Source organism: Mustela nigripes, chromosome 16 (genome assembly GCF_022355385.1).
Source record: "Mustela nigripes isolate SB6536 chromosome 16, MUSNIG.SB6536, whole genome shotgun sequence".
NCBI classification, from domain to species: domain Eukaryota; kingdom Metazoa; phylum Chordata; class Mammalia; order Carnivora; family Mustelidae; genus Mustela; species Mustela nigripes.
In genome coordinates, this window is record NC_081572.1 from 47,323,982 (window position 1) to 47,465,809 (window position 141,828).

The 141,828-nt window shown below is 52.1% G+C and overlaps 2 protein-coding genes and 1 long non-coding RNA gene across 4 annotated transcripts in view; 2 read left to right on the forward strand and 1 right to left on the reverse strand.

Moving 5' to 3' along the window:
- The window catches only part of LOC132003279 (uncharacterized), a 3,583-nt gene extending 71 nt beyond the window's left edge, over positions 1–3,512 (forward strand). Inside the window, exons 1-2 of the long non-coding RNA XR_009400163.1 lie at positions 1–3,394; positions 3,482–3,512. The exon at positions 1–3,394 is cut by the window's left edge and continues 71 nt beyond it. This is a non-coding gene — a long non-coding RNA (uncharacterized LOC132003279). The remainder of the gene's footprint in view (positions 3,395–3,481) is intronic.
- A 5,690-nt stretch (positions 3,513–9,202) lies between these two features.
- B9D1 (B9 domain containing 1) lies at positions 9,203–21,850 on the forward strand. Its single transcript, XM_059378786.1, has 7 exons — positions 9,203–9,377; positions 10,966–11,034; positions 12,889–13,000; positions 16,588–16,684; positions 17,388–17,450; positions 21,137–21,204; positions 21,534–21,850. Exons 1-7 carry the CDS (start codon positions 9,315–9,317, stop codon positions 21,674–21,676), a joined length of 615 nt encoding a protein of 204 aa, XP_059234769.1. The 5' UTR covers positions 9,203–9,314; the 3' UTR covers positions 21,677–21,850.
- Positions 21,851–26,323: 4,473 nt separating this feature from the next.
- EPN2 (epsin 2) lies at positions 26,324–108,838 on the reverse strand. Of its 2 annotated transcripts, XM_059380489.1 has the most exons (10): positions 108,733–108,838; positions 72,085–72,849; positions 70,127–70,297; positions 50,911–51,023; positions 48,879–48,971; positions 47,664–47,838; positions 33,760–33,933; positions 33,078–33,164; positions 30,839–31,054; positions 26,324–29,155 (listed from the first exon to the last, which is right to left on the reverse strand). In XM_059380489.1, exons 2-10 carry the CDS (start codon positions 72,677–72,679, stop codon positions 28,857–28,859), a joined length of 1,923 nt encoding a protein of 640 aa, XP_059236472.1. In that variant the 5' UTR covers positions 72,680–72,849; positions 108,733–108,838; the 3' UTR covers positions 26,324–28,856. The 2 variants fall into 2 exon arrangements, with proteins under 2 accessions (XP_059236472.1, XP_059236473.1); XM_059380490.1 differs by lacking the exon at positions 70,127–70,297.
- Between the last annotated feature and the right edge of the window lie 32,990 nt (positions 108,839–141,828).

The following is a 141,828-nucleotide window of genomic DNA, read 5'->3' on the forward strand; positions in this document are numbered from 1 at the left end:
GCCAAGATGGCCACTGGCACCGCGACCGCATGGTCCAGTGTCTCATAGCCGGCATGAGGGCAGCCTCTAATAAGGCCGTTAATTACGACAAGATTAGGGATATTGTCCAGGCCCCTACGACAACCCCACCAGGTTTCTTAACCAGTTGACCTAACTTTTAACCCAGTACACTCGCTTGGACCCTGCCTCTCCTGCGGGGGCCACGGTACTGGCTACTCATTTTATCTCTCAATCGGCACCGGATATACAGAGAAAGTTAAAGAAGGCTGAGGAGGACCCTCAGACCCCCATTTCTGACTTGGTGAAAATGGCATTTAAGGTCTTTAATTCCCGTGAGGAGGCGGCTGAGCTTAAACGACAAGCCAGACTCCAGCAAAAGGTTCAGTTGCAGACCCAAGCCTTGGTAGCAGCCCTGCGGCCGGCCAGCTCTGGGAGCCAGCAGAGAGGGGAAACCAATCGCACCCCGTCGGGGGGCCTGTTTCAAATGCAGGGCCGAGGGACATTGGGCTCGTGAGTGCCCCAATCCAAAGCCGCCAACTCGGCCTTGCCCTCAATGCCATTTGATGGGCCACTGGAAATCCGACTGCCCTAACCTCGGGGTATCTTCGACGCCTCAACGTGGGGGACCCCCCGAGATAGTAAGTCTGGCCTTTCAACTGCTTGGATTGGAGGACGACTGACGAAGCCCAGACTCAGCCACCCCTCTCACCCAGGCCGAGCCCAGGGTTATGCTCCAGGTAGCGGGTAAGTCCATCTCTTTTTTGCTGGACACGGGGGCTACCTACTCTGTTCTGCCTTCCTACTCGGGACTTACTCGAACCTCACCAATTACTGTTATGGGGATCGATGGGACCTCCTCCAATCCTAGGGTGACCCTTCCCCTTACCTGTAGCCTGGATGGGTTTCCCTTCCCCCACTCGTTCCTATGATTCCTTCCTGCCTGGTCCCTCTACTGGGTAGGGACATTCTCCAGAAACTAAGGGCAACTATCTGCCTCTCCCCTTCCTCCCCTCTATCCACCTCAACCCGTCTCATCCTACACCTCTCCACTCCCTCGACCCCCACTCCAGATGACCTACCTACTGTAGACCCTCAGGTGTGGGACACCTCAGAACCCATCATTGCTTCCCACCTTACCCCGGTTCAAGTACAGCTTAAGGATAACTCTAAGTTTCCCTCAAGCTCAGTTCCCTATTTCCTTAGCCCACCTCCAGGGCCTGAAACTATCATAGAACGGCTTTAACGTCAGGGACTCCTGATCCCCATCATTTCCCCCTGTAACACCCCATCCTCCCAGTACGCAAGCCCTCAGGGGCTTATCGACTGGTACAAGACCTTAGGCTTATCAACGAGGTCGTGGTCCCCCTCCACCCAGTCGTTCCTAACCCTACTGTCTCGCGTTCCCCCAAACACCTCTCACTTTACTGTACTGGAGCTCAAGGACGCTTTTTTCACCGTCCCCTTGCACCCTGATTCCTATTTTCTTTTTGCCTTCACCTGGGAGGATCCTGACACGCATGCTTCGGGACAATTAACTTGGACTGTTCTACCCCAGGGGTTCAGGGACAGCCCTCACATTGTCGGCCAGGCCTACAGACTTAACAGCAGTGCGTCCTTAAGGCCAGGACTCTCCTACAGATGTGGATGACCTCCTCCTCTGCAGCCCCTCCCTCTCGGTCTCCCAAGACGACACCTCCACCCTACTTAACTTTCTGGGGGCCAAGGGATATCAAGTACCCCCCTCTAAGGCCCTCAACATGACCTTAGGGCAGCCCATCACGGTCTACTCTTCTGCTGACTCACAGTCCTTAGCCACCGATCCCTGGCCCATCTGACTCCTCGTCTCCAGCTATTCCATCTGCTATTCCTAGAGAACCCGCATCTCTCTCTCTCTACCTCTCCCCGCTTAAACCCTGCAACTTTACTGCCTACACCCTTGCCAGATAAGGGGTGGATCTACATCCAGGACAGGATTGCCCTGCCAGGCAATCTGGTGCACACCTTGATTACTGACATCCACCAATCCCTCCATAGTGGCCCATAGGCTCTCCACTAATTTCTTCAGCCATTGTTCTATCATCCTTCCTTATCTAAGGTAATCGAAGTTGTCCACAGGGCTTGCAAAACCTGTTCTGCCGTGAATTCACAAGGAGGAATCTGCAGACCAGGGCCTAACCAACAGCTCCGAGGTCATCAGCCGGGGGAAGACTGACACCTGGACTTCACTCCCATGCCTTGCCATAAAATTCATTCACAGGCTGGATCGAAGCATACCTCATCGCCCAGGAAACAGCAGACGTAGTGGCTACAATACTCATCGAGCGCATCATCCCGAGGTTCGGATTGCCCCAGACCCTCCAGTCGGACAACGGACCTGCCTTCATCTCCAGTGTAACCCAACAGGTAGCTGAGAGCCTCAACATAACCTGGAAACTTCACATCCCATACCACCCACAGTCATTGGTAAGGTAGAAAAGGCCAATGGGCTGCTCAAAGCCCAACTCACCAAACCTACTCTAGAAACCCGTCTTTCCTGGCCTACACTTCTGCCTATGGCTCTCACCAGACTCCTGGCTACGCCCCGCGGGTCTTCAGGCTTAAGCCCATTTGAATTACTATACGTCCGGCCCTTTCTTAGAAATCACAGCCCTCCAGCCATTTCCCCACCTCTTTTATCCTATCTACCTTACCTCACTCCTTGTCGTAGGGATACCCCACCCTATTGACTGGCCACTCCCCAACTTCAGGGCCACAAATAATACGGTCCATATGGGCCCCATCGGGGGAAACATACCTATTATTAATGTGTCCTCCCTTACCACCGCAGCTGCCATATCACTAACTCCTCCCTCCTGTACTGTACTCCCTCGGGAATATTTCTCTTGTGCCCTCAGGGAATCTATCGCTGCCTGACCACTAATGACTCCCTGGGCTGTATATTCATTCTACTATCTCCTACCACCATCTACTCTGAATCCCAGCTGCTGTCCATCCTATTTCCCCAACACCATGGAGGAAGGGCTGCCCACCTCCCATTCATAACAGGGGCAGGAATAGCCACAGGGGTGGCAACTGGAACAGCGGGGATAGGAACCTCCATAGACTTTTTCTTACAAACTCTCCCAAGCCCTGAATGATGACACGGAACGGGTTGCTGACTCCCTCACAGCCCTACAGACGCAAGTCACCAGCCTGGCAGCCTTAGCTCTACAGAACCGACGGGCCTTAGACCTTCTGACCACCGAAAAAGGGGGGACCTGCCTATTATTAAATGAAGAATGTTGTTACTTTGTTAACCAATCATATAGTTACCTCCAGGATCAAAGAACTCAGGGATCGGATCCAAGCACAGTGGCGAGACACATCCTCCTGGGGCCTGGACCCCTACAACTGGGTAACCTGGCAGCTCCCTCTGGCGGGACCTGTAAGCATAATCCTCCTCCTAATCTCAGTTGCTCCCTGTCTTTTCCGGTACTTGCAGGGTCGCCTACAAGAACTTGCCTGAGTATCTGTCAATCAACTCCTCCTCCAGCCCTACTCTCGCCTGCCCACTTCCGACTACCCCTACGACGACGCCCCCTGTCAGCAGGAAGTAGCCAGAACCGAGTCAACGCCCCTGACACCATTATATTAAGCAAAAGGTCGGAATGTTGGGCTGGCAGGAAGGGGGCTACCAAAGATGGCGAAAGTTCCCGCCACAAGACCTGAGCTCGGACAGGAGAACAAAGGCCCAAGCAGGAATCTGAGACCCCCGCCCCGGGCTCCTGTGGACCAATGGGATCCCGATGAGCAGGCGGGATATCCAAATAAGGGAAACTTCCAAAAGACCCCTGAGCTTCCTCCGAGACCCCTTAAAAGCCCCCTCCTCCCTGCCTTGGGTGCGACTTCCGCCACTCTGCTTTCCAGAGTGGCGGAACCTCGCCCGAGGGTGCCCACCTCCTCCCGGCGCAACTTTCCTGGCTCCCCTTCTCCTGAGCCCTGAAACTTCGCCGGAGAGCGTTTTTAATAAATCTTGCCTTGCACCCACTCTGCCTGGTGTTGTGTTTATCTCACCAGAAAAAACTTTACAATGCTGAATTTTACCTTAAAAATGGTTACTTTAGGGGAAACTGGGTGTCACAGTCGGTTAAGCGTCCGACTCTTGATTTGGGCTCAGGTTGTGATCTCAGGGTCGTGGCATCGAGCCCTGTGTTGGGCTCCGGGCTCAGCACAGAGTCTGCTTATTTCTCTCCCTCTGCTCCCCGCCTCCGGCATTGTGCGTGTGTGAGCACACACGCTCTTTCTCTCCAACACATAAATCTTCAAAATAATGGTTGCTTTCATGTTTGTGAATTCCACCTCAATGAAATATAAATGCATACAATTTGCAAGAAGGCAGTGTGCGTGCAGGGGTGCAGTACTGTAAAGCTGGGGGGCAGGGAATGGTGGGGCAGCCGCAGGAGGGACAGAGGGTGAGGGGGGCCTGCCGGGCCACAAAGGACCTAACTTTGCATCTCTGGGTCCAGCCCCTCCGCAGAACAACTGAGAGCTTGAGCCAGGAAGAGGGACCTATAAGGGCTAGGAGAAGAAGGATATAGGGACTTGGAGTGGCCCAGACCATGGTTTGAATCCAACTCAGCCTCCAGTACACTAATCTGGCCGAGCCATTCACTTCTCTGAACCTCAGGCACCCTGTCATTAATGGGGGGAGGGGGGCGTGGGGAGCACGGAGCACGTGGAGTTGCTGTGAGAAAGCCTCAATGCGGGCGCCCCAGAGCTCCGTGAGATGTCGGGAGAGGGAGGGTGGGAGTCTCCTTGCTGCTGTGGATTGTGGCAGCTGCCCTCTCTGTCCCCTGAGATGGGAGGCAAGCCCGGGAAGGAGCCCCTGGCCCAAGTCACGGGGATGGGCCTGGGTCTGTAAGCCGGACACCGGCCACCCCCTCCAACCCCCGGCATCCAGGCCTCTTCCCCAGGCACCGTCCCCTTTGCCCACTGACGTGAGCCTTGTGTGGGTGGTGGGGAGGGGACACCAGAGAGGTGAAATGTCCTGGGGTGACGGAGGAAGCCAGACCCCATTGGGATGGATGAGACGCAGGGCCGGCTCTGTAAATGTTGGTGGTGCTCGTGCTGCTGCTCTCTGGGGAGGGGCTGCGGGAAAGGGGCTGGGACAGGGGGCGGGGCCACCCATCCCTTGAGGGCTGAGAGTCCACATTCTCTAAAAACTGTTAACCCAGGCTTGCGTTCCAGTAACAGGAACTTGGGTGCGGGACAGAGATAGTGACAGGTGGGGGCGGGCGGCCCCTAGTTTGCAGGGAGGAGTTCCACGTGGATGGGGCTCCATCTCTGAGGGTGGGACCAGGTGGACAGGGTGGGCTACCTAAATGAGACCCAGCTGCCTCAGTCATGAGTGAGCTCCCTGTCTCGAGAGAAAATCAAGCAGAGCTGGATACCCTGCCTGCTGCTGCCCCTCAGAACAATTTGTTACTTAAACTGTAACCCCTGGAGGATTTTACTAGTTGCCAAGCACATTTAGATATGGCCTTAAGAAACACTGATACTGACAACGGGTCTTAGGGGAGAAGGACGATGTACGACCGTGAAGCTGGGCAGCTGGGGATGCCCGGCTCGCTCAGGGCGGAACGCCGCCCCTTCACCGAAGCCGGGCAGCCGGGAACGCCTGGCCCGCCCAGGGCAGAACGCCGCCTGCTTCAGGGAAGCCGAGCACCCGGGAACGCCCGGTCAGCTCAGGGTGGAATGAAAACCGCCTGCTTCCCTTTTTCGTGATCGCTCCTTTCTCTTCCCAGAAGCCCTCGTTGTTCGTTAGAGGAGTCCTGTGAATGTGCTTGGTTAACTATAAACCGTACCCTCCTCCTTGCTGGTCTGCAAGACGTGACTAACGTGTGACCTTCATCAATCCTTCTGTTGGCTATTGTTTTCTATCTAATAAAAGTGAGACTGTGGAGTTGCTTGTGGCAGCAGTCCTTTTCGACTGTTGTCCCCGGCTCCCAGTCTTTTGCAGCTGACTTGTTTGTGCCCAATTCTTCTCTCGTCGCCGTCGCCAACTGGAAGCGGCACCTGCCTACAACCAGCTTCTAGGGAGGAGGGTGAGGAAATCGTCCCAGGAGGAAGATGGTGAGAGGTTGGGGAGAGGAGTTCAGAGAAGACTTCACAGAGATGGGCTTTGAAGGTTGAATAGGAGTTCTCTGGATGGGCAGGAAAGAGATGATGTGCTGGATAGAAGGAAGAGCATGAGTATTCCAAGAAGTGCTTTTAATAACAAGAAGAGTTCAAATACATCGAGCTTCGGTCTGCTCTAAGTATCTGACCTACATTATCACATCTAATCCTGACCACGACCTCCCTGAGTGTAACCAGGAAACAGGCTCTGAGAGGTTGAGTAGCTTTCTCCAAGTGACACAGGATCACACTGCAGGCAGTCTGACTTACAGCTGGAGAGGTGAGAGGTAGGAGGGGGGCTGCAGAGCTTAGCAGGGGTCTGGATGGAAAGGTGGGGGGCCAGATAAGAAAGAGGAAGGCTACACGTCCCAGGTCCAGGGCCTCATGCGAGAGTATGTCCCGTGTGGAGGAGCTGCTCATGTCCTCGGGAGGGTGTGAGGGCTCTGGCTCTGGCTCTGGCGGCCTGGCTCTGGTGGCCTGGCACTGGCCCTGCGGCCAAGGCCACCATCACTGTGCAGCCTGTCCCTCTGGCCACCCGGCCTCACCCCTTCCTCCTGTGGCAGCTCTGCAGGGGCCCAAGGATTTGAAGCTAATTTCTGCAGGATGGGAGTGGAGACCTGGGACAGTTGAAGGCAGCAGGGGGGCGCCGGACTGGGGTGAGGCAGGCAGTCAGGGAAGAGCTTGGGGCACCTGCGGAAGCAGTAATCCCAACAGTCCCCGAGCCCCAGGAACAGCTGAGGCAGGGGGGAGGGGGAGCACGGACACCCAACTAGGTCCGAGTCAGCCTCCAGCCCCCGTGGCAGGCACTGGGCACCTTCCTGGTCCCCTCCCCAGGGACCTGGGAGGACTGTGAGAACGCAGGAGATGATGGAGCCCTAGTTGAGGCAGGGGGGAGTGGGGAGTGTCCGGGAGGATGTTCAGGGAAGGGCAGGAAATGGGCAAATCTGAATGTCAGTCCTGGCTGAGGGTCTGCCCCCCATAACCCCCCACCACCCCCCACCCCACCCTCCCAGAGCAGATCCCTGCTGCACAGCGTCCACCCTGACTTCCAGACCTGTAGGTGCCTGCCTGAGGGTTCCCAGGGCACCAAGCCCCCTGCCACCCTCTTCCCCAAACTGGTGATAAGGGTTCCAGCTGGGCCCTGAGCAAACCTCGAGTTGCCCCTTCCCCTGCAGTCCTTCCTAAGCTTACCAGACCTGGGAGAGCTAGGCCTGGCCATCCTCCCACCCAATCCTGGGCCTCCCATTCCATATACTTGGTTAGTGGGCTGGGCGGGGTGCAGAGGGAGAGACAGAAGGAGAAGCAGGCTCCCCACTGAGCAGGGAGCCTGATGTAGGGCTCTATCCCAGGACCCCAGGATCATGACCTGGGCCGAAGGCAGATGCTCAACGACTGAGCCACCCAGGTGCCCCTGACACAGCTGGCTTATAAACTACTGGAAGCCCTGGTTATTTGATAATCACAAGCATTTTGTTGACAACCGACTTTTGTATGATACTGAACCTCAAAAGCCACAAGGAGGAAAGAGTGGTAGAATCCGTGGGAGAGAGTATTTGAACTGGAAAGAAGGTATGAGGGGTGGGGTAAGGGATATGACCAAGTCCCTGGAAAGGCAAACTCCCACCCCAGCTCTGAGCTCCAAGTGTGGTCGCATTGGGGCCTGCACCCATCTGCACTCCACAACCTCAGCATCTCCCGTCACACGTGTGAACCCTGGCTGCCCACAGCTTCCTCCCCCAATCCGTTATCTCTGCTCACCTTTTCGGAGTGGTTGGTCAGTCTGGGCTGACTTTGACTCCTCCTTCCCTCTCCTGCACAGGTGTCTGAAGGGAGCCCGCTGGCCTGCTTCCAAGTTAGCAACTGGCTGCTGCAGGGACATCATGACCTGGGGTCCCTGCTGGGGGCCTGGGCTCCTGGAAATCTATACACCTGTGCCTCCCTTCATTTCCTGGATCAGAGCTAAGGTCTCTAATGCCATTTTTGGACACCATGGCCAAGAACAGGCCCAGGACCAGACAGAGGAGGCATTGAGGCTCTTTAGTCTGTGAAGTCTTGGCAGTGAACATTGATTCAGCTACTTCCCTGCTGCTGTGACTGTAGCCCAGCCACCTCCCCTCTGTGATTCTCCTTCATTCATTCATCTAACACCGTTAGCAGGGCTTCCGATGTGCCCCGAAACCAGAACACAAGATCAGCGTGGCCCCTGGGCTCCTGGAACAGGCAGGCTGTCTAGGAGAGGGGAGCCAAGCACTAGCTCGAGTCATATAAACCATGGTGAGTGCTAAGAGGGACAGAATCCAGGTGTTAACAGAAGCTATGACCTACTCGGGGCAGCCAGGGAGTAACTGTCATGTGAACATTAACTTGGCAGAGCAGTGGACTCAGGCTCACTCTTCTTCCCACGGCTGGATGGCTGGGATGCCAGGTGCTAAGCCCTCCGTGGGCCTCAGTTTCCCCCCTTCACATGCAGGAGCCGTGGCTTGGACTAAAGGTTTTTTTGAGGTCCCTCTCAAGTTTGTTTAATAAATTTTTGGGGGGCAGGGGTTCTCAAAAGCCCCAGGGGAGCATCCCTCTGACCTGCGCAAGCAGCTGCTGGGCCCCAGCTGAGGACTCTCCAGAACCCGGGCGGCCCCGCCCCTCGCGGGCCTCCCGCGTTACCTCCGACTCGCGGAGGTGGCTTTGCACCTGCGCCCCGCAGTCTTGCCCTACTCAATCCTCCTGGTAGCACCACAGCGCCATCTCGTGGCGGAAGGCATCTGTATCACTTGGTATCCGACCGGCCTGAGTCAGGGAGCGCCTCTGCGCTTAGGGGCTGGCGGGGCCGAAGCCGAGTGGACACACACTCCCTGGAGGTGTAGCCTGATCCCGCAGCGCGGCTAGGTTCCACGCAATAGGCCCACGCTCCGACGCGGGTCTCGTGGACTGCCCCAGCTTCCCCGGAGAGGGGTGGGGCTGCGGAGCCCCGCCCTCCGAGGGCCCAGCCCCACCCGCCGCCGCTGGCTGCGCCTGCGCACTACGGCATGCACGCTTGCTTTAGCGAAGGTCCCATCCCAAGAAACGTGTCCCACGCGCCACGCCGTCGGTTTCCAGGGCAACCCGGAGCCTCTCCGCAACCCTGCGCGTAACCTTGGTCCTTTCCTGGAGCCCCTAGCCTGGCCATGACGGCGGCGGGTCCCAGCGTCTTCCTACTCATGGTCAACGGGCAAGTGGAGAGCGCCCAGGTGAGCGGCCGTGGACCTCGTCCGCCTTACCCCACTCTCCCCGGAGGCCCATCCCGCGACCTCCAGGGCTGCCGCGTGGCCCCGGAGAGGTGCGTTGTTCCTCCCGAGCCTCTGTCTCCCACGGTTAGGCGGGCGAGGGGAACCAGCGTTTGACAGGCTTTCCTGCGAAAACTCAGCCCCGATGTGCGCGGGTGGAAGCCGATCTCGAGAGGTTGAGCTCGTGCCGAGGACACGCTCGGCCAAGCCTTTGAGACCCCGTTCGGATCATGTCCAGCTTGTGGAGTCCCGGGCAGGAACCTAACGCGGGTGTAAGGCGGGAAGCCGATACTCGATCGGGACGCTGGGCCTCGGTCCTCTAGTGCTCTGCACTCTGAACTCTCAGATCCTTGAATTTGGGTCAGAACGGAGGTAATCTGGTGAATCTGATCCCACGATGGTGGTGGGGGAAAGATCCTGGGAGAGTCTGGTCAGTTTGACAGAAGGGGACGCTACTACAGTTTGTAAGAACCATTGGTCCTAGATAGTTAGAGATAGATAGGTATGTTCACCATGAATTCGCCCTGTTTGCAGCACTGCTCATTCGGTCCTCGAAACAATCCTGTGAAGTGGATATTACTAGCATCCCCATTTTACAGATGGGAACACTTGCCCAAATGGAGCGGCAAAGCTGGGATTTAAACCCAGATCTGCCTGCCGCCAAAACTTTGATGTATTACCCTTCCAGACTGTTGGAAGATGGTGTTTATTGTATTATTGTGAGGATTAGGTGAACTGGTTTGGGTAAAGTTCTGGGTCTCTCATGCCTCCCTGTTTCTTCGGGCTCATGTCCCCGTGCTCCCACCCTGTCCACCTGCCCCTTGGCCTAGTGTCCACGACTACCTTCCCCTCGTCTCTTCTGTCCCATGAGGGGCCTTTGGCTGGGCTGGATCACGTCTGTGCACTGTCAGCACCCATGCCCGCCTTCTGGGGCCTCCCATTCAGTTCTGGTCCCTCCCTCTCTCCAGGCCTTGAGCTCCAGGTCCCTGTAGGCTTCGTGTCCCAATAGCATCCTTTCACTTTGGCACCATTCCCTCAGACCTCCTCTGGGCCCACCCTTGTGCCAGGCACTGGGGACACAAAAATGTCATCACACTTGTTCCCTGTTCACAGTCAAATGGGGTTGACAGAAATAAACAAACCATTAGAGCTTTGATAGAGGGGAGGACCAGGGGCTGACAAAGCCAGGACAGGGGTCAGGGGGCAGGGGGGTGCTTAAAACAACCTGGAGGTTAGGACAGGCTCCCTGGAAGGTAAGTTTTGAAGGATGAACCGGAGTTTGCCAGATGGAGTAATGGGAAGGGCATGCCAGACAGAAGCCAGAACTCAGGCAAAGGCTCAATGGCAGTAGCAGCCTGGGACTGCACCTTGGACTCCCACATCTCGGGCCCCAGTCCCTATGCTGCACCCCGTGTCCTCAGCCCTGGCTGTTTCTTAGACCCACTCCAGGTGCCTGGTGCTCAGAATTCCTATTGGCTGCCTTTACGTAGTCAACACGTTGGCCTCACCACGGGTCTCCGTAATCTCAAGCTGTGTGTGCTTCTTCCTGCAGTTTCCAGAGTACGATGATCTCTACTGCAAGTACTGCTTTGTGTATGGCCAGGACTGGGCCCCCACGGCGGTAAGCTGGGCCCTCGGGCGTCCCTTAGGAACAGGCTCCATGACCAATGGGGTTTCTGAAGGTGTCCACTTTTCCCCTTTCAGTCCCAGTTCAGAACCCATGCAGAGGTAGACACTGAGCTCAGGGAGGTTCCAAGCGTGACTTTGTTCCTGGTAAAGCTGGAGTGGGGAATGCAGCCATCAGCGGGCTCCCAGATCAGAGCTGCACTCTAGCTCACGTGCCCCGTCCCGGAAGCTTGCACATGGCCGTGAAGAGGAACATGTGGGCCGTAGAGCCTCCGGCCCTCTTCTAGCCCACGGGGAGGACTCTGGGGAGTCCGAAGGCAGAACAGAAGCTCTCCTTGCAAGACTGGGCTCAGAGTAATCTGTCTCCCCCAGACAGCTAGATGAGAGTCCCAGTCTTCGTGGAGCGCACATCCTTGTGCAGTGAGACAGACAATACGTACCAGTGTTCTAGTATGTTCTAGTAAAAAGTGCCAAAGAGAAAGTAGAGTTGGGAAGGGAGGTATGGAGGATAGAGAGAAACCAGAATCTAGGTGAGGGGGGCTGGGGAGGGCCTCCCTGAGAAGGTAACTTCGGGCCAAGACCTGAATGGAGTGAGGGAAGGAGCCATGTGCAGGTCTGTGTTAAGAGCTCTGCAGGCAGAAGGAGCAGAGGTGCACAGGCCCTGAGGCGGGATTGTGCCTGGCGCTTGAGGAACAGGAAGGAGGCAGGTGTGGCCAGCAAGGAGCATGAGCAGGGAGGAGTGTGGCAGGAGCTGAAGCGGGGGTGGGGGGGTCAGGCCGTGGAGGACACGGTCAGTCAGAGTAAGGACCACAGCTTCATGCAGGGTTACATGGGACCCACTCAGAGAGTCTGGAACAGAGAACATGACCTGCCTAGTGTTCTAGTGTTTTCCATAGCTCCTTCTGGCTTCTGTGTCCAGAGTAGACGGGGAGCAAGGGCCAGAGAGGGAGACCCTGGACAGTTCCCAGAAACAGAGGAGCAAAGACAGCACGTAGATGAGGCGCAGCACTGAGGGTGCGGCAGGTGCTCGAATTTCCAATATATTGTGAAGGTGGAGGCAACAGGGTTTCCTCTCGGGCAGATGTGGGGCATGGGAGAAAGGAGTTAAGAATAACATGAAGCTTCTGAGCCCGGGCACTTGGGAGCAGAGCCGCCTTTCAGTGAGAAGACTGGGTAGCCAGATCTGGGAGAACTTTCCAGAGCTCTGTCCAGCATGTGTGGTGGTTGAGGTTCCCAGTAGACATCCAGCCAGGGTGCAGGGTTGGCAGTGGAGGTGGGGTGCTCTGGAGGTCAGAGGTGAGGACCGGCTGCGGGTTTGGGAGAAATGTCCGCACATACAGCAACCCTGGGGTCCCTGGAGCTCCCCACCAAAAGCTCTTCGGTAGCATGGGCACCTGTGCTCAGATGGAAGTGGGTTCTCGAGAGGGAAGCGAGAAGGAATGGGGGCCGGAGAGTGTGCACAGCTCATTCCAGGAGTTGTGCTTGGCAGGGGAGCTACAAATGGGTTGGTGGGTGGAGGAAGACATAGGGCCAGCCTCATTTCCTGATAGAGAAGCTCGCACACACACGTGCACCAACATACGTGACCGTGACAGAAGAGGGACATGACCTGTGACCGCTTGCTCTTGTGAGGGGGCGAGAACCCAGGCCCGGGCTGGCTCTTCACGAAGCCAGATCCGACGAAGCGAAACCCGGAGAGGCTCAGGAGCTGCCCCAGCGCCCTGGAGTTCTGGTCATGGGAAGTTAGCGTATTGGCAGAAGGTAGTGAGGAAAACTGCCCACCTAGGTCGGGGGAGCGGTGTGGCAGCCGGAGCACGGGCAGCAGCTGTCGCCGTCCCTGTTCCCACAGGGTCTGGAGGAGGGCATCTCACAGATCACGTCCAAGAGCCAGGATGTGCGGCGAGCGCTGGTGTGGAACTTCCCAATTGACGTCACCTTCAAGAGCACGAACCCCTACGGCTGTGAGTCTGCAGGGGCCTTGCAGGGACACCTGGGTGGGGGCCGGGGGGAGGTGCCCCCATGGCCATCCGCTCCCAGCTCCTCTCTGCTCGTCCCCTGGGCCCTTGCGACAGCCCCATCCTCTGCTCTCTTGCCACCTGGCCGATTCCCTCCACCTCCCCCACCACCCCTAACCCGGTTCGTGGACAGGCGACAGAGCTGACCTTTAGGAAGCTCAGAGAGTATCAGTGTGGCCCCAGCCTGTGGCTATTGTGGCCCAGGTGGACTCGGCCTATGTGGTGGACAGATCACTCTGTTTCTTTTCTCACGTTAGGAAACCGAGGCCCAAAAGTAATTTCATTTGCCTTTGGCTTTATATCTAGCAGCTGAGCATGGATTGGATTTCAGGCCCATCTGATTCCACAGTCTGAGCCTCTCTGCTGCATGTGGCTTGGGGTCTAGGCTTGCGGGGTTTCCGAAGCAGGGGCTGCCTGGCAGTCCTCCTTGTCATTATCCACGAGTAAGAATGCTTCCATAGGCTTCCTGGGACAGGGCACTGGATAGTGGGCCATCTCCTGCTGCTGAGGAAGGCTCGCAGAGGCAAATACAGTAGTAAAAAGCAAAAACAAAACACAACTATTCCAAGGTTTCAGAGAGCTAGCAAAGTATTAGAGATTTACCAGGCCACGATCCTGGAGAATATAGAAATCTAGAGACGTGATCCCACTCACATCGCCCCGAGAGTATTTACTGATTCCCCCAGAGGTGACTTAGAGGCTGATGGAGGCTTTTGACAGCTGCTCTGGGCTCAGGGTGCAAAAACCAGGAAAATCCCTGCAACTTGGACAGAGACCTCAGAGCGCTTGGTGGAGCCTGGGAGCTGCGACCCAGCTCCGGATCGTTCCTGACCTTGAACATGGTTACAGAAACTCTCAAATAAAATATTCATAAGCCTAATCTAGCAGGATGTAAAAGGGATAACATATGAACAAGTATGGTTTATTCCAGAAATATAAAGCTTATATAATATCCGAAATCAACCAGCGTGATTCACTGCTTTAAAAAGAAAGAAAGTCACGATCATCCCTATAAATGTAGAAACGATGATAAAATTCAGCATCCATTCATGATAAACTTTGACAAACTAGGAATAGAAGAAAGCTTGCCTTTTTTTTTTTTTTTTTTTTTTAAAGTCATGGAGCCCATTGTGGGGTCTGAACTTATGACCTGAGCTGAGATCAAGAGTTGGACCCCCATGGGTGCCTGGGTGGCTCAGTCAGTTAAGCGTCTGCCTTTAGCTCACGTCGTGATCCCCGGGGAACTGGGATCAAGTCTAGCATCAGGCTCCCTTCTCAGTGGGGAGTCTGGTTCTCCCACTACCGCCCCCGCCCTACTCATGATCTCTTTCTCTCCATAAAATAAATAAAATCTTTAAAAAAAAGTTGTGGGGCACCTGGGTGGCTCAATGGGTTAAAGCCTCTGCCTTCGGCTCAGGTCATGATCTTAGGGTCCTGGAATCGAGCCCCGCATCGGGCTCTCTGCTCAGCGGGGAGCCTGCTTCCCCCCTCTCTCTGCCTGCCTCTGTGTCTACTTCTGATCTCTGTCTGTCAAATAAATAAATAAAATCTTAAAAAAAAAAAAAGTTGGATCCCCAACCAACTGAGCCACCAGGGGCTCCTGGAAGGAAACTTTCTTAATTTGATAAAGGCTATCTACAAAAAACTTAGAGCAAACATTAGCTTTTCTAAGTGAAATGGTGAACAATTTCCTTGTTGCTAACAAACAAAGGCATAAGAATTAGAAAGAATAAAACTGTCATTTTTTACAGGTGACATTATGCGTGTAGAATTTGCAAAATAACCCACAGATAAGTTACTAAAATAATAAATTGGCGTGAATGCTGGATAGGAGATACACAGACAAAAACCAGTGGCTTTTTGTATGAAAATAAATAGACTATCTTCTTTTGTGCACACATGTGATTCAAAAATGATATATCAAAAAGAAATTCTTTACTATAATATCATAATATAACAGCTGCAAAGACAGGCCACGGAATTCACACACATACACACTGCACATCAATGAGGAAAAGACTGGTAGAAATAGGGCAAGAGGGCGAGCAGTCCCTTCACGGAGGAGGGCATGCGAGTTACTGAGAAACAGAGCAAGGGCTTTACTTCAGTGAGAAAGATTGCAGTGAAGGTGAAGGCAAGCTGTGGTGAGCTGCCACCCGTGCCCACGCCCGAATAACTCCAATCAGGGAAACTGAGGACCCCCGCTTTGTAAGGACATGGTGTGAAGGGAACTCCAAGGCCTGGCGGGTGTGAGGGTGCCTGGGACGTGTGCTCAGCAGAACCATGTGCATGCAGGGGGCAAGGGCTTGAACAAGAGCTCAGCCTCACCACCTGGGGGCTCCCCAAGGAGAAACTGCCCACATGCCCATCAACACCGGAGCAAACCCTGTTCTCCTGGTCTGTCCAGAGCCAGAATGTTCTCTAGCATTGAGAACGAGTGACATCCCCTACATGACACAGTCTTAACAATCTCACAGACACGACGTTGAATTAAAGAAGCTGGGTACCAATACAGAGATTCTACAATTCCATTTGTATAAGGTTTTATTTATTCATTTAAATGGGTAAAACCAGGGCACTGGGGTGGCTCCGTCGGTTAAGTGTCTGACTCTTGGTTTTGGCTCAGCTTGGAGTCTGCTTGGGATTCTCTTCCTCTGCCCCTCCCCATGCTCGCTCACTCGCTCGCTCTCTTGCTCTCAAAATTAAAACCCTTAAAAAAGTGGGTAAAATCGAAACCATGTTGGGATGCCTTCTTTGGCAGGAAAGGCTTACAAGGAGTACTTTCTTCAAGTCAGAATAGGGGCTCCCTCTGGGGGAGGGGGAGTGATGGGAAGGGCCCCGAACCCGTGTCTTAGGCTCACCAAGCACCTAACGCAGGGCACAGACGTGGCCTAGAGATGAGGGACCTGAGAGGCTGGGAGGTGAGTTGTCCGATGGCCTGAGGCTCGTCCTACAGGCCGCAGGTGCCTGGCAGCCCGGTTTCCTGGGCCTCCCTGCCTCACTCCAGGCAGCGACTTCTCCCCTGCCTTCAGAGGATGAATAGACTGACCCTGGAGAAAGGACCCAGTGTACCTCCATGTTTACAGGGAACTGGTGGGATCAGCGATCATTTAAAGGAAAATGGTGAGGAAGGTCTTTCTTTCCCTCTGACCTCCCCTGCGGCACCCCAAAGCCAGGCCCTGTGGACTGCGAACCTTGGAAGCCCACACTTGAATCTGACCGCCTGTATCAGAAAGGAGGCTCCCAAGAAGCGGCCCCTTTGCTCACTTCCTGGCTGGGTCCCTGTGCCTTGAGCAGAGGAGAAGAGTGCCTTCGGGGGTCCTACCTGTATTGTCAAGGCACAGGATCTGCAAGGCATCTGGTCCTCACCAAGGACCTCGCCCACTTGCGCTCTCCACCGCTGTCCCCGCCTGCCTCCCCAGATTCTGGGTCAGCACAAGCCCTTAGTGGAGAAGGGGGAGGGGTCCGGTGTCCACTCCTGTTCTCTGCCCTACACCTTCCACCTGCTGACCCCTTGTCTTGTTCTTCCCAAGGGCCGCAGATTGTGCTCAGTGTATACGGACCAGACGTGTTTGGGAACGATGTGGTTCGAGGCTACGGGGCAGTGCACGTGCCTTTCTCACCTGGCAGGTGGGTTCTGGCTCTGACTGGGTCCCTGGGCCACAGTCCGTCCCTTGCTGGGCCATGCTGGTTTAGGACCAGGGCACCCCCAGCAGGGCTTTTCCTGGGACAGACTTTGCTGTGAGGCTGGAAGTGTGCTGGCATCCCCTGGGGCCTGGGCAGCGGGAGCTGTCGGAGAAGTAGAGACACAGAGAGATGCAGTGACAGCTCTAGACGGGGTTCTGGGATGTAGATGATGGGAGTTTGCCTAGAGTAGAACGGCCAAATGTTCTGAGTATTGTTGCTGAGACAGAAGGCGCAGGATGTGGGGGGAGGCATGTGGAGAGGAGGTGGGGCTGGGGTAGTGAGGGCCAGGACCCCAGGCTTGGTGGGCAGGACTAGGGCAGGGGGCTGCAGCCGGGGGAAGGTGCAGGGAATCGAGGAGGGCTTCCTGGAGGAAGGGCTTCCAAACCGGGCCTTGGAGATGTGGGGGACAGGGCCCCAGGAGTGATGGCTCTACCCCAGCATCATCCCGAGCCTTGACAAGATGCCAGGCTCAAGGGGACCCTGGGCCGTTTCCGGCACCTTGCTCGCAGTGAGCACAGCGGGGGCGGGTAGGGCTTGGCTCGGACTTGGTGCTGCCTGATGGACCGCTCCTGCTCACCAGACGCTCGGGAAGTCCCACCACTTTTCTGTTACTCAGCACATCTGTCCATGAAAACATCTGTTTCAGGCACAAAAGGACCATCCCCATGTTTGTCCCCGAATCCACGTCTAAACTGCAGAAGTTTACGAGGTGAGTTTCGAAATCCTCCTGCTGGCGCCTGCTTCTGACCTAGGGAGTCAGAGTGGAGGGCGGGAGGGGTGTCCCTGTCCTCCCTCACTTGCACTGGGTAACCTTGTCGGGTCTCCCATCTGCTCCATCTTTGGGGCCCAGGGAAGCAGGGGCTGTGGGCTCCGGTCAGCCGCTGGTCCAGCCGCATGAGGCTGGGCACCTTTATACTCTGTGCCCCATTACTGGTCTTAGTGCCAGGGCAGAGCAAAAGCTCTCGACAGATGGGGAGATGCTCACGATGTAATAGGATATTAAAATATGAAAAAGGACACAGGAGGATACAGTGGTGGGGGGGCCTCCTGGAGGAGGTAACATCCAAACAGAAAGTAGAGTGGAGGTAAGGGCCAGTGTGGCTGATCTGGGGAAGGAACATTCCAGGCGTAGGAAATGGTGCAAAGTCCATGGGCTTAGTGTGCTCGGAGCAGCATGGATGTGGTGTCACTAGTGGGTGGTGAGCAAGGGGAGTGTGGGGGAGACACCAGGGAGGCAGGGAGCCTCTTGGCCCTTACCACATCCACATCTAGGCTTAGAGGGCAGGCCAACTGCCTCGAGGTTGGCGACTGAGACTCTTGTCCGCTCAGCTTGGCTGCGAGCCCCACACTGCTCCCCACCAGGTCAGCCAGGAGCCCTCTGTTCACAGCCAGGATGGGGGTGGGGAGGGAAGGAAGGCTACCCGGGTGCCCAGGTGCAGCTGACGAGCGGACCCCCCGCAGGCCTGGGTGGTTTCAGGGTGAGCCTTGGCCAGAGTCCCACAGGGCAGGACAGTTTTGGGCCTCACAGAGGAGGCGTCACTGAGTTCTGAGGCCTGGAGGGGAGAATGTGGGTGCCTGCCCCCCCCGAAGGCCCTTGGGAAGCCCCCATGATGGGAAGGTGCCCTGGGCCATTGTAAGCTAGACGGGATGACACCCACCTGCGGAACTGTCAGGAAAATAGGGGCCAGGTCCATTAGTGGGGACAGGAAGGTTAAGGGCTTTGAGCCCACGCTGCTGTCCTGGCCGCGGCATCCGTGCTGCTCGGCACCTCACAGCTCCAAGGGAACCTTGGGTCTCAGGGCTACATCCCTCTGAGGAAAGGGTCTCCGTGCAGGACAAGTTTCTGGGTGTTTCTGCCAGTGCCAGAGGCTAGCAGCTGGGGGCAGTGGGCAGCCTCCCCTGGGAAAGGCGTGTGTTTGCAGTCCAGACAGTGGGGGATGATCTGATGACCGAAAGTGGTTTGGTCAAAATCTTCCCAGAGCCTGTCCATAGAGGCCAGCCTTTGCTCAGCCCCCCTGCCTGCCCTCCTCCCCTCAGCCCTGTATTAGTTCCCGGGGCTGGTGTAACCAGTGACCACAAACTCAATGGCTTCAGAAACTTAATTGTCTCACAGTCCAAAACCAGTATCAGTGGGATGAGATCAAGGCGCCCGCAGGGCCGCGCTCCTCCTGCCACCTCTGCACCCCCCGCCAGGCTCTTGGGGAGCCTCTGCTCCTGGCCAGCTTCTGCTGGCTGCGGCCTGCCTGGGCTTGGGGCCCATCGCTCCAGTCTCTGCCTCTGTGGTCACGTGTGCAACCTCACGTGTCACCCCCTCCCCTGTGTGTGTCCCCTCTCCCTCCCCCTCTTAGGACACTTAGGGGGCATTTAGGATGAACCCAGATAACCCAGGACAACGCCCCCATGTTTAAGATCTTTATTTTAATCAGATGTGCAAAAATCCTTTTCCCAAATAAGGTCACGTTGGTAAGTTCCAGGGACAAGGACTGCTAGGGCCGTTATCCAGCCCATGACAACGCCCCCCACCCAGCCTTCACAGAGCGACAAAAATGGTTTTCCATTTTCCACGCTGCTTTAGAAACACATCAAGCACATCTCTGCGTTTAGGATCAGCTTTAGCGAGGGTGCTGGGAGACCCCGCGTTCTCCTGTCCTGCTGACCTCCAGCCCTACCCCCTGCCCGCATGTCCTCCAGTCCACCGGGTCCTTCCTGGCCTCAGCTCTTTCCTGGACACTCTCCTCCACCCTGAACAGCCTGTCCTTGTAGACCTCAGGACAGAGCGGTGGCTGCTTCCCCTGCCTGTAAGGTGGAGAGCCCCCCTCCTCCGATGGAGAAACTGAGGCACACAGACACAGTGGCCTGCCATCCAGCCCTGGCTAGAACCCTAGATTCCCAGTTCCCCTCCCATCCCCCTCCCGAGGCTCGGAGCCAATGAGCCCCCTTACTGGCTGTCCACACGGCCTACAGACAGCAGGGGGCAGTCACTGCTTTGTCCAGGATCAGCCAGACTGGAGCCCCACCCCCCAGGCAGCACCCAGGGGACACCGGTGCCCTCGATGGAGGCTGCACCCCAGGGGCCAGGGGGCTGGTCCAGGCCCGGTGGCCTGAGCCAAGAGGAGACTCCAGCGAGCAGCTGGAGGGGCTGCTGGTGGGGGAGGGTGCTGGGCAGCCATGGGGAGGGTGGGGGTGCTGGGGCAGAGCACAGGCCTCCTGGCCCTCCCAGGTCAGCCACTTTAGCCGGAAGGCCGGGCGGAGCCTGCTCTGAGAATGTGGGAAGCTCAACAGACAGACCGAGGGGCCTCCTTCCTGGTGGGGCCTCCACTACCCCCAGCTGCATCACTGGCCCCCCCCCCCCCGCCCCCCTCCCCAGGACCCCCAGAGCACAGGCTGGAGGTGCTCCTGGATCGGTGACACCCCCGCCTGCCTGGCCCACCCCGCGGGGAATGTGCACCCGGATTGTTTCGGGCTCCTGTGGGTTTGGCAGAGGCGTGGCCTCTGGTCTGGAAGGAGCTGTGACAGGCTGTGGGGCCTGGAGTGGCAGGCCCGGGGACAGCAGCCCAGAGCATCCAGCCCGCACCTCTCTGCCTGTGGCCTCGGGCATGTGCCCATCCTGCTCTCAGCCTCTGGAAGATGGGGGTGTTTGCAGTTCCAGGCTCCTGGGAGGGATGGGTGGACAGCTAGCATGTCGGGGCCCCCGGAGGGCCGCACCCCTGCACCTGTGACTGGGGTGAGAGGATCGAGTTGGGCACCACGGAGCGAGCCCATCCTTGGGGCACCTGAACCTCAGAGCAAGAGCCATGAATAAGAGGATGACTGTCCCCCCTACCCCAGCAGTTGCCAGAGTGCCTTCTCCTCTAGCTCTGGGAGTTCATTCCGTACCGCCGGGAGGAAGCCAAGCTCAGGCTCAGAGATGGGAAGGGACTTGTCCTGGATCCCACATTATTAAAAAAGAAAGTGGAGAGCCCAGATCCGGCCCCTCTGTCCACCACTCCAGGATGGGGCCTGTCTTCCCCCCGGGAGGATGGGGGGGTCACACTGCCCGTCCCCAGCTGCTGTCCCCTTTCTGGGATTTCCACCTGGGTTCCCACTGTGCCCCCAGCCCCACATCTCCCTCAAAGCCACAGGGGATCGTGATGGGAAAGCTTGGTGTGCAGCCAAGGAGGGGTGGGGCACAGAGCACCTCAGGCCTGGGGGGCAGCCTGCTGAGCCTCGTGGATGCTACCTGCGGCACCCAGCCTCACCTTTCCCCAGCAGAGGGCGGGGGTGTGGAAAGATTCTGCGAAGGGCCGGGCCCTGGGGCAGGGGTTGGAGGGCTGCTGGTTTCTGAAGCCCATGTCTCCGGTCTGAGGGATAGCCAGGCCGAGGACCTGCTCACCCCGTGTCCTCCTGTCCACCCAGCTGGTTCATGGGACGCCGGCCCGAGTACACAGACCCCAAGGTGGTGGCCCAGGGTGAAGGCCGAGAAGGTAAAGCTTGATCCCCTCAACCCCGCCCCCTCCCCACAGGCAAGCTGGAGCCCGGGAGGGACTGGGTGGACCCCTAGGAAACAGGGTGGGAGCCGGGGACCTGCACCTGCCATGCACAAGATGGACTGTGGGAGCAGCCCAGGCCTCTCCTCCGAGCACTGCTCCCACCTGGGCCTGGCTGGAATGTAGAGGGTCTGCCAGGTTTGTCGGTTCCTGGTGCAGCCCCCAGACCTCCCTGTGGGGGCATGGTCCATTCCCATTTTACAGGAGAGACTGCTGGGGCTGAGATACCCCAGAACAGACTGGCTGACACCACCTTCTCTCCTCAGTGACCCGCGTGCGCTCACAGGGCTTTGTCACTCTCCTCTTCAACGTGGTAACCAAGGACATGAGGAAGCTGGGCTACGACACTGGGCCTCCTGACACACAGGGCACCTCGGGGCCCAGCCCGCCCCAGGGCATCCCCCGGTGAAGGCCCGCACTGGGCCACGGCCACAGCCACTGAATTTGGCCATGCCGCCGCCAGAGAACACAGGGCTGTCCTTTTGGAGAGCTGGCCAGGGATCCAGCTGCTTGATGTGCAGCCTCGGAGGGGCTAGGAGGGTGGGGTCAGATTTTTATATAATAAAGCATCACTTTCCCCAGAGCCCAGGCCCGGAGCTGCCTCCTCTCCCTCCCTTCAGCCCTGCTCCCCACTCCTTGGGAGCAGGTCACTGGGGCCGGCCTGCCTGCCCCTCTGAGCTGGACCAGGACCTGTCCCCCACCCCATACTGCTTAGGGCAGAGAAGCTGCCCGGAGAGGCACACGAGACAGCCACCTGGGTTGTGAGCTCTGGTTCAGCCCTGCTTGGGGCTGTGCGACCCTCCCCACACGCCTCCCTAACACAGGAGGGAGATGACAAGGTTTCGGAGCTCAGGAGCACCTGGCCCTTGTGCGAGGAGAAGAGAATCAGATCGGTGGAAGCCGCAGGGAGAGGCCCCCTGTAGCCCAGACGCCAGGGCTGAAATCCTCCCAGAAGCCGGAAGCTGCTGGAATCCCAGCTCTCTGGGCTCACAGAAGGAGAGGAGAGTGGGCCCCTGCACCCAGCATCCAGCGCTCAGCACACAGGTAGTGGAGCCATCCACACACAGGTCCCCGCGGCACTGCTGTGGCAGTCACCCTCCCAGCCTGTCCCCACTCTCCCCCCGGGCACGGGGCCTGCAGCCCCCTGATCTGCTCTCCACCTGCATCCTTTTTAAAAAAAGATTTTGTTTTTTTCAAGTAATATCTATCCCCAGCGTGGGGCTGTTCGATTCAATGGGAGCCACGAAGCCCCCGCCGCCCAGCCTCAAGACCACCAGCCTTGCCACCACCCCCCCATTGCCCTGGCCATCCGTGGACCCTGCCCTGCGACAGCACTGTGCCCACCCTGCCCCGCCCCTCCTCTCACTTAGCTCTCTGGACACCGAAAGTCTGTGCGGCCCAGCCGGTCCCTCCCAGCCAGCTCCCTGTGTGCTCTGCGACTCGTGCAACATTCCTGATTCTGATCCTCTTCTCTGAATGGAAAGTTCCCTCCACCTAGGTCCTGTGCTGAAGCCCACACTGGCCCTCACGGCCCTCTTCTGCTGCCCCAGCCCGTGGACCCTGGGGCTGGAGGGATTTGCGTCTGGCAAATCCACTGGCATCTCCACCTCCCCGTCCCAGCTCCCCAGACGCCCAGGGCCGGTGACCAACTACCAAAGCCCACTGAAGACCTTACCGCCTTCCCCTGGGGTTTCTACTCCGGCCATTGAGGATACCACCACCGTCCACACCTCTTCCTCGCCTCCTCCCCTGCGATGACCTTGGCCTTGCCCCTCAGCAACCACCCATCCCACCACCTATTTCTTGTTACCAGTGACGGCACTGCCTCCAAGATAACCCCAACCATCTGCGTCCCCTCCTGGTGGTTCTTCTCCCGTGGTCCTCGTACCAACAGTCCTTCATGGCCTCAGGGCCCTGCAAGACCCCCAAAACCTGTCCCCACTTTGGGCTGCCCATCAGCCCCTCCCTCCCTTTCCTCCTGTCCCAATTTATAATTCACAGGGGTCATTACAGGTACTGCCATCTTGCACTGCTGTGCCCCTGTCCCTGTTTACTCACCCAACAGGCCTGTGACAGTGATCAGTTGGCCGGGGCACATAGTGGCCATCCCAGGACTGCCTTGCTCAGTCCACAGCCAGGGCTCCCTCACAGCAGCAGGCAGACCCATCTCTCCTCCTCCAGCTCTCCTCACCTTTCGGAGAAAGGGCCTCACCTTGTGTTTCTTTGCATCTCCAGTAGTGCTCACCCTCGGCTGAATGGCTCATGAGGAAATGGAAATGACCTAAGAGGGTTGCCTGGCTGGCTCAACTGGTGGAGCATGCAAGTCTTGATCTTGGGGTTGTGAGTTCGAGCCCCATGCTGGGGATAGAGATTACTTGAAAAAAATAAAATCTTTTAAAAAAGTCCAGGAGCTTCCTCTGTTCCACCACCATGTCCGGCCCCCCAGAGACGCTATGGTCCCACCTGAGGTCCCAGGAGACCCCATGCCTTCAAGTTGCTCCCACTCCTCCCCCCACCGTCCATCAAGGGCTTCCCACCTGGCAGGATCATGCAGTTGGCCTCCACCAAACCTGGGCCCCCTCCTCTCTCCCCTGCAACTCTGAAAGGCTGAGCCCCCCCGCCCCCTGCCCCCCATCCTTGCCCATGCCGTGCCCATCGGCCAGCTCCCGCTGCTGTCCAGAAACCTCTGTCCCGTCAGGCCCAGCCTGCCAGCACCTCTGATGGAGTGGTCCCACCCCCTTCTCCTTCTGTGCCATCGTGCAGTCTGCCACCTTCCCACACTTGTGTTCTCATCCCTCCTTCCCTCCAGCCTGGTTTTAGTGCATTTCCATAGAATCACAGACAGCAGTACGTTGGAGCATGCGTGCCCGTGACTGGAGCTCTGTATTTGTTTGTGGGCGTCATTTGTGTCTCTTGCAGGACCACGAATGTGGACTGAAACGCACAGATCTCAAGTGTACTACACACTGAGTTTCAGACAATGTGTGCCCAATGCCCAGTCAGGGTCTAGAAGGCTACCGCCTTTGCAGGAAGCCACCTCACGCCAAGGCAGGAGGACAGAAACTTGGAAGGCTGCGGGCACTCTGCATGGGGAGCAGGGTGGAGACCTGGGACAATCCACATGAAGAACAGTCAAGGTGGGCGGCCCCAAGTTCACCCCCCACCGTCCATTCTGTCCCCTCATGCTCATAAGACTCCATTCCCCTTGTATCCAGGTGGGTCTCTGGGAGTAGCTCTGGCCAAAGAAAGGTGGGTTGAAAGGCTGTCCAGCACTGAGAGGTCTGACACAAAGCTCCCCAGGTCGATGGTTCCATCCTTCCCCACGGGACCCTTGAGAGCACATCTTGAAGACGGAACAGGGCAGGAACAGCCAGGAATGTCTCCACTGGGCAGTTTAGAAACTACTTTTACTGCGTTCTGCCACAGAGAGTTCGGGGGTGGTTTCCGCAGAGTGTTCCAGTCTGATACGGAAATTGGAATCAGGAGTGGGTTTCTGCCATCACCCAATCCCAAACCGAGTGAATGTGGTATTGGCTTAGCAGCTGAGCGACAGGCAGGCAGAGCACAGAGAAAAGGCTGGATGGCAGGAAAGCTCCATTTATGCGAGCACAAAACTAGGTAAGACTTGTGCCAACAACGTGGGAGTTAGGTTCTGTGCCTGGTGGGCCAACTCCAGGGGCAGGCACAGGTGGGTGATATGATGCATGGGGCGGGTTGGCCGCTGCGGGCTGCATCTGGAAAGCCAGCATGGGAAGGCAGTGAGCTCAGGCAAGAAAAGGCCCGTTTCCAAGGCCAAATGACAGAAATAGAGAATCCAAAATTTTGGGAGCCTCGAAAGGTTGAGAAAGGAGACTACTGGGTCCAGAAGGCAAATGGGAAGAGATGAGAAGGAAAAATGCTTCAAGCACTCAAGTTCTAGTAAAAACTTCTCATGAGGCCAAGCAACTCAGCCACCTGGTTAAGCATCAGATCTCAGGAGTTAAGCTCGCTCCTACCATTATCCCAACGGCCCCAATAGGAGCGACCAGGGAGCTGAAAAAAACATGGGGCAAGGCAGCGAGGAAGAATTTTATGTGTGTGCCTGTTATCTACTGCTGTGTAACATCTATCCACAAACACTGTCGCCTAAGACCACCACGTGTGACCTCCTGTGATTCTCTAAGTGACCCTAGAATGCTTCCCTTGGGGGAAAGGATATGCTTCACCTGTAGGGGAATGAAATCAGTATTTGGTGACCAGAAGGACAGCTGTGGCAGAGACCAGCCGTATGTGACCCTAACCCACTTCCCGGCCCCTGGGGCACCAAGGAGGCCTGCGTTTCCCCCAAACCCTGCTCCCGGTTGCCGCCCCCGGAGCCGGTGCTGGTGAGGGAGGCGGTCAAAGCCCCTGCCCGCCCTGGCCCCCTACGAGACCTCACACACTTCTCACTGCTCACTCATTCCCTGCCCACAGAAACAGAGCCAACCTACACGGTAACAGACTCTGTGAGCGCAGACCGCCATGGCTAAGCCACTGACAGGGCAATGTAGCCTAGGGCACCATGACATACAGGCCCCCCTCTCCTGTCCGGGGAGTGGCTGGCCCCACTGCTCCCAACTTGGGCAAACCCTCCCCAGGCCTATTGAGTTCTGCTCCCTGAGTGGTCACAGGCGGCCAGGGCAGCCCCAGAGGCCAGAGCTGGGGGTTCCTCTCAAGCGGAAAGCCGCAAGGCCGCCCCAGGCCTCCTTCCCCACTCTATGCTGGCCTCTGCCGTACATCCTCCTGCTGTCCAAACACCTCTTCCATCCCTGCCTGGAAAGGAAGGAGTTTTTGTCCTTCCACTGCGGTGCCACCTCTGATCACAGGATCCCAAGTCCACGGGTGGGGAGGTGCACCTACCCACCCACCAAGGCCCGTGCCTTGCCGACCACCTGTCGTGGTGCCCCGAGGGCTGCCTCCCAGCCAGCCTCCTCCCCTGTCCACAGAGGCTCAAACAGGCACGAGGATCGGCTCCTGCCCACCCGTCTCCGGTGGGAGACAGAGACGCGGGCGAGGAAGGACACAACCAGAAACCGCATCATGATACAAATGATAAATTATATTTGTACAGTAAATAAGTATCAATAGTCAACACACGTTCAAAACCAGCCACCGGCCCCTGGGACTGAGAAAACGGCTGGGCGGTGCCCCCTACCCCGGTGCCCATCAGGAGGGAGCATGACGGCACGTGTGTCACACGTGTGGCAGCAGCCGGCAGCTTCATGATCAGTGCAGCAGGCAACAAGGGACAAGGTGCCTGGGACAGGCCTGTGCCCGGGTGTGAGGGGGTGGGGAGAGGGGGCGCAGTGGGTCTTGTGGGGCCTCGGCGGCCCAGTGGCTAGAATGCTGGGGCCTCGAAGTCAAGTCAGGAAGGGCTCTTGACTGTTTACAAAAAGAATCACCGACGCAGTAGTCAGGTCTGGGCTACTGGCCTGTGAAGGGGTCCGGGCTCGCACCATGTGAGTGAAAGCACCTCCCGGGGGGGGGGAGCCACCTGCTGGGCCCCACCCTGTCCCCATGCTCCCCCAGGTCGGAGGAGGCCAGGGCGGGCTCCAGCCCGCGGTCCAGCCCCAGCTGTCCGGCTCTGGTGGAGGCATGGCCGGTCAGGAGCTCTGGGGGTGGCTCCTCCGGCTGGGGGACAGCCTTGGGGAGCGGCATGGGTGAGCTTTTAAAATGAGGAAACAGGAGAGGCCAGAAAAGGCTGTTTGGGACTCCGCCTGCTCATCTCCAGGCCTGTGCCCTGCTCAGGGTCTGACCTCCTCCCAGAACAGGCCACAGGAAGCGGAGGAACACCGGGGGGTCAGCTGCCTTGGAGTTGGGGTGAAGTCCACAGTGGAAAGCAAGACTGCAGCGCCCACAGGCAAGGTGACCTGACCGGAGGCAGGTTGGCTGTGTGTGTGGCGGGGGCGGGGGGAGGGGGGCTTCCTTCCCTGGGGAGAAGCACGTCTTTTCTGCTCTTTCATGAATTCATACTTTTCTTCTAGTGGCGGGTGGGGCGAGGAAAGGAGGGAGTTGGAAAAGGGAGGTAATATTAGTGCATGTTGGTTAAAAATCCATGTGAGAATGACTTTTTTTTTTCTTCCTCTCCGAAGTAAGAGATGATGAGAATTTTAAGTCTGCAGTGTGTGTCTGGAGTTAGCAGGAGGCTGGCCCCAGGGAGCCGTGGGCACTGAAGACGCCCGCAGTCTCCACGCCATCCCCATCCTTACCCTGAGTGCGGATTAAGACAGAGAGGATCACAGACACACAAGGTTCAAGATGCCTCTTCCGTTTCCAATTTGCACCGGAAACGGAAGTCCTTGTTGATCCGTGCATGCCTTCAGTTATAAAAGGGAATTAGCAGATAAAAACTGGTGAGTCACATCCATCCATCAGATTTTTTTCCCTTTAACTTGATGTTGGTGTACCAGTAAGAAAAACAGCCTCTCTCAGGATCCAGCCCAGAAGGCTGTGGTTCAATCTGTTGGGTAAGTCACCAAAAAAGGGAGTAAAAGAAAGGAAAAGGCAACTGGAGGCTGGGTTTTTGTTGTTGTTGCTGTTGTAGATTTTTTTTTTTAAATAAACATCATCTTTTCTGTGTAATCAAATTCCCGTATTTTTCCCTATAAAGAATTTGCTTTAGTTTTTTTTTTCCCCCCATAAGGCATTTTTTTTGCTTCCTATTTAAATTTTCTTAGAGTTAAAACCATAAATAAGAGGGTTTAAACCATTCACATGACACGTGCCAGTATCTTAATTCAGCCAGACCTGGTAAATTCTATCAAAACTAGACAGTTAAATAAGAACCACGTTATAAAAATATTAGCCAAAAAAAGACTATTAGGTAATTCTGCAAACTCAAATATGAAACTGTACTAAACAAATTATGTGCAAACGTATACAAGCATAGAGCCATGTGGCAGGGGTTATGCTCAGATTAGTTTAAAGCTCGCTCTAGTGGATTTAATTTAAGAGTTGTTCCGCGGTGGTAGGGTTTGCTTTGAACTCACACACGAGTCAAAGAAAAATAAAATATGCACAACCACTTCCCCAGAAGGTCAGCATCTCACGGAGCCGTGCTTCATTCCATCCACACCTGGGACCGCCTCGGGTGTTGCTAGGGCTGGAGGGGGTGGGTCACAAGGACACAGCGGTGGCGTTCCTAGGCCTAGGCCAGGCAGCGTCCCAGAGGCCCTCAGGCTGAGGCTCAGGGTGAGGTCAATGCTGACAGCTCCCGCCCCCTCGTCCTGGGCCCCAGAGAGCTAGCCGGTCTCCAGGACCAGGACCTCGGCGTTCGGGAGGAAGTGGGGATGCCACTGGGTTGGGCCCCTCCCGCGGGCAGTGGGCTGGGGACAGGCGGGTGGGCAGCCTCAGAAGGCGCGGAGACCCACATCTGACGTCTAGCAGGCCTGCCGCTGCTTGACGGGTCAGGGCTGTGCAGACAACCCTTCTATCAGAAAGCCAGAACTGGAAAGCCCTAACACCCACACCCCCAATCTTGGACACCATTCCACAATCGAGAGTCCCTGCTCGGCGTCCTCAGGCACGGAGGCTCTGGGCATGCGCTCTGTGGTGGGGCCCCAGCCCTGGCACTAGAGAAGGAAAGGGTTGGTTGTGCCGGTGGCCTGAGCTGCAGAGGGGGGAAGGCCCACGCTCCCCACCATGTTCATCGCAGTGGGGCCAAGTGGCGTCAGGGAGGACCCTCCAGCCCCCAGAGCCGGGTGTGGGGCCGTGGAGGTCATGGAGGCCACAGCCATGGGCTCCACACCTGGGCTAGGCCCAAAGGACGTGCTGGTCCCCAGGACAGGGCTCCCCCGCAGCTGGTTCAGCGTCAGCGGCTGCGGCTGGTTCACCTGGAAGGGGTTGACAGGGGCCGAAGCGGTGGCTGCACCTGGGAAAGAGGTGGGGCAGTGGCTTGCGTCAGAACAGACCCACCCCCAAGTACAAGGGCGGGAGACGGGTGTGACCAGTAGAACGTGTGCACCTCTAGGGGACGGGGTGCTTCGTAGTGCCTGCTGCTCTGCAGAGCCCCGGTCTCCAGCCAACGCAGGGCACACGTGCCCCCTGCCTGCATCTCCAGCGTCTGGTCAAAGAGACCAAGGCTGTTCGAAGCCGAGTGGCTCATCCGGAGTCACCAAGCCTGACTGAGGCAGTGCCAGGAGCGTGCCTACTCAGAGCTGGCCCCCCATGTCTCCCTCAGCAACAAACAGCTGGCCCCACTCCCCTAATTTGTCTGTCAAGCTCTGTGACACCAGGTGTCCGGGAAAGAGGGGCACCGTCGGGGAGCGGGGATCCTCAGCATGCGGCCAGAGAGTGCCAGCCTCCACCCTGGACCATGGGACCTGAGGGCTGGCAAGACTAAGGCTCTGAGAAGCCCTGCAGTCAAGAAGTGGAGGCAGCTCTGTCTTAACCAGCGTTTCCAGAAAGTACCACACATCGTTAAGGCTTTCTCCCCTGGCTTTTAGCAAAAACATCTTTGGTGCTCTGCCAAAGCCCCCGAGCGCCACCAGCATGGAGCCTCCAAGCAGCCCAGCCCTTGAGCACACAGGCTGCCCGCCGAGGAGCACCCCCAGCCTCCCCGAGGAGATGCTGCCCGCTCTCCAGCCCACCGTCGGGGGAGGCAGGCTCTGCTGAGGGCACAGCTGGCGTTCCTGCACCAGCACCACTCCTAATGCTGCAGAGCAGCCCCGCCAGAGCTGAGCCAACCCAGAGGTGCCGGGAGCCCCCCGTAGCGGGATGGCGGGACCCCAGGCAGGCAAGCTAGCCTGGCTGGGACATGGGGTTCAGATCCGGCTCCACCCAGGGAGTGAGGGGCAACCATGTCCTCGCCCCGCTCAGGACCACGGGGACTGGCTACAGTCCCCACCCTCAGCACTTCTAAAACCCGGGGTCCATCTCTGCAGGGTCCTCCGAGGGGCCGCAGATTCCGCGGTCTGAGGGAGGCTCTCAGACTGAACGCCTTGAATGAGACACACTGGGGAGCCCATGGCCTCAGGGACCCCGGACTCTAAAGCCAAGGCAGGAGGGCTTGTCTTGCAGTCCACAGAGCCTTTGAGGGGGAGAACAGGCATTTAGACGGAGCCTAACGGCAGGGAGGCTAGATACAGAGGTGGGAGGGCAGGGCTCCCAGCCCCAGAAAGAAAGAATCTGGCACCTCAAATGGCTAAAGAAGGGTCTGTGGGCCCCTTGCAAAGGGCCCCCCGAAAGGGGAATGTTGGGCAGCAAACCCCAGCTCTTCCTCTCCCCGCCGCTGCCCTTCTGCAGCTGACCAAGTGGTGCTTGCTGGAGGGTCTCCCTGGCCAAGGGCACGAAGTCTGGGGCAGCTTCTGCTCAGTGGTCTCCACAGTGAGGTGGGGCTGTTTCCCACCCATCCCCGCAACCACACGTCAGCTTTCAAGCCCCGACCCCCAGGCCCTGGAGAGGTCCAGGAATTCCGGGCATGCTTCCTGGGTAAGGCAGGAAGATTCTCGGAGGAGAGGTGAGAAGTGGAGGAGAGGTCAAGGCCGGAGGCTAGCCCCAAACCCATAGTCAGGAAGGGCAGACAAGCAGAGGGAGCCCCAGGAAGCAAGCATACCTGGTGCCAGGAAAGGGTTGAGAGACTGGGCTGGCGGGGCTGGCCTGGTCACCAGCGAGTCCAGGTTGACTAGGGCTGCATTGGGGCCCAGGAAGGACTCGGGTGTTTTCCGAGCGCTGCTGGGCTTGCTCGAGGTGGAGGTCAGGGGCTGGCACTCGAAGGGGTCTGGGCTTGTAGTTCCGTTGTTCTGGGACGGAGGCAAGGCCACAGCCTCAGCTACAAGACAAGAACACACAAGGGCATGGTGAGGACAGAGGGCATGGCCCCGAGACCCGCATGCAACACTGCTAACCCCAGCAGCGTCCTGTGCAAAGACACACACATTCTGGGGGACCAGTGTCGCCACACAGAAGACGGGGATGTCCACGGCAGTGTTGTTTCCAACAGACCTGGCCGGGGACAGTCAGCCACAGGGTAGTGTACAGAACCCTTGTTTGTGGGGGCACCTGGGTGGCTCAGTGGGTTAGGCTGCTGCCTTCAGCTCGGGTCATGATGTCAGGGTCCTGGGATCAAGCCCCGCATTGGGCTCTCTGCTCAGCAGGGAGCCTGCTTCCTCCTCTCTCTCTGCCTGCCTCTCTGCCTGCTTGTGATCTCTCTCTGTCAAATAAATAAATAAAATCTTAAAAAAAAAAAAAAAAAAAAAAAAAAAGAACCCTTGTTCGTGTACGCAAACCCAGAGCGCAGGGACAGGAGGCCTAGTGACGGGGAAAGAGGGCCGGATCACGTCACGGGAAGAGCAGCAGTTGGCAAAAGTGCGTACGGCCCGGTCCTCTAGAAATATCGGGATGGTATTTAGGGCTGCGGGCCAGGCGCACACAGAAGACGTATGTCGTGTGTTTTCACTATCAATTTTCTACAATGATCATGAATTTCTTGAGAGAGAAGAAAAGCAAAGACCGTGTCAGCAGAGCTCAGAAAAAGCATTGGAAGGCAACACAGCGGCGAGGGGAGGGAGGTTTACAGAGGAGTTCTGTTTTCTTCCATACACTTTTCCAAATTTTCTACAGTGGAAACAGTTCCAGAATTGGGGGTGAGTGTTCGCAAGTGCACAGAAGGACTGTGCACATTATAGGGCCACACTGCCTTCTCGTTGCAGCGCACCTGGGTCGTCAAGGACCACGAGGCTGCACTCCGGCCTGCAGAAGAGATGCATGGAATTTTGGGCGTTTTTTGGTTTGTTTTTTAAATATTTTACTCATTTATTTGACAGACACAGATCACAAAGAGGCAGAGAGGCAGGCAGAGAGAGAGAGGGGAAAGCAGCCTCCCCGTCAAGCAGAGAGCCTGATGCAGGACTCGATCCCAGGACCCGGAGATCATGACCTGAGCTGAAGGTAGAGGCTTAACCCACTGAGCCACCCAGGCGCTCCAGAATTTTGTTTAATGCAGCAAAAGAAAGACCCCAAGAAGCAGCACATTCTAAGTTGCCTCTGGACCCCTGAGCTGAGAGGGGGCCAAGCAGCGGTCAGGGGTCAGGCTGCACGGACCTCAGATGGGAGGCCAGCTGGGCCTATGGCTGCCTCTGGGGGAAGCAGTCCAGGGGAGGTGAGAGGGAGGTGAGGGGGTGGAGGGGTAGATGGAGATCATGGCGGGGGCACAAGGAGAAGCGGAGAAGCTGCTCCATGTGGCTGGGAGAGGTGGCCTGGAGGTGGACAGAGGCAGCCTGGCTCTGTCCCTGGCCTCCTCCCCCAGTCTGGACTCTCTGTCCCCCACCCTGATACCCTGCAGCCCAGAGGCACTGGGCTGGGGCTCTGACAGGGACTGGGTGGAAGCCACAACCTGGGATGATCAAGTAGGGGCAGAGATACCCTGTCCGGGCCCAGAGCAGGTGCTGTATGGAAAAGGGGCACCATGTCGAGAGGGAAGTTGGGAAGACTAAGGCATATGGAGGCAGCAGTTGAGATGGGGCGGTGGGGGCCCAGGCTGGGCTGGAGAGGCGGCGGTGGGTGGGGCACCTGTGCAGGCAACCTGGAGGGGCCCAGGGGTGGGGCCGAGACCCAGAGGTGAATGAGACCAGAAGCATAGGCCCAACACCAGGAGAGAGTGAAAAAAAATTCTCAACTGCATGCCTCTTCACTGCTGATGTGTGAATTCCTGCAACCAGCCACTCACAGCTCCCAAGATCAAGACACAAAAAAAATGCGCAAAATTGAGAGGTTCTGAAAGCTGATTATTTCTGCCCTAACTGGACTGGTCAAATGCACAGAACGTTATAGAAACAACCACCACCTTCACATACCTGTTTTTTTTGAAGTCCGGAGGTTGTCAAATTCAGAAAAGTCATCTTTAATGGTACCATTCAGATTACTGAAGAGATCAAAGGCCCCTGGGGGAACACAAGAGGCTGGTGACTGCGGGTGTAGTTCCCCATGATTCTGCTTCCCCGTCTACAACCTAGGGCTGCTGGCGGCAGGTGGGGGAGGGATCGCTAACCCTGCTCCTGGGGGAGAACTGAGAGCCAGAGGGCAGCTCGGGGTCACCAGCTGGTTTGGGCAGGGGTTGAGCCAAGGATCCTGGCCTCCCACAACCCGGCGTGGGGGCGTCTGCCTGCCACTGCTCCCACCAGCCCCACCCCAAACTGAAGGAGGGGCTCATGCGGGGGAAGAGACTTCTGAGCCAGGTTTGGTGACGTGGATGGCTCCCGTAGGAAGCTACTGGAAGGAGTGCCTAGAATGCAGCCTGCCCAGGTGCCCTAGAGAAGTCCCTCTGGATGGCGGCTCAGGTGCCCCGAGGGCCTGTGGGCTCACTCTTCGCAGTGGGCTTATGGCACTTGTGGTGTTTGGCGGGGAGGCTGGGGACAAAAACCGCAGAGACAAAGATAGCAAGAGCAGGCCACCATAGGTCCCATGCCGAGGAGCCAGGACAGGGGACAGCAGTGTGTCCAAAGGGGCTCTCAGAGCCCGTGCAGAGCGAGGTCTCACCAGAGGAAGAGATGGGTTTAGTGGCCGAGGCTGCAGCCCAGGCGTCTGCTGTCTTCCCGGCCCTGGGGGCAGGCTGCTGCGGGGCCGCCCAGGGGTCTGAGCCCTTTGGGCCGGAGTGTGTGCTGGCACCAGTGGGCACACCCCACGGGTCAACAGAGGCAGCTGGCTTGGCACCTGTGGAAGGTAGAGTAGGCTCAGCTGCGTCCTCAGAAAGTTTTGGGCAGCCGGGGTGAGAAAGGAAAGGATACTGGGCCACGTGAGCTACATCCGGGTCTGCACCATGTCAGGACAGGCAGCTACCCTAACTAAGGCTGCTGCCCCAGGCATGCGAAGCTGGACTGAGCCGAAGGCCGGGACTGACAGCCATGGGGGCTTCCACCCTGGGGGTGGGGTATGCTGGGCCCAGACTATTGGGAAGGTACCAGACGGCACACAGCTGAGAAATTTCCCAAGTGGCTGCCACACGTGGTCTCGCACAGAGCTCCAAGCCACGTTCAAACCCGCCTCCCCAGAGTCCGCCAGCCTCCTCCTCCACAGAGCGAGCCCTGCCCGGGCATCCGCCGCTGCAGCCGTGGGCGCCGGATGCGCCCAGTACCCCCCTGCTTTGAGTGGTTTCTGCTTTTGATAGAGGGCAAATAAAACAGATGAGGACGGTGTGAGGAACAGTAAACAAACGCCTACATGCATAGCCAGTGTTTTCAGCCAGTGAGTGACCAACCAGTTTATGGGGTCATGACTGGCCTTTTTTTAAGAGAGTATAACAGGGACACGTGAGCACACCTAACGGGCGGTGTCCATCCAGCTGTGCGTACCTTTCATCTGTCACATGTAGATGCAGGCCTTACTCAGGCTAAGTGCATACGCGCCCCAGGCATGCCTCGCCTTTCTTTGAGGAAAGTCACAGCCAGTGTTTAAAGGTCACCACCACCTCTCAAGGAGCAGAAGGGCCTCCCCGCTTCATGACACCTGTCAGCCCAATCTTTCCTTTGTGTTAGCCCCCGCCTTAATCTTTCCTCTGGTTCTACCCTGCAGAGGCACCTTGAGACACTACTGATCAGCTGTGCCACTTTTTTCACTTTACACAAATGGAAACACTGCACACATTCTGTGTGACCGGCTTTGCTCACAACGCACTTGATATGGGAGATTTCAGCTGTGTTGACATGCAGCTGAAACCTGTTCCCTTTTCCTGCTCTAGAACCTTCCAGTCTAGCAGGGGTCGGGCGGGGAGGAACCACAGCTGGTCAGTCTGCTGAAGGTACTGGCTTGGTTTTGCTTTGGTGGTGCTGTTCTTTCTTCTCCTGTCCTGTGCACTCGTACCAGTGAGGCTCCGTCCCCTCTGCGCGGTCGTGCCTTACGTTGTGTGCACACAAGTCCTGGCACTCCAGCGACTGGCCCCTAACCTCAGTAAAGCTTCCTGCTCACTTTCTGACACGTTACAATCTGGCGGGCGTGCAAGGTCACCAGGCTGTTTTGTTTTGCATTTCATTGTTCCTTAATGAGACCATGCCTCTTGTCATTTTTGTTTGTGGGTCTTCCGTGATTCGCACCTATCCCAATCTTTCTCTGCCTTCCTTTGGGTGTTTATCTTTCTCTTCTTGATTTGAGAGTTCTCATCAATAGGTGAGAATAGGGTTTTACTTGGGTTACAAAAGCAAGGAAACTACCTCCCAATTTGTGGCTTTTCTTTTCTCTCCTTAAAGTAGATTTTGGGGGCACCTGGGTGGCTTAGTTGGTTAAGCGGCTGCCTCCGGCTCAGGTCCTGATCCCAGGGTCCTGGGATCGAGACCCACGTTGGTCTCCAGTCCCACAATGGGCTCCTTGCTCGGCAGGAAGTCTGCTTCCCCCTCTGCCCCTTCCTCTGCTTGAGCTCTCCCTCCTGCTCTCTCTCTCGGACGAATGGATAAATAAAATCTTTTAAAAATTTTTAAGGGGAGCCTGGGTGGCTCAGTGGGTTAAGCCTCTGCCTTCGGCTCAGGTCATGATCCCAGGGGCCTGGGATCGAGTCCCGCATTGGGCTCTCTGCTCAGCAGGGAGCCTGCTTCTCCTCATCTCTCTCTATGTCTGTTTCTCTGCCTATTTGTGATCTCTCTCTCTGTCAAATAAATAAATAAAATCTTTAAAAAAAAATTTTTTTTAAATTTTTTTAAATTAAAGTAGCTTTTGATGAGCAGACATCTGAAATTGAGCGGGGTGCAACCTATCAGTATTTTCCTTTGTAATTTGTGCTTTTCCTGACCTTTAGGAAAGGTTTCCCTACACCTCAACCATCTTCCTCTATAGCAACATCAAAAAGATCTACAGTTTGCCTTGCACATTCATGCGTTTGCCCCATTAGCAACTGATTTTTGCATATGGCACAAAATACAGATTTGATCTCATGCTTTCCTACCCTGAGTCGTCCTACCACTCTTTTCCCACTGACCTGCACACACTGCCGCCTCCACAAGTCCTGGCTTCACAGATTCATTCCTGGGCTCTCCCTTCGGATCCACTGACCCCTCTGTTTTCACCCCTGTGCTTTCTGGATTATCCTCATGGATATTCTTATCATAATAAAAACGGCTATCTGGTACCTGATACCTCGATCTTGTTCCTCGGGCATACATGGCTATTTCCAGCCCTCTGCTCTTCCATAATCATTTTAAAATCACGTCAAGTTAAAAAAAAATGAAAAAGAAAATAAGGAAAGAAAACCTTGGGGTTGGGGGCAGGAACCTGGGTGGCTCAGCTGGTTAAGCACCTGCCTTCCACTCAGGTCATGATCCCAGGGTCCTGGGATCGAGCCCCACGTTGGGCTCCCTGGTGAGCATAGAGCCTGCTTCTCTTTCTCCTTCTGCCTGCTGCTGCTCTTTCTGTCAAATAAATTAATTAAACTTAAAAATTTTTTAAATTAAAAAACCAAAAACCTTGCTGGTATTTTGGTTAGAATTGCACTGAATCTCAGATCAGTTTGAAGTAAGTTCTTGTCACTCTAACAGCAAGTCTTCCGAAAAAACCAAAGTCACAGGACATCTCTCCTTTCACTTAAGTCCTTCTTTAAATGAATGATTTGAAGTGAAAGATGTCAGTGAAAATCTTATTTTAATCTTTTATTTCTATAAAGGATTCATTTGTATAACTTCTGTAATGCCTATTTCTAAGGACTTAAGTATACACACACACACACACACACACACACTTAAGATTTTATCTCAGAGAGCAAGCAGAAAAGAAGGGGGAGCAGCAGAAGGAGAAGCAGGCTCCCAGCTGATCAGGAAGCCTGATGCAGTGTTTGATCTCAGGAGCCTGGGATCATGACCTGAGCCAAAGGCATCCCAGGACTGGTATATTTTTAAATTTTCATTTTTATTCGTTTATTGTATACAGAAAAAATTTAACTTTATACACTGATTCTTGCAGCCTGCAATCTTACTAAACGCTCACCTAATAATTAAAATTAATGCAAATCATTTATTCTAAGGATTCTTATACCTCTTGATTCTAACAGAGTTATGCGAGTTTTTGGATAGCCTATGTACATGATGATATCACTGGCAAATGATGATGGTCTAATTTTCCCCAGTCCTTATACTTTTTCTTTTCTTTCCCTGCTTCACTGTGCTGGCTGGGGCCACCAGTCCCAACGTAAAGTATGAGTGTGCAAAATCAGTGTCTCTGTTTCAAACACTCTTCAGGATCCATTTTCAACCATTTAAATTAAACAGTTGCATTTACCACTTGTAGGCTTTCTTCCTTCTGGAAGCCCTTTATCAGGTCATGGAAAATCCTCATCACTCCAAGTTTGCTAGGACTTTTGCCATGAACGGCTGATGAATTCTGCCAACTGGTTTCTGGCCCTATTAAGATGACAGCACAATTTTTCTCTTTTGGTCTGTGAAGTATACGTCTTCTAAGGACCTGTTCCTTGTGAACAAAGCTTCTCATCATGTACTGTATCATCTGTATATTTTTCAGTTTGGATTTGCAATTGTCTTTGCTTTTTGCGTCTGTACTCATGGCTAGGGGTGGCCTGGCAGGTCTGTTCTCACATGGTATGTCCTGTCTGGTTTTGGTGGTAAGGTGATGCTCATCTCATAAAACCAGGAGGGACACTCCTCACTTTCCTACCCTCTGAAGGAGTCTGTATAAAGGTGGAATTGTTTCTTGAATGTGTTAGAATTTGCCAGGTAAAGCCCTCTGGGTGGATTGCTGGGTGGGGAGGATTTTTGAGCCCTGACTCAATGCCTTTAATGATTATAGCAGGATCCCTACCTTGGGATTTTTTATTGTTCTTTGGCCAGCTCTGCTAAGTTTTCCTTCTAAATTTATCCTCTTTAAGTTTTCGGGTTTTGTAAGAACAGAGTTGATCAAACAGCCTCTCACTCCACGGGAATTCTTGGCAGTTATGTTCCCGTGGTTCACTCCTCATAGTGTCTGTGCTTTTCCTCTTACTATTTTAAGAAGGCTCCACACCCAGTGTGGGGCTTTAACTCAAATCCAGAGATCAAGATTTGAACTGAGATCAAGAGTCAGACCCTTAACCAACTGAGCCACCCAGGCGCCCCCTCTTTATATTTTTTTAATTGATCTTGCCAGTGAATTTGTCTGTCTTATTACACTTTCAAATTACCAACATCTGTCTTTGTGGATATGATCGTGTGTCTGTTCTAATGCATGGATTTCTGTTCCTATCCGTGTTTTATTTCTTCCACTTTATTTGGGTGGCAGGCATTTTAGAATGCTACAAATGTAAACGCCGAAAAGCTGTCACTTCCCCTCACACTGTCATTTCAGGCGCCCCACGAATTCTGAAATAAGTGTATTTACCTTAATATTTTTGGTTCTCAACATATTTGGTTTGCATTATCATTTCTTCTTTGAGTCAAGATTTCAGGAGTGTTTTTCAAGTGTCAAGTGTATGGAGTTTTTCTAGTTTTCTTTTTGTTGTCGAGGGTATTACGCTCAGAAAATGTGCTCTGGGTGCTCCCAATTTCCAGAAATGGTTTGAGGCTCCTAGCCTTTACGCCCAGCATACGATCAAGTTTTTGCCAGTATTCGAAACGTGTGTGCTCCCCTCACTGGAAACAAATCCATGACCTCATGAACCATGCTGCCCAAATTGCTACATTCTCACTACTTGTGGTGAAATACTATGAGATATACATATCGGTCTGCACACCCCCACTCCTGGCACAGAATTCCCCAAAACCCTGTCATTTCTTAAGCGACCAGGCACTACAAGCATCTCTTGCTTACTGAGGTGACCCTGTGTGGGTTCCTGGCCACCTCCTGGCTGAAGCCAGGATAACCAGAACCCCCAAGACTCAATAAGGAGCTGGGAACATTTCTGTTACCTGGAAATGTCGCGTTTCACCTTCCTTCTTAGGGAACACCTTCATCGAATATACAATTCTGGAGGGTCACGGTTGTTTTGTTGGTGTTTCAAGATTTAAAATGTATTTTACCGGGCGCCTGGGTGGCTCAGTGGGTTGAGCCGCTGCCTTCGGCTCAGGTCATGATCTCAGGGTCGTGGGATCGAGTCCCGCATCAGGCTCCCTGCTGAGCAGAGAGCCTGCTTCCTCCTCTCTCTCTCTGCCTGCCTCTCTGCCTACTTGTGATCTATGTCAAATAAATGAATAAAATTTTTAAAATAAAATAAAATAAAATGCATTTTACCATCATTCTTGAAAGAAAGAGGATTTTACTAGGAAGGGAATCCAAGGCCACGGTTTTTCTTCCAGTCCCCTGAAGATCTCAACCCATGGGCTTCAGGGGCTTGCCGCCCCTTTTCCATGGACCGTCCACCCCCTGTGGGTTTAGCATGTGGGGACTTCTTTTATTATATCCTGCTTACAAATCACTAGGCTTCCTGGATCTGAGCAGTAGCGCCTTGCTGCAAACCTAAAAACCCTCAATCACTCTTTTTTCAAACCTCAACTCTTCTGGAACTCCAAAGAGAATGTGTGTTAGATGTCCTCATTCTGCCTCTGCTTCCCCAGCCACGCTGACCTCCCAACCGCTCCCCAGATGCACCAAAGGGCACGTCCACTGCCTGTGGCCTCTAGGCCTCTAGGTCCGATCTTTCTCCCTCTTCTTGCCTTCACTAACTCCTGGAATCATTCAGCCTTCTTTCAGAGCACTCGTGTGCCTCACAGTCTCCCTGGGCTGTGACCCCCTCCTCGGGGCACAGGTGGGCCCCTCCCCTGCAGGTGGGAGGGTAGCACCAGAGACAATGTGGCTGAGCTCCGAGGCTCAGAGAGGGCAGGTAGGAAGGGCAGTGACTGCCAGTCTCATAGAAGACCAGGGATGCTCCCCACGCCTGCGGGAGGACCCATAGCCCAGAGCCCCATTCCTGGGCATGCCCCTCTTAGCACCCCTAGCAGCCGTGTAAGGGGATGGACATGTGGGGAGGACGGTCCTTGAGTTTCAGAAATGTGAAGCCTCTGCTAGGCGTTCTGCTGTGCTGGCTTTCTCTTCTGGCCCCTGAGATGCTGAGTGCCTTTAGAGTGGGCCTGTCCAGCCTGTATCAGCTGCCACCTTGACTTCTGGCTGACAGCAAGTGGGAGAGGTACAGGGAAGGGGAGGACAGGCTGCCTTTGCTACTTCCCAGACTTGTCACTGCAACCGCAGTAACGCTGGGAGCTGGACACGGGCCAAGGCAGATTCTGACTTGCAATGTTCATTCCCACCATCCCTGGGACACGTAAGCCTGTCAACTCCTGTGAGGACTAGGGGCTGCTGCTGCCTCAAACCCAAAACGCTCTGGAGGCCTCCAGAAATAGCTGCCTCCCTCAAGAAGCTGCTGTGACCTTTCCCTCCTGGTTTTCTCAGAACCACACACAGAGCCACAGTGACAGCAACTGCTCTCCCCAGGCCCACCTCTGCTGGGCATGACACAGGGCCTAGCAGGACACTGGTCCCAGCTGGAATCACACTGTGGGGCAGGCTGTTGCTCTGTCCCCACATGGTGCCTCACAGAGCCTGGGCTCTGCAGATCAACTAGAGCAAAAAACATAGTAGAAACTATGTCCAGGAGAGAGCAGGAGTGGGAGGAGATGGGCTGTGTGCTCAGAGCTGTCTGGGATGCAGTGCAGAAGCCCTGGGATTAGGTCCACAGAAAGACCTGGGCCAGGCTGCTTCGAGCTTCCTGTGAGAGCGGGGCTGTTAACACAGCTTCTGCAGCCTCCCCTTGCTCACCAGCAACCGCGACAACTGAACGCACTTGTGTCAGGAGACGCCGGCTACCCATTCCACAACCTCCTCCCCCGCCAGCTCACCTGCACCGGAAGGACACGGCTCGGAGTCTCACAGGCATTCCTGTGCAGCCCTGACCACCAGGCACTGTGGGAGAGCGACTGTCCTTCCCTCCTCGCCCTCGTCAGGGGACTCCCGGGTCACTTTCCAGCACCGTTCCCCATTTCTCCTGAAAGACACCCTGATTTTCCTTGGGAGAATTACCCCCTCGCTTACTCCCAAGTCCCAGTCCGAGTGGAAATGACCTTGCTCTGGCAAAAAGGGAGGGTTTCCACCAGCTAACGTCATCCTGCCAAGTCTGCCGCTCCCAACGCCCCACTCCCAAACCCTGGATGGTGGAGGGGCTACTGAGAAATCCTCCCCATCCCTGGACTGTGGGCTGGGAACACGAGGGAGCCCCAAGGCAGCAGGACCTGGAGCTTCTGAGGCCAGAGGGGAGAGGTCCCGGGCCCAGCAGGTAGGGTCCTGGTGATGATCTCTGAGCCAGTACATTAAGTTCTCCGTCTCTCCTGAAGCTGTCTGCAGGGCAGTTTCCTAAATGGACTGCCTCCCCAAACCATTGCGGATGTGGAGGGATTGGGCGCACGCATGCGTGTGTGTGTGTGTGTGTGTGTGTGTGTGTGTGTGTGTGTTTGTGAGAAGGCACGATCGCCACCCTACAGCCTCCACACGACCTCAGGCCACAGCCACCCAGCAGCCCTGAGCCCCTCATATGGCCCGCACCCCCTGCTCTTGCTCGTGTGGGACTCTGTCTCCCCAGCCAGGGAGTAGTTCACAGAATTGGGCCGGGTCTGCTTGGCCCACTCAGCTCCCGCTCCCTGGGCTCAGAACAGGGCCTCCCACACCCAAGACTCTCAGCCGCTAAGCGGGGGCTGAAGGGAAGCCCTGAAGGGTCGGGGGAACCAGAGAACCCCGGGGCTGGAGGGACTTTGCACTTCTTATGCTCAAACCGCCTCCAGCAAGGCGTCCTTGAACACTGGAGTTCAGTGATCGCGTCTTCTGGACGATTCCAGGTAACTGCCTGCATCAGGCGTGAGACACACCCACAGGCGGGAGCCGTCTGGCCTCTGATGGTGCATAGAGCACTCCCACACCTTGGACTGGACAGCGCGTCCCTCACCAGGCCGTTCAGAGGCCCCGGAGAAGCAGTTTTGAGCTGTGGTCATCCTCAGGAACCTCTGCAGGGATGTCAGGACAACACACCGTCTCCTCCCTTCATACACACATACTCTGGCAGGGCCTGGGCGTCTGGAGTCTTAGAAGCTCCCCAGGTGACTAGAATGGCAGCCGGGGCAAGGGAGAGCCGCTGAGTTTCTGCACACTCAGGTGCCGGGCCAAGGCTTCTTGGAAGTGGGGGCCACCATCAGAGGGCCAGCTGGACACAGAGGCCAGCGGGGCCCAGCCCTGCCCCCCACCAGATGGGAGGTCCTCGGAGTCACCCTGCTCTACCTGAGCAACAGCTGGCCAGCATTCCCCAGGCCCAGGCTCAGGTCCAGCCTCTGTGAGAGACACAAGAATGTATCCACTGCAGTCAGCACAGGGGGTCCCAGGGGCCAGTGACTGCAGGACAGGTGAGGCAGTCCTGTAGACCAGGGGACCGTGTCTTCCCGAGCACGACGCCTAAAGCACATGTTCAACAGCACACAGGAATTTACCAAGGTAACAAGTAAGCACCCAGGGCTCACAGGAACCCAGGCAGCCCAGGCCCTCGGCTGCTACTCTCCTGGCCTCCGCACGCAGGCCATGCCATGTGCAAGGGCAGCTCTGGCCTGTATCCAGACCCTCTCTCAGACAACAGGGCTCCAAACACGCTAGCTATTCCCCAAGCTCACAAACACAGATGAGTAAGTGCCGAACCGAAGTCCTGCCATCTTTCTGGAAGTGTTCTACCCACCCAAACGCTGCGACCTGCGAGGCCGCCGATGCTGTGTGTACCTTCACGCCTCCTCCCAAAGCCGGCACTGCGCTGAGCTGGGCACTGCCACCTGGCGGCCGGGGCCGTCCCCAGAGATGGTGGCTTGCAGACAAGGCTACTACCCAGAGCCCCCTACTGCTGCGCAATGCCACCCAAACATTGTTCGGGAGCCTTACGGTGACTTCCCACAGGCCCTGCTTCCCTGTGAGAACTTGCTCAAACAACAAAACCCACAGTGCGGCCGAGAGCTGTGAATCCTGCAAAGGCCCAGAAAGCAGCCCCAGCCCGCCGGCGCTGCCACGCTCAGGGAGCTCTGGACACGGAAGGAAAGATGCCCTTGGTTCAAACCCTGGCCAGTCATCCAGATGGCCCTGGATAAGCAGCGCTGGCTTGAGGAGCTTTGGCAGGCTTCCACGGGTGGTGGCAGGGACCTACGTGCGTTCGGACCACCATGCTGTCTGCTCCACGGCAGCCACAAGTCATGGGAGACCACAACGTGGCACCTCGCTCCCCTCAAACCTGGGGGAGACAGGGAACGTGGGCTACGTGGGCTCTCCCATGGGGGCTGACTGCCCAGCTAAGCAGGACTGTGGGAAAGCAGGCGGCAGCGGGGGCTGACACAGCAGGCCCCCAGTGAACGCCTGCTGACAGTGAGGCCGCGGGACCCGGGCCCCCGTCTTTCTCCTCCATGAATGGACAGTAGCTTTGCTGCAAGGCTCTTCTGTGCTCTGTCCTTCACGTCCTTGAAAGGGCCCGGGCCACGCCACACACCCAATAAATAAATGCTTGTTGAAAGCATGAGTGAATGAGAGCAAAGGAGGATGGAACCCAGGGCAGAGAGATCAAGCAGCTTCCGGCCTCGTCCTCTGTGGGCCCATTCATAGTGAGCACGTGTCCCGGGGCCCCTCACCCGCCGGCCCAGCTCCTCCGAAGTCTCACATATGAATATTCATGTGCACAGGGGGGCCATCACATGGTGGGGTCACAGAACTGAGGGGTGGGGGTCACCAAGAAACCAGCAACACCACCTGCTGCCCCAGGGCGGAAGCCGGCCTCTGTCCCGGCCTGGGGAGCGAGCGGGCCCGTGGCGGCCAAGGCCTTCTGAATCACCAGGCTTCGGACCCCTGTCTCCCCAGGTGGCTGCTTATGCATCTGGAGCAGAGGAAGCGCCCAGCCGACCCGGTGGGCGCCAACCTCCTCCTCTCAGTCCTTAGCACTTCCTCCCAAGGCCTGGTTGACAGAGCAGCTCCCAGTGCCACTTGGAAAGAACTGGAAACGGCAGGGCTGGCTACAAAGAGCGGCTTTCCAAACAGTGTTCCTTTCATCCAGAGGGCACAACTATCAGGGCTCGGGCGGAGACTCTCGATCTTTCCAATTTATGAATGTGTTTCCGGGCAATGGGGTGGCCCAGGAAACACACCCAAGCAGGTTTCACTAGCGACTTGTCGGTACGTCTGACAGCATGTCTTGCTGTGAAGGATGGAGGAGAAGGCGCGGTTCCCACCCTCCCACAGAGCTGAGAAAGCAGAGTGCAGGAACGCCGCCATCTCTGGGGACAGCCCTGAGCTGCTGCAGTGTCCCAGCCCAGCACTGTCCCACTGGAGCCTCTAACACTCATCACACAGTGCAAACAGAAATACTCCTACCTACTTGTAAAACTGTAGATACAGTATGACCTGAACTACGTACAAGCAAGGGCCCAGAAAATACAGGAAGCAAAAAAGCTTATGTGTCAGCACTGGTTCCCTCTCAATCCTAGAATCGGAAGTGACTTTTCCAGGACCTGCTTGGCCACAAAAGGTTTCTGCTGTGGTCCAAGAAGGCATGATAAGCACCGAACCTGCCCCTGACTTGCCCTGTGGCCACAGAGGAATGAATGGCCTCTCTGGGCTTTGGCGTCCCGTTTCCTCCCCAGGTCCTTGGTTAAAATGCAAAGTGTGTCAGAACCAAGGAGAGGGCTCTGGGCTGGGCAGGAGACAACAGATGCCAAACTAGCTGTGTCTAAACCATGCTGACCCCCACCCCATGGATATATTCCCCAACCATATTCTCAATTTTTAAAATTCATTGTGACCATTTAAAAATAGATTTCAAAAATTTAGGTTTCAATCTTCTCTTTAAAGAATTGGATTCACAGGGGCGCCTGGGTGGCTCAGTGGGTTGGGCCGCTGCCTTCGGCTCAGGTCATGATCTCAGGGTCCTGGGATCGAGTCCCGCATCGGGCTCTCTGCTCAGCGGGGAGCCTGCTTCCTCCTCTCTCTCTCTCTCTGCCTGCCTCTCTGCCTGCTTGTGATTTCTCTCTGTCAAATAAATAAATAAAATCTTAAAAAAAAAAAAAAAAAAGAATTGGATTCACAGTAGCCAAAAAGTGGAAACAACCCTGAAGTCCATCAGCTGTTAAACGGTTAAACACAACGTGGTCTGTCTATAAAACGGAGTATCATTCAGCCAAAAAAGGGAACAACAGAGGGACACACGCTACTACACAGATGAACTCTGAAAACGTTATGCTAAGTGAAAGAAACAAAGGCCATATCTGGTCCGACTTCATTACGTGTCTGAAATATCCAGAACAGTTCGAGAGACAGAAACCAGCAGCTACCACAGGACAGACAGAGAGGCAACAAGGAGTGACTGCTCAGTGGGGACGGAGTGATGGAAACATCCTGGAATCAGCAGTGAGGGCTGCCCGGTACCATGAATGGCTACGAACTACCGCACTGTCCACCCACAGACACAGCACCCCTAGGTGAGGGATAGCTGCCACTGGGCGCCAGCTGCGTGCAGCGGTGTGAGAACCCCAACAGCGAGAGGTGGCCCCACTCTGCCCACCAGAAGACTCCCCAGCACCCCGTGAGGCCAGTCTCTGGCTCAATCAAGACACCCAGCTCTGAGGCACACAGTACCGTCCACCAGCCAAAGGAAGGGAAGAACCACCTCGTTCATGGAAAACTCGTAAATCTGGTCTCTCTTGACCAGGTAACACACACCCTTAGTAAGTTAAGTGGAACAGTATAAAAAAGGTAGACAGTGGAAGTCTGTCCCCCACCCCACCCCCAGGCCCCACGCCAACCACCTCCCATCAGCCACTGACTCAGCACAATTCAATCCTCTTCCCCTCTGGCTTCCACCCGGACTGCTTTCTCTCCTGGCCGCTAGAAAAACGTGCAGTCTGCGTAATGACCCATTACACAACTGTGAAAGGGATCAAGAATCTTTCCTGAGGAACATCCTACCCATAACTCAAGGAGGCCAGCACCTTACAGAGGAACTATTTTCAGATTTAGTACAAAAGTCAAGAGCCACTGTCTGGAAGGGGCCCAGGTGGGCATTTCCAGAGCTGCCTTTGCTATCCCCATGTAGGCTAAGCAAGACTTTAGCCCACAAGCTCCCCAGGGACATAGCACACAGGCCACCGACCACATGAACCGCCAAGCTCCCTGCCGCCATGAGACTCTGGCTTTCAGTGAGTGAGACCTGTAGGCCATTTGGCCTGCAGTCTGACTCCAGGCCCAGAGGGCTGCTGCCAAATGGAGTCTGGGGATCTGCCCAGGTCCCCGAGGCCAACCGCATTGCCAAAGGACATCTGGGACTGACAGAGCCTTCTGGATATGACTGCCAAGCCCCGAGTAGGCAGAGCCCTGACCCCACGCCCCTGCTCCCCATGGCATGTCTCACACCCACCAAACCACTGCATGCTCTTCGGCTCTCACAAGGCCAGCCCTCCACTGGGGACACCCTTGCCACATGCTCGCCAGCCTCCTGAACTAAGTCCCATCCCAGGATGCTGGTATACCCACCTTGCCCACACCCACCCAAGACCTTGAGGCAAGACCATTACCTGTTTGTGTGTGGGTCCCTGGATAGCACGACAGAGCCTGGCATTTGGCACACTTCGGCAAACATCCAGGGAACCGAGCTGAATACGGAAGATGGTTCCAGTTTGGGGAAACAGAGACCCCAAAGAGATACAGGCAAGTTGCCACAAAATATACAAATGCAAGTTCCTAAACAGATCAGCTGAGGCTGGCAGGGCTTGGAGCACCCAGAGGGAACCTCCCAGAGCAGCAGGCTGGGTTGGAAGCCACCACCAAGCCCGCAGGCCAAGCCCTGCGTCCAACGATCACGAAACCCCATGCCCAAGATTTCTACCCAGATTATACTGATTGTGTCACACTCATGATGCAAATATTCTCCCACAGATTCTCTTACATGTGGCATTAAACAGAACTTTAAAGCAATCCATTTATCCTAGTAAACGGACTTACTGTTACTTTAAGTAACAAGCAAGCAGAATGACAGCAAATGTATCTTTTCATTAGTGATCACAGTACTCACATCCTAATTTCCGCTAATTACAGTAACCTGATTGAGATGTTTCATGCTGTGTCTTACAGCTTCTTTACCTGGGGTGCTGGGTGCAATTCTGAGGCCAAGAGACTGGACACATGTCCCAGAAGAGGGCCAAAGCATTTCTGATGTGTGTGGGAAGCAGAGAGGAAGTCAGCTTTCCCTCTACCGAAGCAGAAAACCATTCAAAACAGGAGAGCACTGTACCACAGTCATCAGGAGGACGGGACTGGGTGTTACAGTCCGGTAACACCTGAGAGGGGGACTGGAGAAGCCTGGGCACCCATCACCAAAGACCTACCCCACTCCCACCTCTACCGGGTGAGAGAGCAGGAAGCTCGGCCCCAAGGCCCTTCACACCTCTAGCAGGCAGGCAGGGGACACAAATGAGGAGGGTATTTACCGAACGGTGGCCAGGGGTCTGAAGTGCTGGCTGGGGCCGCCGGCCCGCCCCAAGGGTTTGTCTGGTTAGCTGAGGCTGACCGGCCCCAAGGCTCTGCTTTCTGGGCAGCAGGGCCTGAGGTGGGGAGGGCGTCCATTAAATCCAACAGAGTAGTCTGCTGTGGGTGGGAGCCATGCTTTTGAGACAAAGAGAGGGGACAGGTTTTACTTTGCTACAGTTAACAGCAAATATCTATGAGTTAGCCATTAGCAGTAAATACCATCCCTCTTGGGACTAGAAGCCCTCTGGGAGGGGCCAAGAGGAAACTGAGCAGGCCCCCATGTCCTCCCATCTCCTGCCCCACCTGGCCCACCACACCAAGGACCCACTTCCCACTCCAGCCCAGGCTCCACCCACTTCCTCACCCCAGCCCAGGCTCCACCCCCTGCCTAGGCTCCACCCACTTCCCCACTACAGCCGAGGCTCCACCCACATCGAGCCCTTTACTTTGGGCTCAAAGCCCATCCCTTTGCAAACAGCCCCAGGATTTTCCAGGATAACACAGGCTTTGCACCAGGCTGCAGCATCCCTCCAAAATGCTGTCCCCACCCACCCACCTGGGTGTCCCCTGCAGCCAGCCATTATCCAGGCCCCCTCTCCCAGGGCCTGCCTTGCCCTCCAGCTCCCACAGCCACCAGAGCTGCTGTCAGGGACCCTGTGGCACCCTGATATGGGAGACTACCAGAACCCAGGCACGGTGATGGGGGTCGGGGAGAGCCTGTCTTGTGACCAGAGGAGCTTGTGGGAGCAGAATCATGTCCTGGTTGCCTTAGGCCCCATGCGGGCAGCCTGGTGCAGGGTAAGGCTAATGACGGCCACGAAGCCCAGCACTACTAAGCCTTTCCCTGTGCCAGGACTCTGTTCCAAAGCACCAGACACTCGGCTCCTGTAACAGTCACCTGACCACAAGGCTACCACTCGCTGGTGTACAGGGGAGGAAACTGAGGCCCCAGTCCACAGAGGCCCCTTGCCAGCGCCCACCTTCTCTCCGGCTGGTCTCGGGAGAGCCTCTGGAGGAACGGCACAGACGGGGGTGTTTTCCGTCACGTCCTCCCCTCACTCGTGCTCATCACGGAGGGGTATACAGAAGGCGTCCTGCCCTGTGGGTTGGGCTTGGACGCTGGGAAACCACTGTGGGACTGGCTCCCACACTGACCTCTCCGATGAGGCGCTTACCTCCTTCTTTTTGGGAACCTTAACCGTGTCTCTTCGGCTTTCTTCTAGGGCCATCTGTAATCTGAGGTCATCACCCCGCCTGAGGCGTTCTTCCTGCAGAGGACAATGGCACTGTAACAACATCACTGAGTGCAACAGAACAAAGCAACACCAGAAGCGAACATGGGTAACAAAATCTGACCACGCGGTATTGCAAAGGAAGATCAGAAAACAACCTGTAATACAGTTATTCTGTCCTGCGAGTGTGGCCCAGAGGGCTCGTCCCCCCGCCCCGTGTGGCTTCCCTGGTTTTGGGGTCCCAGTGGGCAGATGGGTGGGGGGGAGGGGCACAGACACCACCAAGTCCCGGGAAAGGGAACACTTATTCTACAATGCTTTTATCTTAAAATGAAAATGGCTTTATATTCTAATTAAAAAAGCAATGCATCTCCTTGTAAAACACAAAAGCCTGAGAGCCCAGAAAGTAATCAGGAAGAGGGTGCAAATCACCTATCACTGCATGTTTATTTCTAGGATTTCAAAAAGAAAGTATTCATTATACAGTTGACCCTCCAACAACACGGGCATTAGGGGAACCAATCCCCACCCTGAAAATCCACATATAAATGTTGACTCCTTAAAAACCTAACTACTGGGCGCCTGGGTGGCTCAGTGGGTTAAGCCACTGCCTTCGGCTCAGGTCATGATCCCAGGGTCCTGGGATCGAGTCCCGCATCGGGCTCTCTGCTCAGCAGGGAGCCTGCTTCCTTCTCTCTCTCTGCCTACTTGTAATCTCTCTCTGTCAAATAAATAAATAAAATCTTAAAAAAAAAACCTAACTACTAAGAGCCAACTGCTGACTGGAACCCAAGTAAGTCACCGAATGCATATTCTGTGTATGTGTGACTATGCTGTGTTCTTATAATAAACTAAGCTGAAAAAATGTTATTAATAAATTAAGAAACAGGTAATAAATTTACAGCCCTGTACTTATTGACAAGAATCCACACTTAAGTGGAGTTGTACAGCCCAAAACTCGTGTTCTTTAAGGGTCACCTGTACCTAATTAATATTTGTTTAAGGCGAAGTCACCCCATGCAGAAGACTGGGCTGTCCAAGCTTTTATGTCATCATGAAACAGAAATAAGTTCCTTGCATTTTACTTATTACAAATATGATTAATCACAGAGATGAGTTATGGACTAAAATGGGCTCTGACTATCTGTCTGTCCGTCCCTGAACTCCTGCCCCTTCTTCCTGGACCGTCTGGGACAGAGCCAGGCATCCACAGGGATGGATCTAACAGCTGGGCTTTCCCTACTGTGAACAGGGAGGCTGTAACAGAAACTGTCCACCCCCCTGAGGTTCAGGGGGTTCCAGTTATAGCGACACAGATCAGCCACTTCCGTCCAACTCTCCCTAATATCTGCGTCTGTGCATCACTTCTAGGCGACAGAGCGCCTCATGCTACCTGACTCCATCCACCCTCCCTCGCCCAAGGTCAGCAGGGACAGACCTGATCACTGGGACCAAAGGGATGACAGCTCTGAAAGGTCATTTCCAACACGCCTTTCCCTCCTTCTCCATGCTAAAGGCAGGCGTGATTATTAAAGAAAAACAGGAACTGAGAAAAAAATTGAAACTGCACAAACAGCCGTCGTCGAAACATCATAAGGGTTCTCACTACCTGCAGTTTTCCCTCCCAGCCTTGTTTCTCAGCATTTAGATGTTCCTGACCTATCTTCCAAACTGCCTTCCCTGGGGGCTGAGCCCACATGCCTTGCATGAAGGGACCACGATACATGGCTGTGTCTACAGCAGTGTTTCTGGGGAGCCCTGTGACCAGCTCACCCACTGGCCCACAAATAGGACCCCCTCCCTGACCGGGGGTGGGTGTGTAGTGGCAGTGGGTGGCACGAGCACCGCTACGGCAACGCCCAGTCCCATCTGGGGAAACAATGAGGCCGGGGCCTGCTTCTGTCACTGTCCCTGCTGTGACCCATGCCCCACCTGGGGACCCCCCAGCGTGCAGTCCCACCTGCCTGGCACCAACCTGCTCAGCGACTTCTCTGCTCATGGCAAGTGCCAGCTGCAGCTGTAGCTCCTCTTCTCCGCTGGTCTGCGGCCGGGCCTGCTCCAGCTCAGAGGACACCCTCGGGGAAGTGGCTGTGGGGGAAAAGCAAAGTCACCACATGCGCAGGACAGGCTGGAGCTAGTGGTCACCTGGTCAGACCACTCTGTCTCCACCTCACACCCACAAAACCCGACAACATGGGCGCCGTAAAGGGAAGGTCTGCGAGTACATCCAGGTTAAAATCCAGTAACACCAACACGTGGATTCTCAGGGATGTAAGCCACGTGGCCGGCGGCCATCAAGGCAAGAGGCCTTCCAGGGCAAGGGAGGATTAGAACCTCTGTCTTAACTGCAGAGCTGCCCTCCTTCAAAGAGAGAAACTACCTTTTTTTTTTTTTACAAGATCAGAAGTATTGCTCTTGAACATCCAGATCAAAGAGTGCCATTCATACAAGCACAGGGCTAGACCAAGAACTTCACTCAGGATTCCCACAACATTTAAGAATCTACTTTGGATCTCATGGTGGTAAAAACCAGGGAAAATGAAGCCCAATTGTTTCTGCAGCAACCCCGGAAGTTTTTGTTTTCTATGTAAAACTGCATCAACTTGGGAAAAACACTTTTTTTTTTTTTGCTATTATCAATAGTTAGTTAGTATCAACTCAACAAGTTAGCTAGTATCAACACTTGCAAGCAGCTCCTGGAAAGACAGTTTTACTGAAGGGATGAGATGTGGACTCCTTGCTGATGCAGGATACCTCCAAGAAAGGCATCTTTACACATTCACACTCATCACACCGGCCTGGGCCTCCCCAGACGGAAAACGTCAGGGCTCACACGGCCATCGGGATTTTGGTGCATCAGGGAGTGTAGGTATCTCCAGAAACCAGACACAAAACTTTGGGAGCACGGGGCCACCTCTGCCTTCACCACAGGAGAGGGTCCACGGCTTCTCTGAAATTCTCAAAGCCAGGTCCCACTGCCTCCGATGGTTCCCCATGAGCGTCTACACACGCCATCCCCTCTGCTCACCCAGCCAACTCCTCTGTTCTCAGAGCTCAGCCCCACCGCCCTGATCCTCCTGGACCACCCTCCTCACTGGTGCTGGGTCAGCAGCCCCTCCTCGACACAGCACTTCCCCTACCGTGCCGTTTGGTAGATCATGCCAGAAGGTACGCTCCTTGAGGAGGCTCCACACCTGTCTTCTCACCATTACATCCATCCTCAAAGTTTGGCAGAGCTGCTGGCAAATACCCACTGGCCAGATGCACGGACGCATGAAGAGATGGATGGACGGACAGATGGAGAATTCAATTTCGTGGCAGATGGGTACTTGCTTGAAAATGCTCTAAGTGTGTATCAGTTTTCTTCCTTCTCTCATTATGTCCCTTCCAGCAAACGCAACCATTACCACTCACCCACCCAAATGCTGCTCCCACCTAAAACTCCAATCCAAATTTGCTGCTTAGGACTGCCTCTTTGGGAGAAAGTAAATAAGGTCAGGAATGATTCCTGGAAGGTGAGGTTTCCAGTTGGCTAGGCTCTGGTTATCGGAAACAAAACAGGAAAAGAGGACTAGGTATAATTAGGGTCATAGGAGGACCAGGCAGGGCTGTAAGGGGCAGGGGGCAGGGCAGGGCAGGAGACTGTGAAAGGCAATGCTTTCTTGCACAAGTTTTGTGTCAAACACACAAAACATACAGCTGTTAAGAGTTCATCCAGAACAGTCCCATGTCATGAAGCACAGTGCACATTTGCTGTGATTTACTGTCAACTCAAAGAATCAGGAAAAAAACAAACAAACCAGCATACAGTTGCCCCACATCTACTCTAAGCTCCATGAACAAGACAAAGATGAAAGACAAGTTGAATCCCAGGCTAGTTATATCACATTGCTTTTTCCAAAGTACTTGTTTTAAAAATACAACTAGATGGTAAGAACATGTCAAGTCCACCTTAATAATCTGGCTCATTAATAACATACCAAGACAAAAGCCACCCCCCCCTTTTTTTTGCTGTTGCTGGTTTTGTGCCCAAGCCTCACTGATGGGTCACAGTGCTTAAGTCTTGGGCTTTCCTGTACCTGGAGGCAAAGGTGTCCCCACCCAGACTGCTGGAGACGGAAGCCGCATGGCACCGGGGAATGGTTCTGGAGGCTTCTTCTCAGCTGACTGTGGCTCCCACACAGATCCCTGACCACCGAGCTGCCTGCTCCCAGCCTCCTTCCTGATGATCTTGGAAGCTCACGTCACAGAACTCTCTGTTTAGAACGAACACAGCACACTCGGCACCTTCATTCACTACCACACGGAAATGGGGAGTACATAAAGAAGACCTATATCCCATCCCATACCCCGAAAAAGGGCTCTGAAAAATGAGCCCCATCTTGGCTCGCCCCGGCAGGGGAAGCTGCCACTTGGCTGTACCGCCACAGGGCCCGATTCAGCGCTGCCAGGGATGAATGGGATGGGGCTCTCAACAGGGACCTTCTAGAGAAATGAGCCTCCCTTGTCCTCTGACATCTGCAAGGCCAGACTGGCTTCAAATGCAAATGGACGTGTTCCTGTCTGCCCTTAACGGATGCCTGTCGAATAATGCATAGCCAGCATTTGCGGAAATAGCTTACCACATCAATGTGGAAATTAAAGACAAAGGGTATTCCCCTAAATGCTGTGGTTTTTGTCAAGGGATGTATGGCTCTCAGTTCCACAGATGGCAGAATTCACAGCCATCAGCCCCAAGAATCAGCTGAGCTGCGCACAGCAACACCCGCGGAGACGCTCTTGCATCCGTGACAGCAGCCTGGCCCCAGAAAGGGCCCCTTGTACTCCCATACATGACAGTAAACACAGATATGCCTGTGAGACGGGCCTGAAAGCTCCCTTGTGACCAACCTGAGCCTGTCCCAGCTCCAAGGGGTTGCAGGTCCACGGTGCACAGGGACTCCTGGAAAATGCAGGTGGCCCAGCAACGGTTTTCCCACCGGCCGCCTCCTGGAGGGAAGACTGGGAACTGCCAGCGTAGGCAAATCACTAGCAGAACCACACACAGGCCATCATCCTTCTCCAACCACTAAGATGTCTTTCTGTGTACGGATCCCACCTGGAGGAACTCATCAAAGTCCTCGCTTGCTGAGGCCGAGAATCAGAAACATTGGCCAGGCCTCAATTTGATGCTTTCTGGCCTGTTACCTGGGCTGAGAAAGCCCAGGGGAAGGGCTGAAGAGGAAGGAAAGCCTACAAAGGCCAACTTTTCCCTCCAAATACAGGCTAAGAGGAAGACCAAGAAATACCTCCCACCGCAGGGAGACGAGCCCGTCTGGTGTTCACGCCAGCCCCGGGCTGTAGGAGGGACCCTGGTTCCCAAACGCACCCCTCAAGCAAAGACTGGAAGATTTTCTAACAAAGAGGCTTCAGTTGGGCAATCTTGGGCAATTGCAAAAGAAGAAATCGAAGTAGTCAAGGAAACAGGAAAATAGGAAATCACCACTTCTCAGGGCGTTTCGCTGTCTTCCTAGAAAGCACCATGCAGCGTCTGCAGTCACACTGATTAAAGGAGCCAGGGGCGCCTGAGTGGCTCAGTCGTTAAGCGTCTGCCTTTGGCTCAGGTCGTGATCTCAGGGTCCTGAGTTCGAGCCCTGCATGGGGTTGCCTGCTCAGCAGGAGGCCTGCTTCTCCTTCTCCCATTCCCTCTGCTTGTGTTCCCTCTCTCACTGTGTTTCTCTTTGTCAAATAAATAAAATCTTAAAAAAAAAAAAAAAAAGGTAACAGACATCTCCAAACACGACCTGACCGGCAAGGGCTCTGAGTAAGTGACCAGCGGGACTTGGGATAAAGCACTCCTGAGCCCCATACAAGGTGAGTGGCCGATCCTGGGCGCACAAGGCAGAGCTGAAACCTCGGGAAGAATGGAAGGTCACCGGGCCTCAGGGGCCAGAGAAGACCCCATCTGGATCTTAACACTGCTGCCACCTTTTATAACCCTGGGCGTGTTTGCGGACAGGTATGCTAGAGTTCAAACCCTGTCCTTGCCACTTACTAGCAGGGAGGTCACATGCAAATAAATGTCCTGCCCTCTCTGGTTCCATACCCACATCTCTGAAATGCAGACAAACGGGGTCTGTGGGAGGGGCCTGAGATGCCCAACACACAGCTGGCTCTCCTCGGGAAATGGGCCTTGCCCCAGGTCACATCTCCCTGCTCCGACCCATGACCACCAGACTACCTAGGGACTGGAGCTGTCTGGCACTCCCACTCCCCATCTTACACAGCAGAAGCTGTAAATAGGTACCTCGTCATACCCTGGCCCTTGCCAGGCCTCCGTGAGAACGGGACTGGGGCCATGGTCCTTCAAGGGGGGAGACGGGGAGCGGACACTGAGCCCACAGCCAGCTTCCGCCCTCCAGTAACCGGTTCCCCGGCCGGCTGAGTTCCTTCCTCATCACTGAACTGCAGTGAAGTGCTTACTGGATCTTTCTCGATGTGGTGACACCTTCCTGTGGCTCTATGGGCCACTTCCTGAGTTACCAGTGAAACCTCGGCCACCCCCACCCAGCAGCCTGGCCCGAGCTGAGGCTTCAAAACCTGTTCCCGTGGAAGACCCTCCAGGGTCTTCATCTTACCTCCTCACAGGGAGGAGTGGGAAAGACTGTCTTCAGTCAACTGAGGCAAATTATGAGGAAATAAGTTCAGACCACCCCAGGTCACATTAAAAGAGAAAAAATATAAACACATGGTTGGGAAAGTCAAAAAGGTACAAGATGAAAAGTGCATCCAGTATCATCAGTCAGAACACTTTCAGACCAAAGGGAGTGTGTGTGTGTGTGTGTGTGTGTGTGTGACAATTCACGACAGAGGGACAAACCACAGCCCCCCATGCTGTAGCCACCCTCTGCCCGTCACATGACATCACCCACATCCCAGGACAATTTGGGCAAAATCTCTGATCTGACTCCAAACCAGACCCTAGACTGATTCCGGGCTCACAGAACAACAGGCCGAGGACAGAGCCAAACACCATACCAAGCAGTAGACAGATGGACAAACCCAGACCTAGGGATGCTCTATGGGACAACTGGCCCAGTCTCTTAGCATATTAAGGTCACGAGAAAAAGACCATCTGCTGCAGACAGACCAAAGGGACAGGATAGTCAGAGGAAACTTGTGGTCCTCAGGGGAACAGGGGCAGGTGGGAGGGGGGTCCCCAGTTTAGACAGATCAGCTGCAAGACATGCTGGGGACAACTGACGAGACCCGAGTATGGACTGGGCACTGGTTGAGACCCGAGTATGGACTGGGCACTGGTTGAGACCTGAGTATGGACTGGGTACTGGTCAAGATTGGGGCTGTGGGATAAGGGCACCGCCGCTCACTCTTCGGGAGGAGACACATACTGAGTATTTACGGGTGGATCGTGATGATGCCCGTAACTTATTTTTAAACCCGACAGCATAAAAGGAAGCGGGAGCCACACCTCTCATCCTGCCCCCATTCCTCTCCCCAGAGGAAACAGCTGTTGACATTTTCTTGTGATTCTACCCAGAAAGCCACTGAATGCCTACTCCGAGTGACTATGCGTGGGCGCGCGTTTCCGACACTTAGCCCCGGGAAAGCACGGTTATGCGTGCCGCGTCTCTTTGCTGCAGCCTGATCTGGGCTGGGCGTTTTCTGAGTAAGCTACAGCCCAGCGTGGAGAACAGGTCTGAAAGCCTGCGCTTGGATTGGGGCTCCGCCACTTCTCACCCCGCGACCTCCGCCTAGGCAGAGGATCCTCCGAGCCTCAGTTTTCTCATCTGCAAAATGGAGCCAGAGTACTTGTGTCCTAGACCCAGTGGGCTAACCTGTGGAAAGCATCAGACCAGTGCCTGTCACATGATAGTCCTACAGCTCTCCCTAGTATCTCGATGAACCCTCAGTCCTACCTACAGACCAGGGCTGGGGCTCCAAGTGAAGGGACCCACCCAAGGTCACTCAGAGACCAAGTCTGACCCTTACAGCCTCGTTTTTTAATGCCACTCTTTTCACAGAGGAGGTAACTAGAGCCCAGAGAGGCTAAATGACTTGTTCACAGAGAGATGAATTCAAAGCAAAGTCTTAGGGCCAAACCCTATGCTTGCCCAACATCCTAAAAGTACTGCGAGACTCTCAGTCGTAACACTCAGTGGCCACCAGGCTCTGTGCTGCTCTAGGTCTGAGGGAAGTCCCTATTCTCCTGGAGTTTGTGCACCTGTAAGGACAGATGACACGGGAATAAAGAAAGCAGGGGGACGGAGTGCCCAGGGCAGAGGAGAGCTGGGCTCTCTGTGTTCAGAGGTCAGGGCAGGCCATTCGGAGCTACTGGAGCAGTGTGGGTTGGGGAAGGAGGCCGGGCACAGATAGGCGGGAGCTATACTCGGGATGGAGGGCAGAGGCCGTGAGGCTGATAAAGGCTAAGGGTGCCCAGAGGGCCATGATGGAAGAGCCAAGTGGTTCTCAGGGCCCGTGGAGGGGCTTTGGAGGACGTGGGTCTATGATGAGCAGTGATGCAATCTGATTGGTCCCAGGGAGAGACAGTGCGAGCATGGGGCGGGATAGTAGCTTTGCAGGTGAGCAGTGGCTGCATTCGGGATACATTTCACTGAGAGTCCATTATATTTGAAAATGCTCCTGACGGTCCAGCCTGAGGCCACAGAGAGTATCTGTGACCCTGCCCAGCCTGGCGCACAGCTCACAACTGAAGCAGGCCTTCGGGATGTGATGCCGCCACTGCAAGGGGCAGATGTAGGTGTTGTGGGCTGAGCTGGTCCCTCGAATTGTCCCAGTGAAGTCCTGACCATCTGTACCTCAGAACAGGACCTTCTTTGGAAACACGGTCATTGCAAATGTGATTAGCTAAGATGAGGTCATCCTGAAGCAGGGCGGGCCCTAAATCCAGTAAGGCTGGTGTCCTTACAAGAAGGGGAAGAGTCATAGGTGCCCGAGCATGCGCACACAGGCAAGGGGAGGCTGCCCGTGATGGAGGGCAGGGGCTGGAGTGCTGCCAGCTGCCAGCCCAAGGGACACCAAGGACTGTGGCCACCAACAGAAGCTAGGGAAAGGCAAGTTAAGAATTCTCCCCTCCAGGATTCAAAGGAAGTATGCTTGATCCTAATTAGACCTCTGGTCTCCAAACGGGTGTTGTTCTACGATGCCCAGTCATGGTCTGAGGCTTTTCCGGTGCAACCTCAGGGTCTTCCCACCACCTGCCTGCACACATAGACATGGGCACCTTCGTCACGCAGGGCAAGGAAGCACTGCCCCTCAGCTCCAGGACTGACTTTCCTCCCCGAGGCTGCTCACCAGCCTATCTTCTTCCCAGGCAACCCAGCTTGCCAGCCTCCACATTGGGCCTAGAAGCCTCCTTCCTGCCTCTGTACCCCTCCTGCTGTTCTTCAAACAGGAAAGGAGAAACTCCTCATCCCAACTGTCCGCTCCAATGCCGTCTTCTCAAATGCATCTTCCCTGGATCATGCCATTAGGACTCCTGCTGGCTCCATCCCCACGGACTCTCACCCTGGCACTTAGAGCAGGTAGCCTTCTCTGACCCTCTGTAATCAGTATTATGCATTCTACACTGTAGACCTGCCTGCAGTCTGGCCACCTCCCAACCTGACCTGGCCCAAGGCTCTGCATACACAGGGGCCACATCGGCGTCCTAACAGACACAGAGCAGGAGTCCAAACACCTGTTGGCTTGTTTTCAGGCTGGGTTTCCAGGGAAAACTAGCAACGGCTACCACCTCCAAGGGCACATTTCATACACTCCTCTCCAGCACCGTGAGACAGTGGTGCTGTGAACCCCAGTTCAGAGGCGGAAGCTGAAACCCTGGTGGAAGGGGGCTGAGCCAGAACAATGGCCACGTTCCTCCCCAGGCCAGGCTGGAGACTGAGCTGGGGGAGGGTGGAGCAGAGACAAAAGGCAGTCCTTTTATTTGTCTGCGGGATTCAAAGCCCATCCTCTGTTCGAAATAAAAGAGCAAGTTTGTGCTGTTCTCTTTGGGTTCCTGATGAAATGCTCTCCATGACCTGATCACCAGCTTGCGAGGTGGGGCAGGGAGCAATCCCATCTCATTACTCTTCTCCCAGGAGTCCCTGTCATTCCTGTTGTGGTGAAAGTCACTCTCTGGGTAGAGCCCTGCAGGCACCCACCAATCTCCAGGCAGAGGCTTGGGAGAAAGGGGGGGCGCAGTGCTTGGAAGTCCGCTTGGTCCCAGTGGAGTTGAGTGAACACTGGCACCCAAACTTGTAAGCAGGCCCAGGGTGAAGCATAAATGTTGACCAAGATGGAATTTCTCTCTTTAATTATTTTATTGTTATTATTTTTATTTTTAAAAGATTTTATTTATCTGACAGAGATCACAAGTAGGCAGAGAGGCAGGCAGAGAGAGAGGGGGAAGCAGGCTCCCCGCTGAGCAGAGAGCCCGATGCGGGGCTCAATCCCAGGACCCTGAGATCATGACCTGAGCCAAAGGCAGAGACTCAAACCCACTAAGCCACCCAGGCACCCCGGAATTTCTCTCTTAAAATGAGTACTCTGACAGTGACTTCCATCTATGAAATCAATGATGATCTGTGGGTCCTGGGTGGCGTAGCTGGAAAAGCACTGACTTTTGATTTCAGCTCAGGTCATGATCTTGGGGTCGTGAGAGTTGAACCCCATGACCAGGGAGTCTGCTTGAGATTTTCTCCCTCTGCCCCTCCCCCTACCTTGTGTGTGCGCACTGTCTCTAAAATAAATAAATATATCTTTAAAAAAATTAATTTGTGGGGCGCCTGGGTGGCTCAGTGAGTTAAAGCCTCTGTCTTCGGCTCAGGTCATGATCCCAGGGTCCAGGGATCGAGCCCCACATCGGGCTTTCTGCTCAGCAGGGAGCTTGCTTCTTCCCCTCTCTCTCTGCCAGCCTCTCTGCCTACTTGTGATCTCTGTCAAATAAATAAATATAATTAAAAAAAATTAATTTGTGACTATTTTAAAAAAGAACAAATCACAGTACCCATATTAAGTTCTGCAGCCGTCAACGGAGGACAGTCACCCCTGCTGGGGGGCGCTGCACAAGGGCACGATCCGTTCGGAAAGCATTTATAATGCTTCGGGAGACAGAAGGACACTCTCACACTTAACCATTCATCTCACTGCCGGCGACTCTACACTGAAGACCACACTGAATCTAAAGACTCCTTTATTTTTAGGTATTTATTTCTTTTTTAAGATTTTATTTATTTGATAGAGGAAGAGACAGCTACAGAGGGAACACAAGCCTTGGGAGAGAGTGAGGGAGAAACAGGCTTCCCGCTGAGCCGGGAGCCCCACCGCAGGACTTGATCCCAGGATGCTGGGATCATGACCTGAGCTGAAGGCAGCCGCTTAAGGACTGAGCCACCCAGGGCGCCCCTAAGGACTCCTTTTAAAAGCATGCTTTCTGCCCAAAGTTTGCTGCAGCATTATTTACACTGGTGAGAACCTGAAAACAGCAATTCTGGTGACAACGATGATAGTAAATGATCCATTTATGGTGCATTTCCTTTGTGCAAGGGAGTATGTGCACAGCATTATGTCAGCACAGGTAACTTACACAATAATCCAGGAGAGGCTACCCTTACCCCTAGGTTACCAATTAAAAGACTTAAACTTGCAGCAGTTAAGTAATCTACTCCAGGCTTAACCTGTCAAACTAAGGCTAACTTATGCAGCGACATGGAAAATGCACACAGGAAGTTGGGCGAAAAGATCAGACTGCCAACTGTATTATTTCTCATGGGATCTGTAAAGAGTCAGCTGAAGGGTGATCTCTGTCACACTGGGATCCCTGCGGCCTGCGGTGACTGCCCACTTCTCTGCCAGCTCGCCCCGTCCCGCTAGGCACAGTGTGCGAACAGACACATGGACAGAAGCTCTTAGCCCCCTGCCAGCCCCCTCCCAGACACCACAACTGGTATACCCTAGATGTGTCTGTCTCTCCGACACGGGAAGCCCACCAAGGGCAAGGCCTCAGTGGCTGACTGTGACGTAAGACCCTTAGTACTAAGCACTGCCCCTGGCCCACACAGACTTACAAAATAAGCAAGAGAAAAAGCCCAATGTTTTGGGGACGCCTTGGTGGTTCAGTCGGTTAAGCAGCTGCCTTTGACTCAGGTCATGATCTCTGGGTCCTGGGATCCAGCCCTGAGTCAGGCTCCCTGCTCAGCGGGGAGCCTGCTTCTCTCTCTCTCTGCCACTCCCCACTGCTTGTGTGCACTCTCTCTCCCACTGATAAATAAAATCTTAAAAAAAAAAAAAAAGAAAAACTTAAAATTTTGAATAATGTGCTTTGCAAACGCCATGTGGTTATAAATGGCACCATATCTTGTCCTATTGTCTGCATAGTACAAACATGAGATTTGTTCTGTTTTCAAGGACCACTGCTCAGACATGTGACCCGGATCTATCAGGACAGCTGCCCTTTGGGGATATGGGTCCTGATCTGGCCTTCAGTTCCTTTCTACATCACGAACCTGTGTGCTCTGCCACAGAAAGATGACCACGACGAAACCAAATACCCAGGGGCTCGAAACCCCCCGTGCTCATGGTCCAGGTAGTGGTACCCTGGCACCGAAAACAGCCGACCTGTTTGGTGCAAGCTAGAGGACTGAAGGCCCATCCAGCATCAGGCCAGGATGAGTTAGGAAGCCCCACCCAGTGGAATGCCGAGTGCAGCTGTTAAAATGTTTACAGGGTGGTGGAGGAAGGGAGACAATGCTCCCGTTACAGGATTATGAGACAAAAAAGAAGGGACTCAAAGTTGCATTAGCGAGGGTACAATCCTGGAAAAGAAAACGATCGGGACAAAGTTCGTAAGGAAATACGCCAACACGTGAAAAGCAGCTGTCTTTGAGGAATAAGATTATAGGCTATTTCTCTTCTTTTTGAACTTTCTACATGGTACTTTTATAATGAAAAAAACCAGCAGTTTCTTAGTTCACATCCACACTGGGTTACCAGTTAGTACTGGAGAAGTAGACCACCGAGTGAGCTGGTGTCAAGGGTGCTAGACTAAGCTAGTCCAGTAGGAGACTAGCAGTCAGCAAGACGACACTGATTCAATAGACAACATCAATTTCGAGCTGCTCCAAGTCCAAATAACCCCTGTTGATGGCAACTTTCTGAAAGGGCCCTGCACTGGGCATCAGTTGGAGAGAGGGGAGGAACAGAAGGCTTCAGCTCCACAAAAGCTGACACAGAACAGACCACTGGAGGAGTGGTGCCCGGCCCCAGGCGCACACTGTGATCACCAGAAACTTCTGCCCACTGTGAAGCCTGGGCCCATCCCTGAGGTTCTGCCATCACTGGTCAGACATGTAGCCCAGGCTCTGGGACATTTAAAAAACTCAGGGCAGCCAGCTTGAGGGCAGGTGCCTGAGGGAAAAGAGAAAAGGCAGCTGGCAGAAAAGAGGAACAGCGTTTTATTACTGAACAAAAACTAGTGTCTATGAATTATACTGCTGCTAAACTCAACCTTATTGCACAAAGACGTAAAGTATTTCTTTATTCCTGGAAAAGCCCATAAAATGTATTTCCAAGAGACTAAGGCTCATGCTTGGGCAGGTATCAAGAGAGAGGAGCACAACACACAGAAATACCACCAAAAAAAAGAAAAGAAAAGAAGAGAAAAGTTAAGGTTTATTTAGCATCTGTTCAGGGGTGCCTACATGGCTCAGTTGGCCAAGCCTCTGCCTTCCGTTCAGGTCCTGGGATCAAGTCCCAGTTGGGCTCCCTGTTCAGTGGGGAGCCTGCTTCTCCTTCTCCCTCTGTCCCTCCACCTGCTTCTGTGCATTCTCTCTCTCTCTCAAATAAATAAATAAATTCTTATTTAGCCCCTACTCATTCATTCAGTGTTTACTGAACACCTTTCCTGGGTTGGGCAGCGTGCACTGAGCACACACAAGGCGCCCTTCTCTTGGAGTGTTCTTGTGCAGGGACACAGAAAATCGAGTGATAATTTCAGATAGTAAAAAGTACTGTGAAGACAAAATAAAAGAGAGTGACATGCTCTACAGCGATTGTAAGTCCATTACACAGTCTACTTTCCCATACCAAGAGAAATCTATCTTCAGACAGTCCTCCTTATTTCTGCTTATATTATTTTTTAAATGCCCCCTTGAGGCTGACTATTCGTAACCAGCCACTGGGCAGCCGTGACTCAGACACTGTCACAGAGGTGTGACAGTTAGCGACCCTGACTTAAACCTCCTTTTTCCTGTTTCATTCTCCACTTACTGAGAGCTCATAACTCTGTTTACCTCTACTACAAAGGTGGCTTTGAAGAAAAACGGGCAGATACAAATATAGTATTCATAATTCAACTTTCTATGGCACAAGTCAGCACTGATCCTTCACTAATTGTCCCCCGTCAGCAATCTGGACAGCTGTGTCTCAGTCTCACGCTGACAATCACAGGAGCTCCTTAAAACCTGGGCCCCACTACCCAACAGTTTAAAGAGGTTTCCCTGCTTTCAAAAACCATGTAAGGGGGTGCGGGTGCCTGGGTGGCTCAGTGAGTTAAACCTCTGCCTTTGGCTCAGATCATGATCTCGGGATCCTGGGATCAAGCCCCACATAGGACTCCCTGCTCAGCAGGGAGCCTGCCTCCCCCCACCCCCGCCTGTCTCTCTGCCTACTTGTGATCTCTGTCAAATGAATAAATAAAATCTTTTTTTAAAAATGTAAGAAAAAAATTACAGGAGATGGGCCAAACCACCTTAAAATTGCACTAGGTATACACTGTATATTCATCTCTTTTGTAGAACAATTTAAACATTACTTTTTTGTTGGGAAGTAGGAATACCAGAGTTCTGGGAACCTTGGGTTCAAATTCCAGCTTTACCATTATGACGGAGTGGATGTGGGTTAATCAACAAGGTGCCCCACCCACCTCCTCGGGCAAGTGCAGCAGCAGAAGGACCAGTCACAGGGGAAAGCAGAGAAGGGTTGATGGCTAGGCCTTCCGACGGTCTCCCGCAGCTGCTGACTCACGGGGCACATTCAGACCCCACGAAGGACCAGCCCTCGTGGCAAGAATAAGCATTGCTGGTGTCAACCCTCAGACAGGGTGTCAGTGACACTGCCGCCACCCCCACAGGACTAGGACTACGAGCATTACTCAGCAGCTTCCTCTGTGATTCTATCTGCACTCGAAGAGATTAGCTCCAGAGTAAGCTTAGTGCTGCTAGCCTGGCACCCGCCTTTGCCCTGGGGCGGGCTGCCTGCCTAAGATGCAGGGGTCCCCGACTTAGAGAACATGTTTACCCCAGCAAAAGGGAAGTCAACCGGATCCCATCTCCCACCAGATTCCTAGTCCGTCCCACCTGAAGAACTATCTGAGGTGAAAGGCCGCTGAGGGCTGGGAACATTTCCACCCAGTGGCTGTCCCTGGCCTTTCCCCGAAACTACTGGGCGATTATCTGGCTGTCAGCCAGCAACCACCTCTCAGCCCTGGGCGTGTCCCCCACCTGGTTCCTGAGCATTGTCACCCAGCCCAGCACCTGGAAGCTTCGCTCCCCTCCTCCTCCCCCTACACTCTCTCAGGAGGCCTCAGTTGACCCAGGCCCCTTCCAAGTCCACACCCCGGGAGGGACAGGCTGGCTGGGTTTGAATTTTTTTTAAACAATAACATATTGTTATTATATAGTCCCACATCCTCAAGTTTTCAAAAACAGACCTACGGAGGCCTCCCTTTCTCGGCTGCCTAGTCTGTATTAAAATGCCTTAAAATGTATTAAGTTAAATTGTATTATTAAAATGTAGGGGCACCTGGGTGGCTCAGCGGGTTAAGCCTCTGCCTTCGGCTCAGGTCATGATCTCAGGGTCCTGGGATTGAGCCCCGCATCGGGCTCTCTGCTCAGCAGGGAGCCTGCTTCCTCCTCTCTCTCTGCCTGCCTCTCTGCCTACTTGTGATCCCTGTCAAATAAATAAATAAAATATTTTTAAAAAAATAAAATAAATTAAAATGTATTAAAAGTACTAAAATTAAATGTAGTAAAAATTAAAATGTAAAAATCTGTATTAAAATGCATGTACAGGTGTTTACCTGCTCCAGCTGCCCTCACAAAAGTCTGGCTGCCAGGGCTGGGGGCTGCAGTGACTCTGGTTTTCCCCTGAAGTCCCCTGCTGTGGAGAACCAGCATCCCCGGAGAGTTCCAGAGGCCTAACGCCTCTGGGCTCTTCCCCCCACACACATGAAACGGTTGCTTTCAGACTCTCCCTAATGGGCTTACGAATGGCTGAGCATGTGGAGGGAGGGAGAAAGCCGTGATGTCCCCCCACTCCGAGAGACCAGGAGCTCTCCTGGACACAGGCCAGGCTGTCAGAGTGGGCTCAGGCCCGGCGTGGCGGCCCCGCTGTGGGGACGCAGTCCAGACCAAGGGCTCCTCTCGGGCCCCGATCTTCCCCTGCACCGGTAGCACCTGGCCTCCTGCGCTGATCTGGATCTGGATCCTAGACTTTTGCCCAGCAGCTCAAGAGCACTTGTTCTCTTCCGTGCTGCTGGCTGAGAAGTTCAAAGCCAGATTTGGATCCCTCTCCAGCCCTCTACGTGACTCTGGCCTTCTCTTACTTTCTCACCTTTCCTTTCGGCCCAATTCCTTGGATCTATTTAAGCCTCTGGCACTGTGTGCATTTTGGAGGGCAACTCCAACCCTTTCTAGAGAGAAGCAAGACAAATACACAAAAGGCTCGTTATCTCTAGTAATTACTCAGGGAGTCACCATCCACGGCATGTGAGGGGGTGCCGGCCTGTGTGAGGGATGCCCAGCCTGAAAGACGGGCTGACCTGAAGGAGGCACGGAGCAGAGCTGAGCCACCCCACAGGAAGCTGCTGCATCAGCCAAAGGCGTCACCCAGACAGCAGACCCATCAAGACAGCCTGAGACGTGGCCGCAGGTGGCATCGGGGACCTGGGACAAAGCACATGACCGCCCACTCTGGCTCTGGGTTCTCAGGTGGGTTCCAATTCATGTAGGGAATCAGAGGTCAAAGAGCATTTCTATTCTGTCTTCCTTGTTGCTTTCTCCTTTCTCTAAGAATGGGAACACTGGCAGCTGGTCTCCGGCCCAGGAATCCAGAGTGCCCAGCACCACAGGACACGATCCTGCTGCAGCAAGGCAAGTGTGGCTCTGGCTCTGGGGGCTGCCGGGATGGGCACTCCTTCCTTCCCAGGCCAGCCTCCATCCGCAGAGGCCGACCCAGGAGAGAGAGCAGGCGAGCGGGAGGCCCGTCCTGACTCTGGACTGTGCGCATCAAGAGAACAGCGGCAATCTTATATTCAAGTCTCCACCTGGACTCAGGGGATCATTCTAACTGGCCCCCTCTCCCCAGGCCACTGCCCCAAGAACTTCCGCAATTGTTCCACAGTCTGCCGAATGTCATAACCAGCTCTGGAGAACATAGGAGGGGGGAAAGAGCCAGAGTGGGCCGTGGGGGGTGGCGTGGGTAACAGGCAGTTGTCTCCCAGCCTGCTCGACCCAAGCCAGCTGCCCTGTCTGTATGGTCTCTGGCAAACCCTGACCTCTCAACCCAAAAGGCCTTCCCCCTGGGCCCCACAGCATCCCCTTCACACAGCAGTCCTGAGCACCAGCTACCTATCAAAATCACATAGGCGGGGCGCCCAGGTGGCTCAGTGGGTTAAGCCTCTGCCTTCAGCTCAGGTCGTGGTCTCGGGGTCTCAGAGCCCCGCATCCGGGTCTCTGCTCAGTGGGGAGTCTGCTTCCCAACCCCCTGCCTGCCTCTCTGCCTACTTGTGATCTCTCTCTCTCGGTGTCAAATAAATAAATAAATAAATAAATCTTAAAAAAAAAAAAAACCATCACACAGGCGGCCATCATAGGCAAGCCCCAGACAGCGCTGGGTGGAGAGGGCAGCTGGGGCTCCAGGGAATATAGGAACAGGAAGGAAACATGAACGCCAGGTGAGACCAAAGAGCTGAAGGCCTCTCCAGCCCCGAATTCTCCTGCAGGCCCTAGACTTCTCAGACCTTCTCCACACCTCCACATGCATGTCCAATAACACTCTGACATATCCAGAACATCACCCCAACGCCATTCAACCTGCTCCACTCACAGCCACCATCTCCCACCGGCTCAGCTAGCAGTGCTCTACTGCTCTCTCCCCTATCCTGTCCTCCAGCAAGCCTGTTGGCTCCTCAAGAGGTCCACAGCCCCCGCCATCACCCACCTGAGTCAGGTGGGTGGTTTCCCCACCCAACACACAGCTGGAGGAGAAAACACAGTGAGAGAAAGTAGTCAAAAAGCTTTAGAGCAATCTAACATTGCTACAACATCCAATCACTGATATAAAGAATCAGGCTAAGCCTATCAGGAATTGGAAGAGCTGCTCCCTACCAGAGGCAGTTTGAGAAGCTGCCCTCCACCTTCCCCCACCCCACCCTCTGTCATACCCCTGCCCTGACCTCACCGGCCACTCTGCCTCACTCAGCTCCCCGCACCCGGGGCCGCCTTCCCGCTCTGCAAACACCCCTGAACACACTCCACTCCAAGCCCTTTGCACTGCCTAGAATGCTCTTCCAAACCTTCACACTGCACACTTCTCATCCCCCTTCAGCCTTTGCTCCAATATCACTTTCTCAACGGGGCTTATTCTGACACCGTCCTTAACACTGCAGACCACCTTCCCTCCTCCCCAGGCTCGACTGGGTCGTTTGTTTTTTGTGGGCTGCTTCCCAGAGCACTCGTCCTAGAACGTGCTGGATCACGCCTCAGGTTTATTGTGTCTCTTCCCATGAGGAGGGGCTCTGTGCTTTGTGCTTAGGCACACAATAGGAACTCAATACACACTTGTTGAGTGAACGCAGGAACTTGGGAGCCAGAGTGTAGCCAGGGCAGGCCGCAGAGAGTGAGCCTGAAAGCAGCCCTCCCAGCAGACCTCAGCACATCAAAGCCGTCAGATGCCAGCCAAGGACCATAAGGGGTGTTGTCTGCCATGTCAAAGACTGCACTGGATCCTGGGAGAGCCTGGAATCTAGAGGAGCTCTCTAGGTGGACACGGATGGGGGAGGCTAAAAGCAAAGAAACTAATCAAGGAAAGTGGACACTGAATTGAGGTCATGGGACTAGAGATGAAGGGACAGAATTTGAGAGGTTTCCAAGGTCAAATCTACAGATGTCTGTGGGAGGTAAGTGGGAGGGAGGAGGCACGGGGAGATCAGATGGATAGGATACATGAAAGGAAGGTCCCCTCAAATATCATTATGATTTCTGTGGGTCAGAGCGGCAGTCGAGGCAAGAGGAGGCTCCCTGCAGAGCCTGCTCTCCCACGAAGGGCCTTTCTCAGCTATCTGCTATCTGCCCTCTCCCTCACGCCGAGTCTGCACCAGTACCCCACCTGGCCTCCCCTGCAGGGTCTGGGGTTCCAAGGGTGCCCCCCAATTCGTCTCCCCTACATTGCAGCCTGCATTTCAGGAGACCACTTCTCGAAAGGCCAGCATCCCCCTGACTCCCCCACTGCTGCCTTCCAAGCAGGTATGTCCAAAGGAAATGGCTGCTGTGTGTACAATCGGCACTTACCTTCCACTGAACGCCTGGTTAGGGGCCAAGGAAGAACAGAAAGCTGTCCCTGGCCAGGGTCCTGCCTCCCGCAATAGCCTTGGTGACCAGCAGCGTGTGAGATAGGGAGAGGGACCCACGCATTAACCAGGTAAAGGATGAAACGGTGCCACCGTGTAACACTCCACCCGAAACTCTTCTGGGACATGAGAAATTGTCAAACAAGACCTACTCGTTTTGATCCTTCATTTCTGCCAGAACCAAAGGAAGAGAGACATGCCCAACAGCTGTGTACCTGGAGCCACCTGCCCATCATGTGTGTGCAGGGGAGGTATCCAGTGGAAGAGAAGCAGACGCGACCAAGGCCCGTCCGGTGACACATGTTGCGGTCCTTCCCAGCCACAGCGGGAGGGACGGCACAGAGGCTGAGGCAGGTGGGCCTGAGGTTAATACACAAATGTCCCAGGAAAGCCAACCTGCCGCCAGTGAACCCAAGACTCGAAACAGAACTCCCCAGTTACTGACTCGACCCTGGAGTCCTGGGGAATCTTGGCAGCCTGCCCAAAACAGCCCCCAGAGACCTGGGGGAAGAAACGGTGTGTACCTGAAAGGCCTCTGTGTGAGCCTTCAGACTTGTGACCATCCACACTCTCCATGGAGCAAGGCTGGTCCTCCGTACAAAATCCCACATAAAACAGTGAGGGGAAGACAGGAGCACAAAGGAAAACACCCCAGAGCTAAACCCAGTGATCACCTGCATACCCAAGTCAAACGAGCTGTAATATTAATGAGGCATGAATGAACCGTAACTGTCTCCAGGGCTGAATAAAAGCTAGCCACCTTATCGGGGAAGTCACACAAAGGCTCCTCATCTGTGCCCCTTCTTGTAGGAGCATAAGAGAACAGACAGCTTTCTTCTCTATAGCCAGGCCCCACTCTGGGGCTGGAGTGGACTGGGAACATTTTCTTGTAGGTAACAGGAAAAAAAATCTGTTTTCACTTTAACCTGCAACAGTTGTAGACTCTGACCACCATACATTATTAATTAGTCAAAAGAGAAGCCCCACTTTTAGTTACCCATTGAATTAGGTTATCTTCACTGTGACCTAGAATTGACAGTACAGCTAACTCTCTGTTTACCACGGTAATGGGGATTTCTGGAAGGATGGCAGTTAATTGAGAAGCGAGAACAATCCCATTTTGTCCTCATCAAGGCACGTAATCACTGCATCAAGGACGATGGCTTCCAGAAACTGTCCACCGAGGCCCTCGGCTTTGCCCGGTGTTGTTAGATTTCAATCTCACTTTTCTGGCTCAACAAGCCAAGTGGTGTCCAGCCCCCACCACACCTGGGCCTGGCCCACAGCAGAGCCCCCTCCAATTTTTCTGGGCATGGGGACACAGGGAAAAGCAAGGGCAATCACGCGTGCCTTAGCCAAATGACAGCAGAAGTTATAGCAAGTGACAAAGATGGTCAGAGGGGAGCGCCTAGGGAGAAAAGAACATGGGGCCCTGGGTCCGCAGGAGGCTGGATGGAGAGGCCCAGGAGAAGAAAGGGAGAGAGTTGGCTGTACTGGACCCAACAAGCACACCCCCAGCAAGCTGCCCAGCATTTCTAGGAAGGAGAAAAGCAAACCGCCGTCCCACCTCGGGCTGCGCGGTCACAAGTGAGGCAGGGCTGGGACCAGTCGCCATTTGGGCGGGCGGCCAGCCCCAGGTGCGGCAGGAAGGGGTGGCGCTGGCTCAGCGGCTGCAGCTCCTCACTCTGACCCAGCGGGGCCCCTGCGCGGTGCTGGGGACACAGCGAGGCCTCGGGCGCTGTCGGGCAGGGACACACACACACATACACACAGAGAGAGACACGCCATTAGAGGGAGTGGGAGCAGCAAGGTGTGGGCTGGGGCCGAAGCCCCACGTGCTCAGGGGTGGCCAACAGCCTGCTGACCACATTCTGACCCTGAACATGCAGCTCAAGCTCAAGGTCTGAGGGAACCGGAAACTGTGAGAGCTGGGACCGTGGCAGCATCCATCATCAGTCCAGTGGAAGGCCAGCAGGACCTGTGACTGGAGCCCAATCTGGACCCCCAGGCTCTTGCACCTGGACTGTCCCACAAGCTATCAATGAATGGGATGCTGTCTCAGCTCCTGCTTTGTATCCTCTGGCTTCCCGAAAAAAGTGACCACAAAAGCGATGTGGAGAGCAGAGCAGCTGTCCATGGCAGGACAGTGCAGATGCAGTCACTTCCCAAAGAGGCAGCTTGAGACCAACTCAACCCACAGCGGGCCTTTCTGGGGGACAGAGAGGCTACATGAGAGAAACAACTTCCCTCCTTACAGGGCAATCTTCATTTTGGGGGGCAACCTGGCCCTGGTGGAGAGGCAGGTCACAGTTCGTATCAGGCAGTTTCCTGGAGGTCACAATCTTTGCTTCAACAGAGCAGTTCAAACTAAGAGAGAAACAACAGTAACTAGAAACAGGACAAGAAAAATGCTAACCTCTCCGAGCCTTTCGAGCCTTTTGTAAGAATTTGGAATTCCTAGAGGCAGGAAGTCTGCCTTGGGGATGCAAATCTCCTAGCTGCCACATCTCTCGAAATGCTGCTGGTGGCAGTAGGGTGTCACGCGGAAGCCTGCAAGCAGGAAACACTAATAGGTGGCCTGGTCACAGAGCCACCAAATAACCAAGGGCCAAGGGGAGTCTGTCAGGTGACAAACAACTTCCTTAAAATGAGAAAAAAATGTGCTGTTATGGCGACAGTGTTACTGATTCCAGAAAGAAAGGTGGTATGGGGGCCTTCTGTTGTTTCAGCCAGAAGACACAGTGTGTGCGCCACCCCCGCACAGGCCACCTGTCTTGACACTGCCCTGGGACAGCAGAGGGGCGCCCGTTCCCAGGACCACTTTTCGTGAATGCCCAGGACGCCCACACGGCTCACAGAGACCAGCTTCCGTCAGGCCCTAAACTCCACATCTCTTCCCTGAAATCTTGTCCAAATGTGGGTAAGGACCCCTCAGATTCCCACATGCACAAATGAGCAAACAGAGCCGCCCCACCCAGAGCAGCCCCAGCCATGCAAGCAAATCACCAAGAACGCTCATCCCCATGTCGGAGGAGAAGGCCTTGCTCACACGGACCCCTGTGGAGCTTTCTGCCTTCTCCCTCTTTTACTGAGACAGAGACCTCCCGTCTCCCTCCCCTGGGATGCTGAAGGAGAGTGATGCCCCGGGCCAGTCGGGAGACCCACAGCCCAGGCATCAGAACAACATTTAACAGATTAAAGAAACAGGTTATCAAGAAGGAGCATCCATTTCCTCCTACCTACCAATCGCCGGGCTCCAGCCCTGCCCAGGGGTCCTGAATTGGACCACAGGGCAGAGGAAGGTCTTGAGACTCCTGAGCCAGAGCTGCCGAGGGACCCAACACCCTCCTGCAACCATAAATGGGTGCAGACCACCGACACCGTTGTCCGGACAGCCAAAAGTGGAGAACGGACAGATGCGAGCTCTGGCTTAGCCCAGGGGCACCCACCCTGCCCACCACCCAGCGCTTCCGTGTCTGTGCCCAGCACCCTCTGGCATGGGTGGGGAGCGTTTCCATTACTCACAGCCGTGGTAGGAGGCTGGAGACCCTCCGGCCTTGCCGTACTCCTGCTCCGAGTAGCTGGTGGACAGGTTGGGCTGGCTGGAGCCACGGCCGAAGGTGATCTGGTTGCTGCCCATGCCCGTGGCGACCTGGGCCATGCGCTCTTTGGTTTTGAGAGCCTGGGCCCTCTCGGCCTTCAGCCGCTCCTCGTCCTTGAGGAGACCCACCAGCTGCTTTGACTTCTCACGCACGTTGATGCCCTGGTCCTTGCCGTCGCGGTCGATGTACTGGAAGTCCTTCAGGGTCTGGATGGCGAAGATGTTCTCCCGGCACTGCTGAGCCACCCGCTCGGAGCCAGTCTTGATGAGGTAGTCCAGCAGCGTCAGCGCCTTGTACACGTGCCGCCAGTTCTTGCCATGGTCGTTGAGGCGCTTCCACACCATGCTCATGATCTCCGAGAACGCCACCACGTTGTAGGTCAGGTCGGCGATCTCGGTCATCAGGGAACTGGACGGGCCCCACGGGTCATTGGAGGTGGCTTCCCGCACTTTGATTTCAGCTTCCGAGTAATTGTTCACAATGTTTTTCATTTGCCGTCTGATAGAGGAAGTCGCCATTTTCACGTTTCTTTGTGACAAATGTCAAGCCCTTCAAAGAGAGAGACGCTCCTGTGCTGGGCAAGTTCGTGCCCTGCGAAGGTTCAGTCTCCGTGACAGGCGTGGAGCACGAGCCTGGGCAGTCATTTCCTCCACTGAAGCCTTAGGTCCAAGAAGCCAGAAGCCATGACCTAGAGAAAGAAAAAAAGAAACACTCCCTGTAGCACGAGCTCCCTGGGGATGGCAGGAGGCTTGGCTCTGGCCTTTCTGTAAAAGGCAGATACAGAGGTCTGGCAGGATCAGGGGTGCGGGGATGACTGGATATGCCCCAGCCTCCAGAGGAGGAAAGAGATCCACCTTTTCCAAAATTACAACAAAATCAGTATTACAAGTTAACAGTGAATAAAATCTAAACTCGAGGTCAAGCCTTTGGCAGACAAGTAAATGTTTTAACCATTATTCTAATTTTCAAAACACTTCCACTGGCACGGCTCTGCTCTGGGTTGTATTTTCATGCGCAGCAAAAGCCAGTGACAGAAGAATCCTAACACCGGAGGCGACTTGGTCCTGACAAATTTTAAATTATCTGTGGGAGCAAGAAAGCCCCTCATTTCAGATGTAGCTTACCTAAAAAATGCCTACCAATACCTCTTTCCCTTCTTAAGTAATTCCTACACCAACACGGGGCTCGAACTCATGACCCTGAGATCAAGTCACATACTCTTCTGAACCAGCCGGGTGCCCCTAAGATGCCTAATTATGCCTTTGAAATTGTTCAACATCTGGCCTTAGTCCACCATGTTTCTACCTGCCCAGAACGTTTTCTGTGAGCACTTTTCTCCTGACTTTTTATGAAGGTTTCCAACTACTCTGGCAGAGAGCATAGCCAAGGCCCTCTGCTGGGCTTTCCAGGTCTCCAGCACCCGGCCTGAGCTCATACAACCCTAGAAAAAAATTTGGTTCTAGCCTACTCCCCTCATCTCAGAGGGGAAAAACTGAGGCCCAGGGTTACACAGTAACGGGTCCACCCAGTCCCCCCTGCTTCCCCCACAAACGCAAATCCCCTCTCTCCAGAGAAGAAACATTTACTGGGCTAGCACGAGGTTCACATCTCTGACAACTGGCTTTGTCCTGTTCACCAGAGATCACCCAGTACCCAACACTGTGACTGACATGGACAGAAATGGTGCTGAATAAATTAACGAAACAGACTGAAAAAAAGTGTCCCTGTCCTCAGGAAGGCCACAGTCTGGCAGGGGACAGAGGTGGGCACAGGGTGTCTGAGGATGCAAAGCTTGAGCCACCAACTCCACCGGCGGCTGGAGGCTGTGAAGGCAGGCACAGGAAGGAGTTTCTGCTAGAAATGACTCTCGCAGTTATGTCTTCAAAGCTGAGGAGGGCTTGGCGTGGGAAGGGGGTGGGGTGGGATAATGCAGATTATCCCTCATCTATAAAATGAGAAAACTGAGGTCCAGAAGACTCGGGGATTGCCCTAGACAGAGCAGCACAGCTGGAGTCTGGACACAAAGCAAGCGCCCTCCCCTTGCCCATCCCCCACTCCCACCTGCTGGACGAATTCTTGGCTCTTCTGGCTGTGGAGCAGCCAAAGCAGCATTGGGCCAGACTCTACCTCACTTCATGCTCATGAAAACCCTCCAGTAAGGTAGAGATGAGGCGCAGGAGGACCTCAAGTCACGAGGTCAAGCTGACTAAGGTCTCCTCCTCCAAAGCAGCTCTCTGGGGGGTGTGGGGGGATGGGGGATAGTCCCTGCTCCCTCCTCCTGCAGTGGTCCTTGTTCTCCACATCAAGCTGCTGTGCTGCTTCTGCCAGGGAAACAGCCGATGGTCCCCTCCTTCCTCCTCTAAAGCCTCAGGCAGGCAACAGGAACATCAAAAAAATAACTAAGTAAACATAAATTGTTGGGGTGGTGGGGGGGGTGGGGGGGTGCAGAGCCACAGGAAACGCAATGATTACTTATCACATATGACCATACAAACAAGAGACAGCTCATACAATTTCATCCTGGTGACAACCCATACATCTGCTATGGCGAACATGGCCTCCACTCCAGCCTTAATTACGCCAAGAATTCTGTCTCCATCCAAATCCGCAGAATGGGGTTTCGGCAGAAGGTGGCCATATTCCATCTCCCCACGGATCCGGCCTCCTCTCATAAACCCTCTAAAGCCTGTCAAAGGACAGGGATAAAGATTTTCACGGTGACCTGCACATTTGTTTCAGTTCAGTTTTTCATTCACAGCAACATTCGCCGCTGGCAGAGATGGGATGGGCCCCAGAAAGCAAAAAAGAACCCTTTGATTTTTAATGAGCATCGGCCAACTTATGGCGCAAATACTCATCAGAATCAGGAGTCACATTCAGGTGTGCTTAATGCCCAGGGGCCACCAGGCAGTTCCATTTGTCCCTCCATCTGCTGCACAGCAGGTATGATCATCCCACCCTTCGAGAAGCAGGAGGAGCAGGGATCCACCGCTGAAGAGGTCCTCTGTTACCCTCCTCCAGGTCAGGAAGCAGCTCTAAGCATGACAGCACATGGTCCTCCTAGTTAAAAGGCCTCAAATGGTTAGAACTATAATGAGGAAAAAAAAAAAAATTTCCCGAGGGAGAAACAATGCCCCAGGCTCTGCTGCCCTTCTAGCCCAGCCACCTTGAGCCTAGTGTCCTCCCCTGGAGAGGTCAGGGGGAGGCCATGAGGCTCAGCCAGGGCATCCACCAAGCCTCCTGGGCTTCTAGTGGCAAAGAAAAGGCACCAATTCCTCTGATCAAGGGCCGGAGTGCCCTCTGCCCTGCCAGACACAGGCTGGCAAAGGAATTCCAAACAACGGAGAACCCAGGGTTGCGGACCTAGGCAGGGGTTTTCTCTAACAGGCTCAACTTGCAAAGACATCTGTTAGCACTCTCTTTGAAATGTTTTGGCCTTAAGAAGAAGGGAAAAGGTAATAAAAGGTAATAAAACATTTCTTACAGTCAGAAAAATATATAAAGCCCGTATAATTGGAATGGCTGCCTGCCACTTTCTGAAAGCTATCATAAACCAGAGCGGCTGTCAGGATGGGCACACGGTGAGAATGGGGAGATGTGGGGAGAAGAAACTCCCGACAGGAGAAAGAACACCAAAGGCGCCTCCACGAAAACATTTTCTAGGCCAATCAGGTGATGCATCTCACTGGGAGACTCTGGAAATGGACACCACCAATTCTGGCCATGAGAAAAGCTGGTGACATGGGAGCAGACAGCAGGACCCCAGCCCCGGCTGCATGCACTCAAGGCTCTCCCAGGCGGCTCCAACTGAAGATAGGGACGTGGGCGGCTCCGTCGCACTTGTCCACGTGGACCTCAGACCTTGCTCTTCACATTTTAAAACTTCCCCCCCGTCCCAACCTCAGGACTGGGCTGTCAACACCTAAATATCTCCTCTCCCAGCAAACATCTGTCAGGCACGTCCTCCCAAAAGCCAGGCCTGAACACACTCCACCCTCAAGCATCCACCCTGTACTATTTCCAGAACCTAAGTTTCGTTTTGTTTTTGCTTTTTTGAGCAGTGTGTGTGCTTTGCCTTCCAAACTTTCCCTCTCAACCTGCCAGCTTTCTTCCCTTTCCAGCTGAGCCTGAAGTAACCAGCACAGGACCATGTGTTAACTCCTGGGCTCCTGACTCCAGCCAGGGAAGCTGTGGTCGGCTCCCAAACACCCAGTCATTTATAAGGAGCTTCTGTTCAGATATGGGGAAGGCAGAAATCACGGGAAAAATAAACTTTGTTAAAGGTTTAAGACCAAGGGGTACCTGGATGGTTTAGTAGGTTAAGCGTTTGCCTTCTTCTTGGGTCATGATCCCAGCATCCTGGGATCAAGCCCTGCACTGGGCTCCCTGCTCCTCGGGAAGCCTGCTTCTCCCTCTCCCACTGCCCCTGCTTGGGTTTCCTCTCTCACTGTCAAATAAATCAATAAAATCTATAAACGAACAAACAAACAAACAAAAGGTTTAAGACCAAGATAGCAAAAAAGGAAGGGGGAAAAAAAAGAAGGGGGGCTCATTTCCATAAATTACATACCAACAACTTGGGACAAATGCCATCAGAACATCAGAACCAGAAACGCCTTAAGAAATGGAAGTTCCATTGGGGCACTGGAGTGGCTCAGTTGGTTAAGCATCCGACTCCTGATTTTGGCTCAGGTCATGATTTCAGAGTCATGAGATCATGCCCCACACCCGGCTCTGCACTGGGTGTGGAGCCCGCTTACAATTCTCTCTGCATCTCCCTCCCCCTATTTACCTGTGCTCGCTCTAGTAAGAAATTTGAAAAATTTAAAAAAATAAAAGAAATTGAGTTCTATCATCAGGAATTACGTAGAACTATTTCATTGTAAGTGATAAAGTTTGTACAATTTTGTTACAACCTTAAATATTTTCTGAATGGAGACAAGTTAGAATTTCTATTCAAAGCAACACATTCTTCTGCACAGGGGCCAGAGGACATCCGTTTATTTCCCTGGATGGTATGACCAGGGGACCCTCATAACCTCCCCCACTCCAGCTCCAGCCTGAAGAGCATGTTCCAAATTGTATTAATCATTCATTTTATTAAGAATCAAGGCTTCTGATACACGTGATGACCACCAGTAATCTCGCTGAATTGATAAAATTTTAAAAACGGCAACAAAACTGAACGTTTCAGCTGGCTTGGGGAAGTCTTACCATGGGTGATGCACATTACTGTCAGGCCTTCCAAAAGACCCTTGGGAGCTCTGGATCAAAAGCCACAGTCGCTTCAGTATAAAGGAAACACTCATTTTTCCACAGTCAGGCCCCAGTACTAGAAAAGTTTCTTTAAGCCGAAGAAATATTTCATTTCTGTTCTAGAAATGGAATCTGCTGCCTCTGCCTATGCAACATCCATATCCCCTTGACTCAGAAAGATCCTTGTCTTCCATGGGGAAGGTGGGCAGTTGTAGCCCCGATCAGAGTATCACAGCCTCCCACCCAGGGGGCTAGATCAGGGTCAGGCGCATGGTCCAGCCTCGGCTGCCCAAGCTGCCAGAAGCCACCAGAGGCCCAAGGTTTCCCTAAGTCTAAAGGGGACGCCAAAGCAAGCAAAGGGAAGGAATAGGAGCAAGACAGAACATGACTGGAACCGCTGGGTCCACCTGCAACAGAAGCCACTTCTGCACGTCTCTGCAGCAGTAGCCAACATGGTCAGCCGTGACGTGTTTTGATCAAGAAGCCTGAGCACAGCCAAACACCAGATACACGGTGAGGGGGCCTCCCCTAAGCCTCCAAACAGGCCTCAGGTAGAAGCACAGGAATACCAACCAGCCTCTCCTCTATCACACCTGACCTGTCACCTCAGGCTGACCTGGGAGCTGCGTCCTTCCCAAGGAGGCTTGTCACTCCTCAAAATGCAGACACCCCAGCCAAGGTCTGGCCATCACCCTTTGTCAGAGCGGCTAATGATAAAGCAAGACCTGCATCGTGACATTTGCAGGGGCAAGCCGGGGAGGAAAACCTCTGAAAACAACCAGAATTCAAACCACACTGAAGACTAGAAACAGGCTAAATGCAACAGCCAAGAGAAAGAAACTAAACAAAAACTTCCAAGGCCAGAGTGGTGCCCCTGGAGGCAAGAAGAATTCCACCGAAATGTGCTCCAGGGGTTTGTGGAACTGGGTGGGGAAATTCCTTCCAAATCTTGAGTTCCCCAATCCCTGCAGAAGGAGGCTCTCTCCCGCCCAGGTGGGTCTCTCCTCCCCTCGGGGCTTCTGGGATGCGGAGGCATGATTCTCACCCCATCCGCTGAGGTCTCCGCCACATCCTTAAGAAGGTTTTGGCAGTGGCTTTTCAGGGATCGGGGACCCTCATCGGGGGTCAGGGCCAGCTCTGAGGCAACAGCAACAATTAGCTCTCCTGACTCCCCAGAACCAGTCACGGGTCAACCGATCCAACTGTGATAGTCCGGACGAGACCAGTAAGTATCACCGAGCGCCCTGGTCGGACAATCATCCCCCCAGATGACAGCCCACACGATCTGTGCCTGGCGGCCTCCCATGACTGCATGTGTACTTAATTCTCTGGGCAGATGACAGGGAGAGCAGTGGGAGGGGGTACCGCCGCCTCGCCTATAGAGTCTCACCAGGGCCGCCCGCAGTCGGCCACCTACCAGAAGCTCCTGGCTCCCCACACATGGCACCTCGGTGGGCAGCACTGAGGGGATTTGACACTCTGACCAAGCGCCTGTGGGGACTTCTGAATATCCTGAAGCGAGTGCCATGGTGTCACCGTAGGACACACATAAACAGTAAGTTCTGGAACACTATGCAAGCCTAGTTGGCTTTCACTTTCCTCCGCATGCAATCCATGAGTGAGGAAACATCTCCACCTTCCTACTGGGGAAAAGGGTACCACGACCATGACAAGGAGGCTCAGTCAGGGGTGGCTGAGACCACAGCTCACATGACCAAACCGAGCCACTTTCCAGAAGACAACGGTCCAGTTAGGACAATATGGACAGTGCCACATTCTTCTCCACAGTAATCACTTCAGACTAAAAAGAAAGGACTATTATGAGCCTGCATCAGCCAAAAGCTCCCAGTAACTCGGAGCCTAATAACCATCACTCATGCAGGGGGAGAAATGAAAAGGAAAAAACAAACAAAAACAAAAATAAAAACAAAAAAACCCTTTACATCCACCAGAAAAATGGTGAGACTCAGCCAAAAAAAAAAAAAAAAGAATGTTCTCTTCACTAGCTGAATGGAGAAATAAAATTTTATATCACCATCCAAAAAGTGGGATTTAAAAAAAAAAAAAAAAAGGTAGGGGGAAAACAAACACATACTTGACTTCCAGATGATAAAGCAGTTCCCCTTAAACTGCCCCTGCACCTCACCTCGATCCCTTCTAGGGGACAAATGCCCCAAGGGGGGGGCTGTTAACCTACCACCAGGTGGAGGTGAAGGACTCCAGCCCCTATGCTGGGCAGGGCCTGGCCACCCACGAGGCAGGTGGGCCTCCCACACAGAGCCTCCTGGGCAGCCTCTGCCAGGGCCTGACAGTCACTGGAACAAGTCAGCCAGCCTCCTGCGACTTTCCGTGTTCTTAATTTTTCCAGACGCAGAAGGACTGAAAACACACACGAGGAATTTCATCTTTCTTTACCAACGGGCCCCGAGCACGGGGGTCTCAGAGAAGAGCAGCCTGCGGGTACAGATTACGCAGGTGTTAAAATGCACTCATTTTCAAGATCATGTAGAAGTGGGCAGGCGGAACGCGCCTGGGTGGCTCAGTTGGATGGGTGTCCAGCTCTTGGTGTCTGCTCGGGTCGTGGGATTAAGCCCCGTGTCCGGTTCCATGCTCAGTGCACAGTCTGCTTGTCCCTCTGCCTCCCCCCACTTGGCTTGTGCACTAGCACACACAGACACACACACATTCCCTCTCAAATAAATGCAATCTTTTCATAAATAAGTGTATATGTGCACATACATACGTATGTATCACGTGAACCAGGGTCAGGAGCCCTGTTCTGGTCATTCTGGCTGCACCCTCATCTGACACAGCCTGACACAGTTTCACTCTCTGATTCAGGGACAGGGTGTATCAAGCCATACCTCCCCTGCAGGGTCAAGGATCAAACACCTTGACAGCTGGACCAAGGCGATACATAAACATGCGATAAAGGAAAAAAGAACAGAATATTTTTAAGATTATTTATTTGACAGAGAGCACGAATGAGAGAGGGAACATAAGCAGGGGGTGTGGGAGAGGGAGAAGCAGGCTCCCCACTGAGCAGCTATGGGACTGGGATCATGACCTGAGCTCAAGGCAGGCGCCCAACGACTGAGCCACCCAGGTGCCCCAAAAAGAAAATTCTTTATTGCTCCCTACCTCCCTTTTGTTCTTCCAAGTAGTTTTGCAAGTGACCAATTATGGACAGTGTTCTTAAAAAAATCATGCCAAAATGCAAACAATGTGGTGTTGTAGACGCACAGAATCAGGAGACAGGAAACCAGGGCTCTCTGAGGCACCAAGCAAGCCAGTGACTGACCTCCTTGCTTCTAAAATGATGAGGCAGACCAGCTGCTCTCCCTAAGGCCTTCAATTTCCCAGACCCTCTTTCTGACAAATGGCTCAATCCCTTGCCATCTCTATGGTGTCACGGGGAGCCCAAGCTTCTGGCCAACCCCAGCCACAGGTCACTGACTGCAGGGCTAGAATTTTGGCCAAGGTTCCTCTTGGTCTAGGGAGGGCTCAATGGTGGGCCAAACAGCAGGGCTTCCCAGGCTTTGGGAAGTGTGAAGCCTATCCCTCAGAGCCTTTCCCTCTCCCAGGAAGGCAGTTTGTATGTGACCCCTGGGCTCGAAAGTCTCTATTTCTAACATGCTGTGAATCTGTTACTAGAAATACCCACTAATAAGACAGCAATGCCACCCAGGGACTGGGGACCACAGAACGGGGGCTTCTGACAGCTAGCCACACCCAGCCCACATCATGGGGCAGGCCCAGCTATGGGTCACACTTCGAGCAGTGCAAGGTTCCAGCTTGAGACATTTGAAAAAAATGCAAAGCTGCATGGGAAAATTTAGATTTCCCATGATTTCGGGCTTAATTTAGCCCTGGCTGGTCAGTGTGATGGCACTAAGTCCTGGGCTGCTGCCATCTCCTGAGGAGCCAGAGAGAGCGCGGGGAAGCAAAGCGAGGGTGAGCTAGGGGTCCCCTCGGCCAGGACCCCACAGACTCGGTTTCAGGCACGGCGGTGACCGAACACTTCTCAAAAGGAGCTCAAGCTTGCCAAGAGGAGCCTTGTGGGAAGGGAACGGGTATTTCCACCCTTTTCAGTGCAAAAGCAAAGCCAGGAGGAAAATGACTGGTTCGCTCACCTCTGCCTTGCCACCAGCAGCTGTTCCGGGAGGTCGTGTGGGGTTCTCCTCACCATGGCCATGAAGGAATGAGGCGGATTTCTGTGCGCAGCAAGGGGGCAGTAACCTCCACAGACACCAGATATATGGGACCCTCAAGGGGTCCCCAGGGCCCCCCACCCCCCACCCCAAGAAGCAGGGAGGTGGTGGACGGTCAGGCCAGAGCCTCAGAGACCAGAGGACAGGCTCACCTGAGCAAAAGAAAAAAAAAAACCGAGAGGCCAAAATTATCCTAAATTTGGGCCCAGGCTAAGGTGGGGAAGGATGAGACTCCAAGGTTAACTCTTTCTATGCCACCATGTGCCACACCCTCTTCTGCAATCACTCTCGTTCTTACTGGGACAGCCTGCTCCCTGTCACTTCACAGAAATCCCTGGCCCACACACCGGCCCCCACCACACACCCCACCCACCTGCTGCCTCTCCCACCTGCATTCTTCCCACCACTGTCACTGGACCGGCTTCCTCACCAGAGCCCACGTTTAAGCAACAACGCCCTGGGCCACCAGTCGCCATTTTGTCACCAGCCTTGATTCTCAGCAGAGCCCCGCTCTCTACTGGGCATTTTCTGGCTTGTGTGCCTGCTTATCTCCTATGCCCCCGACCCCCCACCTCTGTGAGAGCAGAGTCCTGCCTATCTTCCCCTCGCTCTCCTCTGAGCCTAGCATACAGTGAGCACTGGGTAAAGCCAGGGGCAGCCAGAAAGAAAATCTGAAAAATGACCCGTTTCCCTTTTTGCTCACTATCACGGGAGTTCAAAACAGCTGCTCACCGCAGGGACTGCCCTACATGAAGCCTCCTGGGTGCTCACGTCAGGAGAGTGGACAGTCGCCCAAGCCGGCACCCTTCAGGGCTGCAGGAGAGCCGGAGAGCAGAGACCACTCCCGACGGCCTGGGCTCAGAAGCAAGGCTGGCCAGTGTGCGAGGGCTAACACAGGGGCTTCTCAGGCTGACCCTAAGCACCGACATCCTTCCTTTTCCAGTGGGAAGAGCTGAGGCAGGCCGATGAGCAATCCTTAGCCTCTGCGTCCACACCTGTCGGCTGTAGCCAGCAGCTGCCCAGGCAGACAACGGCAAACCATCGGTGTCCAAATGCCTGCCTCCTGTCCCCGGCAGCACCGAGGGGACAGCATCTGTAGCAATGTTCCTCGGCCTGTCCCTGAGGACAACACACAGAGAACGCCCCAAGCGGGAGCGGAAAGGCCGCAGAAGCCTCTCGGTGAGAAATGTGCTGGATGCCTGGGGTCTGCTGGGGTGGGAGGTGCACAACCACCTCCCTCCTGAGCACACAGACCACCTGTTAAACGCGGTCTCCATTCCAGCTCTTGCCCTTTGCGGCTGGCATTTCCCAGAAAGGTCTCAGATGGGTTCATTCTTTGAGACCAGTAATTGTCACAGAATACCATTGGAAGAGCAATGGAAAAGAGAAGAGGCCTCTTCAAGAGAAGCCAGCAAACCAGTACCTGAGGCCTGACCATCGGCTGTGCAAGTTCAAGACCAGACGTGTGACCTCATGAAGTCTTCCTAATGGTCTGAGCGGGAGCGACTCTTACCACCCTCGTTTTACAGACGGGGAAGCTGACGCCCAGAGAGGCTTGGGAACCGGACCAAGCTATGCTGCCAGCACGGGTTAGGACCAGGATTTGACCTCAGACCTCTGGCATCTGGTCCCACACCGGGATTTCTTCTGGCTTCATGCCAGTCCAGCGCCCAAAGTCGTGACAGCGATGAACCTGTCCCTGCTGAAGCTGCAAGTCTAGGAAGGCGCCTCCTGCGTACATGTTTAAGAGGCCAGAAGACGGCGGAGAAGCTACCGTTGAGCTAGAGGTCCTGTCCCCAGTCAGCTCACCAGACCCAGTGAGCAGGGGCAAAGTCGCTAGAGTTAGAAGGGTCTCAGGTCTCATCTACATGCAGATACCGAGGTCCAGAGCAGTTTAACGCTGCACCCAGATCAGACTTGGGCACTCCCAGCTCCTACCAGCATGGCCAACCAAGGAAGCGGGTTTTAATGCTCTTCAAAGAAAGCTTCCCCTTGAAAGGTGTAAGGTACTATAGGCCAGCAATACAATGAAACCAGTCAGGAAATACCACAGAAATCCAAAGCTATTTCTAAAAATGTGCTTTAGGGGCGCCTTTAGTTGAGTTTGACTCTTGATCTCAGCTCTGGTCATGATCTTGAGGTTGTGAGTTCAACCCCCGGCTGGGCTCCACACTAGGAATGGAGACTACTTAAAAAATAAGGGGCACCTGGGTGGCTCAGTGGCTTAAGACTCTGCCTTCGGCTCAGGTCATGATCTCAGGGTCCTGGGATCAAGTCCTGCATTGGGCTCTCTGCTCAGCAGGGAGCCTGTTCCTCCTCTCTCTCTGCCTACTTGTGATCTCTCTCTGTCAAATAAATAAGTAAAATCTTTAAAAAATAATAAGAAGAATAAATAAAATAGAATTCAAATTTTAAAATGTATTCTTGGGGCACCTGGGTGGCTCAGTGGGTTAATGCTTCTGCCTTCAGTTCAGGTCACGATCTCAAGGTCCTGGGATAGAGCCCTGCATCGGGTGCTCTGCTCAGCAGGGAGCCTGCCTCCCTGCCTACTTGTGATCTCTGTCTGTCAAACAAATAAAATCTTTTTTAAAAATGTATTCTTCAGAATACATTTTTAAGAAATGATGTCTCTTTGGCTGTAACCCCGTCTCCTACTAAGTAAGTCACATCAACTTGAACAACCTAAAAAACCTACATTATTCCTTTGAAATTGGTGCCGTTCTCTGAAATACCACTCAGAAAAGACTAGGTCGCAATGCTGAAAGGTAAACTTCCTTTTTTGGTACAAAATAAAAATATTATTTCCCTCCTTCCTCCTCTGCTGGACACATTCCCAGTGTTTTATTTACTCTGCAATACTGACTGGATATATTAGGAGGAAATGTTCCTTCTAACTCTTAAATGTCAGAGTCTGCCCCAGAAAAGGCATGAGCCAGCCCTAATGTCTTCTTGCTATTCCTCTTGTTTGCTTCGATTTTTATTATGTACTATTGGATACACATAAAAGATTAAGTGCAAACCACATGTGAGACACAAACCAAAGGGGCCCATGACACCCACATTCTCCTCAGGGCATTGCATGACCGCAATGCCCACCCAGAGGGGTCCCTCCCCTCCCTACTTCCTCTGCCCCGGGCACACAGTTCAGGTTCTGAGTTCTACAGTCCCTGGTATTTTTTAAAAAATATAATTTTACCACAAGTGTTATAAAACCAAATAACGTAAGTCTTCCACAGCTTGTTTCTGTCATTCAATGCTGAGTTTCTAAGACTCATCCACATTGCTCCTCCATATGGTGGGCTGCAGTCTACCCATTTCGTGTTCATATTTAACAACTGACCCACGCACCGTCCCATCCACGGGCATCTAAACTCTTTCCAAATTTCTGCCATCACGGATACGTCTGAAGTGTGGTCTGTGCCTCTGTCTCCTGGGACACATGTGCAGAGCTGTTCCCGAATATGTTCCTGAGAGCTGAAGAAACAGCTCAGCCCATTTACAGAGTGTGCAAATCTCTCTGCATATCTTAAAAATATTTTTGCTGCCCTAATTTATATCATTTTATCGTTACGGAGCAGATCTATTAATGGTTGAACAAGCACTCTTTACACACTCAGTGTGTAAAGAACAATGCCCACAGGCCCAGGGGCTGGGGGTGGGGGAGCTGCTGTTAGGGAAGCACAAGGCGTGCTTTCTGGTCTGGGCTGGGGGTAGATCAAAGGCATGCTCCAGCAAGAAGATCAGGACGGGCTGCAGGATTCGGCAGGTGCATCTGAGGCAGTGGGGTTGAAGAATGAGAGGTACGAGCCTGTGTATGGGGGGAGAAGGCCATGCAGGTAGAGCACAGAGACAGTGCGGGGTCCGGGGGCAGGCGGGCTGGTGGAGGCTGCAGGGCTTCATTTGGCACACGACAGAATCTGGACTTGCCTACTGTGCTTATTCACTTTCAAGATTTTAACATATCGGGATGCCTGGGTGGCTCAGTTGGTTAAACGGCTGCCTTCAGCTGAGGTCATGATCCCAGCATCCTAGGATCAAGTCCCACATTGGGCTCCTTGCTCGGCAGGGAGCCTGTTTCTCCCTCTGCCTCTGCCTACCACTCTGTCTGCCTGTGCACGCTCTCTTGCTCTCTCTCTCTCTGACAAATAAATTTTAAAAAAAAATCTTAAAAAAAAAAATAAAAGATTTTAACATATCCCGGTAACAACAATAACAGGGGCTAACACACAGCATGCACTGTGTGCCAGGCACTGTCTTAGGAACTGTCTCACTGAATTCCTACTATACGCGGCACTATTGTCGGTTTACTATTTTTCTTTAAGTCCATTTCCTTTTGACACAACTGGGTGGCTCAGTTGGTTAAGCTCTGGCCCGGGTCGTGATCCCAGAGTCCTGGGATTGAGTCCCACATCGGGCTCCTTGCTCAGTGGGGAGCCCACTTCTCCCTCTGCCTGCCACTCCCCTTGCTTGTGCTATTTCCCTCTAACAAATACATACAAATCATTAAAAAAAAAATCAATAAATTTTTTTAAAAATCCACTTACTTTTAAATTCAAATACCCACTTTAACAACATATGACGAGATCAGGGATCACTGCGATGGCATTTTGGAAGAGGGGGGCCTTCGTGTTTCATTTTTGAGGTATCGCAAAGAGCACATAATACTCACCGTCTTCGAGTGTCAGTTCACACCTACAACTGGGCACAGTCACAGCGCTGAACTACCATCAACGCTAATTCCAGAACATGACCATCACCCCCAGAAGGAAACCTTACCCGTGAGCAGACCCCTTCCCCTGGCCTCTAAGACGTTCTGTCTCTAGGGATTTGCCCATTCCAGACATTACAGATGAATGGAAATCATCCCATCTCTGGCCTTCAGTGTCTTGCTCTTCCACTGAACGTTTTTTCAAGGTTCATCTGTGTTGATTACGTATCAGTACTTCATTCCTTTTCATGGCTGAATAATTTTCCCCCGTACGGACACGTTTTACCTGCTGTGTTGGAGGACGTCTGGGTTGTTCCCCTCCCTTACCGGCTATCACAAATAGTGTTGTTATGAACATCTGCATCCAAGTGTTTGCACTGACGTACATGTTCAGCTCTCCTGGGCATACACTGGGGAGTGGACCTGTTGGTTCACACAGTCAGTCCATGTTGAACTTTCTCAACTGCCATAGTCTTACAGCATTTCTAAGATAACTGTGAAAATGAGTAACGTTCAAGTGTGCACCACTTAAAATTATTTTAGGAAATATTGTTGGAACGAAGCTACGGAAGCTGGCTTTTGTTTTGTTTGGGAGCAGAGGAATGACGCTATTGGAAGAGTATTTCTGGAATCCTGACCAAGCAGCACAGGGTGAGAAGGCCAGGGTGGGGAAAAGGGAGGGTGATCTGGACGGAAGACGATTTACACCGACCCCAAGGGAGGCGATGAAGGGAACTGGGGCCTGAATGTGGGTGTAGCAGGGCAACAAAAGGGCAGGAGACCTCAAACATAAACACAGAGCAGGAGACTCAAGCCCTGATGGCCAAATGTCAGTGTGGGGTCCAACAGGTGGGGGTGGAAGTAGCCAGGAGAACAGAGGCTCCCTGCATGGAAGATAAAGGTGGGAAGGGTTTACAAGTTTCAGGAGAAGGAAAGAGCCAGAACCGGTGGTTTCATTTCAAACAACCAAACGTAGCTGGAGGTTCTAGCAAAACAGGCATGAAAAAGGCCGACTGGCAGCCGTGGCAGCCGGCACCTAGAGCTGGGGAGGGGTACTGGGATCCACATGTCCCTCTCGGAGGGGCATGTGAGAGCATCTGAGGAGAACAGGCAGATCAGGGACTGGGACAGAACTCAGGAGGCTGGCAGTCTCTGGGCAAAGTCCGACAAGGGCCGGGGGGTAGGGGGACAGAAGACATAGGAGAACCCCCAGAGCAGGAGAGGGGAAAGCTTCTGGGAGTGCTGCTGATCAGCAGGGACAGAGGAGCATTCAGAGGATGTGGCAAGGAGCATGCTTCTCGGTGCCGTGAGCAGCAGCGGGTGACTGGAGGAGCCTGGCCTCCTCCTAGTGACACCAACCAGTGGCTCAGACACCCTCGTGAGGGAGGCCCCACAGAACTTCCCGCCCCATAGCTCCACGGCACATGCTACCTCCTCCCCAGTCTCAGGGCAAAACTGGACCCATCACCCAAATTCCCCTTCCCACCAGGGATCCTCTGCTGGAGGATCCACCACCTGCTGCCCGCTGGGGCTTCCGGCTCTCCCTCCACTTCTTCCTTCTTCCTCCCATGACCTCTGGACTGCAGCTCTTGGGGGACAGAGGCCCCGACTGTCTCCACACTGCTGCCTGCTCACAGGGCCTGGCACGGTGCCTGGCACACATCTGCTACAGGAATGAATGACTCCACAGGGCACCAAGTCCAGCCCACCTGCTCACACACTCCCTCCAAACACCCCTCCTGGCATCCTGTTCTCCTCTCCGTACCTCCCCCCACCCACCAAACCTCCAGATGCTCTGACGGAATATAAAACACAACCTGTCAATGCTGTAGTTCAGAAATAACACTTTGGCAGAGTGGAATGATGGCCGCTCTCCCACCACTGTCTGGCCCCATCACTGAATCTTAGTTTTCTCTGGAAAATGTGAATGGTACCCCACAAAACACCATGAGACAGTGGACAGGAACAGGTTGTGAGAACTGGTGAAAGCTTTGGCTTCTACTGGTTGCCATGCTTGTCCACATCATTAGCAGGCCCGTGGCCCCTTGCCACCCATCGCCAACTCAGAAAAAGAGTAAAGCAGGACCAAGCTGATGGGGCAGGGGGGATTTCAGAGTCAATTTCACACTAAACTGAACAAGCAGTCTGCAAACCATCTTTTTTGTTTTTTTCCTAATTCTTAAAAGATTAAAGTATGCTGCCAAATGTCAAAACACAAAAGCCAAAAAGAAATTGAAGTTGTTATTTTCCTTTTGGTTTTATCTTCATTAGCCAAATGCTTTTGTTCAAACAATGTTTACACTGCCATTGTCCGGATTTGTTTAGAAAAATAATAAAAGGGGGCACTTCCAGCACGGAGGCCTGAGCTCGTACACAAATCTGCCCAGTTTCTCCTGGGCCCAGAAAATACTCCAGTTGATAAATCTGTTGCACCAGAGGCTGAGGAAGAACTGTTTACTTGCCTTGGAATCCTCACCGGCCACGTCAGTACCCAAGCCTCCCCCTCCTCCAACCACCCAGGGGATAAGCAGCCGTGAGAACAGGGCAGCTCTTCAGCACACTTATGCCTCACAAGGAAAACGTGAACCAGACGCCTGGGATGGCTTGGGGACGGCCTGGGGATGGCTTGGAGACGGCCACTGAGCAGAGAGCCCGATGCGGGGCTTGATCCCAGGACCCTGAGATCATGACCTGAGCGGAAGGCAGAAGCTTTAACCCACTGAGCCACCCAGGCAGCCAAGGGGTTATGTTAGAACCACATACTCTGTGCTGACTATGTGCCCAAATTCTGCAGGGGAGGCATTTTACAGGTGAGAAACGAGACGTTGAGTAACACAGAGCATGAGCTGGGGTGACGTCTGTGCCCCTACTAGAGCCACAACACACCCTGTGGAAACCCGGGACGAGCCCAGTCCTTAACCTGGGCCGATTTAAGGTTACTCCGGTGAGACTGCCTTTCTCCTCTCCCATACCATCATCACACACTCCTTCCCAAGCTGCTCCTTGGAGGATCTGAGGTCTTCTTATGGACCAGCTTTCAAGGCTGACCCATTTCGTTCCAGGTAATTTCTACCCTGGAGCTCCCGCCTGACTGATGAACCCTTCCTGGCCTGACCTGTCCCCTGATCTGGGGAATCACTCTCCTGGGTCCCACAAAAGCCCCTTGTTCTTCGCCATAGTAATGAGTTCTACTCACCAAGTATTTCCAGGTCAGGTCCCTCTGCATTTCTCCACCCCTCTCTGAGGTCAGTCATGGCACCAGCCAACAAATTGTGCCAGAAGTGACATGTGGCGTTTTTCCTGTCAAACACTTTAAAGGCCAGCGTGTGATTCTCTGAACTTCCTTCTCAAATGGTGGTGATGGTAGAGGCCTTGAAGATAGAACTCCTTATCTACTCGTGGGAAGGGAAACCATGTCCACACGCAGACCTGTGCACCAATGTTCACAGCAGCACTGCTTATGACAGCAAGGTGGAAAGAGCTTTGTCCATCAGCAGATGAACGCATAAAGACAATGTGGTATAGCCATAAAATGGAAAACTGTGCAGCCTTAAAAAGGAATGGAGTACAGATACATGCTACAACACGAGAAACTTTGAAAATACACTGAAGAGGAGACAGCCACGAAAGGTCACATAGTGTATAATCCCATTTATACAAAATGTCCAGAACAGGCCCACCCACACAGACAGGAAGGAGACCAGAGGCTGATGGAAGGGGGAGAGGGGATGACTGCTTAACAGATATGAGGTGTTTTGGAGAGTGATGAAATGTAAAATACAACTGTGCGGGATGGTTGTATAACTCTGAATACACAAAAAACTACTGAACTGTTCATTTCAAACAAGTGAACTTTACTGCATGGTATATAAGTTGTGTATCAAAGCCGTTAACCAATAACAAAGAATCAGACGGGTGCTTCCATCAGCCTGGGCCCGTGAACGACTATGATGACCAAACGTGCCGGACACGGAGCAGGAGGACAAGTAAGGCCACAGACACGTGAGGGGCTGCTTATTTTCACAGCATCGAGTGGCCCATCCCCATGCAGACTCCAAATGCTTCTACACTATTTTATGTTCATGTTGAAAATGTGTCTGTGGTCAATTAATTTAAAAATCATGGAAGGAAGCCAGGGTCGTGGTTCTGTCCCAACAGAGACCAGACTCTGTCCCAAGGCCACAGTCTGAATCCTTAAACACAGGAGATGGGGTGGGAAGGAAGTGCTTGAAAAAGTCTGGCTAGACTGAAATTAATTCCTAGCCTGAGAAATTTTTACAACTCACAACACAACAAACTCATCTTCCGAAAACCAAAAGAGCTCACAGAAACGAAGAAATAAACAACCAATACCCCATCTCAAGATGGGAAAAGAACCGTCCACGCAAAAATAGAAATGGTCTTTAAACACTTCAGAAAAATGTAAATTAAAACTACATTGAGCAGAAGCAGTTGGGTTCTTGTATATCAAAATAGCAAAACACCAAAAAGGAAGTTGAAAGGACCCCACTCCTACTATCAAAGCCACTGTCAAGCCTTCCTGACACCCTGTAACCGTGCACCTTCCCACCTTCCACCAAGTGGAAAATGAACTCCAAGCAGCAAACAAAACAAACAAACAAAAAAACAAACAAACAAAAATAAACTACATGGAGTTACTTTGGACACCCGTCAGGTTGGCAAAAATCCAAACATCTGACTATACGTTCTCTTGGCGAGGCTGTGGGGAAACAGGCACTCACAGTTGCTGATGCAGTATAACGGCAGCCAGCCCTGCAGAGGGCAAGTGGGCAAAATCAATCAAACCACAAACGTGTTTACCCGCCCCCGCCCCAGCAATGTCCCAGGGACCTGACCCTTAGGTCCACCTACAGGTGCCCGAAAGGATGCAGGTAATATGACTGGGTGTAGGTGCATGGATGCCACTGCAGAAGGGATGGGACAGAAAACAAAGTAAAACAAGGGAAATGACTCTTGTTCCTCCAAGAAAAGGGAATACTACATAGCTCAAAGAGAATGACGATGACTCTCCAAGTACTGACGTAGAAAAGTCTCCAGGCTACAGTGGTCGGTCAAAGAGCAAGGTGTAGAGGCTAGGTGCGGGAACAAAAAGGGAGAAGGAAGGATATAAGTCTGTAAATTTGTGTTTGTCTTATTTGTGTAAAGGAACACTAGAAGGATATCGAAACTACTGAAAGGGGTTTTCTATTAAGGAGAAAGGAGGTGGGGAACAAGGTAGATGACATCAGAGGAGAAGGACAAGATCTCTCAAAGTATACTTTTGTATCTTTTTATTGTAGACCAATGTCAATGTGTGGCCTATTCCAAAAAACATAAAAAGAAAATGAAACATTTGGACAAAATGTAAGGGGCGCCTGGGTGGCTCAGTGGGTTAAGCCTCTGCCTTCAACTCAGGTCGTGATCTCAGGGTCCTGGGATTGGGCTCCGCATGGGGCTCTCTACTCGGCAGGGAGCCTGCTTCCCCCTCTCTTTCTGCCTGCCTCTCTGCCTACTTGTGATCTCTCTGTGTGTCAAATAAATAAATAAAATCTTTAAAAAAAAAAAAAAAAAAGTAAGCCCTATCCTCATTAAAACAATATCAAAGCCCTTGGCCAGCAGGTCCCAGATGCTGGTGGCCTCAGCAGGACAGGAGTAAGCGTCACCCGGGCCCTCCATTCCTCTGCTGGCTCACCTGTGAGAGCCCCCACGACCCCGGGAAAGCTCAAGGGCAGGCACCAGCAGCCAGCCCTGCCACAGTCTCTGCCAGGCTCTGCAGGTTTCACACCTGGAAGGCTGCAAATGGCCTATGGTGGTCTTTCCCAACCATCCACACCCCTTTCCAACCTGTACTCTCCCCTGCACTGCCCAGAGATCTGTGCACCCCCATCCCCACCCTCCCATCCCTACTCAACCCTCCTAACCCTCACCCCCACTCCATCCCATGCCCGGCCCCGAACAGGTCTCTCTCTGATCAGCAGGGGCAAAGGGAAGGGAGGGAAGAACAAGAAACCACGAGCCCCCACAACTTGAGCAGCAAGAGAGTCCCCAGCACCGGCGACCAGCCAGGCAGCAGCAGAGTATTGGGGCATGCGGGTCGATCCGACACAAGTTCCGTCTGCCAAGACGGCACATGACACAGCCCATGGGGAGCAGGAAACACAGCTGATACCTTATGGTGGAAGCCCAAAGGGTACAGACCCAGGTGTGGACTGGGCAAGGGGGAGATCAAGGTGGGCGAGTGGCCCACAGAGCACACTCCAAGCAAAATAAGTGGCTCGGTCCCTAGCGCGGCAAGCAGAGAGAGGACAGTGGTGAGAGGTGAGGCCAGGAGAGACTCTTCCTCCAGGCCCTCCAGGGCAAGGGGCATCCCGCCCTCCAGACCCACCAGAGAGTGCAAGCACCCCAGGAGGCAGCCCTCCTCCCTGCCGATCTCTCTCTCTCTCTCTCTCTCCCTCTCTCGGTCCCTGGAGAACTAAGGGGGGAAAGCTGAAAACAAAAGCTGCAAGTGAGGACAGGCTTTGGCCCTCAAAGGGGTGATACTCATTGGTCTGGAAATTTCTCTCTGAAGTGACTCAGTGCTCAAAAGATGCCAAGTGAAGGAGGTAGTGCGCTCTCTCATCTTCAACAAAAGCAGCAGCAAAACCATGTTTCCACACGACCTCCCGGAAGGAGCATGACCTTAGGCTGACTGATTTAAATGATATTTCCATGAGCCTCACAGGGCAGTTTTTTAGAAATCTCATTTCTGAGGCCTCAATTTGGAAGCCAGTGGGTTACAAAATGAGTTTTTTCTCTTAAAGAAGACATTTCCCCTTTTCAAATTTTAAATGGATTTCCTTCTTCCAATTTGAAAAGAACAAAAACAAAGACCTTGATAATAACTTTTAAGTTTCTATCAAAAAGATTTCTTAAATATTCACCAGTCGGTAGTGTGACACAGCACCCAAATGCAAACTCAAAGTGGCGAGTCTATCCCATGCCACGCCCCTGGCCACCAGGCCCCCAGCCGGATGCAGCACAGAGCAAGGGCCTGCCCTCCTCCCGGGACAGGCAGCCTTGTGGGAGAGCTGACCTCTTTCACAGGGGATGGCTCAGGAACAGGGCAGGCGTGCGTCACAGCGGTGGGCAGAGAAATCAGGGGCCTTCCCCCAGTGCGGCAGACCTGCTCATGAAACCCTTCCGGTGTCCCCATGTGATGCCAGTGCTGAGGGCCCCAGAAGGAAATGACCATCACTGACAGGTCACAGGTCTCCCTGAAGTGAGCGAGCTGACCACGACCTAGACCAGCTCTCTGGACTGGATCAGAGTGAGCTGGTGAACCTCAGGCAAACACATTTCCTAAGGAACTAGCCTGTGGCCTCTTCTGGGGGCTTCCTTTTTTTTTTTTTTTTTTTTTTAAGATTTATTTATTTGACAGAGAGAGAAACAGCGAGAGAAGGAACACAACCTGGGGGAGTGGGAGAGCGAGAAGCAGGCTCTGCACTGAGATGGGAGCCTGACGTGGGGATCGATCCCAGGACCCTGGGATCATGACCTGAGCCGAAGGCAGATGCTTAACCATCTGAGCCACCCAGGCACCCTATCTCTTCTGGGGACCTCTGAAGACAGTGGCAATCAACTGTGTGGGAGGAACAGGCTGATGCCCACCTCAGCAACATATTATGGGCTCAGCATCACCAAAGGGAAAAGTCACATTCAGCGAACAAAAGTGCTGCCAGCTTGACCGCTGCTCTTACCTAAGAACAGAAGACAACATTTGGGCATCAGATTAGGTATGGCTTAGTCTACTCTCTATTGTACATCAGAGATGGGGAAACTGAGGCCCAGAGAAGTCTCTGAAATGCACGCAGTGCTAGAGGTCCTTGGTTCCCCTGTCTAGCTCTGAAGTCATCCTCCGGGCTGACCGCTTCCCCTCCATGCTTCCCCATCTGAGCACCATCACCAACAGCCCCGCCCGCCCTCACCCACAGCCACCTGGTTAATCAACCTCTCCAGCCAGCAAAGCAGAATTCCCTCTCGGCCTCCTGACACCTCTGGGAGCTGCAGACCCCACTGCCCCCAGCAACAGAGGAGGGGACAAACCACAGGAAGTGCTGACCTCTTCCTACCATGGTCGTTCAAGGGAAAGCTCTGTACCATTCCGGTGATGGTTGCACAGACTGTCAAGACTCCTGGGTACTAAACAAACCAATGATTTAGAGAAAACAAACCTAGCTACTAACAGCAACTGCAGTGACAAGGCCACAGGTCAAGTTTGAGTCTGATCCTTCCTACTTCCAAATTTTCTTCGATGACCATTAAAAGAGGCACCATAAATATTCTCCAAGACTCAGGATAAAAAAGAAAATCAACCTGGAAATATCGTATTACAGACAGTCTATTTTGGTAGAGCAGACTGAAATACAAATCAAAATTAAGCACAAACTAGGTCCCAAGCATGGGATGTGGGTCCTGAATGGCCCAAAAGACCTGGTTAAAAAGCCGTACCCCCTAGGCAGGCCTGAGATCTTCAGAGTCAAATCCCCATGGCTCCTCCCCAACCCTGGTCCAGGAGTGAGGGCCTCTGTGGTTCTGGAGAGAAGTCCCTCGGAGCTGTCCCACTGGTTCCACTGGCAAGAAAACCACTGGACACCACATAATCCTCTTTACCCAGCATCTCTGAGCTTAAACCACCTTACTCTGGGGAAGGCTGTCCTCCCACATTCCTTCCTTGTCTATTTACCCCCCCTCCCTTGTTTGCTAAACAAATATGAAATGGCCTTAAGTAGCGGGTTCCCAACCCACACATGTGAATCTCTGGGGAGCTTTGGAAACATACTTGGGCTCAGGCCCCCTCCCAGAACAATTAAAACAGAAGGTGGTGGGGCACGAACAATGGCATTTAAAAAAAATAAAAAATTTTAAAAAAGGCAGCTCCCCAGGCGATTCCGACAAAACATAGGAGCCAAGCAGAAAACCACTGGCTTAGAGAAGCCCAGAGGACAATGAAAAGCACCTCAACAAAGAAATCCAGGCAACGAGGAAAGGAGGGGGTGCTGGGTTAGAACCCAAAGTACAGGCCACACCGGAGCTAGCACGGACTGACTTTGAGCTGAGCTTCCTGACGGCCAAAGCAAAGAGGGTTCTCTGTCCACAAGCAAGAAATAAAGCAGATTCGCAGAAGTTCTTCCTTGCCCTGGGGCCTGAGATGAACACCTCCCTGATACCCTCTGAAGGACACACACCGTGTTGCAACGAGAGCATATGCCACTTCTCACCCCACAGGGCAGCCTTCGGAAGGGTGCCCACCGGTCCGCAATGGGTGTATCCTGGGCTGCCCTTGAAATCCATGCTAGAAATAAAAGCCTACCCGAAATCAAGGTCCACACATACAATATGTCACCAAGTTCACGCTGTCTTCCTGACCACAACATACCTAGCCTGCTCCCCTGAACACCAGCGCCTTGTCATGACAACAGAAGGGCACAGACGCTGTTTACTGAAGTAGAGAAATAAAGGAAGTGACTCATGAAAACACCAAGAACACTGAGACTGTCCCCATAATGCAGGAGCGGAAAGAGTCAAGCATTTCCCTCAATGCCAATGCAGAGAAAGGCCACTGCTCACCCTCAGACCCACTGCTGGTATCTCTCAGCTCTCAGAGCTCCCAAGACTGGCAGCCGGTAAGCAGGCCTCACGGCCACCAAAACCAAAAAATAACAGAGGCCTCCGAGTCCCTTACACATAGTATACTTTGCTGTTATGTATGATATACCTCAGGAAGAAGTTCTCTATATATGTGTTAAAATCAAAGGATTCAGGAAGTGACCACCCTCCTACCCCTTATTCATGACATTTTCTTTTTGGTCCGTGCACTGCATCACCACGTTTCAAAGTGGGCACTGACAAGTTACAGCGGTGACTACTCACAATCGCCAAAGGCAGAAACAACCCCAGTGTCCATCAGCAGACAGGCAGATGCACTGAGGTCGAGCTACACAATGGAATACTATTCAGCTATAAAAAGGAATGACACACGTGACCCCAGGGCTGAACCCGGAAAACACTGCTAAGTGACAGAAGTCAGACACAGACGGTCACATATGGAGGACGCCATGCATGTGAAACGCCCAGCGCAGACAAATCCTAGGGACAGAAAGCAGATCAGTCCTTTTCAGAGGCTGGGAGATGGGAGGATCAGGAGCAACTGCTTAATGGGTACAGGTTTCCTTCCGGGGTGATGAAAAAAGTCTGTCAACGACACTGTGGTAACCACTGCCCAACAGCGTAAATATACTTAATGCCCCTTCTTAACGCTTTGAAATGGCTACCAGGGTAAATTTTGTGTCACATGTATTTTACAATAAAAAAATTAAAATGGGAAAATGCTTCATTGTTCTGGTGGCTCAGTCAGTTAAGCATCCAACCCTTGATTTCGGCTCAGGTCATGTTCTCAGGATTGTGGGATCGAGCCCCACATTGGGCTCCATGCTCAGCACAGAATCTGCTTAGGATTCTCTCTCTCCCTCATCCTCTGCCCCAACCCTGTGCTGCGCGTGCCCATTCCCTTGCTCTCTCAAATAGATAAATAAAAATTTTTTTTTAAATCATTGTTTTGCCCCAATAGAAGTGCTAAAAAAAACTCAACCCACATTAAGATTTTGTATAAAGATGCATCATTGGGGCGCCTGGGTGGCTCAGTTGTTAAGTGGCTGCCTTTGGCTCATGTCATGATCCCAGGGTCCTAGGATCAAGCCCCACATCGGGCACCATACTCAGCGGGAAGCCTGCTTCTCCCTCTGACATTCCCCCTGCTTGTGTTCCCTCTCTTGCTGTCTCTCTCTCTGCCAAATAAATAAATAAAATCTTTTTTAAAAAGTGCATCATTATTCCACATGTGCAGAAAGTCAGCTTCAATCCCAGAGCATTCAAAAATCAAAATTAGGATGGCAGGTGATCAGTCTTCTCTTAAAAACAAGTTTCCAAAGAGCCCATATCTGCTTGCGATGTGTATCAAAGCACTTATCCGTGATGTAAGTCTGGGATTTGCTTTGGAAATAATCAAAGAGGGGGGAGGGGGCAGGATCCTAGATGAGCACACTCAGATATTCTATACTTATATGATTGAAATTCTCCATAATGGTAAGTTGTGCTTTGTTTTCAAGCAATTCCCGAATCTTTCATATTCTGGATAATGCTCTGCAGAGGTAAAAAGAACTAAATGCTCCAAGGCTGTCAAGTTCTGGTGGCTCTACCTGGGCCCTCCCCCTGTGCCCTACAGTTTATGGTCACCAGGGCAGGCCCATCCACAAGAGGCCACATACAGGGCTCCCTGGTAAAGAACCAGAGCCCCAGTTCCCACTGCCAGGCAGCAACACATGGACTCATCTGACCTAGTCCTTTACCCTGCAAATCGATACATTATCTAGACCTCCAAGATACCTGCCCCGAATTCAGCTATCAGCTAGGGTCAGGAAACAGGGAAATCTTTCACTGGAATGCCTTTAACAGAGCTATGGAACCCCCACCGCTGCAGAAAGAGCTCACCTCCCTGCACCAAGGAAGCAGGATGCTGCCAGTCTCTCATCTCATCTCAGGATGCTACAACAGGAGGCTAAAATTTCAATTGCCTATCCACTTGCTTCTCCTCCTTCTCCTTCATCTTCCAGAACTAGATGAGGGGTGGGAGGCCAGGCAGGTATCCCTCCCTCCCACCCTGTTGTCTTCCCAGTATCTACGAAAGTGCATGGCCTGTAGTAGGTGCTCGACTAAATGTTGTCCGATCCTGACTTCTGATGGATACTGTTCTAAAGATGCATCATAAAGACTAGCTATTCAAAAATGCCAGTGCAAGACATCAAATGGAAGGCACCAGAATGTACCAGTGTTGGGTGCCAGAAAAGGAGAAGACAGGAGACAAGGGGTTATGGTACAAACGATACCACCGAAAATAGCATCAGAGATGCTCTGGAATGTAGAGCCCTGGGTCACAGAGAGCGGGGCGTGGAGAGAAGGGGTGGCTGTGTGCCAGGCAGAGGAGGGTGCGAGGCGAACGTCTAAAGCAGGGAGGGCAAGGAGGAAGGCATCAAACAGAGAGGCTGGCAAGCTCTACCACCCTGAACCCAAGACGTGTCCATGACCAACGCTGTGTAAGGCCCTGGTCTCCAGAGCAGGGCCCAGGGAATGAAGGGAAATGAGGAGGCATCATGGGAGGGGTAGGGGCTATGGAGAACGGGCACACGAAACCCCATCCAGAGATGGCGCCGACATTGGCGCTGACCCACTGTTGCCAGGCAACCGTGCAGGCCCCTGGCTGCCAAGTGTTCTGATTTGTCAATGAATCTCCAAGTTTGGATTGCTATGTAAGATCTCCTGATTTTCATGTTGGCGACTCTGGTAGACAGAATAATGGCCTCCCAAAGATGTCCACATCCAAATCCCAGTTACACGGCAAAGAGGAATTAAGATAGCTGACGGGATTAAGGTTTCTAATCAGCCGACCTCAAAACAGGGACAGGAGCCCGGATTATCCAGTGGGCCCAATGTAATGGCAAGGATCCTTAAAAGCGGAAGCGGGAGGCAGATGTCAGTGTCAGAGTGATGCGGTATGAGGACAGGACCAGCTACTGCTGGCTTTGAAGACAAAAGCGGCCATGAATCAAGGAACGTGGACACCCTGTAAAAGCTGGAAAAGGCAAGGAAACAGATCTTCTCCTAAAGCCTCCGAGAAGGAACACAGTCCAGGCTACACCATGATTTTACCCCCGTGAGGCCTGTGTTGGAAGTCTAACTCACAGGACAACTATTTTAAGCCACTGCATTTGTGATCATTTGTTATAGCACCCATGGGAAACTAATACAACAACCAAATTTCATTTTTAAAAAAAGGACAGTACAGCCCCAACAAAACACATCTGTGGGCTGAATGGGGCCCACGGACGACTTCATCTAGTCTACTCCAAGGAAGAGTTGAAGGCTGGGCATCTCCTGGGTACTTTGCACAGTGCCTGGCCCAGGAGCTCTCTGACACGCATCCCAGGGTTAACCACTAGGTACCTTACCTTCAAACCCACTCACAAAATTCTCCAGGGATTTCTGGAGAAACAGAGCTGCCTGGAGCACCTAGCAGGCTCAGTGGGTAGAGCATGCAACTCTTGCTCTCGGGACCACGAGTTCAAGCCTCATTTGGGCATAAAGCTTCCTCACCAAGAAAAACGAAAAATAAAAGCTGCTTGAGTATAAGCATCGGGAGCTCCATTCCCAGAGGACCTGCTAGCCATAAGCAATGCAGGCACATGCCCAGACCTCACCTAGGACCTGAGACACTGGCCTACAGTATCGTGGACTGGCTGAGAACCCTTCTCAACTCTGCCTTCTCCTGCAAGCATGGAGAAGAGAGGGCTGTGCAGCTCCCTGGGGAAGCCTCCAGAGCCCCCCCCCCGCAGCCAGCCACCCACAGAGCACCCTCTGGCTCAGTGACTCCCCAGCACCTAAAGCAATGAGATCACTTTGGGTTTTTTTAAACAGCAGAGGAACACTTTTCAAAGGAGCTCTTTTTAGTTTCCCACATTCAGAGCGGCACAGAGCTGCTCTGATCAGAGGCAAAGTGGAGGACCCAGAGCACTGCCCACTCAACCACCGGAAGGTTGTGCGCAAGCCACGGCCGACTGGGCGCACTCAGCACTAGGCAGGTTCTGCCGCATATCCAGCCCTTCCCTCCACCCCGCCCACCCTGCTCAGCCAGGCTAGAGCCACCCTTCAGGCCCTCAGCAGCGCAGTTCTCTGGCCCGGAGGCCTCTCACTGGTGTGCCCCAGAGCTCCCACTTTTCCTTCCTACCTAACGTCTCCTCTGAAGCCTTCTGTGACACCCAGATTCACTCTCGGGGTCTGATACCACTTTTTCCATTCCTCCCTCCCTGGGCTGCCATTACTTTCTCTCCATCAGGAGCAGCTCTCTGCAGAACACGAGCTATTCGGGTCAGGAACACACAGCTCTTCACCGATGCATTCCCATCCTACGGCGCACAGTACATAGGTGCTCAATAAACACTAAAGATGGACTGGACCACAAACTAATTTTTTTCTGGAAACATCCAAGTTGTGATATGGTGACATGCATCAGATGCACGGGGTAAAACCTCCCTTCTGATCGTCCACGGATAAAGTGAATCTGCCTCAGTTGGGTACTCTGAACCACAACTATCTTTAGGATCAGCAAACAGGTGGGGCCCAATCTTTTCTCCTGCCCTCACCGGGGTTTACAGTCGTGGCTATACACCAGCTCCCGCTAGCAAAGCAGCTCAAAGGCAAACTCCAGCAGCCTGGGGAGTCATCTGTCCCTGGCACGATTCCACCTTCTCTGACGCCCCCTCCCTCTTTCCCGCAGCCTGTCCTCAGTTCCTCCACAGTAACTCAGGACCCAGCACCCCACATCTCCTCGCTGCACAGGCTTCTGGCTCCACTATTCTCCCACCTTCTAATCCCTGACGTTCCCAGAGGCTCCCCTGAGCACACAGTTCATCTTGTCAGCCCACGCAAACCATGAAAATCATCTGGGGCACTTCTAAAAAAACTCCTGGCTCTCCCTCCCGGGTCTGGGGTGGGGCCCCAGCACAAGCATTTTAAAAAAGCTTCTCAGGCCACGTGATCTGCAGGTGCAGCCAAGGAGGAAAACTGTGGGCCTGAAGGCTGTCCCATCCACACTTCCCAGCCAGCACCAAGGCCTCCAGGGCCCCTGCCTCTCCCCGAAAAGACCAGGGCTCCAGGACCTCCCTTCGCGCTGAAACACACCTGTGTTCTCTCTGGAACTGCGACCCATCCAGTCTCACCAACCTGCCCGGTCAGGCCCTGCCCCAGGGTCCCTCCCCAAACACTTGAACTCCCTACTGCTAACAGCACCGAATCCCGGGGCCGCTGCCTCGTCAGAGTTACAGCCATCGGGCCACCTTAGTCCTCATTGTTCCCAGCGGGCATCCACAGAGCAGAACTGCCTCTGTGAATGTGGGATGCCCCAACCCACCCCAAGCTCTGCCCCCTGCTGTTCCCTCCTTCTGATATGCCTTCCCATCTGTCTTCTGTACCTGGACCCTGTCCCCTGTCCTCTGAGGTCCACCTCAAATCCCACCTTCTCCCTGATGTCTTCCCTGACCCTTCCAGATTCTTCTCCATTCTCGATGCCCTGACAAAGAATCAAAATCACGACTCAGCAAACCACCAGCTTCTAATTGTCTCACAAACGTTAACTTTGTCTTCTCAATCGGTGGCAGGAAACATGGCCTTTCATTTACACCCATCATTTTGACTAGAGACCACATGCTGCATATTTTCCAGGCCAACACCGACCTCAAATATTCTGCTCTAATGTCATGAAATTGTCCTTGACTTGACGCCCATAAGTCTACATCAACTGGACTGCTTCTCATAAAGCGCTATCAAAATTCTTCCCCTTGTCCTGTTTCCCAAATTTTTGGACCCAAGTACAGTCACTGTACCCCAGGATAGCAACGGATATCAAACAGGCACTCATGGAGAGGTTGCTTTCAAGTAAAAATGTGACTTTTCAGGCTGTCACTATTCCTCCACTACGACTTTTGGGGGGAGGGAGGGGAAGGGTGCAAACTCTGAACAGCCCAGCTTCTAGCTCTCACGATTTATTCACCTCAGCCTCAAAGAGTTTACAAAACAACAAATTTGAGTCCAAACCTCCCGGGCCTCCCGAGAGCACAGGGCAGGTACTGACACATAGCTGTTTACCATTCCTTAGCTTGGGAGCTGCAGGCCATTTTCAAACCTTGGGAAAGCGATCACACCCCAACCTCCACATACACTGTTAAGACCAGAAAAATCACCCAGTTGCTGTAAGTCATATGTTAATTGCCCGCTGAGGAAGGAGACACTTTATATTTTTATTTGTAGAACTTTTTAAGACTATCGAGTTATTCTGCAGGAACCCGATCACGTTTTAACAACCGGCATTAACCAGGAGACTTTTTTTTAGTCCTTAATCCCCATGTGTCATGTTTACAGAGCCAATGTGCAGAGCTTTAGGATTACAGAGTAAAAAAGAAATGAGCCCTTTCCTCAGAGCAATTTGGGCAATTATTTTAACACAGTTTTGCAAACACAAAAACCCTTACCAGCCCACACAGACTTCCTCCCAGCCAACCCAGCTGGGGTCCTCCCAGGTTCCTACTGTACGCAACAAGGCAGACACAGGTCTTTGAATTTACTTCCGTGGCCCCGGACAGGGAGGTGAGGGGTTGTCATAGAAACAGCTTCATGAGGCTCCAACACCGGATGGATAGGTATGAGACTGGCTGGGGGCACAGGAACAAGCCTGACCCCTCCGAACCACAGTCTGTTCATCTGTTGTAAAACGCGTACCTCCCAGGTACAGCGAAGCAGTGGGAGCACCTGGCAGGGCTGTAGAGTGAGGGAGAGGAAATAATGTGGTTTTGAATCTGACACAGGTGGCAGCGAATACCAGCTGGGGTAACTTAACTGGCTGTGTGGCCTGAGGCAGGCAGCTGAACCCCTCTGAGCCTTAGTTTTTGCATATGCAAAAAGAGAAACAGTGACCCTGCAGGATGGCAGAAATTCAGTATTGTGCATAAGAGGAGTAGCATAGGGCCTGGCACATAGAAGACATTCAAAAACTGTCAGGGCTCTCTCTCTCACACACACATACACAGTTTTGGTTTTGATGGACAAGCTGATAATTACTATTGGAGGAAAACAATACCCCCCACCAAACTCTAAACACCGAAGAATATTTAATCAATCTGAACCATTGGAGGGAGGAGGAGTGACTTCCATTAACACCAGTGGCCATCCCTAATGGCCCCGTGGGAGTCTCCTGGTGCCCTGCCCTTTCTCAGCTGCATTTCTAAAAAGCCTTGACAGTGAACGTCTTGTTGATGTGTGGGAACGATGAACTGGCTTTTCTAACAGAATCCTAGATTTACTGCCCCTCCGAAGGGCACTGACATCTTACAGCCCCTTCATGAACGAACACACCCCAACTAACTCACACAGTGATGATGCCTGGGACCACAGTCCCGGTTCTGATCACAGAAGAACAAATGTGAAAACATCTCTTTGACAAACGAAACTCTCTTCTCAAGGGTCATGCCATCATCTTGTAGGCGATTCAGGTACTTTTCAGAGGCAGAAAAGCACCGCTGTGTTTGAGTATCCCAGCAGTCAGGCACCCCCTTCGTATTCAGTCCTCTGGGCCAGGGTCCCCAGATCTGGGTCCAGGGCCAGGAATGTGAGCAGCACCTGGAAACTGGCTGAAAATGTACTTTCTCAGACTTCATCCCAGACCTACTGACTCAGACACTCTGGGGGTGGAGCCCGGCAATGTGTCTAAGAGGACTTCTGGGTGATTCCAATGCACGCTTGGAGTCTGAGAAACACCAGTCTCTTCTGCAAGATGGTTATTATTAGCCCCACTTGGGAGAGGAGGAAAACGCAGCTCAGTGATTAGAGTGCTCAAAGCCACCCAGCCAGGAGACCAATTTGTACCCACGTCTGAATCCAAAGCTATTTCTCACATGGCCTTTGTAGTCAAATTGTCTGTACCATTTGGTGCCCTCGGCTACTGAGCCACCGTGATGCGACGATGACATTAGCTTAAGAGGGGTGGGAGTGAGAGGAAGGCTGAAGCCTGCACTCAGAAGTGATTAATTATAGATGCTTTTAAATCCACATCATGCATCAGCCTTAGACGGTCAGCCATCCCTCAGGACGAGCCTGATTTTCCCTGTTCCATTTATCAGCGGGGTTGCCATGAAAAGAAGGGGGGGGTGGTCCCTTCATTTACAGGCCTCTGTGCACCCGCTGCCTAGCACTGCTTTGAACAGAAAGAGAAGTTACCTGTTCTGTCTCCAGAGCGCTTGAAGTGCAGCCTTGACCGACAGGAAGGCTTGTCGGTGCCCAGGCACAAAGGTTCCAGCACCTGGGGATGCTGGGAATGAGTCACCAGAAAGAATCCAATGCATGTACACTGGGCATTTTAACAATGTTGCCGATCTGGTTCAAAGGAGGCAAACCTTTTTTTTTTTTTTTTTTTAATCTAATCCTAAATCTGGCATCTATCAGTTCAAGTGGTTCATTAAACTCTTGACATTCAACCCACAGGGCTTTCACAGATCCTAGGTTAGGAAAAAGAACTCTCATTCGCCATTCCCAGCCTTCTACATCGACTTGGTGGTGATTTTCAAGACCACAAGTGTAGGCCATAATTTAGATAAGCATACCTAACACAGAGTGGCTGATGGGGTAGGAAGCCAGGTTTGGGAATCACCCAGGCCTTGGTTTGACTCCCAGCTGTGCCAGTTCCCCACAAGTTACTTAACCTCTCTGGGTCTCTATCTCCCTCGAAGATGGGTGGGGTAATCCCATCTTATATGGTTGTTTGTGGGGGTTTTTTTTGTTTGTTTGTTTTTTTAAAGAAGGCTTCCTGGCCAGCTGGGAGCCCAATAGGGGGCAGGAACTCACAATCCTGATATCAAGATTTCGCTGAGATCAAGAATAGGTCACTTAAAGATCTGAGCTGAGATAAGAAAAGGACACTTAACAGGCTGATCCGTGCAGATGCCCTTTTTTGTTTTCCTATTTCTATGTTGATGTGAAGACAAAATGAAATGACGTTAAAAAAGTCTGCTGACACAACTTTGCATTTCAAGACATAAAAAACTTAACCACATGACAGGAAAATAGATCTAGTCAAAAAGTCCATAGATGGATTACACTCAATACACTCACTGAAGGGCTGACACTTACTTCACTCTATTTGTTTTTGTAAGTTTCTATTCTTAGAGACCGCGAACAAGCTCAATCAGACCAAAGAAAATTCCATTGACAAAGTGATCAGAAAGTGTGTCAATTTTCAAAAACTCAACAGATGGACATAAACAGTCATTTCACAGTGTAGCTGACAAAAACAAAATGTGCTCTCTCCCGCCCTCCTCAATCTTAGTTGCATTGTCCCACAGGACTCAGTCTGCCATCAACTTGCAGTAGGCCTTGATGTAGGTTTCCTCGTCTCTGTGAGACTTGGCTTCTCAAATGAGAAAGCAAGTATAAGAATATCTCCGAATCCAACAAACCCATTCGAATCCAGGCCCCATCATTTACTAGCTGTGTGACCTTGAGCACATGGCTTAAGCCTCTGAGCCTCACTCAGCTTCCTCAACTGCAGAAGCGGGATAATATGCCTGTGGCCGATGACACCCGTGTGTTACGTAACATGACAGACCCATATGACACATGACGCTAGACCAACAGTAGTGGTTTTTGCAAGAGCAAGAGAGAACCGTGAACCCTGTAGTAGGGGATCAATAAAAGATTGCTCCTCCGCCCCTGCCCAGGGCAACTCATCCACATCTCAGACTTTCACTAAGCATCTACCATGTGTCAGAGACTGGGGTAGGTGCTGGAGAAGTAGAGCAAGACTGGCCTTCAAGACGTCACAGTGCCACAAGAGCCTCAGATACAGAGATCAAGTGATTATGTGCTTGCTCCAAAGACTGCTGGGGGGCACTGAGGCTTGGAGAGAAGCACTGGTGGCACTGGCTGGCAAGGGCTACACAGAAGATGTTCTTTTAAACTGAACAGATGAAGAGAGTTCAGCAGACAGATGGGTGGCAGGGTCTGAACTAGAAAATTCCTCATATCCCCCAACCTCAAGTTCCCCAAATGCAAGCCATTTCTTTTTTTTTTCTTTTTTAAGATTTTATTTATTTATTTGACAAAGATCACAAGTAGGCAGAGAGGCAGGCAGAGAGAGAGGAGGAAGCAGGCTCCTCGCTGTGCAGAGAGCCCCATGTGGGGCTCGATCCCAGGACCCTAACATCATGACCTGAGCCAAAGGCAGAGGCTTAACCCATTGAGCCACCCAGGTGCCCCAAACCCTTTCATTTCTGCAAGGCTCAGGGTCACCAGGTACTCATGCCATGAAACGACAAACACCACAGTCATCCATGATCTGTCAATATGATAGGAAGGTCCTGGGAGACAGGAGGAACAACTGCCAAAAAGCCTTAAAAACTTTAATGCGCTTCCAGGAGTATGAAAGGACAGTTCCGTGCACGAAAATTTCTTGGCACTTTAGTCCACAAAGAACTGGAAGTTACCCTCATCTTAATGCAATCTTTGGGGGGGGGCACTTTTAAGTTCTGATGCCATTAAAATAAATCAAGCCATTAAAACAAATCAAAGTCCTAAAAACCCTCCATCTACTTTTGGAGGACTCTTATCAGAATCCCAACTCTTAGGAAATTCACACCTTACCAGGGAAGACAGTTATGTTAGGAGGCATCAATTATACTTCTACAAAGGCTTTTTTTTTTTTTTTTTTACAAGGGATGGGCCATTTCCGAGGCTGCATACACCAAGCTAGGTATCATCACTTGCAAGTTACATCTCTGCACATCGGCCACCGTGTTTTACACAACACACCTTGCTGGGACAGAGTTCTCCATCAAACCACCCAAGGTTCAAGGAGGCAAAAAGCTTGCGTAAAGGGGGAGAGATCAGTACATCCCACAGGACCATCCAAACTTGCTCTAGGTCCAGGGCCCTGTGGGATGCAATCCTGAATCGTGTCTTAACAATAATTTGCCCTTTATCTAACTCTTTACTGGCCAGTATTATCTCATGCAACGCTTACAGAAGAAAGCCCAGTGGTAACATGACTAAGCCCATATTAAAACTAAAGAAACTAGTAAGCTTTAAAAATATAAAAGCAAAAATACAGATAGAGAAAAGAGCAGATCTTGGTGGCTTCTCTGACACCATCACTGATCCCAAATACAATCACTGGAATAAGAACAAGTCAGGGAAAAAAAAAAAAAACAAAACCTGTAGTCCCTTCTGATGTTCATTTAAATACAGATGAAAACTTAATTATCAGTACGAACTCAATCACTGCTGTGCGGCATTCAGTATATGATTTTGCCAGTACCTATCATCTGGTATCTAGAGCTACAAGACGTACATGTTTTCTGCCAAATCCTCATTATCTTATGTAATTGGGAGGGGAGGTAATTAAAATTCACCTTTTTCAATTATGTTAACCTCCTATTCCAACCTCTTCTTTCACAGGGCATTTTTTGGAGGTAGAAAGGTAGAACTCATACTTCACATCTTTCCCAGCCCATTATCTTGTGTGAATGTTAAAAATAAAAAGGGGGAGGGGGTGTTATCCTGAAGATCTCTCTTTAAAAAAATTTCTCAAATGTGTGGAGAGAGCACCCCGGAGACCAAGCTTCTAGTTCTGGCAATGACACGGTATCACTGCATGACCTTGGGCAAATCACTACATCTCTGGGCCTCAGTTTCCCCCACCTGAAGCCCAACATGGTCAAGCCATCCTCTCTTAAAGCGCGGATTTCAGATGCATCCCCTGGACAAATCAGTGAAGGGACCCCAGGCCGTGCCCCTGAGTGGCGGAATGGACTTTCACAGGCCCCTGCTGGGGTTTCTGGGGAGAGCAAGCTGCCCCCATCCTCCCCAATCCTCCCCGCAAAGCCACTGGGCCAACTTCAGGTCGCAAACAAAAACCTGTTGGCACGGACTCCTCTCGGAAGGGCCAGCCTCTCCCAACGCGCTCAGCTCAGGGGGAACCGCCCCACGGGCAGAGAGAGGAAGGGTCTCCTTGAAGAGGCCGGCCCCACGCACCCATTCACCCACCCGAATTAGCCGAACAGGACCGTCGGGCGGGGTCTCTGCCATCCCACGCGGAACAAAAGGCAGCTGGAACCAGGCTCTGCCGCCCCCGTCCCCGCTGTGCTGTGGGGGTCGGGGGTGGAGAGGGAGAACCTGGTCCCTGGGGAGGGAAAAGGGCCCCGCTCCAGCCCGAAGGTGAGGGGGGACGGGACCGGATCCTAAGACAGAGAGGACCCCTCCCCCGATTCCTGGAGGAAACAGGGGCTGGGCGGTGCACGGGGGCGGGAGGGAGATCGCGCTCGGCTCGGGAGGAAAGAGGCGCCTGGCCCGAGGAGGGGAGGAAAGTGCTCTGGGGAGGTGGGGCGGGGTTGTTCCAAGCTGAAAGGTAGAGGATGAGGGCCTGAGGAGGATCCTAGATCTGGGGTGGGAGTAAGAGGAGAGCCCCAGACTCCGGAGGATGTAAAAGGAAGAGCTTCCAGATGGGAAAATTGGGGGGGGGGGGGTCCTTGCAGCGGAAAGAGGGATCCAGATGGGGAGGGGGCCATGCTCCAGCCCGTGGGGCGGGGCCTGGTGGGAAAGAAAGGGGTCCCACCTGAGTGGGACCCAGCTGGGGCACCTGGGTGCATGCTCTGGGGGGCTGGCTAGAGGGGAGCGGCGCCGTGAGGGAGTCCGTGCCCTGGGGAGGGGAGGGTCCGCGTCCCGGGGCCCGGCTCCCGTCCCCCGAGGCTCGTCGGCCCCGGCTCACCTCCGCTCCTCCGAGCCTGCCTGGGTGCGCGGCTGCGGCCGCGGGTAGCGCTGGTGAGGCGGGAGCGACCGGAGCCTGCGGAGCCGCCGCAGCCGCCGCCGCCGCCGCCGCCGCCGCCGCCGCCGCCGCCGCGTCTGGCTCCGTTTGACACCCACACACCAGCCAACATGGCGGCCGGGAGGGGGCGCGCCGGCGGCGTGCGCGCGCCCGCCGGCCCCGCCCCTCCACCCTGCCGAGGCCCCGCCCCCGCCGAGGGCCCGCCCCCGCGACCTCCCCCCACAAACCCGACCCCGCGCAGAGTGCCGAACGCTCCCGCGGTGCCGCTCGACCTACGCCCAAATCCCTCAAGCGTACCCCCAAACTCCACGCATGCATCTCAAGGACCCCCCAATCGCCCACAAACCCTCGCGAATTCATACCCGAACCCACGCACTCAGACACCTCCCCACAAAACCCCCACCCCATACTCCCACAAGCATCTCCCCACCCTCAGGCACGCACACGGAGTCCTCCACCAGCTCGGAAACTCCGTTCTGAACCTTGCAGTGTGCACTTGAAAACATTATTCCCACAGGGGCTTCTCTCAGGAGGTGGAGCCTGGAAGGGGCCAGGGGCTCTGGGGCGCTGGTCACTTTCCGTTTCTTGAGCTGAGTGCCGTTGTCACAGGTGTGTTCACTTTGTGAAAATTCACTGATGTACACTTCAGGTGTGTGCCCTTTTCCGTATGTGTGTTAATTCTTCAATCAAACACACTCAAAAATTTTTCTGAGAAGGGATGCATCGGCTTTGCTAGACAGCCAGAGAGATCCTTAACACTAAAAATGGAGAGCCCTTGGCCCACCGTCATCCTCGCATGAGGAATTTACACGACCTGAAACTCACAAAAGCAACACAGCTGCCCCTTCCATCTGGTTCATCCAGGGCCCATGAGGCACCAGGCTCTGTGCAAGGCTCAAAAGGAGTCGAAGAAGAAGCTGGACAAGAGGCAGACCTTGGAGAGGTTCCTGGGACCTTGCGGCTGACTAACCCACTCCAGACAGGGTGGCATCAGCAGAAACCCCTCAGAGCAGATTCTGGGGTGTGGTTCAGAGCTCCCTGGGTTGGCAGACAGCGCCATCCCTGTTGCCTGTGTTCTAAGGAGGCCCAGGTGACATTAACACTCTGCCAAGCTCTGGTTTTCGGGAAGTTGCGTCTCTGAGTCCCATTCTGCCCTCAGTTACTAAGAGACCTTAGACAAGTCATTGCACTTCTCTGAGCTTTCTATTCCTCCTCTCCATGAAGAAGTCCAATGGATGAAGACCTCCCTTCTGTTCTTCCAAGCTGAAATCTAGACTTCCTTTCTCAGGGAAAAAGATAAGAGCAAAAGGAAAGGGGAGAAGAGAGAGAGAAATAGAGGGAAGGGGAGGAAAGAAAGGAGAGGGAGGGGAAGGAGAGGGGGGATGAGGAGAGAGAAACGCAGAGACTAATGCAGTTGTGAAGTCACGTGGCCATTTTTCCTCTACAAAGACCAACACTGGTGGTTCCAGATGTTAGAAATTCCTCCCCAGGGTTTGCAACCCTCTCCCACTGCTCAATGTCCCTTCTCCACCGGGATAGTTAATTAGCCTCGTGGCAGGAACCCAAGCCGGCCCCTCTGCTGGAGAAGGCCCTCAACCAGTCCAACACGCCCTGTAAGCTGCAACTCACTCTTTGCTGGGCCTTCTGGAAGAGGAGAGCTTTTCATGAAGTCCTGATCCCTGTCCCCCGAGTCTGAAGCTTCCTATGAATTACACACCCTGTAGGTGCCCGGTGCGGGCTCTAGGGCTTTCCCTAGATGGAGCTGCCCCGTAGTGCTTCCTGCAATGATAGAAATGTTCTCTAGCTGTGCCATCCACATATGAGCGCTTGGGATGTGGCTAGTGTGACCCAAGGAGCTGAATCTTTAAGACCTTATTTAACTTTAATTAATTAACTTAAATAGCCACGTACGGCTGGATGCTGGACCATTATAAAACAAACACTAAACAGCGCCCGCCCTAAACCTCACCACAGCCCCACAAGGTGAGCAGTCTTATTGTCCACATCTTACAGATGAGAATTTGAGGTTCGGAGAGATGCCAGGACTTGGTCATCGAGGCCAATTTTCCCGCGTGTAGAGCCCATTGCCTTCTGCACCCAGCTAACAAGTCTGCCTAGTCGCAGACATAAACATGCAAATTATGAGGAGAGACCTGGATACAGATAAAGAGACCATGGCGGGGGCGGGGTGCATGGCCGGCTTAGTTAGAGAAGCAATGCAACACTCGATCTTGGGGTTGAGTTCAAGCCCCACATTGGGTGTAGAGATCACATACATAAATAACAAGTAAATAAATAGACTTAAAAAAAAAAAAAGAGGGAGAGAGAGAGAGAGAGGATGATCTTAAGTACAACCCAGGAAGTAAATCGGAGAGCAGGAGAAAGAGCCAGGCTGGGGAGTGGAGCAGGGCCAACTGAGGCCGAAAGACCACCACTCAAGTGCAAGGTCAGAGGGGACAGTCCTGCATTCCTCCAAGAGGTGTCTCCTTCCCAAACTGCTTTGAGATGTGAAGCATCTCACTGTCTTTCATGGTCCCTCTCTGAATACACCTTCACCATGAGCCCTTAAGGTCGGTCAGCAGTCCTAGTCCCCCTAGTTCCAGATGAGGAAACAGATGCAGCAGACAGCCATGCTGCGATTCAGATCCAGGTTCTGGTCCAGAGCGTGGAAACAGTCTTACAGAAGAGGCTGCAGGATAAGCCAGACACTGCCTAAACCCAAAGCAGTCCCAGGGCACAGGGGTGGAGCTGACACTTCATCCGCCCTTCCCCATGGAACCAGAGCCCAGGGATATACAAGCGCCTGGCTCCAGGGCTCCCAAACAGACCATGTCCCACCACTTGCCACTGACAAAATCCAAAGGCAGAGAGACAAGCACAGTTAAAGCAGGAAAGGAATTTATTTCATTGAGCCAAACCAGGAAGACAGTGGACTCATTTCTCAAAAACTGTCTCCAAAGTGCTGAAAATACTTCCAGGTTTATGCAAAGAAAATGTAGGACAAAGGTCAGTGGGTCCCCGCAGGTGTGCAGTAAAGATCCGTCCATCACTGTCTTGGAGTGGATCACCTGTGGGTGAGGTCTTGCTGGCTCAGGGCAGTCCTTATTGCTTGAAGGGGATAGCTTCCATTCCCCCAGGGGATGCTTTGCAGGTCTTTTAAGAGAAGCTGGAAAGAACTTAATTAGAATGTTTGAGGTCAAAATGGGGGTAAAATCCTCTTTCACTAGGATTTGGAGGTTGCTTCCAGATGCATAATGAGGCAGTGACTGGGGCCGGTCAGAGCGGTGTTCCAAAAGCATCGAGATGGCCATGCAGGCCAAGGGATGTCTTAGGAAGGAGAACATGCTGAGTGAAAAGAATTAATGCAGGGTAGTGGGAAGAAAGGCAGGAGGGGACAAGTGTCCTTTGCCCTCCAACCCATCCTAAGAGGAAACCACCCTTAGAAGGATTTTACACCAACCTAGAAGGAACCCTCCACCCTTTCCCCTCTGATAGGTAGATGACAAAACCCTGACTGGATGACAGGAGCAGGGAGGGTTAATCATTATAAAACAACCCCCCACACACACACCCCTAGACTTAGAAACTTTGGTGGCAACCCAATCAGGTCCCCTCCCTCTCTGGGACATTTGTGCCATTGCTCGATAGCTATCCATCAGTAAACCTTGCTTTGTTGCCCAGCACTCTTCATCTGGTCTACCTCTTCATTCTTCAAAGCATATGACCGAGAACAAAGGGGACCAAAGGGAAAAGAAATCCTGTAACAGTCACCCTGTAGAGGTGCAGAAGGAGGTCCCAAGGATCTTCACCGAAGGTTTGAACTCTAGATTCAAAATCCCTTGGCCAGCAGAAAGGGCCCTGTGCTGGGAATCCAGAAATAGCTGACTTCTTACCACTGATATGCTGCTTGACCTTGGCTGTCTCACTGGTCCCCCGAGGCCTCAGTTTCCTGATCTGTGAAGTGGGAATGATGCTTCCCACTTAACCTTCCGTTTTGGACACCTGCCCTGGAGCTTCCCTCTGCTTCCAGGTCAGGTGCTGCTTAATTCATGAATCATTTTAAAAAGTCCAGTAGAGGGGCACCTGGGTGGCTCAGTGGGTTAAAGCCTCTGCCTTCGGCTCGGGTCATGATCCCAGGGTTCTGGGATCGAGCCCCGCGTCAGGCTCTCTGCTCTGTGGGGAGCCTGCTTCCTCCTCTCTCTCTCTGCCTGCCTCTCTGCCTACTTGTGATCTCTGTCTGTCAAATAAATAAATAAATAATCTTTAAAAAATAAAAAATTAAAAAAATTAAAAAGTCCAGTAGACCTTTAAAACTTACTCGGTTGAATTTTGTTTTTTTTTTTTAACCAGCCCTAGATGGGCGTTAGCATTAGTTCTTATTAAGATGTGGAGGTGAAGCTTCTGCTCCTCTAGGGGCTGGAAGTCTAAAAGGGCAAAGAAGAATCATGAACAGGAGCACAAACTGAAACACTGCATAGAAAATCATAAGACAAAGAGCTGTGAGAGCTCACAGGGAGAAAATTTCCTTTAGTTCCTGGGAGGGAGTAATCAGGGCAGCCTTCCTGGAAGTAGAGGTACTGGAGTTAGGAAACAGTAATAGTAATAACAACAAAGCAGTGAGCACTGTGCAAATGCTTTGCATAGATCATCTCACTTCCTCTTAACAGCTTTGATTGAGTTTGAGACCATCTTTATCCCCATTTTATAGATGAGATTCAATTTGTCCTTGATCATAATGCTAAAAGGCAACAGTACTGGAAAACCCAGGTTCTCCTGATTCCAAAGCTAACCTCTTGAGAGGAATTTGAATAGGCTGAGGGGAGAGATTGTCCCTACACTCCAGCTCCAGGGGTGGGTGTATAACAATGTCTGAGCCAATCAGAGCATCCCTCCTTGTCCATAGTGATTGGCTCAGAAACCAGCACATGACTCAAAACAGGCCAATAAGACTCAAGCCCAGGATTTTTGTAGAAGCCACTGAAAGGACACTTCTCTTCCCATAGGTTGCTGAACTACTGGGATGTAAAGCTGGAGCAGCTCCACACTAGGAGACTCAGGCTGAGAATGAAAGTAGCACAGAGATGAGTGAAAAGATAGATTTCTACTGACATTACTTGAGCACCTTGAACCAGCCATTCCTGAAGCTTTCACCCTGGACTTTTTAGCACACAAGCCAATACATCAGTTGGAACCATTGTGATAGAAAACCATAATAATAATTGGAATCAATTAATAATTGGATCAATCAATCAAATCAAATAATAATTGGAATCAATTAGCTCATTTAACTAAAATCTCCAGAGTAAGGGCTTCTGGTACAGTATGATCAAGGTTCTGGCTCCATTTCTTTCACATATGCCATATGCCCCCAAGGCATGTTGTTATTTTCCTTGGCTGGTGTCTTGACTGACTCTAAATTGGTGGTAGCAGGTCAATGTCTCACATCTGTAGCCCTACCACCCAGAAGCAAACAATCTGTTTCTCGCAACCAGCAAACCAATACTCAAGGCTTGCTGTGATCAGGAGAACTTGGATTGCCTGCTGATGAGCAAGCTAACTGTGGGAAATGTGAGGTGAGGAATTCACCCCCAGAGCTGGGGGGGGGGCACTCATGGGAGGGGAACTGATGCTGGGGAGGTATATAGCAATGCTCGCCACTCTAATAAACTCCCTTTCCTCTTTCAGCTGGTTGACTTGGGTTTTCATTACTCCATACCTAGATTCCCGACAATAATGGTCATCAACCTCATTTCCAGTTCACATTTAAATTTTTGACAATTCTGTGCTTTTATACTTGTACTACTTACTAAATCAATCAATAAACTGATCATTCTGCTTGGGATTACACAATGTCTTTTTTCCAAAGCTCTCATCACACCTCATAAACAAGTTTCAATGGCCTTCATCAGTTTTCCTCCCTAGGGCATCATATGCAACAATAAAAACATAGCATCCATTTAAATATAGTTTCTGACCTTATGACACAATGTTTCTGTTCCTTGTTGGCTATTAATCTTCAAGCTTTTTCCTCTATAATGGTGAAGAGTACAAAAAAGACACTCCGTTTTTTTATTTTTTATTTTTATTTTTGTGTATGCGGGAGTGTGACACAGAGAAGATAGAGGCATAGGTCAACATCACTCGGCATCAGGGAAATGCAAATCAAAACCACAGTGAGATACCACCTCACACCAGTCAGAATGGCTAAAATTAACAAGTCGGGAAACGACAGATGTTGGCAAGGATGCGGAGAAAGGGGAACCCTCCCACACTGTTGGTGAGAAAGTTGGTGCAGCCACTCTGGAAAACAGCATGGAGGTTCCTCAAAATGTTGAAAATAAGTTACCCTATGACCCAGCAATCACACTACTGGGTATTTACCCTAAAGATATAAATGTAGTGATCCGACGGGGTACGTGCACTCGAATGTTTATAGCAGCAATGTCCACAATAGCCAGACTATAGAAAGAGCCTAGATGGCCATCAACAGATAAATGGATAAAGAAGATGTGAGAGATCTACATCTATCTATCTATATATATATATATAACATATCTATCTATCTATCTATCTACCTACCTACATATCTATCTATCTATCTATCTATCTATCTATATACATATACATATATATATGTAATGGAATACTATGCAACCATCAAAAGAAATGAAATCGGGGCACCTGGGTGGCTCAATGGGTTGGGGCCTATGCCTTCAGCTCAGGTCATGATCCTAGGATCCTGGGATTGAGCCCCTCATGGGGGCTCTCTGCTCAGCAGGGAGCCTGCTTCCCTTCCTCTCTCTCTGCCTGCCTCTCTGCCTACTTGTGATCTCTATCAAATAAATAAATAAATATTTTTAAAAATGAAATCTTGCCATTTGCAACAATGTGGATGGAAGTAGAAGGTATTATGCTGAGTGAAATAAGTCAATCAGAGAGCTGGAGGCACAGGGGTGAGTGGAGGCTGGGATTTTCAATGGATGCAGTGTGGTGAGCTTGATCTCGATGATGGCAGGCACACAGGTCTGCCAACCCACAGGTAGTCACCTGTGATTCCATGTAGAAGCTAGTAGCCCTTAGATGCTCATGCTAGGAATGTTAGAGCTTGGCTACTTGGCTTCTGGTAGCATGGGACTCTTCCCCCTACAAGAGAAAGTAATAAAAGTGCTTTTATCTGGTGCAGCTTGTGGAGAGCAGCACCCCCCCCCCCCCCCCCCCCCCTTCCCCCCGGCCGCCTGGGGGGCCCCCCCCCCCCCCCCCCCCCCGCCCCCAGTATCAGTCCAGGGGCAGGCTTATCCCTGGCTGGCCAATGAGAGTGCTGCATCTCCCTGGCCACAGTGATTGGTTCAGGGATGAGCATTTGATCCAAGCCAGCCAATGAGCACTTTCTCCAAGATTTTTACCTAAAATTAACAACAAAGTGGCCCTCTCAGCTTCTGAGATTGTAGACAATAAGGACTGGGGAAGTCTGGAGCTGCCAGGAGCCCTCTTTGTCATCCCACAGAGAAAATTATTTTTTTAATGGAAATATAATTGATATGCAATATGATATTCATTTCAAGTGTACAAGATCATGAGTCAATGTTTTTATATGCTACAAAATGATCACCAGGATAGGTCCAGTTACTATTTGTCATCAACAAAGTAATTGCAACATTATTGACTATTCCTTGTGCTGTACAGTACATTCCTGTGACTATTTTTGTTATAGTTCTATGGGAAAAAAATCCCATTCGTATTTTGATGAGGATTGCACTGAATCTGTAGACTGCTTTGTGTAGTATGGACATTTTAACAATACTAGTTCTTCCAATCCATGAATATGGTGTATCTTTCCATTTGTTTGTTTCATCTTCAAATTCTTTCATCAGTGTCTTATAGTTTTCAAAATACAGGTCTTTCTGGTGTCCCTCAGTGGCTCAGTCAGTTGAGCATCTGCCTTTGGCTCAGGTCATGATCCCAGGGTTCTGGGATCAAGTCCCATATCAGACTCCCTGCTCAGGAGGGAATCTGCTTCTCCCTCTCCCTCTTCTGCTCCTCCCGCTTGTGCTGTTTCTCTCACACACTCTCTCTTTCTCAAATAAATAAATGAAATCCTAAAAACAAACAGAATACAGGTCTTTCACCTCCTTGGTTAAATTTATTCTCAGGTATTTTATTCTTTTTTTGATGCAACTATAAATGGAAGTTTTTCTTAATTTCTCTTCTGATAGTTCATTACTAATGTATAGAAAAACAATAGATTTCTGTGTGTTTTTTTTAAAAGATTTTATTTATTTATCAGAGAGAGAGAGAGAGAGAGAGAGAAAGAGCGAGCACAGGCAGAGTGGCAGGCAGAGTCAGAGGGAGAAGCAGGATCCCTGCGGAGCAAGGAGCCCGATGTGGGACTCGATCCCAGGACGCTGGGATCATGACCTGAGCCAAAGGCAGCTGCTTAACCAACTGAGCCACCCAGGCATCCCAGATTTCTGTGTGTTTTTTATCTGGCAACTTTACTGAATTCATTTATCAGTTCTAATAGTTTTTTGGGAGGAATATTCAGGGTTTTCTATATACGATATCATGTTATCTGTGAAGAGTGACAGTTTTAGTTCCCTCCAAATTTGGATCCCTTTTACTTCTTTCTCTTACCTAACTGCTGTTTCTAGGACTTCTAATACTATGGTAAATATGGTGAGAGTGGGCATCCTTGCCCAGCTCCTTATCTTAGTGAAAAGGTTTTAGCTTTTTTTTTTTTTAAAGATTTTATTCATTTGTCAGAGAGAGAACACAAGCAGGGGAAGCAGCAGGCAGAGGGAGAGGCAGGCTCTGCTGAGCAAGAAGCCCAACTCAGGATTCAATCCCAGGACCCTGGGATCATGACCTGAGTCAAAAGCAGATGTTCAACTGACTGAGCCACCCAGGAGCCCCAGAAGAGCTTTTAGCTTTTCACCATTGAATATGTTAGCAGTGGGTTTGTCATATGTGGCCTCTATTATACTGAAATGTGTTTTCTCTGTACTCACCTTGTTGAAAGTTTTTAACATAAATGGCCATTGAATTTTATCAAATGCTTTTTCTGCATCTACTGAGATGATCACATCATTTTTATCCTGTGTTTTGTTAATGTGGTATATCATAGTGATTGATTTGAGGTGCTTAAACCATCCTTGCATCCCTGAAATGATGTATCTCACTAGGTCATGATGTGTGATCCTTTTAATGTATTGGCAAATATGATTTACTACTGTTTTGTTGACGATTTTTGCACCTATTATCATGAACAGTATCACAGAAACAATTCTTAACACAGCAGTTCAGACTAGCCTAGGACCCAGGTGACTAGAGCTGTTGGGTCAGACTGGCATCATTGTGCCTTTCTTAGCACATTCGCTGTTGCTTCAAGCAAAATTTTCTTTGGAGAGAAACCCCAAAGTCTTTCTATCCCTTTTCTCTTCTTTCTTTTATTTATTCATTCTTTCTCTCTTCCTTTCTTTCTTTCCATATTTCTCTCTTTCTTTCTTTTTGTTTCTCTCTTCTTCCTTTTTTTTTGTATTTAATAAATATCTTTAAAAAATAATCTTGGGGATAAGAGCCTGGGTGGTACAGTCGGTTAGGCATCCTACTCTTGGTTTGGACTCACATCATGATCTTAGGATATGAGGTCGAGCCTTGCATTGGCTCTGTGCTCAGCATGGATTTTGCTTAAGTTTCTCTCTTCCTCTGCCCCTCCCCTCAGCTCTCTCTCAAATAAATAAATCTTAAAATAATAATAATAATCATCATCATCCTTAGGGGCACCTGGATGGCTCAGTTGGTTGAGCATCTGACTCTTGATTTCAGCTTAGGTCTGATCTCAGTGTCAAGAGATCGAGCCCCATGTCAGGCTCCATGTTCAGTAAGGAGTCTGCCTGAGACTCTGTTTCTCCCTCCACTTCTGCCCCTCCCCACATTCTCTCTCTCTCAATAAATAAATATTTTAATTAAAAAAATCCTAAAAGTGTATGTGCACAAATCCTATAAATATCTAAGCAGCACTCTTCAAAAGTATTGTTAAGATCATGAAACACAAGAAAGACCAGTAAACTCTCACCAATGAAAGGGAGATTGTGAAGACCAGATAGCTCAGTGTGATGTGGTATCCCAGATTCGATTCTAGTACAGAAAAAGGAGATGGGTGGAAAAGTGGTGAAATCCAAACAATTTCTATGACTTGTTAATGGTATTGTACCAAATGTTAATTTCTTTTTTTTTTTTTTAAGATTTTATTTATTTACTTGACAGAGAGAGATCACAAGTAGGCAGAGAGGCAGGCAAGAGAAGGGGGGGAGCAGGCTCCCCACTAAGCAGAGAGCCTGATATGGGGCTTGATCCCAGGACCCTGAGATCATGACCTGAGCCAAAGGCAGAGGCTTAACTCATTGAGCCACCCAGGTGCCCCCCAAATGTTAATTTCTGAGTTCTGACAAATGGATAAGGGTAATATATGGTAACTAGGGGAAAGCTGAGTGACAGGTAAGGGGAATGGTCTCTGCAACTTTTCTGTAAATCTAAAGCCAGTCCAAGTGGGAAGGCTGTGTGGCTCAGTTGGTTGGGTGTCTGCTTTCAGCTCAGGTCATGATCCTGAGGTCCTAAGATCGAGCCCTGTTTTGGGCTCCCTGCTCAGCTGAGAGTTTGCTTCTCTCTCTCCCTCTCCCTCTCCCTCTGCTGCTCCGCCTGCTTTTGTGATCTCTCTGTCAATTGAATAGATTGAAGTCTTTAAATAACTAACTAAATAAATAAAACCAGTCCAAGTAAAAGGGTCTATTTGTTTATTATTTTTTAAAAAATTGGGGGCGCCTGGGTGGCTCAGTCATTTAAGTGTCTGCCTTCAACTCAGGTCATGATCCCAGGGTCCTGGGATCAAGCCCTGCATCTGGCTCCCTGCTCACCAAAGAACTTGCTTCTTCCTCTCCCACTCCCCCTGCTGGTGGTCCTTCTCTCTCTGTCAAATAAATAAAATCTTAAAAAAAAAAAAAAAGAAAAGAAAAGAAAAGAAAAATTTTTTATTTATTTAAGTAATCTCTACACCCAACGTGGGGCTCAAACTCAGGACTCCGAGACCAGATCGCACACTCCTCTGAGTCAGCCATAAAAGCCATAAAAGGTGTTGTTGGTCTTTTTGCAGACATGCACAGAAAATTTTCAAACCGTTTGTCAGGATATACAGTGAAAAACAAATCTTCCTCTTGCTGTCTACTCAGACCTGCAGTCCCCCTCCTTTGAGGCCACTACTGTGACCGTGTCATATGGATTCTCTCGCTAGTTACAGGTTCTTATGTATCTGCAAACTGCCCCCCACAATCTCTGCACATAGGTCAACTTCCTCTATGCACAGTGTTGTGCCCCCTTCACTTACTGGCATATCTTCTGGTGATTCTACCATATAAACATAAAAAGAACTCCCTCACTCATAATGGCTTAGTGTGTTTAATCAGTCCCTAGGGAAATGGGATATTATCTCCTGCATTCTGTTTCTAGAAACAATGCTAATGTGCGTCCTTGATCATCTATGTCTTTGCACTCCTGTGTAAATTTATTTGCAGGCTCCTTACAGGGGCTCTGAAAGGTCAATCCTAGTCTTGTCTCTAGGTTACTGGGACGCCAGATAGCCCCAACCTATATTGGGTTCTCAGAGCCAAGGAAGAATTTGAAGTTAACCTTTGCAAAATGCCTCTCCTTCAGTCTGGTCTCACCTGCCAGCAAGAGGTGCCATCTTTGGGAATTTGGATAAGATTAGCTAACATCCTTGCCTCCTGAAGGGGTCCTCCATTGGAGTAACGGCCCAGCATCTGTTCTTCCTTCATGGAACACCCCACAGTAGTGTCACGCCCATCAGTTCTCCCTTCTAAGATCCTGGAGCTGCCTTGGATAGTGGTCTTTCCAAGCTTTGCCTTTGACTCTCTGAGCTACTCCATCTCCTTCCAAGAAATTTCCTTCCACTTTTTTCTTTAGTTAACCAGAATCCATTTTTTTTTTTTCTCTTGACCAAAGACTCCCTATGGGATACCTTGTCGATCCCAGATCAATGAAATGCCATCCCCACCCTGGGCCTCCATTCAAGTCATTAAGAAGGGAACGTAGCCAACCTCTTAGAGCTTTGGCAACACTTACCCAATCAGAGTGCCTCTCTGTGAGTTCTTGATATCAATTTGGATCTGAATAAATAATTTGTTAAAGTCATCCTTAAAGCTGAGTTGTATTCATCTAGTGCCCTCTCAACCATATTTTACGTGTAATAGCAAACCACTAGCTGCTTGTATCCCCCCCAAAACTGCTGTCTTCCATACGGAGAGGAAGAAATAGACGACATCATGGCCCCGAGACTCATGTCCTGCCTTGCTCCCTCCTGGCCTGCCATCACAGCCTTCTGTCAGCATCAGCTAATCATTCCAGGCGAAAAGTTCAAATCAAGACTCAGATGACCTTCGACCCTCTGGGTGCAGCCCCCTCCAATGCCAAGGGCATGACATTGGCAGTCAGAAAGCCAGGGTCCAAGTCCTACCTCCTGTTCATCAATTTCACCTTCTTGTGGATCTTAGTTTTCCTGTCCTACGGGTTTTTCACCAGAGCGCCACATACATCATGAGACATCTGCCAGAGCCCACATGCAGATAAGGGGCAGGTGCGTAGACCGCTCTGCTCTGCTCCTTGCTTTCCACTCCAGTTTCAGAGTCCCGATCCCCTTCCTTGTTCCCCAGAAGAAAAACAGAGTACCTTGAGTGGAGAGCCTGCAGCTTGGAGAATTCGGGAGAGGACAGAGGGACCTGGTGAAGCTGGCAGAAAATAGTGCTATGACAGTGCTGTGGGTGAAGCCACAGAAATCTGGAATGCCTATGACCTGGGGGCAAAAGACTTGGCAGCTGCATGAACTCAGACACCTCACTCCACCTTTTTTTTTTTTTTTTAATATCTTTTTTTTAAAAAGATTTTATTTATTTATTTGACACACAGAGAGAGAGATCACAAGTAGGCAGAGAGGCAGGCAGGCAGAGAGAGAAGAGGAAGCGGGCTCCCCACCAAGCAGAGAGCCCCATTCGGGGCTTGATCCCAGGACCCTGAGATCCTGACCTGAGCCAAAGGCAGAGGCTTTAACCCACTGAGCTCCCCCTCACTCTGCCTTTTTGAGCTGCAGTTTTCTTCACTACAAAGCGGACAGGGTAGTGATAACGCCTGCCTTTCTACCTAAGATTACAAAGGATACGTGTGTATAAATGTGCTGGGGCTTTCTCATTGGTTGTGGGCCTTGACTCTTGATTTCGCCTCCGGTTGTGATCTCAGGGTAGTGGGATTGAGCCTTGCGTCAGGCTCTGCGCTCTGCACAGAGCTGTGCAGAACTGGTCCCAGAAGCCCCAAACCTGGCTGATTCCTGGCGAATCAGCCTGCAGGATTCTCACATCAGGCCAGGTTACTGGCCCATTTCACAGATGAACATATTGAAGCCCTAAGAGAATTCAGAATTTTTTAGAAGTGGAGAGGAATAACCTTTTGCAATATGTGGGAGAAGTGCTTAAGTTCTCCAGCTTTTCCATGGGAATGCTCTTCTCTTTGCGAAGACATGCACCAAATCTGGTCCTTTATAGGGGCCATGTCAGTGGTTGAAAATATAGGTCCTGGGGACAGAGACACCTGGATTTGGATCCATACTCGGTGACTTGCCACCTAGGCGATCTTGGACAAGTCACTTCTCCTCTCTGAACCTTGAGCTTCCTTACCTATAAAATGGGGCCAGTAATGCCTGCTTCTCTGTGCTCAGGTGACAGATGGAAATCATGTAGTCTAAGGCCCAGCACAGAGTAGGCAATCAGAAACTCGTAAGTCAGTGTTGTCGGAAGAATGCCAAGAGCAGGCTTCAGTGCTGGAAGGGGCCCCGGGCCAAGTGGAATATCAGGATCTACCAGGCTATCCTGACACTGTGGACCGCATCTCTAGACCAGATCTCCCTGCTGCCTTCTCTCGCCTCACCTCCGCTCACTGGGGTAACCTTCCTTTTTGGAGCCCTGACTGTGTGATGTTGGTGCTGAAACAGGATGGTCCCAGGGACCACCAAATCTCCCAATCTATTTTTTTTCCTGCCTCCTTGTCCTTATTTCCTCCCTCCCTCCCTTCTTCTCTTTTCTCGACTTCTTTCTTTAATCCAAAGGAAATGCTACTTAAGGATATAAAACCATATTGCTATTAATTTTTGTAACTGTTCTCAGCTGAGAGGCCCCAAGCAGAAGGATGAGAACAAAACTGTATCTCCATTCTCTTGGTCCAGGCTGCTGGATCAGAGCCTCCCACACACTGAGACAAAGGCAGGAGGGACCAGTGGGCCAGCTGGGACCTGCCCAACCAGTATGAGGTCCCTTCCCATCTTTGGTCTCCTGCTTCCTTCTGATCACTCACTAAACAGATTAGGAAACTGAGCTCCAGAGTGGGGAAGGCATTACCCTGTCTGGGCTCATCTGGGATCACGGCTCCCCCACCATCCCATATCACAGGCCCACTAATCATCTGGGGTCTCTTAAGATGACCTGCGCATTCTTGCCTCTGAGCTTCCCTGTGTGCTGTTCCCCCTGCCTGGAGTTCCCTCTCCACCCCTCGGGCCCCTTCTAACAGTCGACTGGCTGAATGCTGATAGGCTTTTAGGATTCGGTAGGCATCCTGCCTTAGAGGCTTTCCGTGATGGCCACGGGCCCTGCTCAGGGCCTTCTCAGGCTGCAGACCCTCCTAGCACCTGGCCCCAGATGGTGACACAGTTCAGTTTCTGTCACTCCGTGGTCTGGCAGCTTCTTGAGGGAGGGCTGATACTGGCCCCGGCAAGGCTCGGGCCACAGGGGTAGTGTCTAAATATGTTTGTTGAGTGATAGAAGCCCCGGGTTAATGGACTGTGGTCCCCTGGGGAGGGGCTTGTAGCTCACCCTTTCCCCCCACACAGCGGACTCAGGAGCCTGGGAAAAAGGCCTCAGACTAGCTCGGATTCCTCCTTCCAGTTGGGGGCGCTGTTCCTTGCTGGCAGGGGAAGGTGGCTGGGAATTCCAAAGGAGATTGCGCCACCCCCTTCGAAACCTCCAAGGACTTGGGAGGACCCTTAGAATCCAATCCCCAGCCCCTCCCGTGACTAGAAGGCCCTGCCCATCCTGCCCCACCCCACCCCACCCCAGCCATCCCCCTGCAGACGGGTGTCCCCGACGCTGTCCCTCTGCCTGGAATGCTCTCCCCCCAGATGTCTACCCACATGCCCCGTCCTGCGTTCCCTCCTGTTCAGTGCTTGGTCAGTCTTCCCGGACCCCCGGGATGGTGCCCTTCTCCCCCCACCCCCACATCGCTCTCCCCCACCCCTCCCTGCTTTGTGCGGACTTTCGCCCCATCCATCACCGCTTGACTTATGTTACACACTGATGTCTTTGTTTATCGTCCCTCGCCCCTCTGAAAGGGGCAGGATGGCCAGCAGGGGCTCTCTTTTCTCAGCCGCTCCCTCTCCTGGTACTGGAGGAGCCTAAGAGGTCTTGCCTGGGCCTGAAGTCATCCAGCAGGTTAGGGCGGAGCCAGAGAGGACTGGGGACTCACGGGCCTGGATGTCCTCCGTGGTGCTGGGGACTGAGCCCAGGTAGGGGCCTCAGAGGCCCAGGTGGAAATAAAGCTGCCCCTGCACGGAGCTCGCGTTTACCGGCAGTCTTGTCAAGCTGGCTGAGTCAAGGAGACTCCCGGGGTCCCTTACTGGCTTCTCCTTGGCTCCACCAGACCTCACCAAACGCACTTCTACTTCTGAGAAAACAGAGGCCTTGGATTCCCCTCGGCACCCACTTACCCCACCCTCCTCCCCCTCTTCCTGCAAACTTGAGTCACACCCGCCCTGTTGGCAGAGGGCCTCGGGGGATGTCTGAGTCAGCCTGGCCTGGGTTTCTGTCTTGACACCACGTCTCACCAGCTGCGAGACTCTGGGCAAACTTTAGCACCCGTGGGATCTCCATCTCCCATCTGTGAAGAAGAGTTGTGGAGATACTGCCCTCATCAGTGACTGTGAGGATGGGACAGGTCTGTGCAGGGTCACAGCATGCAGTAGGTGCCTAATAATAGCAGCAAAGTCCAGACAGACACCATAGCAGCCCCTCTCCTAAGCTCTTTCATATATTATCTCATTTAACCTTCATACCAACCCAATGAGGAAGGCACCATCATGATCCCATCTCACCAACGAGGGAATTGAGGCATAGAAGGTTGAAATGGGCACAGAGAGCCGGTGGTAGAGGGTATGTGAACCCCAATTCCTTACCCACTCCATCTATGAATGGAGGTCAGAGGTAACACTCTCAGGGCCCATCCTTTGCGCAAGGGGTCCGGGCTTGGGGTAGGAGCTCAAATGTTTGAAGACTGATGGAATGTCTTCATTTGGAATCCCCAGAAATGCACAGAACAGGATTCAAGTTCAAGTCTTTTGTTTGGATGGGATCCCAGGACTCACCTTTAGGAGGCCTGACGTCTAGACTGCCAGGGGCGGGGGAGGGAGGCAGGGAGCCAAGGGCTGAGGGCTCCTGGCTCAGGTCTTCTGTTGTGTGATTCCAGCCCAGCCACTGTCCCTCTCTGAAGCCAAGTTTCCTTTTCTACAAATCATGAATACCAATCCCAGGAGAGAAAGGGAGGGAGGTCTTCAGGGACTAAAGAGGGTCCCATCCAGACTCCCAGGCCAAGCTCTGGGAAACAGAACCAGCCCTGGGGAGGACTCTCTGTGTGCGAAGAAACCACAGGAGGCAGGCACAGGGTCCTGAGTGTGACCACAGGGGCCCTGGAGAAAACCACATCATGGCCACCACAGCTTCCACCATCCCACGGCGATTTCCGCCCCTGCCTGTCCCAGGGCAATGTCGTCTTCTTCTTCTTCTTCTTAAGATTGATTTATTTATTTGACAGACAGGGATCACAAGTAGGCAGAGAGGCAGGCAGAGAGAGGGGAAGGGAAGCAGGCTCCCTGCAGAGCAGAGAGCCTGATGCAGGACTCAATCCCAGGACCCTGAGATCATGACCTGAGCCGAAGGTAGAGGCTTTAACCCACTGAGTCACCCAGGCACCCCCCGGGGCAGTGTCTTCTATCGACAGCTGGCTGTCCCCTCTGTCAGCACCTGCCCCTGGAGGCCCTGCCTGGCAGGTAGGGGAGGCTGGCCCTGGCTCCCAGAGGGGTGTGCAGTGGTGGGTCGGCTTCAAGGGGCCATGGGGCCCCCTATGGTTAGCAGCTCCTGCCCCTGTACTCCAGACTGAAAATCCTGGCTCTACCATGTGTGATCCTGGGCAAGGCACTTCACTCCCTGGATCCACTGCCCTTGTTGATCCAATGGAGCTACTAGTCTGGCAGTGTTGGCTCCTGCGTCTTCCCAACCTCCAACCTGCACTTCCTGTCCACCCCCCACTAATCTGGAGCCTCCCCACCCTCCCTCTTTGCCTAGCTAAACCTTGCTCATGCTTCCAGCCATTCTGATGCCTTTTCCTCAGGGAAGGGAAGCCCTTCTGACCACCTACCTCAGACTAGTACAAGCTCCCCCCCCCCCACACACCCCGGCCCCAACCCTCCCTGTCCTCTTCCTCAGTAGCCCTGTGCCCAGTTGGCCAGTTTCCTTCCTCCTTGGACTCCCCCAGTGCAACCCACAAGAGCACAAAACTATCATGCCTCCTGCCCAAACCCCAGGGACTCCCCCCCAGCACTCTCACTAACTAGGTACTCAATAAATCCTTCTTGAATAAATGAATTATTGTCTGAAATACTTATCCTTGGTTAATGCTTTGCTCTTCCAGTCCAGACTTAAAGGTCACCTTCTCCAGGTAGCTTTCCCCAATTACTTCGCTGATTCCTCTTCTGGGTTTCCAGAATGTCCCCAACCCGGCCCCGGCCCTGCCCTCCACCTGCCTTCTCCCAGCGCGGGAGTAAAGAGTTAGAGGAGGACGAAGGAGATGCAGACCATCTAGAAGGCTCGGATGGCAGCAGCGAGCAAATCTCCACTCTCGAGGCCCGCCGGGCCCCAGAAAGCTGGCATTCCCCTGGGACGGAGATGTGAGCAAATGCCGGCGCGAAAGAGGTGGAGGAGGGGCGGGCGAGGACCCTGCCGGCGGCTCAGCGGGGAGGGGTGGGGGAGGGCGGTGACGCGAGGTCCCACAGGGACCGCGTGGAGGCGGGGGTCTGGTATTTCCTGAGGCCGCCCGGAAATGCTCGGGGCGGGAACTGGGGCGGACCCGGAGTGACATCAGTCTGGGAGGGACCCCTTCGCTGCACAGCCCGCACACTCCTCCCCACCCGCCGCTCTGGGGCTCCCTGCGCGCGCTTCCCTGCACCGCCTTGCGGCCTTGCAATGATCTGTGAATCTTCAACAGGTAGTGAAGGTGCAGTTCCAGTCCCATTTTACAGAGGAGGAAACTGAGGCCCAGATAAGGCCAACGGGGTCACAGAGCCTCCAGCATTTCAGCTGACCCTGGAGCAGGACCAGCTTGCTCCCTCCAGGTCCCTTGCCCCCAGCTGTCCGTGCCTACACACTCCTACCCCAGTGGGTAGCCGCTGCTCCTGGCAGGGTTCCTGGTGGGGCAGAGGGAGGCAGAGACAGAGCTGGAAGGGGAAGCGCTGACCTCACTGACCCCCCAGCACCAGACAGCCGCCTGCCACCCCTGGCCTGCGGGGCTGCCTGATGCCAGTCCATCCTGCTGATCCAGCTCAGCACCCATCCCGTACCCTAATGCCATTCGCTCTTGCCTCGGTCCTCACCAGGGCCACCCACAGAAAGACAGGTTCCTGATGCCTCAACACAAGGTGAGACAATCAGCTCCATTTCACACAGTGGGAGACTGAGGCTCTAAGAGGGGCAGATCCTTCCTCACTGGATCCACTGAGTCCAAGATTCCATTTTTGGCTGGACTCCGTGTACTGGAGTTCAATCCTACCTCCCCTGCCTAGTAGCTCTGGGACCTTTGGACAATTTGCTTTGTTTCTCTGGGCCAACATTCTCTGAGGATGATGGGAGATAAAGCCACTCCTGGCTCAGAAGATTGTGATGAGAAATAAGTTTATCTGTGTGAATCCCTATGCCCCACACTTCCTGAGCACTCAATAAGTATTAGTTATAATGAAAACATGCTCAGACATCTACTTTCAAACAAAACGTCTCTGCCTTGACCTTTGCTTTCCACTGACTTCTGTCCAGCCTCTCATTTTCCCTCCTCTTCTGAATTCTATCAAATAACTATCCTTGGTAAAGTTAAGAGTGTGAACTTGGAGATAAGCTCTGGCTGGCATTGTTTTACCAGGTGGATGGGGTCAGGGCTGGTGTCTCTGCATTTCCCTTGACTTTTCCCTCTTCTTTACAAGATAGCTGCCAAGGCTCCTGACATTTCATCAGCATTCACATTTAAGATGAGAAGGAAGAGGGATGATTAAGTTTAGGTTAATTGAAAGCATTTGTCCCTTTTTATCCTGAAGAACTCACACCCACCCCCAACAAGACTAACTGGCCAGAGCTGTGTTACAGGACCACTCTTGGCTGCAAAGGACAGTGGGAAAGTGAGTCATGTGTCTTTTCCATTCTGTGAAGTGGAATGCAACAGCAGAGCGGGGGATTAGGAATGGCAGATAGGTGGGTTAGCTGGTGTGTCTGCCACTCCTCCCCAACCTCTCCCTAGCTCCATCACTCCCAGGCCAGGCTCAATTGCCTTGACCTCCCCCCTTTCCCACCAGCCACCACATTCCCATTTCTCCTTGGAAAGTGGAGCTCAGACCGCTCAAGGCCCCCACTTGCATAAGGCAACAATCTGTTGATTCTGATTAGGGCTGCCCTTTTAGGTAGAATAGGACTCTGTTTGTTATAGTCCCTTATCCCTTCCTAAAGTTGATGGCTTCACTCATTCATTTGTTTTTTTTTTTTAAGATTTCATTTCTTTATTTGGCAGAGAGAGATTACAAGTAGGCAGAGAGGCAGGCAGAGAGAGAAAGAGGAGGAAGCAGGCTCCCTGCCAAGCAGAGAGCCTGATGTGGGACTCGATCCTAGGGCCTTAAGATCATGACCTGAGCCAAAGGCAGAGTCTTAACCCACTGAGCCACCCAAGCACCCTCATTCATGTTTCTTGCCTTGCCCTTGATGGTGTTAGAGTTCGAGCCCCCATGTTAACGTATGTATTTCCCTCTTTCTGCCCTCATTTAGGGAGTTAACACACAGAAGATCCTTTTTAATTATTTTATTATTATTTTATTCATGATCCCTGAGATGAAGGCAGATGCTTAACCTACTGAGCCCCTCAGGCACCCACTCCCTATATTTTCTATCCTCCCATTACCCCCCTCCTTTGTTTTTTTTTTTTTTTTTAAGATTTTTATTTATTTATTGAGAGAGAGGTAGTGAGAGAGAGCATGAGCGAGGAGAAATCAGAGGGAAAAGCAGACTCCCCATGGAGCTGGGAGCCCGATGCGGGACTCGATCCCAAGACTCCAGGATCATGACCTGAGCCGCAGGCAGTTGTCCAACCAACTGAGCCACCCAGGCGTCCCAACCCCCCTCCTTTGTTTTAAGTAAACTCTAGGCTTGAACCCATGACCTCAAGATCAGGAGTCACTGGCATCTCTGACTGAGCCACCCAGGCACCCCCTCACAACAATCTTCCTTTTTTTTTTTTTTTTTAAAGATTTTATTTTTATTTTTTTATTTGTCAGAGAGAGAGGTAGAGTGAGCGCAAGCACAAGCAGACAGAGTGGCAGGCAGAGTCAGAGGGATACGCAGGCTCCCTGCAGAGCAAGGAGCCTGATGTGGGACTCGATCCCAGGACACTGGGATCATGACCCAAGCCGAAGGCAGCTGCTCAACCAACTGAGCCACCCAGGCGTCCCGCCTCACAACAATCTTCTAAAGGAGATGCTCTTCTTATCTTTATTTTACAGAAGGGGAAACTGAGTCACAGAGCCGCTAAGAGACTTGCCTGGAATCACACAGCAGAGAGTGGTCAGTTGGGATGTTAGCCCACACAGCCACCATCCCCCAACCCAGGGCTGACCACACATGTCCAGCTGAGCTCTGGGGCTTAGCAGTCCCCAGAATGAAGGGGGCCCCACTCTGGGAGAAGACCTCCAGAGCTGCATATGTGTCTATGCTCAGAGCAGGGCTGAGTTTGGGGTCTCTTTATCCCTGCTTTGGGGCTGAGACACTCAAATGACCTTAGGGACCCAGACTGCTCATTCCCAGCTGTGTGGCTTTGGATAAGTCATGTCCCCCTCTGAGTCTGTTTCATTTGTTAAAAGAAATTGGTAATCGTTCCTTATTCAGGGTATTGTGAGGCATTAACTGATTGAAGAAATACATACATCACTTAGAAAAGTTCCTGGGGGGCGCCTGGGTGGCTCAATGGGTTAAGCCTCTGCCTTCAGTTCAGGTCATGATCTCAGGCTCCTGGAATCAAACCCTGCATTGGACTCTGTGCTCGGCAGGGAGCCTGCTTCCTTCTCTCTCTCTCTCTCTCTGCCTACTTGTGATCTCTTTCTGTCAAATAAATAAAATCTAAAAATTAAATAAAATTTTTTAAAAAGGAATAAAGCAAATCCTTCAATAATGAATAAACAAATGAACTTAAAAAATAAGAAAGAAAAGTTCAGAATATAGAAACACCAAACAAAGCCATTATTATTATTTATTATTCTTGACATTTTCCCCCAGAAACTCTAGCATTAGGAAGCAAGAGGGACTGTTTGCTGGGAGTGGGCCCCTAGGAGCCAGTCCCTCCTGCTGACCTTGGACCCAGGGCCTGGAGGGTACCTCAGATCTCCACTGGAGTCCAATTCTACAGGTGAGGAGACTGAGGCCTGGGTAGATGCAGCCCCTGGGTCCTCGCCACTCAGTGAAGCCATCCAGGGTGTCTGCCCCCCTGCCAGGCTCTGTGGGAGGCACCAATGTTCCCACACTCACAACAGAGACCATGAGCACCCAGAAAAGTCTAAATGCTGATGCTCCCAGGAAGTGCCAGGGGGCCTGGGTGTGAACAGGTCTGGGGTAGGAAGGCCCAGCCCTTCCTCTATTTTTCTAGTATATCTGCTCGAAGACCCATCGAGGCCGCTCATGCCTTCCTGACCAGATCATGGCCCCTGACCAAGTTGTACTTAACCGTTCCTAGAGATCTGCTGGGGTCTTTACTGTCTCCTCCCCACCAGGAACCCCCTGTCCTTCTCAGACTCCACCTCCCACATATTTTTCAGGATAGGGTTAAAAACTCATCTCCTGGGAAGACTGTCCTCATCCTGCTTCCCTCCACAAGCCCGTAAAGCTCTTCCTAGGAGCGCCCATAACGTCACTCTGGCCTCCTTGTCCCCATGGCGTCCGCACCCGTACCCCTCTGCTCCCTTTTCCTCCGCGGGCTCAGCCCACCGGGCTCCTCCCGGGGCGCCGACGCGCGTCGGCAGCGCCCTCTAGCGGCGGCTCCCAGATCGCGCCGTGGTCTTCGCCCGCCTGGAACCCAGCCCGCATCTGGGCTGGAGTTTGGACCCTGGAGTCCAGAGGGACCAAATAAGTCCAGAAGCGGGGCAAGAGGGCTAGGTGGATCTCGATCTTGGGAGCCCAGGCCTTACCCAAATCCCTGCCCTGCCCTCTCCATATAACCTGTGGCAAATCGCCTTCTGTCTCCACCTATTTCTCCCTTCTGCCAAGTGTACTCCCCAACCAGTTCCTGTCTCCTGTGATAGTTCAGATCCCGGGCTGGATACCGGGAACATAGCAGTGACAGCAAGGAGAAAGTTACTGCCTCAGGAAGCAGACAGGGAGGGGACAGACAATAAACAAATACAGAGCGCAATTGCAGTTATAGTGCTCTATAGAAGTAAGCTGGGAAGGGGACCCAGCGTGGTGCAGGTGATACTTTGGGTGGGATGGGGCAGGGGTGGCTTCACAGGGAGGGGAAAACATCAGTGGCCAGCCAGCGGGCGTCAGTGGTGGGATGGCGTGGGTGTGCGACAAGCTGGCCCTCCTTACAGTGGTCTCTCCTCCCAGTTCCCTGGGGGTGAGGGAGGGGTGGTCCTTGGCTTGTTCCTCCTTCTTTCTTTGTTAGTGTTGGGGCACCCCTGGGCACATCCTGGGTCTTTTTATCTGTCTACACTAACTCCCAGGGTGACCTCAATCTGGAGACCCCAACTAAGCCCTGATGATTCCTAAAATACCATCCTCAGTGCCCCCATACCTGCCTCCTTCCCTCAACCTGTGCCCCAAACCTCAGACCCTCCTGTGCTCAGGACCCTCTCTGGGCTCCCAGCTCACGCAGAACCTTCCCATCTTCTACAAAGCCATCACTTGGGGGAGAGCAAGATTTTGTGGGGCCTGAAGTTTCCATAAGGTAGGAAGCTGTCTATAAGAGAAAGGGTATAGAGGTGCCTCAGGGGCTCAGTCAGTGAGGCGCCTGCCTTCAGCTCAGATGGTGATCCCAGGGTCCTGGGATGGAGCCCCACATCGGGCTCCCTGCTCAGTGGGGAGCCTGCTTCTCTCTCTCCCTCTGCCTCCCCTCCATGCTCTCTCTTTCTCTCAAAAATAAATAAATAAATAAAATCTTAAAAAAAGAAAAGAAAAGAAAAATAATATAACCCTACAAGCACAAAATGAGAGACTACGGGATGAAGGGAGAGTCAGAATGGAAGGAAGTGATCTTCAGCAGCTGTGGTCAATACTGCTTCCTTGTCTGGTGGGGGCACTTTGGGGAAGCAGCACCCTTCCGCCCCGTGAGGGAGAGCCCATGGCCACCCTCAGAGCCAGCTATTCCACTGTGTCAGCACCAACAGAAATGAGCAAGTGTGTGTACCGAGAAACATGTTCTAGAATGTTCTTGACACTATTCTGCACTGCTCCACACTGGAAACAGCCTAAATGCCCACCTGCAGAGGACAGGAGGTGAACGGTGGCTTTTTCATACCATAGACAATGATGTCACCACAGGAACTAGTGATGTCCACTCATGTGAAGTTCAAGGCCAGACAAATTAATCTGTGTGGTGAGAAGGTGGGCTAAGTGGTCACCCCTGTGGGGTGTCAGGAGCTGGTCACCCCTTTGGTTTTCGATCTGGTGAAAATTCATTGAGCTGGACGCTTATGACACGAGTCCCTTTCCGTGTGCATATTATATTTCATCAGGAACATTGTTCAAGAGGATAAAATGAATTAAATACAGAAAATCAGCTGAACGTTAGGAAGTAGAGTGATACACATTGCATCACAGTAAATGACCTAGGTCTCTCAGAAAATGTTTAAATTGGCGTTTTTAACACACGGAGTGTGAGAAGAGGCATTTAACCTACTTTGGCAGATTTTACAAAAAGCCTCTGACCAGGGCACCTGGCTGCCTCAGTCCGAGGAACGTGCGACTCTTGAACTCGGAGTCGTGAGTTCAAGGCCCAGTGGGGGTGTAGAGATTACTTATATAAAGAAAACTTAAAAAAAAAATAAAAAAAGCAGGATCCCATCGCAAGACGCCTGCCAGTGCCGTAGATGACCTGGCAGAGGAAAAGGACTGCAGCTTAAGCTTTGCTGGCTTCTCAGTGAATATGCCCTGTCCTGCCTCCCTGTTACCTCCCACCCTCTCTGTCTCACCCGGCTCCAGTTCCGGGCCGGGGCAGGATGGTGCCTCTCCCTCAGCTGTCTGCTCCTCCGCTCACATGTCCAAATGTTTGCTGTATCCCTGGTGTTTGCCTATCCTCATCCCAGCCCTGGGCTGGGCAGTGCGGGGACTCAGCGATGGGGACCCCCACCCTTAGACGGAAGCAGCCTGTGTGATCATATGGGGACAACTGGGAGCTCATGGAGCCCAGAGGAGTCTGACCAAGCCTGGGGTGGATGCAGATAGAGCTTTCTGGAGGCGGTGGTGCACTCCAGAAGGGAGACTCGGAAAGGGAAGCTGCAAAGAGGAAGCTGCATGGAACAGAGGTGAAAAGGCACGAGTTGCTCCAGGTGGTTCAAGTTAGCTGGAGAGGAGCGTGCAAGCCGCAGGGATGAGGTCAGGCACAGACCAGGTCAGGAAAGGCCTGGAGGACCAGGCCAAGGGGCTTGGGTTTCATCCTAGGGCTTGGAGAGGCATTGTGGTGTCGGGTGGGTAGCAGTGGGCCTCCTGGGCTGGAAACCTGCTTCTGTTGCATCCCAGCAGTGAGAAGTTGAGTAAATCACTTGATGATTCTGTGCCTCAGTTTCCCCCAGGTGTAAGACCAACTTAATGACACCTCAGAGGGGTATTGGTGAGAAAACACACCTAGAGCAGATATCCAGTAATTGTTCAAGAAATGTTAGCTGGAACTGTTACATTCCTCCACTGTGAGAGAAAATAAGCCTGAGTAATTCTATTATTATTTATTATTACTATTATTATTATTATTATTATATTATTATTATTATTGTTATTGTTATTGTTAACCTCTATTGAGTTCGTACTGTCTCAGTTCTGGTTCTCCTAAAACTGACCCTGAGACAAGAATCTGGGTTCCAAGGAGTTTCTTTGGGCAGTGACCCTCGGGAGCACCAGCAGGCGCGGGTGGGGGGGGGCAGGGGGGACAAGAGGAGAGCATAGAAGAAGCGGGTCTCTATTGCACACAGGTGCTTCTCTGTGCCCCTGGGGGCCTCAAGAAATGGGTGGAGCATATTTCAAAATGGTCCCATCAAGGGCTGGGAGGGGTACCATCTGTCCTCATTGGTTGAAGTTTGTCCCTTTGCCTTTCATGGGGGGGGGTGGTGGTGGCAGGGGGTGGGGAGGGCATTCTCTTGCCTCTAGAGAGAGCCCTCAGATCCTTGAGGTATAGGGTTGTGCCTGTAGCAGATAAAATACAGGACTCCCACTTCCATTTGATCCACAGGTTAATAATGAATAACTTTTTAAACAGATTTTATTTTGAAGTAATCTTTCTACTCACCATGGAGCTTGGACTTAAAACCCCAAGATCAGGAGAGTCACACGTTCGACTGTCCAAGCCAGCTAGGCATCCCAATAATGAATAATCTTTTTTAAAGATTTTATTTGTTTATTTGAGAGAGAGCAGAGAGAGAGACAGAGAGACAGAGAGAAGATGAGCAGAGGGGAGGGGCAGAGGAGAGGGAGAAGAAGCCCCCCCACTGAGCAGGGAGCCCAGCTCACAGCTTGATCCCAGGACTCCAGGATCATGACCTGAACTGAAAGCAGATGTTCAACCTAGTGAGCCAAGCAGATGCCCCTAATTTTTAGCATAAGTATATCCCTTGCAATATTTGAGCCATATATATACTAAAAGATGACCGATTGTCTCTCTGAAAATCAAACTTACCTGGGTGTCCTGTGACTTATCTGGCAATGTGTTCACATGGGAAGCATATATGGCAAATATGGAGCTGGCAGTTGGTCCTGGCTGGGGCTGCTAGCTTACAGAGGCAGTTTCCCTCCACATGGATATTTCTTCTTGGCTTTCCCTACAATGTGGTGGCTCATGCCAAGAAGGGGGCATCCCAAGAGGAAGGAATCAGAAGCTTCTAGTTCTATTGAGGTCTTGACTCAGAGGTGCCATTGGGGCACCCGACTGGCTTAGTTGGTGGAGCACACAACTCTTGATCTCAGGGTTGTGAGTTTGAACCTCATGTTGGGAGTAGAGATTACTTAAAAGTAAAAATAAAAATAAAAATAAAAAAGACCCAGAACAACATTACTTCTAGTGCATCTCATTGGTCTGGGCTAACTCGGATTAAAGGGAGGGGAAATAGTCTTCACTTCTTTTTTTTTTTTTTTTTTTTGAAGATTTTATTTATTTGACAGAGAGAGATCACAAGTAGGCAGAGAGGCAGGCAGAGGGGGGGGGCAGTCTCCTCCTGAGCAGAGAGCCCAATACGGGACTCCATCCCAGGACCCTGAGATCATACCTGAGCTGAAGGCAGATCTTTAACCCACTGAGCCACTCAGGCGCTCCTAGTCTTCACTTCTTGATGTGAGAATCAAGTATAGTGGAAAAGCTTTTCCCCCTCCTCCTCCTTCCTCTTCTTTTTAAGATTTTATTTGTTTGGGGGGCGCCTGGGTGGCTCAGTGGGTTAAAGCCTCTGCCTTCGGCTCAGGTCATGATCCCAGGGTCCTGGGATCGAGCCCCGCTCCTTCTCTCTCTCTGCCTGCCTCTCAGCCTACTTGTAATCTCTGCCTGTCAAATAAATAAATAAAATCTTAAAAAAAAAGATTTTATTTGTTTGGGGTGCTGGGGTGGCTCAGTCATTAAGTGGCTGCCTTTGACTCAGGTCATGATCCCATGGTCTTGGGATCGAGCCACACATCGGGCTCTCTGCTCGGTGGGAAGCCTGATTCCTCCTCTCTCTCTCTCTCTGCCTGCCTCTCTGCCTACTTGTGATCTCTCTCTGTGTCAAATAAATAAATAAAATCTTTTTAAAAATTTTATATTTATTTTAGGGAGGGGAGGGAAAGAATCTCAAACAGACTCTGCACTAAGCAGAGAGCCTGATACAGGGCTTGATCCCACGACCCAGAGATTATGATCTGAGCCCAAGTCTGATGCTTAACCAACTGAGCCACCCAGCTGCCCCACAGCATTTCCTTCTTAGTTTTCTTTCAATCTGTTGATTATGTCCAGGTGAAATTTCTGTGTGGTGTTAGGGTGATTTTAAATCTTCTCAGAGAATTTCCACTTATGGGTCGTGATCCTAGTGAGTTGTAAAATCACTGTACTGAATACAAACCAGTAGTTCTTAAATTTTTAATCGTTTTAACTTGCAATTTTTAAAAAGATTTTATTTACTTCTTTGAGAGACAGAGTGTACTAGTATATAAGCAGGGGGGAGGGGCAGGGGGAGAAGCAGGCTCCCCACTGAGCAGGAAGGCCAGTGTGGGACTCAATCCCAAGACCCTGGGATCAGGACCTGAGCCAAAAGCAGACGCTTAACCCACTGAGCCACAGATGCCCTAATTTGGAATTTTGATCACACCCCAAAACAGAAGGCATGAGCCCCCATGCACCATCAAACAGCTTCAATCCCCCCATATTTTTTCTTTTTTTCTTTTTTCTTCTTTTCAGCATAACAGTATTCATTATTTTTTCACCACACCCAGTGCTCTATGCAATCTGTGCCCTCTACCACCACCTGGTACCCCAACCTCCCACCCACCCACCCACCCATATTTTTTATATTTCTTTATCTACCTGCCTTTGAGCGCTTAAAAAATAAAACAAAAGACACTAAATAAAAGAGAATAGAAAATATCAGAAAAATAAGGATTATTTTGTGAAATCTTTATTTTATCTTTTTATTTGTCTCCCTGGTTGGAATGTAAAATGTGTTTGAAAATCCCTTCTCTGATACTTGGCTAATCTCCCTGTTGAACAAAGAACAGGCTTCACACAGCTTTTGCAAGAAACAGTATCCAGTTGCATACAATAACATTGTTTTGTTTTTATCTTATTTTCATTGTTATTATGTATAAAGTGACACTAATTTCCACTTAAAAATAGCAACATGCAAGATCTCCCTTTAAATACATTTACTGATGGGGGCACCTCAGTGGGTTAAGCCTCTATCTTTGGTTGGGGGTCATGGTGGGATGAAGCCCTGTGTCTGGACTCCCCAGGAGTCTGCTTCTCCCTCTGCCCCTCCCCCTACTCGTGCTGTCTCACTCTCAAATCAGTCAATAAAATCTTTAAAAAATACATTTATTGACCTTTTCAAAGATGTCCTTGCAGAAGAATTGTAAGTTTTACCATAGTAATAGTTCAGGGAGGTGAGGTGAAAGCCTGCAGAGTGTCAGGAGAAGGAAGGGAGGGCACAGCTGCAGGCCTGGACTGGCTCAGCCACGTGGCAGGGGAGCTCGGGGTCCGGGGCTCAGCAGTGAGACAGGGTTTCCGGAGACAGGGTTACAGGTTTGGCTCTGCTTGCAATCGCCCCGCCCCGCCCCGCCCCGCCCCGCCCGGCCCCAGGTCATTCCTTCTTCCCTCTGCCTCCGTCTCTGCATCTGTGGGAAGCAGAGAATGAGAGGGATCATCCTTCTCTTGGGGGTCTGTGTCTGTGTGGCCTGGGCACTGAGGAGTCGCAGACCTCTGACCCCTCATTTCTAGACAGAAAGGGGACCTGTCGTTCCGAGAGCTGCCGCAAGGGGGCAGGGGCGGCCACGGACTGAGGCGCTGCCTGAGGGCACGGGCCTCTGGATGCCAATGAATCAGGAGACCCTGGGAAGAACCTTGAATTCAAATCCATGTCCTTCCAATTCCGGGGCTGTCTCTTCATCTCTCCCCCAGTAAAATGGGTCACTGTTAAGGTTAAATAAAGTACCGAGTATACGAACCTGTCTTTCCTTAACTTATCCCAGATGGGGACTGTGGACTTCTCGCAACACCTGCGGGCCATTTAATAAGCTAGAAGAACCGTGGTTTAGCTGTGCGTGATATGGGAAGCTTGTGAGCAGAGAAATGGTGTAATTAAAAATTGCGGGAAAAACAGGGGTGCCTGCGTGGCTCAGTGGGTTAAGCCTTTGCCTTCAGCTCGAGTCATGATTTCAGGGTCATGGGATTGAGCCTGCATTGGGCTCTCTGCTCAGCAAGGGGCCTGCTTCCCTGCCTGCCTCTCTGCCTACTTGTGATCTCTGCCTGTCAGATAAATAAATAAAATCTTTTTTAAAAAAATTGCGGGGAAAATAAAAAAGAAATAAAAAAAAATCACACACACACAAAAAGCAACCTATTACCCTATCATCCTGGTATAAAGCTTTGCAATCTTTTTTTTTTTTTTTTTTAAGATTCATTTATTTATTTGACAGAGATCACAAGTAGGCAGAGAGGCAGGCGGGTGTGGGGGCGGGGAAACAGGTTCCCTACTGAGCAGAGAGCCCCATGCAGGGCTGGATCCCAGGACCCTGAGATCATGATCTAGGCCCAAGGCAGAGGCTTAACCCACTGAACCACCCAGGCGCCCCTGCAGTCATTTTTTCCACTACAAACACATACATACCAATATAGATATATGAACACCTGCTCACCAACTCACAGGTACAAGAAATGTCACATTACTTTATTAATTTTTTTTACTTTTTAAAAAATATTTTTATTTATTTATTTGATAGAGATCACAAGTAGGCAGAGAGAGAGTAGGAAACAGGCTCCCTGCTGAGCAGAGAGCCAGATGCCAGGCTCGATTCCAGGACCCTGGGATCATAACCTGAGTGGAAGGCAGAGACTTCCACTGAGCCACCCAGGCACCCCTTTATTTTACTTTAAATAGTGATTTTTTAAAGGGAGTTATTTATTTATTTATTTACTGAAGAAGGGTCCACACCCAAGATGGGGTCCTACTAAGGACCCTGAGATCAAGAGTCATATGCTCTGGAGACTGAGCCAGCCCGGCTCTCCCTAAGTGGTGACAGTTGGTTGTCTCTATTCGCAACAGAGAACAATCCAAACAATTTCGAAACTACAAAGAAAGTAAGCAATAAATCATCACCATAAGTGGGATTTCTTTTTTCCTTTTAAAGAGAGTGAGCGCCCAGGTGCAAAGCGGTGCTAGGTGGTGGTGGGGGCAGGGGCAGAGGGAAAAGGAAAGAGAGAGACTCTTAAGGAGGCTCCATGCTCAGTGTAGAGCTCATCTCAGGACCCTGAGATCAGCACCTGAGCTGAAACCAGGAGACCCACACTTAAGCCACAGAGCCACCCAGGTGCCCCCATAAGTGGGGTTTTCTATTTTATGAATATCATTATAGAATCCTCCCTACATAGCCTCATCATGTCTCTACAGGATGAAAGCCTAGATGGGCAGATATGATTATGAGATCATAGTCCATGCTATTTATTTTTTCCTATGTACAGCCTGTGACTTGCTTGCTTGTGTGTGTGGGTGTGTGAGTTTAAATTTAATTGATAGGGACGCCTGGGTGGCTCAGTTGGTTAAGCAGCTGCCTTCGGCTCAGGTCATGATCCCAGCGTCCTGGGATCCAGTCCCACATCGGGCTCCTTCCTCCGCAGTGAGCCTGCTTCTCCCTCTGACTCTGCCTGCCACTCTGTCTGCCTGTGCTCGCTCTCGCTCACTCTCTCTCTGACAAATAAATAAATAAAATATTTAAAAAAATAAAATTAAATTAATTGATAGATGTTGAGATGCCAGCTTTAGTTTTCAAAAAAAATTTGAGCAGAAAGCACAGAGAATTCCTGGAGTGCCTGGGTGGCTCAGTCGGTTAAGCGCCTGCCTTTGGCTCAGGTCATGATCCAGGAATCCTGGGATGGAGCCCCGCATGGAGCTCCTCAAATAAATAAATAAAATCTTAAAAAAAAAAAAGTACAGAGAATTTAAAAATAAATAAAATCTTTCCAAAAAAAGTACAGAGAATTCATCCACACCTGCACACCCCATTTTCCTATTATCCACATCTTGCATTAGATTGTGATACATTTATTATAATCGATGACACAATATTCATATGTAATTTTTGAAAGATTATTTATTTGAGAGAGAAAGAAAAAATAATAAGAAGGGGGCAAGGAGGAAGAGCAGAGGGAGAGGGAGTAGCAGACTCTCCACTGAGCAGGGAGCCCAATGCAGCACTCGATCCCAGGACCCTGAATCATGACCTGAGCAGATGCTTAACCGACTGAGCCACCCTGGTGCCCCTTGATATATAAAGATTATTTTTTTTAAGATTTTATCTATCTATCTATTTATTTATTTATTTATTTGACAGGCAAATAGGCAAGTAGACAGAGAGGCAGGCAGAGAGAGAGGAGAAGCAGGCTCCCCACTGAGCAGAGAGCCCAATGTGGGGCTCGATTCCAGGACCTTGGGATCATCACCTGAGCTGAAGGCAGAGGCTTTAACCCACTGAGCCAACCAGACACCCCTAAACATTTTATTTTTAATTAATCTCTACACCCAACATGGGGCTCCAGCTCACAACCCCGAGATCACATGAGTCCCATGCTCCACAGACCAAGCCAGGCAGGCACCCCAATATATAATTATTAAAGTCTAGAGTTTACAATGGGTTCACTCTTCATGTTACGTATTCTGTGGATTTTTGAAAAAAATATAATGATATTACCTACCATTAAAGTATCATACAGAATAGTCTCACTGCCCTAAAACCCCTGAGTTCTACCTATTCATCCCTCTTTCCCTCTGAACCCTTGTCAACCACTGATTTTTTTACTGACGTCATAGTTTAGAACCTCCCAGAATGTCCTAGATCTGGAGCCACATGGCCATCTGGTCATTTCTTCTCTGCTATCCCCTAAAGTTTTATAATTTTGTGCTTTACATTTACATCTATGATCCACTTTGGGTTATTTTCCAGAAAGGTTTGAAGTCTGCATCTGGATTCTTTTATTTATTTATTTATCTATTTATTTATTTATTTATTTTGCATGTTGATATCTAGTTGTCTGAGCACGACTTGTTGAAAAGACTATCCTTTCTCCATTGAATTACTTTTGCTCCTTTGTCAGAGATCAGTAGGCTGTGTTTGTGTGGGTCTGTTTCTGTGCTCTCTATTCCATTCCATTGATTTGTTTGTCTGTCTTTCACCAATAACACACTGTCTTTTTCTTTTCTTTTTTAGAAGATTTTAATATTTTTAAGTAATCTCTATAGCCAATATGGGGCTAAAACTCACAACTCCAACATTAGGAGTCACATGCTCCACTGACTGAGCCAGCCAGGTGCCTCTCATTGTCTTCATTCCTGTGTTGGGCTCTCTGCTTAGCGGGGAGCCTGCTTCCCTCTCTCTCTCTCTGCCTGTCTGTCTGCCTACTTGTGATCTCTCTCTGTGTCAAATAAACAAAATCTTAAAAAAAAACCTTACTGATTTTTATATATTAACCTTGTATCTTGCACCTTTGCTTTAATTGTTTTCTAGTTCCAGGAGTTTTCCTTGTTGATTCTTTGGGAATTTCTTGGTTTTTTGCTCTTTAAAAATATTATTTATTTATTTGAGATAGTGAGAGAAAGAGAGAGAGAGCATGTGAGCAGGGGGAGAGGCAGAGGGAGAAGGAGAGAATCTTGAGCAGACTTCAGGCTAAGCACAGAGCCCAATGTGGGGCTTGATCCCATGACCTGCGCCAAAATCA

What these genes read in the sequence shown, in the direction of transcription:
- EPN2 (XM_059380489.1), bottom strand. Translation starts at nt 72,679, where the DNA reads ATGGCGACTTCCTCTATCAGACGGCAAATGAAAAACATTGTGAACAAT. An exon ending in AGGTTCCCAAAAAGAAGGAG is followed by an intron (nt 47,839 to 48,878) that starts GTAAGCGCCTCA and finishes TTGTCTCAAAAG; the next exon opens with CATGGCTCCCACCCACAGCA. An exon ending in CAACCCTTTCCTGGCACCAG is followed by an intron (nt 29,156 to 30,838) that starts GTATGCTTGCTT and finishes CCTCTTTCCCAG; the next exon opens with GTGCAGCCACCGCTTCGGCC.
- B9D1 (XM_059378786.1), top strand. Translation starts at nt 9,315, where the DNA reads ATGACGGCGGCGGGTCCCAGCGTCTTCCTACTCATGGTCAACGGGCAA. An exon ending in AGGACTGGGCCCCCACGGCG is followed by an intron (nt 11,035 to 12,888) that starts GTAAGCTGGGCC and finishes CTGTTCCCACAG; the next exon opens with GGTCTGGAGGAGGGCATCTC. An exon ending in AAACTGCAGAAGTTTACGAG is followed by an intron (nt 17,451 to 21,136) that starts GTGAGTTTCGAA and finishes CTGTCCACCCAG; the next exon opens with CTGGTTCATGGGACGCCGGC.